At 52.8% G+C, this 121,896-nt stretch overlaps 5 protein-coding genes across 7 annotated transcripts in view; 3 read left to right on the top strand and 2 right to left on the bottom strand.

Annotated features, from left to right (window-relative positions):
- Positions 1-496: 496 nt before the first annotated feature.
- Positions 497-11,877, top strand: KLHL21 (kelch like family member 21; the record flags this gene model as incomplete). The annotated part of the gene is made up of 4 exons (XM_080692169.1): positions 497-1,517; positions 4,909-5,314; positions 10,179-10,251; positions 11,584-11,877. 4 exons carry the CDS (start codon positions 497-499, stop codon positions 11,875-11,877), a joined length of 1,794 nt encoding a protein of 597 aa, XP_080548295.1.
- Positions 11,878-16,529: 4,652 nt separating this feature from the next.
- Positions 16,530-24,791, bottom strand: ZBTB48 (zinc finger and BTB domain containing 48; the record flags this gene model as incomplete). The annotated part of the gene is made up of 10 exons (XM_080692168.1): positions 16,530-16,826; positions 16,893-16,981; positions 17,154-17,318; positions 17,385-17,521; positions 17,835-17,989; positions 18,137-18,223; positions 18,560-18,652; positions 19,189-19,300; positions 23,283-23,524; positions 24,105-24,791. 10 exons carry the CDS (start codon positions 24,789-24,791, stop codon positions 16,530-16,532), a joined length of 2,064 nt encoding a protein of 687 aa, XP_080548294.1.
- Positions 24,792-25,771: 980 nt separating this feature from the next.
- TAS1R1 (taste 1 receptor member 1) lies at positions 25,772-37,964 on the bottom strand (the record flags this gene model as incomplete). 2 transcript variants are annotated; one of them, XM_080692166.1, is made up of 6 exons in its annotated part: positions 25,772-26,703; positions 28,909-29,029; positions 30,134-30,346; positions 30,573-31,334; positions 32,805-33,111; positions 37,774-37,964. In XM_080692166.1, 6 exons carry the CDS (start codon positions 37,962-37,964, stop codon positions 25,772-25,774), a joined length of 2,526 nt encoding a protein of 841 aa, XP_080548292.1. The 2 variants fall into 2 exon arrangements, with proteins under 2 accessions (XP_080548292.1, XP_080548293.1); XM_080692167.1 differs by lacking the exon at positions 30,573-31,334.
- Positions 37,965-43,928: 5,964 nt separating this feature from the next.
- Positions 43,929-73,693, top strand: NOL9 (nucleolar protein 9; the record flags this gene model as incomplete). Its single annotated transcript, XM_080691266.1, has 15 exons — positions 43,929-44,318; positions 44,879-45,098; positions 45,841-45,968; positions 50,614-50,749; positions 50,869-50,962; positions 53,743-53,840; positions 58,998-59,159; positions 61,740-62,037; positions 63,725-63,836; positions 68,928-69,105; positions 69,373-69,506; positions 70,278-70,418; positions 71,666-71,807; positions 72,959-73,017; positions 73,598-73,693. The coding sequence occupies 15 exons, from the start codon at positions 43,929-43,931 to the stop codon at positions 73,691-73,693; spliced, it is 2,388 nt and encodes a 795-aa protein (XP_080547392.1).
- A 2,169-nt stretch (positions 73,694-75,862) lies between these two features.
- Positions 75,863-121,896, top strand: part of PLEKHG5 (pleckstrin homology and RhoGEF domain containing G5) — a gene marked incomplete at both ends in the record, with an annotated part of 54,894 nt that continues 8,860 nt past the window's right edge. Inside the window, 3 exons of one of the 2 annotated variants that reach the window (XM_080692164.1) lie at positions 75,863-75,929; positions 97,687-97,763; positions 120,355-120,484. In XM_080692164.1, the coding sequence (XP_080548290.1) occupies positions 75,863-75,929; positions 97,687-97,763; positions 120,355-120,484 (274 nt within the window). Of the gene's footprint in view, positions 75,930-85,972; positions 86,106-97,686; positions 97,764-120,354; positions 120,485-121,896 lie in introns of those variants that run through there. The other variant, XM_080692163.1, reaches the window with a different exon arrangement.

The raw sequence follows: 121,896 nt of genomic DNA, 5'->3' as shown, positions 1-121,896 counted from the left end.
CCGCTGTCACTTACAAAGACGCCAAGAAAGAAAGGAGGAGTCACCGCAACCCCTGAGACATGTTGGCGCTTTGGTCCTGATCTGCACAAATCCTATCGCTCGAGACCGGCCCCTGGCCGGGGCTGACCAGCAACCCGGGAGACAGTGGAACGCGACCAAACGAAATGGAGAAGGCCCCGCACCGAGCCGCCGGGGCTCGCGCCAGGCGCGGCTAGGGCTCGGCCGCGGGGCTGGGCTCGGGGGCGGGCCCGGGGGCCGGGGTCCCCGGCGCCTTCCAGCACGGGTCCCCGCCGCCCCCGCCCGGGCCGGCAGCGGGAAGGGCGGAGGGGGCGCGGGCGCGGGCGCCGCGCGGGGCCCGGGGCGCGCCGGGCGCGGAGGGGTTAAGGGGGCGGCGCCCGCGGCCCCGCCCCGGCCCCGCCCCGCCCCCGCGCCCGGCCCTACTTAAGGCCCTCCGCCGGCCCCGGCCGCGGCGTCCCAGCCTCGCCGCGCAGGCGCCATGGAGCGGCCGGCGCCCCTGGCCGTGCTGCCCTTCTCCGACCCCGCGCACGCCCTGAGCCTGCTGCGCGGCCTGAGCCAGCTCCGCGCCGAGCGCAAGTTCCTGGACGTGACCCTGGAGGCGGCGGGCGGGCGCGACTTCCCGGCGCACCGCGCCGTGCTGGCCGCCGCCAGCCCCTACTTCCGCGCCATGTTCGCCGGGCAGCTGCGCGAGAGCCGCGCCGAGCGGGTGCGCCTGCACGGCGTGCCGCCCGACATGCTGCAGCTGCTGCTGGACTTCAGCTACACGGGCCGCGTGGCGGTGAGCGGCGACAACGCCGAGCCGCTGCTGCGCGCCGCCGACCTGCTGCAGTTCCCGGCCGTGAAGGAGGCGTGCGGCGCCTTCCTGCAGCAGCAGCTCGACCTGGCCAACTGCCTGGACATGCAGGACTTCGCCGAGGCCTTCAGCTGCGCGGGGCTGGCGAGCGCGGCGCAGCGCTTCGTCCTGCGCCACGTGGGCGAGCTGGGCGCCGAGCAGCTGGAGCGCCTGCCCCTCGGCCGCCTGCTGCGCTACCTGCGCGACGACGCGCTGTGCGTGCCCAAGGAGGAGGCGGCCTACCAGCTGGCGCTGCGCTGGGTGCGCGCCGACCCGCCGCGCCGCGCCGCGCACTGGCCGCAGCTGCTGGAGGCCGTGCGCCTGCCCTTCGTGCGCCGCTTCTACCTGCTGGCGCACGTCGAGGCCGAGCCGCTCGTGGCGCGCTGCCCGCCCTGCCTGCGCCTGCTGCGCGAGGCGCGCGACTTCCAGGCGGCGCGCTACGACCGCCACGACCGCGGGCCCTGCGCCCGCATGCGCCCGCGCCCCTCCACCGGCCTGGCCGAGATCCTCGTGCTGGTGGGCGGCTGCGACCAGGACTGCGACGAGCTGGTCACCGTCGACTGCTACAACCCGCAGACGGGCCAGTGGCGCTACCTGGCCGAGTTCCCCGACCACCTGGGCGGGGGGTACAGCATCGCGGCGCTGGGCAACGACATCTACGTGACGGGTGAGTGTGCCGGGGTCGGGGGGCCGCCTCGGGTGGGTCGGCGTCCCCGCCGAAGGCTCGCCGGGGGAGCCCACCCACCAGCTTCCCAGGAGGAACTTATTTTTGGGGGGTGGGGGTGGGGGTTACTGGAGCTGGAACCCAGGGGCATTCTACGTCCGAGCTACACCCCCAGCCCCACTTTTTTTAGTCTTTATTCTGAAACAGGGTCTCACTGAGTTGCAGAGGGCCTCACGAAGGAGCTGAGGCTGATCGCGAATCGCCATCCTCCTGTCTCAGCCTCCCGAGTACTGGGATTACAAGCCTGCGCCACCACGCCCCGGCTCCAGGAGAAACTTTGAGAACCTGGAGTCCGAGGGCCCGCCTGAGTCCAAGCCAGAGCAGAGACAGCCACGTATCTCTGGTTATTTTCGTCCTAGAAGAGCCCCTTGTGTGAACACGGACAAGTAGCTGCTTGTGGGTCGGTCTCTGGCCTGCCCTGTGAGCAGCTCCTGGCCCCGGAGGGAGGGGCCTCCTTTCCTATTTGGTAGGAAGAGAGAGGTGGGTTTGGGTTTTCATCCTGCACAATAAGTGCTTTCTTCTCCCCAGGAATGCAGGTCAGGCCGGAGGTTGACGGGTTTGGCGTTCATTCTTCCCCGCTGGGGCGTTTCTCTCTGCCGCCTGAGCCTGGGTGGCCCTCCTGACTCACCGGCCCTGTCACCGGTGACAAGGTTCCTTGGGACCTGCACCTAGCCGCTCCACTGGGGGTCACGTGGTGTTTAGGCTGAGCTGGCCTGAGACTGTAAACACGGTCACATGTTCGGAGGTTTTCTTCCAGTTACTTGGCCCAATCCCCAAAACACTGCCGAGTCATGGTGGGCGGGTCCCCAGCCCAGGGCTTCTCCCACTTTTTTTTTTTTTAAACTAAGGATGAATCCCGGTTCCCCGGAGGATACCTCCTTCACGGGGTAAGCAGGGGCCGTCTCTGTGACTGCTATATAAGGGAAGAAACCACAGGGCCAGGCATCTGGCCCTGTTATCAGGCAGGGGGCTGGGTTGTCACAGTGGCTGTGCCCCGCCTGGCGCGGTCGGCACAGAAGCCCGTGGTGAGCCATGCCCCTCGTTTTCTGGGGGCTCTGAACTGCCGGAGGGGATGCATCTGGGCCCAGGGGCATCCTAAGCCCTGGCCACAGCTTCCTTGGCCTGAAGCCCCGTGTGTGCCCCGCTCTGCTGGAATGTGCCAGGATCTGTGCCTCTGTCCCGCCTGAGGTTGGCTCTGTGTTTGGGGACCATGTTTCCCTTTCTTGCTACCCCATCTCGGTCCCCTCCAACGTCTAGCCAATGGCACTGAGCCGAGAACTCCCAGACTGGCCCCAGTTTCAGTACGTGGCACAGCTGAGCAGCTAATCCTTTGGGCTTAGGCAGGTGGCTGCATCATTCCATTCAGCTGGCGGTTGGGAATTTCCTGGGGGTCAGGGAGCTGGCTTCAGCTGCCTTTGCCAAGCTCCCCTGTGGAAGGGAGGCGGCCCCAAGGGAGCTTTACAAGAGCTTTGTCTTCTCTCTTCAAAAGCTCAGGGCTGTGGGACAGACAGAGTGTCTCTCTGCCCTGCCCTGTGGCGCCAGCCCCGGAGGCCAAGGGGTGCAGCCCCCAGAATTCCTAGAGTCCCTTCGCACCACAGGCAGCTAATGTTCTTAATAGACTTGGTTTAATTTATGAGGACAACCAGCACTGCTTTACTCTTGGCTTTTTATTAGCCAAAGTGGAGACGGAGAGTTTATGTCATGCTTACAACAGCTTGATGAGATTTTTTTCAAATGAAAATACACTCCTGTAAAGCTGGGCACGATGGCACATGCCCGTGATCCCAGTACTTGGATCTGAGGCTGAGACTGGAGGATGGCAGAGTCAAGGCCAATCTCTACAATTTAGCGAGACTCTTGTTTCAAAATAAAAAATAAAATAGGGCTGGAGATGTAGCTTGGAAGGTAGAAGTCACCAGGGTTCAATCCCCAGTTAAAACAAAAACGGTTGGACGTGGTGGTGCACGCTCGTAGCCCCCAGCATTTGAGAGGCTGAGACAGGAGGATCGTGGTTCATAGCCTCGGCTACTTAGTGAGATTCTTTGCAACTTGCTGAGACCTTGTTTGTTTTATGTGTGGTACTGGGGATGGAACCCAGGGGCAGCCCTTTCACTCTTTATTTTGAAACAGGGTCTCACTGAGTTTCAAAGGGCCTCGCTAAGAAGCTGAGGCTGTCAGTGAACCACGACCCTCCAGTCTCCGCCTCCCAAATGCTGGGATTACAAGCCCGCACCACCACATCTAGCGAGACCCTGTTTCAAAATAAAAGAATGAACCGGGGCATGGCGGCGCACGCTTGTAATCCCAGCGTTCGGGAGGCTGAGATCGGAGGATAGCCTCAGCTACTTAGTGAGGCCCTCTGTGACTCAGTGAGACCCTGTTTCAAAAATTAAGAATAAAAAATTGGGCAGGGTTATAGGTCGGAGGTCAAATACCTCTAGCTTCCATCCCCAGACTCATAAATAAATAAATAAATAAATAAAGCCGGGCGTGGTGGCGCACGCTTGTAATCCCCGCGCTTGGGAGGCGGAGACAGGAGGATCGCGCAGGTTTGAAGCCAGCCGTGCGCTGGCTTAGGAGACCCTGTTTCCAAAATGAAAATGTAAAAATAAGTCTGGGAGTGTAGCCCCGAGGTAGAAGGGCTTCCAGGAACCCCAGTACCACCAAAAATAAATAAATAAATAAATAAATAAATAAATAAATAAATAAATAAATGGAAAATAGGGCCAGGTGTGGTGGCACAGATGTAATCCCAGCATTTAGGAGGCTGAGACAGGAGGATCCTGTTCTCGGCCAGCCTCAGCTACTTAGTGAGGTTCTTTGCAACTCCCTGAGACCCTGTTTCAAAATAAAGAATAAAAAATAGGGCTAGGGGTATCTTTCGGAGCTAGAATGCCCCCTGGGTTCCATCTCAGTATCGCAAAAAAAAAAAAAAAAAAAAAAAACGAAGACACATCTCTGTAAACCGGCCCCAAAATCAAGACTAAAGCCCGAGAAATGTCCTGACAGCATGGCTTTGTGTGTCGGGTCTCTTGCTTACAGCCCAGGTGTATCTCACCTTATCGTGACACGCCTCTAAATAGAGGGTGACCCAGAAAGCCTAGTATTTGCCAACAAGTTCCCGCACTGTGGGCTGCCCAGGACAGCCAGCTTCCAGGCTCTACGAGCTGGGGTCAGCCTAGCGCCCCAGGGCCTTGGTGTGGTCAGTGGTTGGCCTGGGCTTGAGGGAGGAGGATGTGTGTCTCACAGGAAGTGGGCTCTGGCGGGAGTTGGGGAGGGCGCAGGTGGGTGAGTCACCCCAGTGGGCTGACCTTCGGCTCCTCCACCTCCCCAGGCGGGTCCGACGGGGCCCGGCTCTACGACTGCGTGTGGAGGTACAACTCCAGTGTGAACGAGTGGACGGAGGTGGCGCCCATGCTGAAGGCCCGGGAGTACCACAGCTCCTCCGTGCTGGACGGGCTGCTGTACGTGGTGGCCGCGGACAGCACGGAGCGCTACGACCACACCACCGACTCCTGGGAGGCCCTGCGGCCCATGACCTACCCCATGGACAACTGCTCCAGCACCGCCTGCCGCGGCCGGCTCTACGCCATCGGCTCCCTGGCCGGCAAGGAGAGCATGGTGATGCAGTGCTACCACCCGGACACCGACCTGTGGTCGCTGGTGGACTGCGGCCAGCTCCCTCCCTGGTCCTTCGCGCCCAAGACTGTGACTCTGAACGGACTCATGTACTTTGTCAGGTGAGTGGCCCCTGCCCACCCCAGCCTCCTGCGCCTGTGCTTGGTGTTTCTGTCTGTCTTCAGGGATCTACCGCTGAGCTACACTTGCCTAGCGCCCCTTTTTATTTTACTTACAAATAGGTTTGTGGTGGTTTCCCCCCCCCCCAGCACTGGGCATGGAAGCCAGGGGCATTCTACTTCCAAGCTACACCCCCTGCCTTATTCTTTATTCTTTATTTTGAAACAGGGTCTCATTAAGTTGCAGAGGGCCTCTCTCTAAGTAGCTGAGGCTGTCTGCGAATGGCGATCCTCTGGTCTCGGCCTCCCAAATGCTGGGGTTACAAGTGTGCACCACCACGCCTGGCTCTATTTATTTTATTTTATTTTGCAGTACTGGGGATGGAACCCAGGGTCCTTCTACCTTCAAGCTACAGCCCTTCTATTTTTTATTCTTTATTTTGAAACAAGGTCTCACTGAGTTGCAAAGGGCCTCACTAAGTAGTAGCTGAGGCTGGCTTCAAACCTGCACAATCCTCTCAAGTGCTGGAGTTACAAGCGTGCACCACTACACCCGGCTATTCTTTATTTTTTTATTTATTTACATATATATGTATTTTTTGTGGTACTGGGGGTGGAACCCAGGGGCATTCTACTCCAAGCTATACCCCCAGCCCTATTTTTTTATTTTTTATTTTGAAACAGAGTCTCACTAAATTGCGGAGGGCCTCACTAAGTAGCTGAGGCTGGCCATGAACCGTTATCCTCCGGTCTCAGTCTCCCGAGTGCTGGGATTACAAACTGGGATTACAAGCGCGCGCCACCACACCCGGCTTCAGACTTTTTTTTTTCCCTCCAGTACCAAGGATTGAACCTAGGGGCATTCTACCTCCAAGCTACACCCCCAGACCTACTTTTTATTTATTTATTTATATATATATATTTTTTGGTGGTACTGGGGTTCCTGGAAGCCCTTCTACCTCCGGGCTACACTCCCAGACCGATTTTTACATTTTCATTTTGGAAACAGGGTCTCCTAAGCCAGCGCACGCGGCTGGCTTCGAACCTGCGCGATCCTCCTGTCTCCGCCTCCCAAGCGCAGGGATTACAAGCGTGCGCCACCACGCCCAGCTTTACTTTTTATTCTTTATTTAATTTAATTAATTAATTATTTTCGTGGTACCGGGGATGGAACCCCGGGGCTTTCTTACCTCCAGGCTACACTATCAGACCTATTTTATATTTTATTTGGAAACAGGGTCTCACTAAGTAGCTGAGGCTGGCTTCGAACCTACATGATCTTCCTGTCCCATCCTCTCAAGTACTGGTATTACAAGCGTGTGCCATCATGCCCGGCTCTTGTTTTTTATTTTGAAACAAGGTCTCACTGAGTTGCAGAGGGCCTCATTAAGAGCTGAGGCTGTCCACGAACCGCGATCCTCCTGCTTCAGCCTCCCGGTCAGTCTGGGACTTTGAATTGGGAGCCCTAGAGGGCCCGTGCGTGACCTTTGCTTCTGTGTCCACGACTGGCTTCTCACTGCTGCCCAGCGCTGTCCTCTGTGCCAGCCCTAAGGCGGGAGGCTTCTTGGGGTGAGGGGGGGTGTGTCTTGCTTGTCAAGTGGCTGAGGAGCCTGGCAGCCCCGTAAGCCAGGAACTGAAGGTCTGCTCTGAGAAACCAGAGCGGGCCTGTTATAAAACCGCTTGACCCTTCCCCACGTGCAGGTCCTCTTCAGAGGGGAGGTGGAGCCAGCTATAAATACAGCCTCTCAGCGTGCCAGAACCTTCAGCCCCTCTGCCATGGGTCCAGGCCAGATGCCATTAAGGATGTCCTCCCTGTCCTGTGGTCCTAGAGCGAGACAAGCAGTGCCCGAGGGCTGGCCTCTCCTGACAGAAATCACCTGTCAATTGCTAGGCCACGCCTGGGAGGCCACCAGAGGGAGGGAGAGCTGCGGTGGTTAATGCACCCCAGGCAGGTGGGAGGCGCGCTTCGCCCCCACCTGGATATGCCGAGCCCAAAGGCCATGCTGCTGGTTTTAGCCTGCGCTGAGGCTGTTCAAGTGGAAAGAGACGGTCCTCGGTCCTCGGCGTGGGGCAGGATCAGGCCCCTCCATGCGCTGGGGCCGAGGCAGCCTTGGAGGCTCGGTGTCCACAAGGGGTGAAGGCAGCTGCTCTCCTGGCAGCCCTGGCCCTCTCCAAGGCGTTCCCTAACTGGGAGCCCTGCCCTGCCCAGCCCCTTCCAGTCCCTGGAAAGACAGCGAGGGTGGGGCAGACCAGATTCCAGTATTTAAGGACAGTCATCCCAGGCCCCACAGACCGGTAGTTTTACATTTTGAAATAGGTGGTTGGGAGGAGAGGCTGAACACAAGAGTAATACTTTACAGCATATGAAAAGTTAGATGAAATATAAAATTTCTGTGCCCATAAAGTTTTCTTAGAGCTAGGCATGGTGACACATGCTTGTAATCCCAGTACCTGGGAGGCTGAGACAGGAAGATCACAGGTACAGAGCAGCCTCAGCTAGTACTGAGGCCCTCTGCAACTTAGTGACGCCCTGTATCAAAAAATAAAGGCTGGGGTGGTGGCCCACGCTTGTAATCCCAGCATTTGGGAGGCTGAGACAGGAGGCTCATGGTTCGTGGACAGCCTCAGCTACTTAGTGAGGTCCTTTGCAACTCAGTGCAACCCTATTTCAAAATAAAGAATAAAAAATAGGGCAGGGGTTGTAGTTCAGAGGTTAAATGTCCCTGGGTTCATCCCCAGACTCATAAAAAATTAAAAAATAGGGCTTGGAGTGTAGCTTGGAGGTAGAATGTCCCTGGATTCAATCCCCAGTGCTGCAAAATAATAATAATAATAAAATAATATTAATAATAATAATAAAGAAAATAGGGCTGGGGCGTAGCTCAGAGGTAGAATGCCCCTGGGTTCAGTCCCCAATACCACAAAACTTTCTTTGGCACATAGCCATCGCCCTCCCCCCCTTCTTTCTTAGCAGTCTGGCTGGCTTTATGTGGCAGCAAGTGCTTTCTACAGAGGCCATCTGCTTCAGGAAGCCTAAAATACTTGCTGTCTGGTCCTCTTGCTGACCCCTGACCTTTGGTGGTGGTTATCAGTACTGCTTCTGGCTTTTTTTCCCCTCTGAGTCTTTTTGCTTTCCCAGGCTGGAAAAGCAAGCCCTTTCAATGGAGATATCAAAATGGGTAGGTTTGTTTTGTTTTGATTTTTGCGGGTACTGGAGATAACCCACGGCCATTTTACCTGTTCTTTATTTTGAAACCGGGTCTTACAGAGTTGTGGCGGTCCTCCCTGAGCTACTGAGGCTGGCTGTGCACCTGTGACCCTCCTGCCTCAGCCTCGATGCTGGGATTACAAGTGTGCTGGGCAACCCCCCACCCTAGACTCTCCTCCCACCTTTTCCTTGTTGGGAACAAAGCCCTGGGGTGCTGTAGCACCAAGCTAATCCTCGGCCTTTTTTTTTTTTTTTGCGGGTCTGGGGATGGAACCCAGGGGCATTTTACCTCCAAACTACACCCCCTGCCCTATTTTTATTCTTTATTTTGAAACCAGGACTCACTGAGTTGCAGAGGGCCTCACTAAGTAGCTGAGGCTGTCCTCGAACCACTATCCGGTCTCAGCCTCCCGAATGCTGGAATTACAAGCGTGCGCCACCACGCCCGGCTTCCTCGGCCCTTTTTATTTTGAGACAGGATCTTGCTAATTTGCCTGGGTGCGCCTTGAGTTTGCAATCCGATCCTCTCTTCTCAGCCGCCCACACAGTGCCCTCACTCCGCCTGGGCGGGGGATCCTGATAAGCAGGAGAGCTTGCACCATGCTGAGCACAGGGGCAAGGGGCCTGGCCTCTGGCCGGCCTTGGAAGGCCTTCCCAAAGAGGTCAGGATGAGAGCGAGGACACCAGGCAGTGCGGAGGGGCTCAGGAGCCTGGCGTGAAGAACACAGTACCTTCCACATTCAAACGAAGGCCGCCGCGTCCTCAGCAGGGTGGCAGGAGTCACCAGGGCTTCCAGAACCTGGGGGTTTGGGGGGACTAGGCTGGTCTCTAGGCCTTGGAGGCTAGAATTGGTTCAAGATCCTGGAGTTGGGGTCCCACCCAGCAAGGGAGCTGCCATATGGCATCAAAAAGCTCTGGGTAGCCAGGTGTGCTGGCGCACGCTTGTAATCCCAGTGCTTGAGAAGCTGAGACAGGAGGATCGCAGGTTTGCGGCCAGCCTCAGTTATTTAGTAAGGCGCTCTGCAACTTAGTGGGACCCTGTTTCAAAATAAAGAATAAAAAAAAAAAAATTGGGCTAGGGGTCTAGCTCAGAGGTAGAATGCCCCTGGGTTCCATCCCTAATACTGCAAAAACAATAAATAGGTCGGGCATGGTGGCACACTCTTGTAATCCTAGCATTTGGGAAGCGGAGACAGCAGGATCACAGTTTGTGGAGAACATCATCTCCTTAGTGAGGCCCCTTGCAACCCAGTGAGACCCTGTCTCAAAAGTAAAGAATAAAAATTAGAGCTGGGGGTGTAGCTCAGAGGTAGAATGCCCCTGAGTTCAATCACCAGTATTTCAGTGTGTGTAGGTCATAGCTGGACACGGCGAAACCTTAAGTAATACTCCTGAAGCAGGAGATCAGGGCCAATCTGGGCAATTTAGCAAGGCCCTGTCTCAAAAAAAAAAAAAAAAAATAGGGCTGGAGGTACAAGCTCAGTGATAGGATGCCTCTGGGTTGACTCCCCAGGATCATAACAGCACGCACGCGCACACACACGCACCACGCCCCTGGAGAGGCCAGGGACCTTAAGGATCTCTCTAGCCCTCACACCCAGGGCACAGGGTGCTGCTTCTTGGCTCTGACTGGCCGTCCTCCCCTTCTTTCCTCGACAGAGATGACTCGGCCGAGGTGGACGTGTATAACCCCACGAAGAATGAATGGGACAAGATTCCATGTATGAATCAGGTAAATCGCAGCTGCAGCAGTGTCGGGAAGCGCAGGCTGGCCCTCACCACAGCCGGAGTGTGGCTGGGAGGAGTGTGGGAGGTGGTGGGGTGGGGCCTTGTTCGGCCCTCTAAGGTTTTCTCTGTTCGAGAAGGCTGGTGTGACCCTCGTTTTATGCTTCAGGCTGGCCGAGACAGATGTTACATAAGGTCCCAGGGCCATGGTTTATTGAGCTCATCCATTTAATATTTGTTAAGCAGCTGCTGTGAGCCAGCGATCGGGAGGGTAGGGAAGACTAGTAGTTCCTGGAAGTGAGTGTGCCCTGGAGGGACCCGGGCAGGGGCCTGTGTTCACCAGCTGCACAGTGTGGCTGGAGCAGACAGGGGTCGCCAAGGACGGAGCCGCCTCTGGATTCCTGAAGAATTGACTGACCCCAGGATTACATTTATCTGACCAGGTGTGGTAGCCCACCCATGCTGTAAACCCAGTACTTGGGAGGCTGAGACAGGAGTCTGGTCCCAGGTTGCACCAGCCTCAGCAGCTTAGGCCCTCCTCAACTTAGTGAGGCCCTGTTTCAAATTAAAGAATAAAATGGGACTGGGTGGAGCTCAAAAGTAGAATATCCCTAGGTTCAATCAACGCAGCCACACACACACTCACACACAGAGTACATTTATTTGCTGTATATGGTTGTGTACACTGAGACGGCAGGATAGCAGGTGCAAGGCCAGCTTCAGCGACCTAGTAAGACCCTTTTTCAAAATAAAAAGGGGAAAAGACTGGGGGTGTAGCTCAGAGAGAGTGCCCCTGGGTTCCATATTCAATACCACACAAAATTATTGGACACCTGCTATGTACTCTGAACGGGACACCCACACTGCTGCCGCTGCCTGGTCAGCTCCCCCCTTCCATTTGCTTGCAAAGTGGGGTGCTGAGCCTGACCAGCAGTGCTAGGAGCTCAGTGGCATTCGGCCAGCTGTTGGGTCAGGTTCCAGCTCTGCCGCTGCCCGTGGCATGAACTCATTCCCCCGTCTGAGACGAGGACCTGTAGCTTCTACCCTAGAGGTCCTGGTGCAGAGGAACCTGCAGAAGCCGTGGCCGCGTGACCCGCATGGGGGCTCCGCCGCGGCAGCAGCCTGCTCTGCATGTGACCCTGGCGAGCCCTGTTTCCCTAGTTGGGGTAGGAGGGCGTTGGGCCGGCCTGCTGTTCCTTGGGAAGCTGGGGGAGGGTGGCTGCCCCTCTGAGGTCTGGGGGCACCCTTCATCTCCCGGGCCCCAGCACAAGGGAGCAGCGGTGGGGTCTTCCCTGCTGTGGCTGCCGACCGCCCCTCACCTGCCTGCCTTGGCCCACAGGTGCACGTCGGGGGCAGCCTGGCCGTCCTGGGAGGGAAGCTGTACGTGTCCGGGGGCTATGACAACACGTTTGAGCTCTCGGACGTGGTGGAGGCGTATGACCCGGAGGCGCGGGCCTGGAGTGTGGTGGGGCGGCTCCCGGAGCCCACCTTCTGGCACGGCAGCGTCAGCATCTTCCGCCAGTTCATGCCCCAGACCCCCTTGGGTGGGCGCGGCTTCGAGCTGGACATCGGCGGCAGTGGCCGGGACGCAGGCCGGCCCCGGCCCCCGCAGGAACCTCAGGAACAGCACTAGCCCCGGCCTGGCCCAGGGAGGGCCTCAGTGCGGAAACCTGGCGCCTCTGCGGGCGGCGGCCCTCAGTGCTCGGGCCAGGCTGGGCTTGCCGGGCAGAGCGCAGGCCGCCGTTGCTGAGTGAGCCCGGGGTCGCTGCCTGGACGTCGAGCTGGAGCCAGAGCCAGTTGTGATGCCCCTCCCTCGGCCAAGGAAGAGCTGCTCCCTGCTGCCTGCGGCTCAGTCCCCAGCTCATCCACACGGCCCCTCCCGTAGCCACCTCCGTCTGATTGTTCTGGGAGCGCTGGGCAAGGGTTCCTCTCATGGGTCTGAGAAAGTTCCGGGCCTGGAGCACTGGGATTCGGGCAGGACAGTTGTAGGGGCCCCAGACTCCATGTTCATTGCTAGTGTCCCCATGGGCCAGTTCCAGGTAGGAGGGTCCCTGCTGGGGTGGGGCTGGGCTGCCCAGAGGTGAGCGGCCACTACTGCTGAGCAAGTGTGCGTGCAGGGGGCGTGGCTGTGGCAGGTGCAGGCCTTCCCCGCCACCCGCCCTGGCGACCCATCAAGGTGGCTCCTCTTGGGTGTTGTCCAGGCTAGAGAAGACGGAGAAGGCCACAGTGCAAGGCCTCGCTCCTTGCTGGGCAACCATGGGAGTCTCCTTGGCGCCAGCGAGACCTGGTGGGGATGGCCGCGGTCGTTCCTAGTTTGAACTGCTTTCCGTCGATGACTGAAAGAGTGGGTAGTTGGGAGCCGGTTGGGTTGAGCTTTGAGTCTATGGAGCGCTGCTGGAGGCGGGGCCCGAGGCTCCTCAGGAGTGAGGGGTTGCGGCCTCCGGTGAGTGGCCCTCTCCCCTTCTGGGGTAGGGGGTGCCAGGACGCGTCCCTCTGGGTGGAGGAGAGCGAGTGTGTGGGGTGGCCAGCCTTTTCCTGGTGACCTGACTGGGGCAGGCAAGTTCTCAGGAACAAAACCAGCCTGCGCCATCACTTACTAAGCTGTACGTAGACCCCTTTTACCGGCCGCGTGGCCAGAACAGTTGCCTTGATTTCCCGCAGGCGCCTCTCTGGGCTGCGAGGGGGCCCGCCTCGCCTTGCCCGCTCCCCTGTGCGGGCCGCACACTGCATGTCTTTTTTTTTTTTTTTTTTTTTTTTTTTTTGCTACTGGGATTGAACCCAGGGGTATTGTGCCTCTGAGCTACAATCTTAGCCCTATTTTTTATTCTTTTGAAAGATGGTTTCAATAAATTATGGAGGGCCTAAGTTGCTGAGGCTGGCCACGAACCTGCAGTTCTGTTTCAGCCAAGCATTAGGGTTGCAGGCGTGCGCCACCACGCCCGGCTGCGTGTGTCATTTTAACGGGCTAGGAAACCATGTCCTAGAAGCCCCTGGCTGAAGCAGCCACAGCTCGGAGCCAGCCCATTCCCTGGGGTGGCTTGTCTCTTGTCTGCAGCTGGACCCAGCAGGTGTGCCCTGACCTGAGTGCTTGGGGAAGTGGCTTCCCGCCGTCTACTGCTTTGCTGTGACTGGCCGTCTGGCCCCTCATCTAAGATGGCCACTCAGGGCCCTGTGCAGGAGAGACAGGCCTGCGTTTGTAGGCCCAGCATTCCCGGGAAATCCACCATCAGGATCCCCCGCTGGGCTCAGAAGACCAACCCTGGAGAACAAGCGCCAGTCTCCGGCACAGCGCCCCCTGCTGCGTCCCCTGCCGCAGGGCCTGGGTCGCAGGGGCCCTGCCATTCACAGGTGTCTCCGCTAACGTTAGGACAGATGCCGGAACACCTGGGTGTGGACTGCCCCTGTGTGTTATGTGTATGGAGCTGATCTGTCTGTAAGACACGTTAAGTTATGAAAATTCAGTGACTAGTATTTAATGATCTATAACATATTCTATATTTATATGACTTCAGAGATTATGTACTAAAGGATGCTCTCCAGTGTCCAGCACCCAGTCCCACACCTGAGGCTGGGGTAGATTTGGGTATTTATTTTTGTCTACTTTGTAGGCTTATATGAAGTCCAGAATCCTGTCGAAGGTCTTAGAATGCCTTCCGTACTCTTTGAAATAAAAATGTTTCCTATATATTTGGTGCTGTCTTTATTCTCTGGTTGCTGTCTTCTGGAGAAACTTTGGTGTGGGGGAGGCAGAGCAGAGGGTGCCAGTGCCCGTGGGTGGAGGGGCGAGGTTTGGTGAGCCAGGGCTCTGAGAATTGCCCTTTACAAACTTCCCAGGCCTTGCCTCTCTCACTTGGAGAGATGAAGCAGCTGGCGCAGTGGTGCACACTTGTCATCCCAGCATTTGGGAGGCTGAGACAGGAGGATCTGGGTTCACAGCCAGCCTCGGCTACTTAAGGCCCTTTGCAACTCAGACCCTGTTTCAAGATAAAGAATAATGCTGGCCATGGTGGTGCACACTTGTAATCCCTGCGCTTGGGAGGCGGAGACAGGAGGATCGCGCAGGTTCGAAGCCAGCCTCGTGCGCTGGCTTAGGAGACCCTGTTTCCAAAAATAAAATAGGTCTGGGAGTGTAGCCCGGAGGTAGAAGGGCTTCCAGGAACCCCAGTACCACCAAAAACAAAAAAAAAAATAAATAAGGAATAAAATGAATAAAATAAATAAAAAAACAAAAAAAGATAAAGAATAAAATAAGTGCTGGGGATGTAGCTCAGGTAGAATGCCCCAGTACCGCAAAAAAAAAAAAAAAAAAAAAAATCTAAGATGTGCCCACAGATTGAAGTCCCTCCTATCATGGAGAGGGAGTCTTTCCCCCCCACTTTTTTTTGGTTGTTGTTTGGTATGTTTATGGTACTGGAGATTGAACCCAGTGGCGTTCTACCTCTGAGCTACAATCTTAGCCCTTGTTTTTGTGACACTGAGGATGGAACCCAGGGGCATTCTACCTCCAAGCTACACCCCCAGTCCTATTTTTTAAGTGTGTGTGTGTGTGTGTGTGGTGCTGGGGATGGAACACGGGCTTTTCTACCTTCGGGATACACTCTCAGACCTGTTTTATACTTTATTTGGAAATAGGGTCTCATGCCCAGCAGCCTATTTTTATTCTTTACTTTTCAATCAAGGTCTCGCCAGGTTGATAGCTACTTGCTATCCTTGAATCTGATCTGTCTCCGCCTCCCAAGTACTAGAATTCAGCGTGCCACCAAGTGGTGGGTGCCGACTGGCGACTGCCTCAACCCATCGGGTGATGGTAACACCATGTGCCTGCCTTCTCCTTTGGGGTATTTGTCCGGGGGCTCGGCCACCGTGACGTGAAGGAAGGAGCGCCTGTGTCTACGCGTCAGGTGAGAGAGCAGCCCGCACGCAGGTTTTGTCGGGGTTTCTGACAATGAATCTTCTCATCTGACCCTCTGTGCAGCATGTATCAAGGAACAAACTTTAAAAGATGGAGGAGATGGCGGGCGTGGTGGCCCGTGCTTGTGATCCCAGCATTCGGGAGGCAGAGGCCAGAGGACCGCGGCTTGCAAACAGCCTGTTACTTAGTGAGGCCCTTTGCAACTCAGACCCTGTTTCAAAAAATAAAAGACCATCCTGGCGTGGTGGTGTAGGCTTGTAATCCCTGCGCTTGGGAGGCGGAGAAAGGAGGATCACACAGGTTTGAAGCCAGCCTCAGCTACTTAGTGAGATCCTATTTCCAAATAAAGTATAAAATAGGTCTGGGAGTATAGCCCGGAGGTAGAAAAGCCCCTGGGTTCCATCCCCAGCACCACACACACAAAAAAGAAAGAATAAAAAAATAGGACTCGGGGTATAGCTTGGAGGTACAATACCCCTGGGTTCCATCCCTAGTACCAGGAAAAAAGAAAAAAGAAAAAAAAAAAAACAGTTGCTTGCCCAGAATCACAGAGGTGTAAAGGGGTCGGGCAGAAACACAAAGGCAATCTGCTGCCACACCCATATGCACCTCTTTTATGACACACATGGCGCCCAGAGTTCCAGAAGCTGGACCATGGCCACTCCACACTTGAGGCCTGGCCTCAGCTGTACCCCAAGCTTTGTGGACATTTAGAGCAAGCGCGGACCGGCCCCGGCTCAGGATGGGTCCCTCTGTGCACGCTGCCAGCCAGGGCTGAGCCCAGCCAGGAGCCTGGCCCTCCTCAGGCCCCAGGCGCGCTCACCTGCACTGGACTGGCCTGAGCCGTGAGCTCTGGCGGCTCCATTCTGACGCCAGCCGCTTAGTAATAAGCGCTACCACACAAGCTGGCATGGCCTCCGCTGAACAGGAACACTATCCCTCTGGCCAGGCTACTAGTTCTAAATTCTAAAAGGGATGAGGCACGGTGGTGCACACCTGTAATCCCAGTACTTGGGAGAACTGCAGGTTCACAGCCAGCCTCAGCTACTTAGTGGGGCCTCCACAACTCCTGAGACCCTGTTTCAAAATAATAAAAAATAGGGCTGGGGATGTAGCTCAGAGGTAGAATAACCCTGGGCTCACTCAATCCCTAGCACCACAAAAATACCCTAAAAGAACAAGGGATAATAAATGTGGACCCCAAAGCACTCCGCCCTGTGCTGCTGAGCCCAGAAGCTGGGCTGCTGCCAGCAGAGCTCAGGTCCAGAGGACACTGGGACCCAGGTGAGAGGAAAGCAGCCCCGCAGACCCAGGGAAGAGACCACCAGACAGGCCAGGCGTGTCTCAAGCCACACGGTTTATTGGCTGGGCCGCTACGTGTCGCAGTCCTCGGGGACGGCGGTTGTGATGATGAGGGCGGGCTCCAGGACGCCCGGGCCAGCAAAGCCCTCGTCCGCACACAGTCTCTGGCCGGGAAGCTGGGAGGCCAGGCCGCCCTGGGCCAGGGACTCCACGATGACCTCGGCCGAGCCCACCTCCAGCTCCGCGGGCGGCTGCAGCGCCACCACCACCATCTTCTCGTCCTCGATGACCAGGTTGCGGAGCTTGCGCTGCCGCGGGTTGTAGTTCTCCACGCGGTCGTGTATCTCCATGTGCCTCCGCAGGTGGGCCTGCGGGGAAGGGGCGCTCAGGGCGGGGCGGGGCGGCGGGCGGGGCGGGGCGGGCGGGCGGCCTACCTGCCGGGTGAACTTGTAGCCACACTCGGTGCACTCGAACTTCCTCACCCCCTTGTGCCGCCGCACGTGCACGCGCAGCTGCTCCACGGCTGCGGGAGGACGGCCGGTGAGGGTGGCGGCCCGCTCCCTGGGGGCGGCCCGGGGGTGCTCCTGGCGGCCGCCCAGTCTCACTGGCACGGGAAGGAGATCTGCCAGCGGAAGGCACCGCGAAGCAGCAGCGGCCCCGGGGCTCCCGACCTCCCGCTCCCCGGCCGCGGGTACCTTTGAAGGTCTTGCCGCAGATCTGGCAGAAGTGGGGCCGGCCCTCCTGGTGGCGGCTGGCCACGTGCCTCAGGAGGGGGCCCTTCTCGGTGAAGCGCTGCTCGCAGAACTCGCAGCTGAAGGGCCGCTCGCCCGTGTGGGTGCGGTTGTGCTTGTCCAGGCTGGCTGTGGGGACAAGGCCGGCTCAGCCGCGGGCCAGCCGGGGCCCGGAGGTGGGGGTCGGCTGCTCACCCTGGGTGCGGAAGGTCTTGCCGCAGAGGTGGCACTGGAAGGGCTTCTCGCCCGTGTGCGTGCGCAGGTGCATGTTGAGGTTGGCCTTCTGGGTGAAGGCGTGGCTGCAGAACTCGCACACGTAGGGCCTCTCATTCCTGTTGACAAGGCAGAGCCCGCTGCTGAAGGAGCAGCCCCCTTCCTCTGCTACAGCTGGGGCAGCCCAAGCGGGGGCCTAGGGTGGTGCCACCCCAGCAGCAGCAGGGACCGCAGGGTCTGCCCCAGGAGGCAGCGCCGCGCCTTAGCCGGAAACCCCTTCCGTTTCTCCACCTGGCAAGCTCCTGCTTGTGCCTCAAGCCCGCACCACAGAAAGGCCCCAGCACTGGAAGCCCTCATCCACGCAGACCAGAGCAAGGCTGGCCCGACCCGGCCGGAGCCCAGGACAGATGGCGGGACAGACGGCAGCCGCACCTGTGCTTGGCCTTGATGTGCATCTGCAGCCCGTTGCGGCTCGAGGCCCGGTGCCCGCACTCCTCGCACACGAACAGCTTCTCCCCACGGTGCTTGAAAGCCTCGTGCAGCTGCAGCTCCGTGCGGGACAGGAAGCACTTGGCACAGGTAGGGCACTGTGGGGGGGTGACTGCTGGGGGGGCTGCCTAGGAGCCCACAGGCCCACACTGCCCCCCCTGCGGCAGGAACCACAGGCCGCCTGCACCTCGCGGTACAGGCACAGCTGCCACCGGCCCCACAGCAGACAGCGTGCTAGCACTTACTGCGTGGGGCTTGGGGGCGCCGTGAAGCTTGATCATGTGGCTCTGCAAGTCCTTCTTCTGCATGAACTGCTGGGAGCAGGAGGAACACTGGAAAACAGCCCACAGTCACCTCCAGGGCAGCCAGCGCCGACAACCCAAGCCGCCAGGCACAGCCCGAGACACAGGGTGGCGCTCAGCCGCCATGCCAGGCCTAGCGGGCCGCTGAGCTGGCCCACCAGGAAAAGCAGCCCTGGAGGAGAGGCTGTGGCCAGTGGCCCCACCCACACCTAGGGGATCCTTGGATGGGTGGGGAAGGCAGGCTGCTGGACCACTGCAGAGAGAGGTGCCTCACATCCTCCCTGGCAAAGGGACCCGCAGGAGGGTCCTGGGGCCAGCTGCCACCCCCACCGTGGCCAGGAGCCTTGGGGACAGGCGGAGCCTAACCTTGTAGGGCATCTCCCCCGTGTGGGACACCATGTGCACCCGTAGCTCCATCCTCCGGCGGAAGGTCTCCTGGCACACGGAGCAGGTGAAGACCTGGCAGTGTGGGGGCAAGCAGGGCCGGCATCAGGGAGGCCTCTGCCGGGGTTTCCACTTGCTGCTGGGAAGTCTGCCTGGGGTGGGGGATGCTAGGGTGGGAGAGGGCAACACGTAACCCACCTGCCCTGACCGTCACGGGGCACTGCTACCACACACCGGACCCTCTCCAGGCCCAGGGAGGCTGAGGCCACCCCATCACTGACCCTGACCCTAGGCCTCTGGGGAGGTAAGGACGGTGGGACTTAGCCTGACTACTCGCACAGAGCAGCAGTGGGCGGGGCCAGGTGTCCAGGAGACCCCTCCCAGAAGCCACCCCTTGCTGAGGGTCCCCTGCCCCAAAAAGGAAGTGGAGCTGGACCAGGGGCCCAGACAGGCAAACCTGAGTGCCTCCCATGGTGTCCCTCTGGGCCTTTTCCCTTCAGGGCACAGGCCAATGACATCCTGAGATTACAGTTCCCAAGGGCAGTGTTGGGGCCTCCCGGCGCCATGAAGGCGAGGCAGTGCACCCCGGCACCGGGCCAGCTCCCAGGTACCTGCTCCGAGCGGCTCATGCAGTTGCGGGCCTCGTGCTCCAGGAGGTTCTCCTTCCGGAAATAACACTTCCCACACTTGGGGCATTCAAAGGGCTTCTCCCCAGTGTGCTTCCTGCCAGGAGAAGCCGGGGGAGTGGAAGCTGAGACCCGGGCCCTCTGGCTCCCCCAACCAGTGCTCCCCTGCAAGGAGGAAGCGGTCCTGACCCCGAAACGGAGGCTCTGGGCAGGGGAGGACGGTGGCCGCCAGCCTGCACAGCCCTGCCCCAGGGGCCAGCCAGGCACCAGAGCCAGCCCCCAAAGACCTCCAAGGGCCACCCCGAGCTCACTGGCACGGAGGAGGATGGGAGCCTGGCCGGCGGCTTCCTTTCTGAAGGCAGACGCTACCCTGGGTTCGACCTACCCAGAAAAACAACTGATTTCCCAGAGCCTCGGTGGCTCTCCGTCACTGCAGGACCCTTCAGAGGCAAGGCAGCCATCGTCACCTCCGCACACACCCGCTTCAATGAGGGCTTCTGATGGCTGAGCTGGCCTGCCCCTCACCCGTGGGCCTTGCCCTCAAGTCCCTGCCTGGCCCCGCAGGAAAGGCCCCGCCTCACGCTCACTCCTGGCCCACGGCCTCAAGCTGGCTCCGTCTACACAGTGTTTCCCCAGTGGAGAGCCTCGTCCTCTTTAAATCTTTGCTAAATTTCACCTCCAAGTCTTTCTAAACCAAGGGGTGTGTGTGTGTGTGTGTGTGTGTGTTTACTGGGGACTGAACCACCACGGGCGTTCTACCTCTAAACTACCCCCCGGCCCCGTTTACGTTTTAAACAGGGTCTCCCTAGGTTGCTGGTGCCTCACTACATGGCTGAGGCTGGCCTCTATCTCAGTCTCCCAAGCACAAGGATTGCAGGCTTGTGCCACCATGCTGGGCTGGAACAGTTATTTATTTTTGGTGCTGGGGACTGAACCCAGGGATGTTCTATCTCTGAGCTCTACCCCACCCTATTTTATTCTTTTATTTTGAAACAGGGTCTCACTAGGCTGCAGAGGGCCTAAGTTTTTTTGGCTGGCGCAAAGCTGTGATCTTGTCTCAACCTCCCAAGTACTGAGATCACAGGCGTGCGCCACCCTGTCCACTTTATTTATTTATTTATTTATTTATTTATTTTTGTGGTACTGGGGTTCCTGGAAGCCCTTCTACCTCTGGGCTACACTCCCAGACCTATTTTTACATTTTTATTTGGAAACAGGGTCTGCTAAGCCAGTGCCCGCAGCTGGCTTCAAACCTGCGCGATCCTCCTGTCTCTGCCTCCCAAGCGCGGGGATGACAAGCGTGCGCCACCACGCCCGGCTCACCCCGTCCACTTTAGATCACTGTTGTTCACCGCTACCTCTAAGCTACACCCCCAGCCCTATTTTTTACTTGGAAACAGGATCTAAGTTGATGTGAGCCTCACTGAGACAACCAGGCCAGTTCACAACCTACAATCCTCCTATATCAGCCTCCCAAGTACTGGGATTACAGGCGTGCACCACCAGACAGGCTAGACGATTGTTAAAGGAGCAGCCTGAGCGGGCACGATGGCACGCGTGGGTGTAGCTCAGAGGTGAATGCCCCTGGGTTCACTGCTCAAACCCAGGAACATGGGGGAAAAAACCCTGCCCCCCACCCTAACCTCACCAACCCCCGTGCCCCGCTATACTTTCTTTGTGCCTGGTGCTGGGGATTGAACCCAGGGGTATTCTACCTCCAAGCTACATCCGCATCCTTTTTCTTGTTTTGAAACAGTCTCGCTAGGCTGCTAAACGTTTACCTTGGTAAGACTGTCCTTTTTTTCCTTTTTTGGTGGTGCTGGGGATTAAACCCTGGGGCATTCTACCTCCAGCTACATCTCCAGCCCTATATATTTTTTTTCCTTTTGTGTTTTTTTTCCTTTTGTGAACCCAGGGGCTTTTCTACCTCCGGGCTCTACTCCCAGACCTATTTTATACTTTATTTGGAAACAGGGTCTCACTAAGTTTCAAGCCTCACTAAGTAGCTGAGGCTGGCTTTGAACCCATGCAATCCTCCTGTCTCAGCCTTCCAAGTGCGGAGATTACAAGCCTGCGCCACCACGCCCACTCCAGCCCTATTTTTTTCTTCTTTCCTTTTTTTGTGGGTCTGGGGATGGAACCCAAGGTATTTATGCTTTATTTTGTTGTTGTTTGTTTTTGCAGTTTTGGGGCTGGAACCCAGGGGCATTTCACCTCCGAGCTACACCCCCTGCCCTATTTTTTATTCTTTATTTTGAAACAGGGTCTCACAAAGTTGCAGAGGGCCTCACTAAGAGCTGAGGCTGTCCGCGAACCGCGATCCTCCGCTCTCAGCCTCCCGAATGCCGGGATTACAAGCGTGTGCCACCATGCCCAGCTTATGCTTTATTTTGAAACAGGGTTTTACTAAGTTCCACAAAGCCTAAGTAGCAGAGGCTGTCCTCCTGTCTCAGCCTCCCGAGTACTGGGATGACAAGCGTGCGCCACCAGCCCGGCCTCATCTCTCATTCTCTTCTGTGCGTGGTACTGAGGATGGAACCCAGGGGCATTCTGCCTTCAAGCTGCACCCCCAGACCTTTTTTTTTTTAATTATTATTCTTTATTTTGTGCTCTTTGTGTGTGTGTGTGTGTGTGTGTGTGTGTGTGTGTGTGTGTCTGAGGATAGAACCAAGAGGTATTTGACCTCTAACCTACACCCCCTGCCCTATTTTTTATTTTGAAACAGGGTCTCACTGAGTTGCGGAGGGCCTCACTAAGTAGCTGGGGCTGCCCATGAACCACGATCCTCTAGTCTCAGCCTCCCAAATGCTGGTGGGCTTACATGTGTGAGCCACCACGCCCAGCTAAATTTACTCTTTATGCTCCTTACCTGCATTACCTGCCAGAAAATAAGCTCAGTAAGGTCCTTTATTTTACACAGTGGTGTGTCCACTAGGCTTCCACAGCAGTCTGGTCAGCTATCTGACAGTCTGAAGGTACCAGCCTTCTCTCATTCTGGGTCATTCAGCAACCACAGCCCAGGGCAGGAGTGGGGACAGTGCTCTGCACTGGACTCTTTGTCTGGGAAGAATGGAGAGTCCCAAGGTTCCCCACACAGTGAGACGCCCGAAGAGCAGTGGCAGCTGCCAGCCCTGGGGCCAAGCGCGGGTTCAGCAAACCGGTCTCAGCCCCAGCTCCAATTCCAGGTGATCACTGCTGGCTTCCCAGAGTGTGTGGGGTGTGCAGCACAACTTGGCTTGGTAAGAAAGCTCACTGTGATATCCTGAGTGGACGTGAGCAGGACCAGAGGCACGCCATTGGTCTGCCGTCCCCAAAGGCCTTGCAGGGACCCTGCAGCAGCACTGTCCAAGAGAATGCTCCATGATGGTGGACACGCTCTACGTCTGCACTGTCCGCTTCGGTAGTGGGCGCCACATGGCTACTGAGCACTTAAGAGTGGCTAGTGTGCCTGAGGGACTGAGTTCATTAAAGTTAAGCCAGCCCCGGGGGTCCTGGCCGATACTGTACGGACACGGCGGCTGTAGCAAATGTTCTTTTATGCTCCATGAATACCTCACACCCAACGTTTCTAGAAATGCAAGTAGCCGGGCGTGGTGGCACACGCTTGTAATCCCAGCATTCGGGAGGCTGAGACTGGAGGATCGCGGTTCACGGACAGCCTCAGCTACTTAGTGAGGCCCTCTGCAACTCAGTAAGACCCAGTTTCAAAATAAAGAATAAAAAACAGAGCAGGGGGTGTAGCTTGGAGGTCGAAGGCTCCTGGGTTCCATCCCCAGACCCAGAAAAAAAAAAAAAAGAAATTCCTAAGGTCAGCCCGTTGGCAGTCAAAGCTCACAATGGGTGGAACCTGTTGTTGAGACGCATACATCCCATCTCCAGATAAGACTCGGGGTATGAGGGCGTGGAAGGGGAGCCCGACCCAGAGCTGGCTTCCCTTACCCTGATGGTCAGAGGCAGGTCTGTGTGGGTCTGTGATAGACTCCCATCCCCTACAGAGCCCAGAAGTGGGGAGTGCAGGACCTCTCCCCCAGTGTGGGAATGGCAGATGGGCGAGAAAGATAGAAACTCAGAGTGTTTACCTGTTGTGGACCTTTAGGTAATATTTGCTGAGGAACTTTTTATGACATGTGGGACACTCAACCGGCACTGGTACACCTTTTCTGTTCTCAGCCGGCTCGGCTGCTAAGGAATCTGCACCCGGAGCTGGCTCGGCAGCACAGGGCTTTCTGATAATGTTTGACTTCCTCCTGGTCAGCAGAGTCTCAGGCTCAGAAACGTAATCGCCATCCCCATCATCCTCAACTTGAACCACTACTTCCCACTAGAAGAGAAGGGGCAGCAAGAGGGGGTGGGGTTATTAATCAGCGAGAGAGGGGACCCAGCTCTCATTCCATCCCAATCCCCAACCCAGGTGGGTCCCTTCTTGAGGGGCCCAGGGCAGACAACAACTGAATCGGGGGAGTGGCTGTATCTAAGAGGAACAGGAAGCCTGGCTAGATTTCAGGGAAACACTACTCTAGGGAAACACATGTAAGCCTGATGCTGCCCGGCCCACCCTCAAGGAAGCAAGGTGGCAAACCTGAACAGCTGAGACGCACAGGAAGGCTGGCACAGGCCACCAGCTTCCTGGGTATGAAGAAAGACTGTTCTACATAGCAGAGATTCTACTTTGGGGTCCAGATTACCCCAGAAGTGTCCCTTGCTCCCCACAAGCTACATCCCCAGCCCTATTTAATTTTTATTTGAAACAGGAACTCACTAGGTTGCTGAGTCTGTTCTGAGATCTGTGATCCTCCTGTCTCAGAGACCCAAGTTCTAAGATTACAGGCATGCACCACCGCACCCCACTTCGTTCCCCTCCTACTCTTGCCCCCCCAGTTCCAGCACCCTGAGCACAGTACCTCATTACACCCATCCCGCAGCCGGGGACCTTCAGCCTCAAAGGGCCTTGGGGGCACTTTGTGGTCTTCGGGTTCCTTGTCCTCTGAGGGACAAGACTTCAGAGCCTGCTTGAGTTTCCCACGGAGAAAGGAGGGGCTCTCGCTCTGAACGGAAGTGAGCTGCCGCATCTGGGGGCCGTTGCTGCCTCTGGACTCCTGGTCCCTGGGGACTAGGCCCAGCGTTCTAGCAACATCCGCTTCCTCCGAGTCTGTGGGCTCCTTGAGGTGGCTGCTCACATCCCCCGAGGCAGGTTTCCCCAGGCCCCTCTGGCTACTTGCTGCCTGTCCCACTGAAGTTTTGGGCTGGAAGCTCTGGCACAGCTCCACCGCCTCTGGCACTCTCAACTCCCTGGCTGCCAGAAGCACCTGATCCCGGTTCCCCGATGTCAGGGCCAGGTGACCAGTGTAGAAGAAGTCCAACAGGAGGCCGAAGATCTCAGAGAAGCCGGCCGGGAGGACAACGTTGCCCCCTGAGCCATCTCCGTAGAGGCTCTGGAAGAAGTGGCTGCAGCAGGCAAGCACACTCCAGTGCGCCTTGAACACTAGGCCGCCCACGTCCAGAGTGGCATCGCAGTACTGGCCTTTCTCCCGCTGCTTGTTGAGCTCCTGCAGAACCCTCACGCTGTGCTGGACGAAGGAGCCGTCCATGCTCTGCAGGGGAGGAAGGCAGAAGTGACCGGCTGACCAGCCCAACCCAGAGTAAGCAAGTCCGTCCCTGGACTTGATAGTAGAAAGGGGAGCCTGGATTCGAACATCAGGGCGAAGGCTTGGATCAAGGTTAGAAAGTGCGCGCGGACGACGGGAGCCCGCTACTCCCTCCCGGGGGCGGGGAGCCACGGGATTGGCCAGAGGACCCGGGAAGAGGCACGGCGGGGGACAGGGTCGTGAAGGGTGCTGGTGGGGAGAACCAACGCTCGGGGAAGGAGGCTGGGGGCGGGCGCGAGCTGACCGGTGGAGCCCAGGCGGAGAGGGGCGAGCGCGGAGGGCGCGGCCGCGCACAGGTGAGCGGAGCCCTCGCCGCGCCTACGCGACCTGAGCGCCGGCCAAAGGCCGCAGTGGTCACGCTGCCGTCCGCGGCCACGGCGGCCGCAGGCCCCGTCCCGTGCCCCGCGCGCTCCTCACCCGGGCGGGCCCTCCCGGAGGCCGGGGCACCGCCACGCTCCCGTCACCTCCGCAGCCGCCGATCAACGGCCCGGGTCCGACGTGCCCGGCCCACCGTGCGGAGACGCCGCCGTCAGGGCGCCGGACGTGACGTCAGGGCGCACCAGCTGGGGCGGGACGCCTCGGAGGCTGGGCGTTTCTAGATCCCGCCCCGGGGGCGTGGCCTCCTGCAACAGCCAATGGCGTAGAGGGGGCGTGGTCAGACCCAGAGCTAGCCCGGCGGGGCGGCTTTCCGGAGTTGCTTAGCAACGCCAAGCTGGGCGCAGAGCCTGCGCTGCGCTGGGAGCTCAGAGGACAGGCGGAGCTGAACCGTAAACACACTTTTTACTTCTTTATTGGCAGCCCTGAGGCCGGGCTGTGTTCTCCCGCGTGCTTACACATCGCAACCAAGGCCTCCCGGACACCTCAGGCCCTTCTTCAGGGACAGGGGAGGCTTAGGGTCCAGCCGGCCTCTGCTGGCCCACTGGTCAGGCGGAGCCGCAGCGCCTCGTGTAGTCCTGGATGGAGGCCTGGAAGTGCTCTGTGTTATTGAGGTCTGGGCGACAGAGGATCACGTAGCACTTAGGGAGGAAGTAACCACTGAAACCGCTGCTCAAGCTGGTCAACACGGCCAGAATGTTGACCACGGGCAAGTACTTGCCCTGATAGATGCTGGCCATGGTGAAGAAGGCGATCCAGGATGTGAAGTTGAGGAGCAGGCTGAAGGTGACGCATTTGGCCTCGTTATAGTTCTCTGGCAGGTCCTTGCCCAGGTAGCTGCAGGCAAAGGCACTGGCAGAAAGGAGTCCATTGTAGGTAAAAGCCAGGAGAAAGCCCAGCGAGTTGGCCTCTGTGCACTCGAGCACCACCAGCTCGGGAAAGCGCTGGTATTCCCTGGTGGGCAGCGGAGTCCACACCACAAGCCAGGTTAGACAGATGAGCAGCTGGGCTAGTGAGCTGATCATCACAAACAGGCCAGCACCGTGGTTTCGGACCCAGGCGTGGTAGGACGTGGGCACCTTGGTGGAAAATTTGAAGATGATGACCAGTTGGAAGGAACGAATTATCAGGCAGGAGAGGAAGACGGCAAAACCGAGGAAAAAGAGCGCCTGGCGTAGCAAGCATGTGACCAGGGTAGGCTCCCCAAAGAAGCCATAGATGCTGCAGCTCGCCCCTGCCAGGGAGCCCAGCATGAGGAAGCACAGACTACCGCCTGCTGACCTCACTACAGGAGTGTCTAGGTGCCTGGAGAACAGGCCAGCAGTGCCAACCAGCAGCAGCAGAAATAGCGTGTTAGCTGCCAGCAGCACCCAAGAGATGGGCTCGTGCCAAGTCAGAACCTCCACCGTGCGTGGGAAGCAGGTCTGGCTTCCCTCGGGTGCCCACTCTTCTTTTCCGCAAGGCTGGCATCTTTGGAGATCTGAAAGAGAAGGCAAAGACGGTTGTTGAGAGCCAGGTAAGCAGAGGGGAAGGAGGATTGTGTGGGCCTGCCGGGTGCTGGGAGAGTGCTTTCACAGCAGCTTGGCTCTGAGAACTTTCATGAGGAAGGGAGGTGGGGAAAAGAAAGAAGAGAGCGTGTCACTAAATTGCAGAGCCTGGTCACAAACCTGCAATACTTCTGTCTCAGCCTTTCAGGTACTGGGATTACAAGCATGTGCCAGCGCACCCAGATAACTACAACATTTGAATAAAGAGATGGGAAGCCGGGCGTGGTGGCACACGCTTGTAATCCCAGTATTCGGGAGGCTGAGACAGGAGGATCGCGGTTCACGGACAGCCTTAGCTCCTACTTAGCGAGGCCCTCTGCAACTCAGTGAGACCCTGTTTCAAAATAAAGAAAAAAATAGGGCTGGGGTGTAGCCTGGAGCTAGAATGCCCCTGGGTTTCATCCCCAGTACAGCAAAAAATAAAAAATAAGCCAGGCTGCCAGGGGTGGTGGCTCATGCTTGTAATCCCCACACTTGGGAGGCTGAGACAGGAGGACCACACAGGTTCGAAGCCAGCCTCAGCTACTTAGTGAGGCTCTCAGCAACTTAGTGAGACCCTGTTTCCAAATAAAATATAAAATAGGTCTGGGAGTGTAGCCTGGAGGTAGAAAGCCCCTGAGTTCCACCCCCAGTACCACCAAAAAAATAAAAAATAAGCCAGGCATGGTGGCACACACTTGTAATTCCAGCGTTTGGGAGGCTGGGACAGGAGGATCACGGTTTGCAGACAGCCTCAGCTACTTAGTGAGGCCCTTTGCAACTCAGTGAGATGCTGTTTCAAAATAATTAAAAAACAGGGCTGGAAGCCAGGTGTGGTGGCACACGCTTGTAATCTCAGCATTCAGGAGGCTAAGATTGGAGGATCGAGGTTCGTGGACAGCCTTAGCTACTTAGTGAGTCTGTCCGCAACTTAGCAAGACCCTGTTTCAAAAGAAAGAATAAAAAATAGGGTGGGTGTATAGCTTAGAGGTTGAATGCCCCCGAGGTCCATCCCCAGACCCGCAAAAAAAAAAAAAAAAAAAAAAAATAGGGCTGGGAATGTAGCTCGGAGGTAGAATGCCCCTGGGTTCAATCCCCAGTGCCACAAAAATAAAATAAAAATTAAATTTAAATTAAAATAAAGCCGGGCGTGGTGGCGCACACGTGTAATCCCCGTGCTTGGGAGACGGAGACAGGAGGATCCTGCAGATTCGAAGCCAGCCTCACTAGATTAAGAGACCCTGTTTCCAAATAAAATATAAAATAGGTCTGGGAGTGTAGCCTGGAGGCAGAAGGGTTCGATTCCCAGTACCACCAAAAACAAACAAACAAACAAACAAATAAATAAAGAGTAAAAAAAATTGGAGCCTGTCGTGGTGGTGCATGCTTGTAATCCCAGCATTTGGGAGGCTGAGACAGGAGAATAGTGGTTTGCGGACAGCCTCAGCTACTTAGTGAGACCCTGTCTCAAAAATAAAGAATAAAGTCAGGCGTGGTGGCGCACGCTTGTAATCCCCGCGTTTGGGAGGCTGAGACAGGAGGATCACACAGGTTCAAAGCCAGCCTTAGCTACTTAGTGAGGCTCTCAACAAATTAGTGAGACACTTTTTCCAAATAAAGTATAAAATAGGTCTGGGAGTATAGCCCAGAGGTAGAGAGCTCCTGGGTTCCACCCCCAGTACCACCAAAAAAATAAATAAAAAAATATAAAGAAAGAAAGAAAGAATAAAAATAGGGCAGGGGGTGTAGCTCGGAGGTTGAATGCTCCTGGGTTCCATCCCCAGACCTGCACACACACAAAAAAAATTGGGCTGGGGAGTAGCTCAGAGGTAGAATGTCCCTGGGTTCCATCCCTAGCACCACCCAAAAAAAAAACAAAATAAAAAATAAAGAGATAGGATTCAGAATAAGATTTATTTGTAGGAGCTATGACAGAAGCTCTCTAATAGACGATACACCTTGGTCTAGGGCTTTCAGGGGGTGATTTTTCTCTGCTTGATCAGAAGTCAGTCTAGTGACAGGTGTCATCCAAGCTGCACCTAACTGGTAACCCAGCAACTGGGGCTGGGTGTGGACACACAGGGTCCTAGAAAGGTCCTTTGGTCTGCTGTGCACCCCCGGGAGTGCTGGGTCATTCTACTAAATACTTGTCCACTCACCACTCCTGTTGAGGAAGGTCCCAGCCTCACAGAGCACACACTCAAAACAACAGTGTTGGGAACCCACAACGACTCGATAGTGTCCTTCAAGACAGTCTCTGGTACACACAGACGTAGGCACCTGTAAGAAGCCACAGGGGAACCGGGCGTGGTGGTACACGCTTGTAATCCCCGCGCTTGGGAGGCGGAGACAGGAGGATCGCGCTGGTTCGGAGCCAGCCCCGCTGGCTTAAGAGACCCTGTTTCCAAAAATAAAAAAGTACAAAATAGGTCTGGGAGTGTAGCCCGGAGGTAGAAGGGCTTCCAGGAACCCCAGTGCTGCCACCACCAAAAAAAAAAAAAAAAAAAAAAAGAAGCCACAGGGGTTCTGCAACCACATGGAGGAGCCCAAGTCAAGGGCTCACATGCAGAACAGAAAATAACATCCCTGATGCCAGTACTTGGGAGGCTAAGGGAGAAGGATCACAGGTTTGTGGCCAACCTCTGCAACATCATGAGACCTTGTTTCAAAATTCAAGAAATTGTCAGGCATGGTGGCCCACGCTTGTAATCTCAGCATTTGTGAGGCTGAGGTAGGAAGATCACGGTTCCATGGACAGCTTCGGCTACTTAGTGAGGCCCTCTGCAATTCAGTGAGATTCTGTTTCAAAAATAAAAAGACAGCCGGGCGTGGTGATGCATGCTTGTAATCCCAGTATTTGGAAGGCTGAGACGGGAGGATTGCACAGGTTCAAAGCCGGCCTCAGCTACTTAGGCTCTCAGCAACTTAGTGAGACCGTTTCCAAATAAAATATAAAATAGGCCTGGAAGTGTAGCCCAGAGGTAGAAGCCCCCTGGGTTTCATCCCCAGTACCACAAAATAAAAATAAAAATTAAAAAAAAGACTAGCTGGGTGATGTGTAGCTCAGAGGTAGAATGTCCCTGGGTTCAATTTCTGGTGTCACAAAAAATAAAACAAAATGGGGCTCAGTGTGTAGCTCAGAGGTAGAACGCCCCACCCCTGGGTTCCACTCCCAGTACTACACGCACACACAAGGGATCTCTGTGCCTCTGTCCTTAGGGCCTTCTCCCAGGACATGCTGGGCATCTATCTGTTAGCATAAGGAGCTAGCATCCCTGGCAGGGCTGGGCAGAGCGATGGCAGCTTGTCACAGGGTCCCCTTCCTGCTGTGGCTAAGGGCACCGCACAAGGCAGTCACCAGGGAAATCACCACATCCCCATTACCTGGTTGTCCTTTCTGTGCCACCGGATTCTGGTCTTATTTATGTTCAGCCCAACTGGGGACCACGTGGAGGAGCCAATGACCCTGAAGGTCCACTTGGGCCCACTCCAGTCCCAGGCTATGATGTTATAGCCACTGACGGGGTCCCCCTTGTCGTCAAAGGTCACAGTGTCCCCATGGAGAAGGAAATTGACCTTGGAGATCTGGTCCAGAAGCTGAAACGGACACCATGAAGCTGTCATAGACGGACCACACAGACCCAGGCAGCCCAGGAAGCAAGAGCTGGGGACTTCCATCCTGGTTCAGAGGGAAGAAGGACTTGCCTGGGAGAAGAGCAGCCCACGAGGTAGTGGCTCTGAGGGTGGCCAAGAGTGCCCACGCTACTTGTCTTGGAATTGGTGGTTCTCCCTGACACGAGGGCCTGGGGCCAGATGCTCTTACCTGCCAGGGGTAGACTCGGCGCCTGGAGCAGCCTCCAGAGGTGCAGCCCAGGAGCTGGTGGAGGCCATGGGCCACGGCATACACCGCCTGGTACACGTTATAGGCAGAGCTCATGGAGAAAGCCCCAAGCCGGGGCATCGTGTGTGCTGTGAAGGCTTGGCACTCACTGCAAAGCTGATTGATACTGCACCAGGAGCCCTTGGGGCAAGCCCTAGGGGCTCCCTTTTCTGTGCGGGCATAGGCCTCTTCATACTCCTGCAGGCCGGGGACAAGCCTTTGCTGGATAGCCACGCCCAGCACTGTCCCGATGCCCTGGATCCCAGGCACGGTGGTGATGTGTGTGGAGATGGCCCAATCTTCCGAGGCGATCCACACCTTGTCCGTCAGGTTGGCCAGCACCACGGACCTGAAGAACACCCCAGCCAGCTGCCGGCTGGAGAACACCACCACCACAGTCGTCCTGGCTTGGGCCAGGTGGCTTATCATGCTCTGCATCCCTTCATCACCCACCTGGGCAGACAAAGGCATGATGTCCTTGAAGGCTACGCAGATGCCCCGCTGTGTGGCCAGGTTCTCCAGCGCCTCTATCCCCAACTGCCCGTAGTCGCCGTAGCTGCCGACCAGCGAGACCCAGACCCACCCGAACGTCTCCAGCAGCCGCACTATGGTCTCCACCTGGTACTTGTCGCTGGGGATGGTGCGTAGAAAAGAGGGGTACTGCCGCCTGTCACTGAGCACCGTGCTGCTGGCCTCGTAGCTGATCTGTGGGGGGTCCCATTCAGTGAGGTCAGCGGCATCAAGCTCGGCTGAAGACCCCCAGTGCCAGCCCGGTGCTGGGCGTGGGGACCCACAGAGGAGGGAGACAGGAGAGCGGTGTGTGGCACGAGTCTCAGAACCAACGAGGAGGCTCTCCTGGTGCCAGTGCTGAGAGACGTGGGCATCTGCCTGGTGGGCAGGGTAGAGGGAGGGGTCCTGCGTTCTGAGCACAGGGGGCAAGGCCTGCCTTCAGGAGGGACATGGCATCATGTGTTTGAGGGTTGACAGGGCCTTCTGTCTGGCCAGAGGTCCTTTGCATGAATAGGGCAGGGAAGGGGCCTTAACTCTCGGGCTTGGTCTTTATCCTGATGGCTCTGGGGAACCCCTAAGGGCTCTGGAAAGCCTCCAGAAGTGACATGTTCCATTATGATCCAACTGGTGTCTACCTCCAAGCTACACACTCAGGCTTTTTTTTTTTTTTTTTTTGGTTTTTTTTGTTTTGTTTTGTTTTGTTTTTTTGCAGGTCTGGGGCTGGAACCCAGAGGCATTTGACCTCCAAGCTACACCCCTTGCCCTATTTTTTAGTCTTTATTTTGAAATAGGGTTTCACTAAGTTGCAGAGGGCCTCACTAAGTAGCTGAGGCTGTCCATGAACCGCTATCCTCCTATCTCAGCCTCCCAAATTGTGGGATTACAAGCGTGCACCACCACGCCTGGCCACTCATGCCTTTTTATTTTTACTTTTGGGGAGGGAGACTGAGCAGAAGTAACTGACAAGCAGAAGAGGGGTGAGAACTGGGCGTGGTGGCACACACTTGTGATCCCAGCATTTGGGAGGATGAGACAGGAGGATTCCGGTTTGTGGCCAGCCTCAGCTACTTAGTGAGGCCCTTTGCAACTCAGTGAGACCCTGTTTCAAAATAAAGAATAAAAAAATAGGGCTGGGAGTGTAGCTCAGAGGTAGAAGAAGAGGGGTTAGGCCAACGGACAGGATGGGACTATGCACAGAGACAGGGCTGGTCTCCACCAGTGAGGGCGTGCCCGGCGCCATGGTGCACCCCTGTATTCCTAGTACTTCAGAGGCTGAGACGGGAAGATCACAGGTGTACAGCCAGCCTCAGCAACTTTGACTCTCAGCAACTCTCAGGACAAAACCAAAACAAGGTGAGGGACACCCTTCGCCCTGAGCCGGGAGGGAAGGAAGGCAGGCTTTGGGTGGATGGAGAGCGTGGAGGCAGAGGGTGACACCCGGCAGTAGTTCCCAAGGGGACCGGGTTCCCATGGGGGCTGAGCAGGGAGACCTGCAAGCATCCCTTGGAGAAGGAAGGAAGGCAGCGCACCAGAGGGCTCTGCAGTGACTGAAGAGCGGCGACTGTCCAGAGACCGGGTGGCCAGATGGCCTCCGAGGGGACAGCAGCGCCCACCCTGCCCCCCCCACGCCAGCCTGCCAGCGGGAGAAGGCAAAGCCCGGCTTACCAGGGGCACCAGGAAGGGGCTGAGCACGGCGGCGGTGGTGGAGGCGCTGGTGGTGGTGTCAGGCCCGATGACTGCCAGCACCTTGGGGGAAGAGTGGGGAAGGTCTCCTTGGATCTCCAGGAGGTTGGTCCCCAGCTGGGAGAGCACGCTCAGCGTGGCGTACACATTGGCTGAGTCCGAGCACACGTCGTACAGCTCATAGCCCAGGGTGACGTTGGGCAGCAGGGCCGTGGAGTTGTTTATCTCCTCCATGCTGAAGCGCATGGCCTGGAAGAGGTGGTAGCCATGGCCATTGATGCTCCCGGACCTGCAGGGAAACCCAGCAAACGCTGAGAGCGGGCTCCACTGATGCCGGCCAGCCTCCCAGCCTCCCGGGCTGCGGGGGCAGGAAGGCACCTGCGGCTCAGCTGTCCAGGCCTGTGCAGCATGGACCTCAGCGTGGGTCTGGAGCGGGCACGGTTCCAGGGGTGATCCCAGGCTTACAGGAGGTAGGACCTGGATACATTATGGAGGACTCAGAGAAACCTGTAATACTAACCAGTGTTCTCCAGAGAAACAGAATCAGTAGGGTATACACACACGTACACACACACACACAAAATCAATAGGATACACACATATATATACATAGATATACACACATACACACATGTACACTCAGAGTAAATAGGATACACACTATATATGTATACAGATACACACACACATAATCACACACACAGTGCGTGCGGTGTGAGAGAGATGCTTAAGGAACTAGCTCACCAGCTTGCACGGTTGTGGGGGCTGGCAAGTAAGAAATTTTCAGGGCCAGACACCAGGCTACACATCCTGGCCAGAGTGAATACTTCCATAGAGTCTGAAGACAGAATTCCCTTTTTTCTAGGACCTCAGTCTTTTCTCTTAAGGTCTTCAACTAATGAAACGCCCATCCATATTTTGGAGGGTCATGGGCTCTACTCGGTTTATTTATTTTCTGTACTAGGGATTGAACAAAGGGCTTTGCTCGTACTAGACAAGACTGAGAGATACTGGGATTACAAGTGTGCACCACCATGCCTGGCTAATTGTGTGTGTGGGGGCACTGGAGCTGATGCCAGAGGCGTTCTAGCCTCAAGGCACATCCCTAGTCTAATCTTTATTTATTTATATTTTTGTGCGTCTGGGGGTGGAACCCAGGGGCATTTGACCTCCGAGCTACACCCCCGGCCCTATTTTTTATTCTTTATTTTTGGGGGATTTTTTTTTTGTTTGTTTGTTTTTTGGTTTTTGGGTTTTTTTGGTGGTACTGGGGGTGGAACCCAGAGGCTTTCTACCTCCGGGCTATATACCTCAGACCTATTTTATATTTTATTTGAAAACAGGGTCTCACTAAGTTGCTGAGAGCCTCACTAAGTAGCTGAGGCTGGCTTTGAACCTGTGCGATCCTCCTGTCTCAGCCTCCCAAGCGCGGGGATTACAAGTGTGTGCCACCACGCCCGGCTCCAGGCTATGGATTTAAATATTAACCACAAGCCGGGCGTGGTGGCTCACGCTTGTAATCCCCGCACTTTTTTCTACCCAGAGGTAAAAAAGCCTCTGGGTTCCACCCCCAGTACCACACACTAAATAAATAAATAAATAAATAAATAAATAAAGTTAAAAACAAAATAGGGCTGGAAGTGTGGCTCAGAGATAGAATTCCTCTGGGTTCAATCAATTCCTACTACGAGAGAGAGGGGGGGGGCATGACATGGTGGCACACACCTACACACCTATAATCCCAGTACTTGGGAGGCTGAGACGGAAGGATCACTCAGGAAGTGAGACTCATCAACCTAGCAAGGCTCTGTTTCAAAATAACAATAAAATGGGGCTGAGGGTGTATCAATCTCGTACTATACATGCATAAATAGGGCTGAGGGAGCCAGGCGCATGCCCGTAATTCCAGTCCTTGGGATGCTGAGACAGAAGGATGTAAGGTCTGAGGCCAGCCTCAGAAACTTAGCAAGGCCCTCACCAACTTAGTGAGATCCTGTTTCAAAATAATCAAATAGGAAAATAGGAGCCGGGCGTTGCAGCCCACGCTTGTAATCCCAGAGCTTGGGAGGCTGAGACAGGAGGATCGCACAGGTTCGAAACCAGCCTCAGCTACTTAGTGAGGCTCTCAGCAACTTAGTGAGACCCTGTTTCCAAATAAAGTATAAAATAGGTCTGGGAGTATGGGCCGGATGGAGGTAGAAAATCCCCTGGGTTCCACCTCAAGTACCACTCAAAACAATAAAAAATAAAAAATAAAACAGGCCGGGGGTGTACCTCAGAAGTAGAATGCTCCTAGGTTCAACTCTCAGTACCAAATTAATTAATTAATCATAAGACCTGGGGGTGTAGCTCAGAGGTACAGTGTCTCTGGGTTCATTTCCAGTATCACATACACATGTATACGTGTGTTAATCACATCTAAAAAATACCTACAAGGTGGGTATGGTGGAACACATTTGTAATCCCAGCATTTGGGAGGCTGAGACAGGATCGTGGTTAGCGATCAAATGACCTCAGCTACTTAGTGAGGTCCTTTGCCACTCAGTGAGACCCTCTTTCAAAATATAAAGAGCCGGGCGTGGTGGCGCACGCTTATAATCCCCATACTTGGGAGGCGGAGACAGGAGGATCTCGCAGGTTCGAAGCCTGTTTCCAAATTTAAAAAAATATAAAAATAGTCTGGGAGTATAGCCCGGAGGTAGGATTTCCAGGAACCCCAGTACCACACACACACACAAAAATATATATATATAATATAATAGGTTGTGCAGGTTCAAAGCCAGCCTCAGCTACTTAGGCTCTCAGCAACTCAGTGAGACCCTGTTTCCAAATAAAGTATAAAATAGGTCTGAGAGTATAGCCCAGAGATTAAAAAAAAAAGCCCCTGGGTTCTACTTCCAGTAGCACGTGAGCGCGCGTGCACACACACACACACACACACACACACACACACACACTATCTATAGTAAAAACAAGGCTGGGAGCTGGGCATGGTGGTGCATGCTTGTAATCCCAACATTTGGGATGCTGAGACAGGAGGGTCACGGTTTGTAGACAGCCTCAACTATTTTTATTTATTTATTTATTTATTTTGTGGTACCAGGGCTGAAACCCAGGGCATTCTACCTCTGAGCTATAACACCCCCAAGTCCTTTTTTTTTTTTTTTTTTTTTTTTTTTTTTTGGTGGTACTGGGATTTCTGGAAACCCTTCTACCTCTGGGCTACACTCCCAGACCCATTTTATTTATTTAATTTTTTTTTGGTGGTACTGGGGGTGGAACCCAGAGGCTTTCTACCTCCGGGCTATACTCCCAGACCTTTTTTATATTTCATTTGGAAGCAGGGTCTCACTAAGTTGCTGAGAGCCTCACTGAGTGGCTGCGCTGGCTTCGAACCCATGTGATCCTCCTGTCTCAGCCTCCCAAGTGCGGGGATTGCAAGCGTGTGCCACACGGCTCCCAGACCCATTTTATATTTTTTATTTGGAAACAGGGTCTCTTAAGCCAGCAAGTCTGGTTCAAACCAGCGCGATCCTCCTGTCTCCGCCTCCCAAGCGTGGGGATTACAAGGGCTCCCAGTCCTATTTTTAATTCTTTATTTTGAAACAGGGTCTCACTGAGTTGCATAGGCCCTAAGTAGTAGCTGAGGCTGTCCTCAAACTGTGATCCTCCCGTCTCAGCCTCCCAAATGCTGGGATTACAAGCGTGTGCCACCACGCCCAGCTCAGCCTCAGCTATTTAATGAGGCCCTCTGCAACTCAGTGAGACCCTGTTTCAAAATAAAGAATAGAGCTGGGCATGGTGGCGCACGCTTGTAATCCTCCCGGTTGGGAGGCTGAGACAGGAGGATCATGCAGGTTCGAAGCCAGCATCAGCTGGCTTAAGATACCCTGTTCCCATATAAAATATAAAATAGGTTTGGGAGTGTAGCCCGGAGGGTTTGGGTTCCATCCCTAGTACCACCAAATAAATAAATAAATAAATAGAATAAAAAATAGTGCTTAGAGGTAGAATGCCCCAGGTTCCATTCCCAGCACAGCAAATACATACATACATACATACATACATACATACGTACATACATACATACGTACATACATACATACGTATATACAATACCTTCAAAGCAATATCCACACTGGTGCTAGTCCAAGCAACCCTGGTACCATCACCTGGACAAACTGACATTAAAATTAACCACACCTGCTTCAGGTGGTCACGCTAGTGCACCGCACGGGGACCCTTAGGCATGCGCTGAAGGCGTGCGCGCCTCTTTGCCGGTGCTGCAGGAATGGCTGTCACAACATGCTGGGGACACGATTCAGCCCAGCCCAGCTGGACAGCGTGTTAGCCCGTTCCGCTCTCCAGCCTCTCCACCTGTTGGACGGTTTCCCTGTCGTTTCCATCACCTCCATCCCCAGGCGCCCGGCGGAGGCTCAGTGCCTCCTGCACACAACGTCCTTCAGTTACTGGCGGCCAGTTTTCTTATGTCCTCCTGCTGGCCTCAGGTGTCTTTTCCTAGGCTCCCGTGTGCAGCTCTTTGGCCTGGTCCTCGTATACATGAGGGTTTCCAGAACCTTCCCCCTGGGCCAGTAGTCAAGTGTGCTTCCTGGGGAGGGGATCCTGCCTGGAGCCAGGCAGCTTCCCAGCCTCTGGGCTAGGGACGGTCCACAGGCAGCGAAGCCGGGTTTCTCTACGTGGACTGCCGGCTTCACGAAGGCACATAGATAAAGCATCCTTGCTAAGCTCCCAAAGAAGCATCCAGTGTCAGGTCTCCCTTTCCCGCTCCTGGGAAACCACACTCTATTGGAGAGAAAAGCCAGGAAACACCTGGAACGGCGTGACACCCACACTAGCAGAAGGACGGAGTGGGAGCTGACCGCGTCTGCGGTCTCGCACGCAGGTCTAGCCACACGGCCACCAAGCCACAGTTCCGCTGGCCTTCACTCACCTGTCACAGAGGGTCACCTGGGGTCCTTGTCTCACCTCTAGACGGTCAGCATGGAGAGGGAACAGACCCGCGAGGAGGTAGTCCCCCGGGAGGCTGAAGTCGGGAGAGGACTCTGTCTCCTGGCAGTTGAAAGCCCAGCAACAGGCGACACAAAGTTGCAGGGTGACCAGGTGAGCCGCCCAGAGTGACATGCTGGCCAGGCGCCGCGTGCCCAGCATGGCCCAGCACCACCCTCGGATGAGACTATCATTTAAATAGAAAGCCCGCAGCTGCCTGGACACCGTGGGCAGTGTGCCTGCCAGGGCGGGCCTGGAGCCCAGCTGTAGGACCGGGTCTGTGGTCCCGCTCAGGAACTGGGCAGGGCCAGGCCGCAGATGCAAACCAGGTGGTACCGCGACCCCTCTTCTGGACGGTGAATGGTGGCTTTTGTTTTGGCTCTGGTGCCTCTGACTTCCCCTGGTGCCGGAAGGGAAGGGAGCTTGGCATTTCGGGTGGCAGGAAGGCTGAGTCGCAGCCCCCCTGGGTGCTGGGAGGAGTAGGGTATGCTTGGTTGTTTTCAGGGAACTTTATTTTGTGGTACTGGGCATTCTACCTCTGAGCTACCTCACCTGCCCTTTTTAAATTTTAATTAAAAGAAAAAAACTTGTTTTTGCAGTACTGGGGATAAAACCCAGGGACATTCTGCCTCCAAGCTACATCCTCAGCCCTATTGTTTTTTTTTTTTGTTTTTTTTTTTGGTTTTTTTTGGTGGTACTGGGGGTGGAACCCAGAGGCTTTCTATACTCCCAGACCCATTTTATATTTTATTTGGAAACAGGGTCTCACTAAGTTGCTGAGAGCCTCACTAAGTAGCTGAAGCTGGCTTTGAACCTGTGCGATCCTCCTGTCTCAGCTTCCCAAGCGCGGGGATTACAAGCATGTGCCACCATGCCCGGCTTCTATTCTTTATTTTGAAACAGGGTCTCACTGAGTTGTAAAGGGCTTCACTAAGTAGTTGAGAATGTCCTTGAACCACGATTCTCCTGTTTCAGCCTCCCAAATTCTGGGATTACAAGCATGTGCTACCACGCCCAGCTTTATTTTTACCGTGTGTGTGTGTGTGTGTGTGTGTGTGTGTGTGTGTGTGTGTGTGTGTGTTACTGAGGCTGAAACCCAGAGCACTCTACCTCTGAACTACACCTCCTATTTTTTCTCTTTTTGGGGGTACTAGGGGTGGAACCCAGGGGCATTTCTACCTCCAGGCTACACTCCCCAGACCTATTTTATATTTTATTTGGAAACAGGGTCTAAGATGCTGAGATCCTCACTAAGTAGCTGAGGCTGGCTTTGAACCTGTGCGATCCTCCTGTCTCAGCCTCCCAAGCGCTGGGGTTGCAAGCGTGCACCACCACGCCCGGCTCTATTTTTATATTTTATTTGGAAACCGGGTCTCACTATGTTGCTGAGAGCCTCACTAAGTAGCTGAGGTTGGCTTTGAACCTGAAGAATCATTCTATCTTAGCCTCCCAAGTACTGGGATTGCAAGCGTGCGCTACCACGCCCAGCTCCTGTGTCCATTTATTATTCTTTCTTTTTTCTTTTTTTATTGGTAAACTATATTTTCACATCATAACGTGGATCATATTGACAATGGCACACATTCACACAGTGCTGGTGCCCCCTCTCCCCCACTTCCCCTTCCCCTCCCCCTCCCAACACTGAGTGTCCAGGCTGACCATGCTACATTCACACTCATACACATATTCGGGTGTAGCTCCTCCATTAATCAGCCTCAGCCTTCTTCCTCTCCTACCCTTCCTCTCTAGCTTTGCTGAGGTTTCCCCTCCATTGTCAGGAGTCCCTCTGGTGTCCCTAATACTCCCTAGTCTGGGCATATTAGAGAAAACAATTGTCCCTTCCCTTTCTGTGCTTGGCTGATCTCACTTAACACAATGTTCTCCAGGGCTTTCCATCTTCTTGTGAATGACATGATTTTGTTCTTCCTTATTGCTGAGTAGAATTCCGTTGTGTGTATTTCCCATAATTTTTCAATCCATTCACCTGCTGATGGAGACCTAAGTTGGTTCCATATTTTGGCAAATATGAATTGTGCTGCTATGAATGGGTATGCATATGTTACTGTAGTTCTCTGATTTCAACCCCTTTGGAAAGATGCCCAGGAGTGGTAGAGCTGGATCATATGGTGGATCCATTCCCAGTTTTCTTTTTTTTTTTTTTTTTTTTGCAGGTCTGGGGATGGAATCCAGGAACATTCGACCTCTGAGCTACACCCCTGCCCTATTTTTTATTCTTTTTTTGGGGGGGTGGGGGGTCCTGGAAGCCCTTCTACCTCTGGGCTACACTCTCAGACCTATTTTTTTAATAGGCATTTTTATTTGGAAACAGGGTCTCTTAAACCAGCACGGCTGGCTTGGAACCTGCGCGATCCTCCTGTCTCCGCCTCCCAAGCACGGGGATTACAAGCGTGCGCCACCACGCCTGGCTTATTCTTTATTTTGAAACCAGGTCTCACTGAGTTGCAGAGGGCCTCACTAAGTAGCTGAGGCTGTCTGCGATCCACGATCCTCCGATCTTGGCCCCCCCGAATGGTGGGTTTACAAGCATGCTCCACCACACCAGGCTCATTCCCAGTTTTGTAAGGAATCTCCACACTGATCTCCATAGCGGCCAAACTAGTTTGCACTCCCACCAACAGTGTAAAAGAGTTCCTCTTTCCCCACATCCTCGCCAACATTTGTTGTTATTTGATTTCTTTATGTTTGCCACTCTGACTGGGGTTAGATGGAATCTCAGTGTAGTTTTGATTTGCATCTCCCTGATGGCCAGTGATGAAGAACATCTTTTCATGTATCTATTGGCCCTTTGTATCTTTTTCTTGTGAAGTGTCTATTCATTTCAGTAGTCCATTTCTTTCTTCCTTTCTTTCTCTCTCTCTCTCTCTCTCTCTTTTTTTTTTTTTTTTTTGTGGGTCTGAGGATGGAACCCAGAGGCATTTGACCTCGAGCTACACCCCCTGCCCAATATTTTATTCTTTATTTTGAAACAGGGTCTCACTGAGTTGCAGAGGGCCTCACTAAGTAGCTGAGGCTGTCTGAGAACCGCGATCCTCTGGGTCTCAGCCTCCCAAATGCTGGGATTACAAGTGTGCCCCACCACGCCCGGCTTAGTTGCCCATTTCTTGATTGGGTTGTTTGTTTTGCTAGTGGAGAGTCTTTTGAGCTCTTTGTATATTCTGGATATTAGCCCTCTATCAGACTGGTGGCTGGTAAAGATCTTCTCCCATTCCGTAGGCTTTCTCTTTAGGTTCTTGATGGTTTTCTTTGATGAGCAGAAACTTTTTAGTTTGATGTCATCCCCCTTGTTAATTCTTGTTTTAATTTCCTGCACTTTGCAGGTCTTGTTGAAAAAGTTACTATGTGTGCCTCTATGTTGGAGTGTTGGGAATAGCCTTCCTCTAATTGCTTCGCAGGCTCTGGTCTAATTTCCAAGTCTTTTATCCATCTCCTGTTAGTTACTGTGCACAGTGAGAGGTAAGGAGCCAGATATGGAATCTCTCGCCTGTCATCCCAGCCTTCGGGAGGCTGAGACAGGAGGATCTGGGTTCTCGGACAGCCTCAGCTACTTAGTGAGGCCCTCTGCAATTCAGTGAGACCCTGTTTCAAAGTAAAGAGTACAAACTAGGGCTGGGGGTGTAGCTCAGAGGTAGAATGTCTCCGGGTTTGCGGTACTGGGAATGGAACCCAGGGGTATTCTACCTCCGAGCTACATCCCCAGCCCTAGTTTTTATTTTTTACTTTATTATTATTATTATTATTATTATTATTATTATTATTATTTTGCGGTACTGGTGATGGAACCCAGGGACATTCTACCTTCAATGTACAACTCCAGCCCTATTTTTTTTTTTTTACTTTTAAATTTTTAAATTTTTTTGGTGGTACTGGGGGTGGAACCCAGAGGCTTTCTACCTCCGGGTATACTCCCAGACCTACTTTATATATATTTTTTGAAACAGGGTCTAAGTTGCTGAGAGCCTCACTAAGTAGCTCTGGCTGGCTTTGAACCTGTGCGATCCTCCTGTCTCAGCCTCCCAAGAGCGAGGATTACAAGCGTGCCCCATTAGGCCCGGCCTAGTCTTTTTATTTTTTGAAACATACTCTCACCGAGTTGCAAAGGGCCTTGCTAAGGAGCTAAGGCTGCCCGTGAATCGTGATCCTCCTGTCTCTGCCTTCCGAATGCTGGGATTACAAGTGTGCACCACTACATCTGGGTTTTCTTTGAAACAGGGTCTCACTGTGTTGCAGAGGGCCTAAGTAGCTGTGACCTCCCCGGGCCTCCCAAGTTCTGGGTTACGAGTGCGCCCCACTGTGCCCTGTTTTACTTCCTACTTTATCTTTTTTTAAATTTTTTTGGTGGTACTGGGGGTGGAACCCAGAGGCTTTCCACCTCCAGGCTATACTCCCAGACCTATTTTACTTTCTATTTTATTTGGAAACAGGGTCTCACTAAGTTGCTGAGAGCCTCACTAAGTAGCTGAGGCTGGCTTCGAACCTGCACGATCCGGCAAGTTCCCAGTTTTCTGATGATGAAATTGGTAGAGAGCTATGTTTGGTGGTGCATGCCTGTGATCCCAGTACTTGGGAGGCTGCAACAGGAGAATCCCAGGTCTGAGGCCAGCCTCAGCACCTTAGGAGACTAGCAGCAACCTAGGGAGACTGTGTCTCAAAGTAGAAAATAAAATTTGTGTAGGTGTAGCTCAGTGGTAGGAACCCCTGGGTTCAATCCCTAGCATCAGACCACACCAAGCCAAACAGAAACAAAGAAAACCCAAAGAGTAAATGGGCGTGAGCTGGGCACGCGGCATTTCTGTAATACTGTTGGCGTTGCAGGCTGATGCCTCGAGTCCCGAACTAAGGACCACTGGGGTCTTTGATTAATTGACAGAAAAGAATTTCAGACCCTCCACTTAAGAGACAGGTCTGCGGGTGCGGTGGCGCACGCTTGTCGTCCCGCGCTTCGGAGGCGGAGACAGGAGGACCGCACAGGTTCGAAGCCAGCCGCGCTGGCGTAAGAGACCCTGTTTGCAAATAAAATATAAAATAGGTCTGGGAGTGTAGCCCGGAGGTAGAAGGGTTTCCAGGAACCCCAGTACCACCAAAAACAAAAACAAAAACATAGGTTTATTTGGGGAAAGGGAGAAAACATGAAAATATACATTTTAAAAAGGGAATATGGAAAGCGGGTGTGGTGGCACACACTTGTAATTTTAGTACTTGGGAGGCTGAAACAGGAGGATCACTGGTTTGAGGACAACCTCAGCACGTAGTGACACTCTTATCAACCTAGTGAGACCCTATCTCAAAATAAGCTGGGTATGGTGGTGCGCCACGCTTGTAATCCGGGAGAATGCCTCTGGGTTGAGTCTCCAGCACGCGCGCGCGTGCACACACACACACACACACACACACACACACACACGTGCAGTTATGGTCTTTCCAGGGAACTCTTGGATTTACAGATTTCCCAATTGTGTTTTACTTTTCCTTTCTGTCTCCTTTCTACCTATCTATTTCTTCTCTCCTCCATTTCAATCCCAGTACTTGGGAGGCTGAGACACGAGGATTGCGGGTTGGAAGCCCGCCTCAGCATTTTAGAGACCGGTTCCAAATAAAAAATGAAATACGGCTGGGGTCCGTGCTGTTGCGTTCAATCCCAGCGTCAAAAAAAAAAAAAAAATAAAAGTGGGAGCGAATCTTCATACTTTAGCCTGGGGTCGTTCCCTTCAGCCCAAAGACAAATGCATGCAAACAGCAGGTATGCAAATACACCGATTTTGTTTAAAATGCCAATCCTGGAGCTTTTTCTGCAGGAAAAATAAATCCCAGGTGGATTTCCGGAGAGGTGGCGCTGTGGCTGGGCCCGGGGTTGCTGGCGATCCCTCTCCAGCCGGCCACGGAGGGACTTTTGCATAATGTAAATACAGCCCGCGCCGGGACCCGGGCCAGCTGCAGCCGGGCGGGGCGGCCGCTGTACCCTCGTGCGCCGCCGCCGGCCGCCGCCAGGGGGCGCGCGCGAGCCCCGCCTTCCGGCCCCTGGCCGCGGGGCGGGGCGACGAGATCTCGCGAGATCTCGCGCGGCCTCGGGAGCGGCGCAGCATGGCGGACGCGGCGCAGCCGCCCCGGCGGGGTCCCGGCCGCTCCACGTGGCTGCGCGCCCGCAAGGGCCGGCCGCAGCTGGCCCTCAGTCGCCGGCCCCGCCGCCGGCTCCGGGCCCTGCGCCTGTGCGGCCGGCGGCGGCTGCGGCGAAGGCTGCTGCAGGCCCAGGCGGCGGGCGCCGACTGGAAGGAGGGCGCCTCCCTGGGGCCGCGCGCGGCGGCCGCCCGCAGGCCCAAGGCGGCGGCTCCCGGCCCGGCGCCCCGCCCGGCCCCGGCCCCGGCCCCGGCCCCGGCCTCCGCGCCCGCCGCCAGCGGCCTCGCGAAGGCCCCCGCCCCGCCCGCCAGGCCGGCCGGCCCGGGCCGCGCGCTGCTGGTGCTGCCGGCCGACCAGGTGGGCAGCCCTCCTGCCGGGCGGCCAGGCGTCGGGGCTGGATGGGGCTGCACTAGTACGAACGACGGGTCGCGCCTACTGGGCCTCGGGAGGTAGCTGTCCAGGTGTTGGAGATGCCTAAGCCTGTTTAATCACCTAACCTCGGTGTGCTCTGTTCAAAGAAACAGGCCGGGATGGCTTGTTCCCAGTGACCCGTACAGGAGGCAGAGCTGGGGGTCCGATTGAGCCTGGCTGCCGTGGACGCGGGTCTGGGGTATTGCCCTCGATGCGGGGATGGGGGACTTGGATCCAGGAAGGAAAGGAACTTGGCAGGCTTAGAGTCTGACCGTGAGGACCGCAGAGCTGGCTCGTGGGATCCTCTGTTCTTCATGTGTTGGTGTTTCTAAGCTCTCTTTAGCGCTGCCACGGGCATGATCTTAAGTTGGAAATATAGTGTGTGTGGGTCACCTGTACAGAGTAATTTGTTACCTAGAAACATGTGAGTGGCAAACTCTTAGACTCTTTTTCTTGTTAGTAACGAGATCTGTAATGTTTCTTCCTTTTTTTTCTTTTCCCACCAGGTTTTTACGTTTAGCGGTGTCTGTCGTGTGACCTGCCTCTATGGCCAGGTGGAGGTGTTTGGTTACATCATCAGCGCGGGCCAGCCTGCCCAGAACGTCTTCTCCACATTCACCCACGCTCACCTGGCAATTACTGCAGTTCATTACCCGCTGTATGAGACCAGCACGAAAGAGATGAGAAGGGAAGCCCGGGCTGTGCTCAAATGTCATCTTAACCTGGGTAATTTACTGAGGACCTACGGTAATCGACATAAACCCGCACAGGCTCCTAAGGGTTGAAGTACTATTGTTTTCACCAGTTCACATGTGTTAAAATTGTCCGCTAGGCAGGATGGCGCACACTTGTAATCCCAGAACATGGGTGACTGAAACAGGAGGATCGCAGGTTCTTGGCCAGCCTCACCTACTTTGTGAGGCTCTCTACAACTTAGTGAGACCTTGTTTCAGAAAAAATAAGAAAATAGGGCTGGGGGTTCAGTTCCATCACCAGTATTGTGCAAAAAAAAAAGTTAGTACGTGGGAAATCTGGGTTGATTCTGATGTGTCCGTATTAAGCAGTATGGCCTGGAAGAGGCTCCCAGGCATAATTTCCTACTTTCGGAAAGTTTACAGTTTAGCTGAGGAAATGATAGCTCAAAAAGGTATAGAATTTAGCAGTTACTTCCTTTTCTTTTGTGTGTGTGTGTGTGTGTGTGTGTGTGTGTGTGTGTGTGTGTGTGGTACTGGGGATGGAACTCAGGGGCATTCTACCTCTGAGCTACACCCCCAGTTCTATTTTGTAGTTTTTTTATTTTTTGAAACAGGGTCTCACTGAGTTGAGAAGGGCCTTGCTAAGTAGCTGAGGCCGTTGGTGAACCGCAATCCTCCAGTCTTTCCCTCCCGAATGCTGGGATTACAAGCGTGCGCCTCCATGCCTGGCCGGCAGTTCCTACTTCTAAGGTGGTTTATTTTTCTCTTTGTAGAGGACAGATATTGGACAATGAAGAATTTTTCTCCCGGGTGTTCCATTGTGATGCTAGAACATCTGAAAACTTCTGTTATAAACTTCATAACCAACCATCCAGGCTTATCTTATGTTTTCAAGCAAGAGGTATAACAACTTTTCATTCAGGTTTGCTAATCACTTGACCCAGAGCTGTCATATAAAATGGCTCAACAGGATGTCATACTGGAAGATCAGTCTGTCTATCCTCTTAGTGCAGTAGGTCCTACAGAATATCACACAGTTAACAGTAAGCAGAGGTTGTACAGAAGGGTATGGCATGGATGGGTGTTGTGGTACACATCTGTAATCCCAGTACTTGGGAGGCAGAGACAGGATCACAGGTTTGAGGCCAGTCTCAGCAACTAAGTGAAGCTCTGTGTGCTTAAAATAAAAAGATAAGCCAGCCGTGGTGGTGCACGCTTGTAATCCCAGTACTTGGGAGGCTAAAACAGGAGGATCCGCCGGGCGTGGTGGCGCACGCTTGTAATCCCCGCACTTGGGAGGCTGAGACAGGAGGATCGCACGGGTTCGAAGCCAGCCTCAGCTACTTAGGCTCTCAGCAACTTAGTGAGACCCTGTTTCCAAATAAAATATAAAAAATGTCTGGGAGTATAGCCCGGAGGTAGAAAGCCTCTGAGTTCCACCCCCAGTACCACCATAAATAAATAAAACAGGAGGATTGTACATGTTCAAAGCCAGCCTCTGCTACTTACTGAGGCTCTCAGCATCTCAACAAGACCCTGTTTCCAACTAAAGAATAAAAAATGACACCAGGCGTGGTGGCGCACGCTTGTAATCCCCACGCTTGGGAGGCAGAGCTAGGAGGATCGCACAGGTTCGAAGGCAGCCTCGCTGGCTTAAGAGGGTCTTTGTTTCCAAATAAAAAAATATATAAAAATAGGTCTGGGAGTGTAGCCCGGCGGTAGAAGGGTTTCCAGGAACCCCAATACCACCCCCCCCCAAAAAAAAAAAGAAGAAAAATAGGGCTGAGAGTGTGGCTCCGGGTAGAATGTCTCTGGGTTCCATCCCCAATACCACACACGCACATGATAATAATAATAAAAAGACGCGCTTGGGAGGCGGAGACAGGAGGATCATGCAGGTCCAGAGCCTGCCGCGCTGGTTTAAGAGACCCTGTTTCCCAAATAAAATAGGTCTGGGAGTGTAGCCCGTAGGTAGAAGGGCTTCCAGGAACTCTAGTACCACCAAAATAAATAAATAAATAATAATAGTAATAAAAATATAAGCTGACCTTGGTAAAAACATGTGTAGTCCCAGTCTTAGCTACTTAGGCCCGCCACATTGTAGGGGACCTTGTTTCAAAAAAGGAATAAAAAATTAGGACAGCCATGGCAACTGAGCAAGACCCTGTCTCAAAATATAAAACGGACAGGTGGGCATTGTGGTGCATGCTTGTAATCCCAGCATTCAGGAGGCTGAGACAGGAGGATCACGGTTTGTGGCCACCCTCAGCTATCCTAAAACATAGGGCTGGGGGTGTAGCTTGGAGGTAGAATGCCCTTGGGTTTCATCCCCAGTACTACAAAAAATGTAGAGATACACACACACACACACACACACACACACACACACACACACACACACACACACAATGGGCTGAGGATGTGTCTTAGTGGATTCAACCCCTAATTCTGGGGGAGCATCCTTACAGTGTTGCTGGTAGGAAGCCTCACGCTCACTCTTGCTCTTTCTCCGTCCTCGGAGCTGGTGACCTGCCCGAGGACGAGTTCCCGTGTGGACCCGTTCTCTCCACATGGTGGGTGTTTTCTAGTTTTTTGTCTGAAGCTTGCTTCCGCGGTGCGAGTCCTCCGCGTGTTCCCTCCTGTTTTGACAGTGAGCTTGTGCCTGTCCTCTTCCTCTTTCAGTTCTGTTTGCATATTTTGATCTCTTGGTACTGGGGATTGGACGAGGGGATGGGGATGGAACCTAAGGGCACTCTCCCGCTGAGCTACACCCCCGGTGCTATTTTCGTTTACTGTATTTAATTTTATTTTTTCATTTTTGCAGTACTGGGGTTGGAAGCCAGGGACATTCCACCTTTGAGCTACACCCCCACCCCTATTTTTTATTCTTTATTTTTAAACAGAGTCTCACTGACTTGCAAAGGGCCTCACTAAGTAGCTAAGGTGGTCCTCGAACTGCAATCCTGTTTTAGCCTCCTGAATGCTGGGATTACAAGTGTGCGCCCAGTTTCCCCCAGCTCTTTTTATTTGTTGTTTGTTTATTATTTTCCGTATTGGGGATAGAACATGGCATTCTATCTTCGAGCTACACCCCCAACCCTCTTTTTTCTTCCTTATTTTGAAACAGGGTCTGAGTTAAGTGGCTGGGACTGGTCACAAACCCAGATCCTCCTGTCTCAGCCTCCCAAATGCTGAGATTACAAGCGTGTGTCACCATGCCTGGCTTCCAGCCCTGTTTTTTATTTCTTTCTTTCTTTCTTTCTTTCTTTCTTTCTTTCTTTCTTTCTTTCTTTCTTTCTTTCTTGGCGGGTCTGGGGATGGAACCCAGGGGAATTCGACCTCCGAGCTACAACCCCTGCCTCATTTCTTATTCTTTATTTTGAAACCGGGTCTCACTGAATTGCAGAGGGCCTCAGTAAGTAGCTGGGGCTGGCTGCGAACCTCAGTCCTGTCTCAGTCTCCCAAGTGCTGCCAGTGCTGGGGATTACAAGCATGCCCTTTTTTTGAGAGAGAGAGAGAGGGTCTCACTGGGTTGCATGAACTGGCCTTGGCCCTGTGATTCTTGGCATAGATGGAATTGTAGGTATGTTCTCTGAGCACGGTTGCATATGTCTTGCCTTTGGATTTTCATGTTATTCTTTTAGAGCTTGCCTCCACATGTTTTGTTTGTTTGTTTATATTGTGCTGTGGATGGGACCCAGGTGCATTCTACCTCTGAGCCACACCCCAGCCCTGTTTTGATTCTTTTGATTCTTTATTCTGAAACAGTCTCACTGAGCTGTAGGGGCCTCACAAGCAGCTGCAGCTGGCAGGGCCTGCGTCCTTGTGTCCCCGCCTCCCGAGTAGGCCCTGGTCCTAGCCACCGCCTTGGCTTCGCTGCGGCTTTACTCACTCAGCGACCTGTCCCAACTGATGCCTGTGTTGAACCTTTTTGTGGCGATCATTTAAAATTCCCCTGTCAGCCGGGCGTGGTGGCGCACGCTTGTCATCCCTGCGCTTGGGAAGCAGAGACAGGAGGATCGCGCAGGTTCGAAGCCAGCCGCGCACGTTGGCTTAGGAGACCCTGTTTCCAAATATAAAAATGTAAAAATAGGTCTGGGAGTGTAGCCCGGAGGTAGAAGGGCTTCCAGGAACCCCAGTACCACCAAAAAAAAAAATAAAATAAAATTCCCCTGTCAGCCGGTCGTGGTGGTGCACGCTTGTAATCCCTGCGTTTGGGAGGCTGAGACAGGATCACACGGGTTTGAAGCCAGCCTCAGCTACTTAGTGAGGCTTTCAGGAACTTAGTGAGACCCTGTTTCCAAATAAAATATAAAAGGTCTGGGAGTATAACCCGGAGGTAGAAAGCCTCTGGGTTCTACCCCCAGTACCACCAAAAAAAAAAATAAAATAAAATAAAATTCCCTTGTCTCTTTTTCTGGGGCCTTCTGCAGAGATCATGGCAGCTTAGGAGTGAGCATAAAGTATGAGAATAGAGACATAGCAACAGGTATAAAGTGAAAGCTGGGTATAGTGGCCCACACCCATAATACCGGTATTTGGGAGGCTGAGATAGAAGGATTGCAGGTTCAAAACCAGCCTCAGCCACTTAGTGACACCCTGTTTTCAAACAAACAAACAAACTGGGTGTGGTATACATCGGTAATCTTTGTATTTGGGAGGCTGAGACAGGAGGATTGCAGGTTTGAGGATAGCCTCCTCAAATAGACCCATCAAACTAGTGAGACCATGTTTCCAAATAAAAATAGGGTTGGGAGTGTAACTGAGAACACCCTGATTCAATCCCCAGCACCGCATACACAAACAAGACAAAAGTTGGCAGGGCTTGTTTAGGGTTTAGAGTTTGGAGATAAGAGAAAATTACATCAAAAAACATTTTTTTTTTTCTGGTACTGGGGATGGAACTCAGGGGCATTCTACCTCCAAGCTATACCCCCAGCCCTATTTTTTATTCTTTATTTTGAAACAGGGTCTCACTGAGTTGCAAAGGGCCTCACTGAGTAGCTGAGGCTGGCCACAAACCATAGTCCTCTGTCAGCCTCCCAAGTGCTGCGATTACAAGTGTGTGCCACTACGCCCGGCTCAAATTTCAAATTTATCTTTTTTTTTGCAGTTGAAACAGGGTCTTACTAAGTAGCTGACGCTGTCTGCGAACCTGCAGTCCTCTTGTTTTGTCCTCCCAGGGACTGAGATTCCAAGTCTGGGCCACCACAAACCCGGCTTCAAGTTTATCTTTCTAACTCAACAATTGTACTAGACTTATTAATTTAGAAGTGAAAAAACAAAGCCGGGCATGGTGGCGCAACTTGTAATCCCAGCATTCAGGAGGCTGAGACAGGAGGATCTCAGTTTGCAGCCCAGCCTCAGCTGCTACTTAGTGAGGGCCTTTGCAACTCAGAGAGACCCTGTTTCAAAATAAAGAATAAAAAATAGGCTCGGGGTGTAGCTTGGAGGTCAAATGCCCCTGGGTTCCATCCTCAGTACCACAAAACAAAAACATATATTCTTTTTTACCTTTCTTTAAAGTTTAAATTGATATATTTTAGGTTCCAGTTTGCCAGATGAATCCTGAACATTTGGCCTTGAAGTCTGTTGGCATCAGAAGAGAGAAGAAAAAAAAAGGCCTTCAATTCAGTGAATCTGCCTTTTTAGCACTGGAAGAGTTAGTCAATGTTTCTTGTGGTGAGTGGAAGAATTGTGATGAATTTGGGTGTTTATCCACCACAGCCTCAGAATTACTACTCACATCAGAGTCCTATCAAAGGTGGCTGAGTGAGGGTTAATATTTGTCTTAACTCCAGAAGAAGATGGCTGCCCGGTCATTCTGGTGTGTGGCGATCAGGATGTTGGAAAGTCGACATTTAATAGATGCCTGATGAACCAGTTGTTAAATAGGTGAGAGTGCTTTTGTGCTTTTGTTCTTGTTTTGCATGTTGCTAAAATTTAGGTGGGAGCCGGGGCGGTGGGCACGCTTGTCATCTCCGCGCTTGGGAGGCGGAGACAGGAGATTGCGCAGGTTCGAAGCCAGCCTCAGCTGGTTTAAGAGACCCTGTCTCCAAATAAAAAATATAAAGTAGGTCTGGGATTATAGCCCAGAGGTAGAAGGCCCCTGGGTTCCATTCCCAGTACCACCAAAAAAAAAAAAAAAAAATTAAATAAAATTTAGGTGGGAAGCAGGAGTCTGGGTTGGAGAAACCTGATGGGAGCGCCTCCTTGCTTCTCGCTGGAGATTATGTGCAAAGCCGCCTCAAGCTGCTTTGTCTGCCTGGATGCAGAGACGGTCCGTGGTCCAGGGTGGCCTGATGCTGCCGGCCTGCCGGCCTGGTCTCCGGAACTGTTTGTCCAGATGATGTTTCTTTTTGTTTTTTCTTTTCTTTCTTTCTTTCTTTCTTTCTTTCTTTCTTTCTTTCTTTCTTTCTTTCAGGTACTGGGGATTGAAGAGGCATTTTACCTTTGAACTATACCCCCAGCCTAATTTTTTATTTCTTGTTTGGAAACAGGGTCTCACTAGGTTGATGGGTCTCACTACTTGCTGAGGCTGTCCTTGAACCTGCGATCCTCTTGTTTCAGCCTCCAAGTGATTTTCTGAATCCAGAAAGAGTAAGGATAAGTTCTGTTTTTTGTTTTTTGTGTTTTTTTTTTTTTTCTCGTGGTACTGGTAGGGGAACCCAGGGGCATTCTACCTCTGATACCTCCGAGCTACACCCAGTAGCAGAGGCTGTCCTGGAACCTGCAATCCTCATGTCTCAGCCTCCCAAGTACTGGGATTGCAAGTGTGTGCCACCATGCCCAGCTCTTGTGGGGTTTTTTTTGTGTGTGTGGTACTGAGGATTAAACCCAGAGACATTTTACCTTTCGTAAAACTGATCTTGAACCTGCAGTCCTATTATTTATTTATTTCTACTGGGGATTGAACCCAGACACATTTTACTTCTAAGCTACACCCCAGCCCTATTTTATTTCTTATTTGGAAACAGGGTCTCACTAGGTTGCCAAGAGTCTCACTAAATTGTCGAGGAAGGCTTTGAATCTGTGATCCTCTTATTTTATCCTCCCAAGTACTGGGGTTATAGGCCTGCTCCACCTCAGCTGGCTTCTGTTGTGTTTATTATTATTATTTTAATTTTAATTTTAATTTTTTTTTTTTTTTTGCGGGTCTGGAGATGGAACCCAGGGGCATTTGACCTCCGAGCTACACCCCCTGCCCTATTTTCTATTCTTTATTTTGAAACCAGGTCTCACTGAGTTGCAGAGGGCTCACTAAGTAGCTGAGGCTGTCCGCGAACCGCGATCCTCCAGGGCTCAGCCTCCCAAATGCTGGGATTACAAGCGTGCGCCACCACGTCCGGTTCTGTTGTGTTTTAAACGTAAAATGTTCCAGGCATGGTGGTGCACGCTTGTAATCCCAGTACTTAGGCTGAGACAGGAGGATCACATTTCGCAGCCAGTCTCAGCTACTTTGTGAGGCACTTCACAATTTAGCAAGACCCTGTTTCAAAATGAAGAATAAAAAATAGGTCTAGGAGTGTAGCTCAGAGGTAGAATGTCCTGGGTTCCATTCCCAGTACCGCAAAACACAAAAACAAAGATAGGGCGCTGGATGTGGTGGCGCACACTTGTAATCTCACCCAGCATTCAGGAGGCCGAGACTGGAGGATCGCAGTTCACGGACATCCTCAGCTATTTAATGAGGCCCTCTGCAACTCAGTGAGACCCAGTTTCAAATAAAGAATAAAAAATAGGGCTGCGGTGTAGCTTGGAGGTAGAATGCCCCTGGGTTCCATCCCCAGACCTGCAAAGAAACAAAAAACAAATATAGGCTGTAGGAGAGACCAGGCTGTGTGTGTTGTGTGAACGGGCACCGTGCTAGCGTGCTCTTCATCGTGACCACAATGGCTGATGAGCATTTTGTGTGTGTGTGTGTGTATGGCACTGGGGATGAAATCCAGGGGGCTTTCCACCTCCAGGCTACGCTCTTAGACCTATTTTATATTTTATTTGTTTGTTTTTTTGTTTTTGTGGGTCTGGGGGTGGAACCCAGGGGCATTCTACCTCCAAGATACACCCCCAGCCCTATTTTTTTATTCTTTATTTTGAAACATGGTTTCCCTGAGTTACAGAGGGCCTCACTAAGTAGCAGAGGACGGCCGTGAACCGCGATCCTCCTGTCTCAGCCTCCCAAATGCTGGGATTACAGGCATGCGCCACCACGCCCAGCTATTTATTTATTTATGAGGATAGAACCCAGGGCCATTCTACCTCTGAGCTACACCCCTAGCTCTATTTTTTAGTCTTTATTTTGAAACAGAGGTCTCACAGAGTTGTGGAGGGCCTTACTAAGCAGCTGAAGCTGGCTGCAAACCTGCTATCTTCCTGTCTCAGCCTCCCAAGTACTGGGATTGCAAGCTTATGTCACCACGACTGGCATATAAACAGGGCCATGATTAGTTGCTGAGGCTGGCTTTGAACCTTCTATTCTCCTGCCTCAGCTAAACAAGTACTAGGCTTATATATGTGCACCACTGCAGGCTTGGCTCATCTTTCAACGCCGTCCTTGGGGAGACGTTCCAAGCCCTCGCCATGCCTGCGCGTCGCACGTGGCCCTTACCATCTGAGCTCCCTTCCACAAAGCAAAGCTACTCCAGTTCTCTGTTTTCTTCTCAAATGTTTTCCAGTATTCCCTGCGTTGACTACTTTGAGTGTGATCTGGGACAGACGGAATTCACTCCTCCTGGTTGCATTTCTTTACTTAATATTACAGAACCAGTTCTGGGTATGTATTACGTATTTCTTAAATGCCTTGGTTTTATAAAATTCAAGAGTTGATATTCACTAGACTCAGTTTAAAGTAGGAAAAGTGAATGTGCTCCTACCAAACACACAGTTTTTTATTTATTTAATTTTGCTGTACTGGGGATGGAACCAGAAACATCTGTCTCTGAGCTGCGACCCCAGCCCTATTTTTTATTTTTATTATTTTGAAACAGGGTCTCACTGAATTGTAAAAGGCCTAAGTAGCTGAGGCTGCCTGCGAACCGTGCTCCTCTTGTCTCAGCCTCCCAAATCCTGGGATCTCAAGTGTGCCCCACCACGCCCGGCTCCCAAACACAGTCGTTTTTGCATAACTGCTCCTATCAACCTCTGAACTCCCAACTAAAGCTTGTTCCATTTCGGGAAGTCGAGCTTTGTTCATTTTGCTTCATTTAGAAGTGCACCTTGCTCTTGTTAACACCAGGCTTTAATCTGCAGACGGCAGATTATTCAAACGTCATCAGTTGTCCTAGCAGTGTCTTTTCTTTGGGGGGGTACTGGGGATTGAAACAAGGGGCATTCTACCCCCAGCCTTTTTATTTTTGAAATAGGGTATTGCTACGTTGCTGAGGCTGGCCTCAAATATGGCAGTCATCCTGTTTCAGCCTCCCAATTAAGTTTCCCAGGCTGACCTTGTACTTTTCATTTTCCTGTCTAAAACTCCTGAGTAGCTGGAATTAAAAGCATGTATCACCAAGCCTAGCTCAGAATTCTTCATTTTGAGGAAATCCAATATATGGGTTTCTTTTTTTTCCCCATCACTTTTATTTTATTATATTGTATTATATTATATATATAATAATATATAATATATTATATTATATTTATTATATTTTATTATATATTATATTTATTTTATTATATTTATTATATTATATTGGCTGTACTAGGGACAGAACCCAGGGGCATTCTACCCCCCAGCCCTATTTTGTATTTTGTATTTTGAAACAGGTCTCATTGATTTGCAAAGGGCCTCACTAAGTATTTATTAGCTGAGGCTGTCCACGAACTTGTGATCCTCCTGTTTCTGCCTCCCAGATACTGGGATTACAAGCATGCGTGGGCCATCATGCCTGGCTCTTAACTCACTTTGATTTAGGAATCAAAGTGCCCAGGGCCTTATGTACCTTAGGTATTCTGGGCAAGTACTGTACCACTGAGCTACCTTCCCTAGCCCCTAGATAGCTCATTTATAAAATGTAGATATGCGGCTGGGTGTGGTGGTCCACACTTGTAGTCCCAGCATTTGGGAGGCTGAGACAGGAGGATCCGGGTTTGTGGCCAGCCTCAGCTACTTAGGCCCTTTGTAACTTTAGTGAGACCCTGTTTCAAAATAAAGAATAAAAAAATAGGTCTGGGGGTATAAGCTCGAAGGTAGAATGCCCCTGGGTTCCATCCCCATAACCATAAAAAGAAAAAAATGTATATATGCTACTGATTCCATATGTTGGTTCTGTATCCTGCAACTTTACTGAATTTATGAGTTCTAGCCTTTTTTTTTTTTTTTTTTTTTTTTTGGTGGTACTGGGGTTCCTGGAAGCCCTTCTACCTCCGGGCTACACTCCCAGACCTATTTTTAGGTTTTTTTATTTGGAAACAGGGTCTCCTAAGCCAGCACCCGCGGCTGGCTTCGAACCTGCGCGATCCTCCTGTCTCCGCCTCCCGAGCGCGGGGATGACAAGCGTGCCCACCGCGCCCGGCCTTCTAGCCTTTTTTTTTTTTGGCGGAATCTTGTGGATTTACCATATCATGGCTGTGTATAAGATTATATCATCTGCAAAGAGACAGTTTTACTACTTTCCTATTTTTAGTTTTTCCTTCTGCCTAATTATAACTAGATTTCCAGCACTGTGCTGAAAAGAACTGTAGATTCCTTATTATTTGTTTATCCTGTTTTCAGTATTGTTTTGGCATTTCAGGGCCCCTTGCCATTCTATATCCATTTGAAGATCAGCCAGCTTGCCTCTCTCTTTGTTTCTTTGTTTCTTTCTGTAGCAGGGATTGAACCTAGAGGCTTTTTATCTCCATGCTACACCCCTGCCCTAATTTATTTCTTTATTTGGAAACAGGGTCTCACTAGGTTTCTGAGTCTCACTACATTGCCAAGGCTGGCTTTGAACCCGCAATCCTTGTCTCAGCTCTCGGGTCGCAAGCCTATACCACCACGTGCAGCTCAGCTTTTCCATCATTTCTACGGAAAAAAGCTGTTAGTTTTTTTGTTTTTTTTCCCAGTACTTTGGATGGAACCCAGGGACATTCTACCTCCTAGCTATACTCCCAGCCCTATTTTTTATTCTTTATTTTTTACTTATTTTTTAATTTTTTGGCGGTAGGAGGGATGGAGCCCAGGGAATTCTACCTCTGAGCTACACCCCCAACCCTATTTTTTATTCTTTATTTTGAAACAGGATCTCACTGAGTTGTAGACGGACTCACTCAATAGCTGTGGCTGTCCTCGAACCCCGATTCTCTTGTCTCAGCCTCAAATGCTGGGATTAGAAGTGTGTGCCACCACGCCCAACTGTTTATTCTTTATTTTGAAACAGGGTTTTACTGAGTTGCAAAGGGGCCTCACCAAGTAGCCGAGGCTGTCCACGAACCTGTGATCCTCCTTTCTCAGCCTCCCAAGTACTGGGCTTACAAGCATGCGCCACCACGCCCAACTAGCTGTTAGAATTTTGATAGAGATTGTATTGAATTAGCAGTATTGATGTCTTAACAGTGTTATTTGTCCTATCCGTAAATATGAGATGTCCTTGCTTTTTTGTGTGTGTATGGTACCAGGGGTTGAACCCAGGGGCATTCTACCTCTAAGCTATACCTCTAGTAGCCCTTTCTTTATTTTGTTTTGAAGCTGGGTCTTGCCAGTTCCTCTGAGTTGAGATAACAATTTTTCGCTCTGAGAAGGCAGCTAAGCCTTCAGAAGATTAATCACTTACCTAAAACTAGGGGCTCAGAAATTCCACCTTCTAAAAGTCGTTTTTTAGCTGGGCGTGGCGATGCATGCTTGTAATCCCCGCGCTTGGGAGGCTGAGACAGGAGGATGATGCAGGTTTGAAGCCAGCCTCAGCTACTTAGGCTCTCAGCAACGTAGACCCTGTTTCCAAATAAAATATAAAATAAGTATGGGAGTGTAGCCTGGAGGTAAGAAAGCCTCTGGTTTCCACCCCTAGTACCACCAAAGAAAAAACCTAAAAATTCTTTTTTAGCCAGTCATGGTGGTGCATGCCTGTAATCCCAGCTCTTGGGAGGCTAAGACAGAAGGATTGCAATTTCAAGGATAGCTTCAGGAACTAGTGAAACTCTCATCAATATAGTGAGACCTGTTTCAAAATAAAGAATAAAACAGGGCTGAGGGTATAGCTCAGAGGTAGAATGCCCCTGGCATCAATCCCTAGTACCACATACACAAATCCATTTTACTTCTCTCCACACTGCCACCTAGTGGGCAGATCGATTGACCAGCTCCTTTCTTTTACAGTGATGGCAGCAAGGAGCCTCTGCTACTGACGCTACTGGATAGATTCTGATTGCTTCCAATAAGCTTCCCTTGCATAACTATATTAAGAAAGTCAGCCGGGCGTGCACTTATATTCCTAGTACTTGAAAGGCTGAGACAGGAGGATTACAGGTTCACAGCCAGCCTCAGTTAGTGAGGCCCTCTGCAACTTAGAAACTTTTTCAAAGTATAGAATTAAAAATAGAGCCAGGCATGGTGGTACATGTTTGTAATCCCAGTGCTTGGGAAGCTGAGACAGGATGATCACACAGGTTCAAAGCCAGCCTCAGCTACTTACTGAGGCTCTCAGCAACTTAGTGAGATCCTGTTTCCAAATAAAGTATGAAATAGGTCTGGTAGTATAACCTGGAGGTAGAAAAGTCCCTGGGTTCCACACCAAGTACCACCAAAAAAATTTTAAAAAGAATTAAAAATAGGGCTGAAGGTGCAGCTTGGAGGTTGGATGCCCTTGGGTTCGATCCCCAGTACCACATGATAATCATAATAGCAGCAGCAGCCTGGCGTGGTGGGCATGCTTGTAATCCCAGCACTCGGGAGGCTGAGACTGGAGGATTGTGGTTCTCAGACAGTCTCAGCTACTTAGGCCCTTTGCAACTCAGTGAGACATTGTTTCAAAATAAAGAATAAAAATAGGACTGGGGGTGTAGCTCGGAGGTAGAATGTCTCTGGTTTCCATCCCCAGTACTCAAAAAAAAAAAAAATGATAATAATGATAATTCAATACTTGGGAGGCTGAGACAGGAGGATCACAGATTCAAGGGCAACCTCAGTGAGCAGTGAGACTCGTTAACCGAATGACACCCCGTCTAATATAGGACTTAGGAGTGTAGTTTGGCAATAGAACGCCCTGGATTCACTCCTCAGCACCACACACACAGAAGAGGAGCTGTCACGTGCCTAGAACAGAGCACTCGGGTCGGTAAAGATTATTACTGCCCTTCTCTGGGTATGTGAGTCCTTCGTGGCTGAGGGCTTTTCTGTTCTGTTCACAGGTGGATCCTAGGTCCCTGGAACAAGTGCAGCCGGCAGTGAGTCCTCATTAGTGTGTGTTGAAGGAATGGTTTTATCAGGACAGCAGCAGGGTTAACTGCATGTGAATGCAAGCCTCTCTGCATTACGATGAAAGCTTAGGTTTCTTTCTTTTTTTATTTTGGTTGTGCTGAGAATGGACTCTAGAAGCATTCTCCCTCTGAGCCACACACCCAACCTTATTTTATTATTAATTTATTTATTTTTTGAAGATTTAAAGAACTTTATTAAAAGGATAGGAATACTGAAGATAGAGCCCCATGCCATTCTGGCATGGGGGGAGGGTGGTCCGAGCCAATTCACCACCCCCCCCCCTTTTTTTATTTTGAAACTGGGCCTCACTAAGTTGCGGAGGCTCCTGGGAACCTGATATTCTTTTCCCCTCACAAGTACTGGGGTTACAAGTGTGTGCCACCCTGTCCAGATGAAATCTTAGGTTTCTGAAAACACAGTCGCGGTTGTTCTCTTGTGGTGCAGGGGTTGAGCCCAGGGCGGTGTGCATGTGAGGCCAGCCCTCTGCCATCGAGACACATCCCCAGCCGGTTGGTTAACTCTGATCTATCTTCCTAGGACCACCCTTCACCCACCAGAGGACGCCACAGAAGATGGTGTATTATGGGAGACCTTCTTGTGAAAGCAACTATGATAGTTATATTGAGATAATAAAATATGTGTTCAGCTCTTACAAGAGAGAGGCCCCTCTGATCATCAACACAATGGGCTGGGTGAAAGGTAAGCAGCTGCGCCATGATGGCCAGTGCGGGCGGTGCAGTTACGGCGCCGAGTGATGCTTCGGTACACGTATGCTTTGTGATGTTCAGATCGTGGTAAACATGTCTACTCAAGCGCGTGTCATTTGTGGTGGAAACATTCAGTAATCTTTCTTCTACCTTTTGGAAACACGACAGCCATCATCAGCATTTGTATTTTTGCCATCATGCAAGAGAACACCCACGCCAGGTGTGGTGGCGCATGTTTGTGATCCTAGTTCTTGGGACGCCGAGGTAGATTGCAGGTGGAAAGCCAGCCTCAGCAACTTAGCAAAACTTTATTTTATTTTATTTATTTTGCGGGTCTGGGGATGGAACCCAGAGACATTCTACCTCCAAGCTACACCCCCTGCCCTATTTTTTTATTCTTTATTTTGAAACAGGGTCTCACTGAGTCGTAAAGGGCCTCACTAAGTAGCTGAAGCTGTCCGCGAACCACGATCCTCTGGTCTCAGCCTCCCAAATGCTGGGATTACAAGCTTGTGCCACCACACCCAGCTCCAGTGAGACTATTAAAAAAAAAAAAAGCCGTGCGTGGTGGCGCACACTTGTAATCCCCAGGCTTGAGAGGCTGAGACAGGAGGATTGCGCAGGTTCAAAGCCAGCCTCAGCTGGTTTAGAGATCCTGTTTCCAAATAAAATATAAAATAGGTCTGGGAGTGTAGCCCAGAGGTAGAAGGCCCCTGGGTTCCATCCCCAGTACCACCACCAAAAAAAAAAATAGGGCTGGAACTGTAGCTCTGAGGTACAATGCCCTCGGGTTCAATCCTCGGTACCACAAAAATAAGAAAAAGAAAACTAATGCTGGGGTTTTGCTTGGCGCTAGAATGCCGCTGGGTTCCATCCCCAGTACCACAAGAAAGTGTCCTCGTCTCTTCGTTTCTTGTACATAGTGAGTTCTGTGGTATTTGTCTTTCTACTCCAGGTTTTTTTCACTTAGTAAAGTGTCAAGTGTCATCCACTGCTATCCATGTGTTACAAATGACAGGTTTCATGTGTGTGTGTGTGTGTGTGTGTGTGTGTGTGTGTGTGTGTGTTACTGTGAATGGAATTCAAGGACATTCTACCTCCAGTCTACACTCCCAACCCTGTATTTTAGTTTTATTTTGAAGCAGGGTCTTGCTAGGTTGATGAGTCTCACTACTCCCTGAGCCGCTCCTCCTTCCCAGCCTCCCTAATAGCTGGCATTGCCACCATGCCTTGCAAGAAACCCAGCTTTTAATTTTTATTATTGCGGAACTGAGGGTGGAACTCGGGCATTCTACCTGCAAGCTACATCCCAGCCCTTTTTTTTTTTTTTTTCATTACTAGGGATAGAACCCAGGGCATTCTACCTCTGAGCTACACCCCTAGCCCTATTTTTGAATCTTTTTATTTTTTTTAGATTTTTTTTTTTATTGGTGCATTGTAATATATATCACATTGGAATACAAGACTTGAGAGGATATACAAGCACACATCATCCAATCAGCCCTCATCCAGCCCCCTCCCTTATCCCATGCTTGTTTGGTGAATAACTTTGATACATTTGTTTATGTACCTCCTGCTTTTTTTTTTTTTTTTTTTTTTTTTTTTTTTTTTTGGTGGTCCTGGGGTTCCTGGAAGCCCGTCTATCTCCGGGCTACACTCCCAGACCTATTTTTTATTTTTGGAAACAGGGTCTCCTAAACCAGCCGAACCTGCGAGATCCTCCTGTCTCTGCCTCCCAAGCGCGGGGATTACAAGCGTGCGCCACCACGCCCGGCGACCTCCTGCATTTTTGAAAGAGGGTTACACTGAATTGTAAAGGGCATTGCTAAGTAGCTGAGGCTGGCCTCCTGAATGCTGGGATTACAAGCCTGTGCAGCCAGCTGGGCTTTATCCTTTATTTTGAAACAGGGTCTCACTAGCTGCAGAGGCCTCACCAAGTAGCAGATGCTGCCCTTGAACCTGCGATCCTCCTGCCTCAGCCTCCCAAGCACTGGGATTGCAAATGCGTGCCACCACACCCCGTTTTTTTGGGGGGGTTGTTTTGGTTTTTTTTTTTGTTGTTGTTGTACTGGGAGTGGAACCCAGAGGCTTTCTACCTCCGGGCTATACTCCCAGACCTTATTTTATATTTTATTTGGAAACAGGGTCTCACTAAGTTGCTGGAAGCCTCACTGAGTAGCTGAGGCTGGCTTCGAACCCGTGTGATCCTCCTGTCTCAGTCTCCCAAGTGCGGGGATTACAAGCGTGCGCCGCCATGCCCGGCCACACACTGTTTTGAAACCCAGTTTTTTTTTGGGGGGAGCAGTCTAGGGATGGAACCCAGGTGTATTCTATCTCCAAGCTACACCCTATTTTTTGTTCTTTATTTTGAAACAGGGCCTCACTAAGTAGCTGAGGCTGTCCAGGAGCCTGCCACCCTCCTGCCTTAGCTCTCAAGCACTGGGATCACAGGCGTGTGCCTCTGCGCCCAGATCTGCTTGGTCGTTTCTTGGGCTGAGCCGCCCAGCAGCGCCCTGCTGCCTGCCTCTCGTGGAGCCTGCCCCAGCTCCACTTACGTCATCTCTCCTCACAGATGAAGGGTTTCTGCTTCTCATCGACCTGATTCGCCTACTGTCTCCCAGCCACGTCATCCAGCTCAGCACTTCGCAGAGCAAAGCCGTGTCCAGGCTCTCCGCCGAGTATGTGGATGAGATGGACGGCTTGTACACGAAAAGCAAGTCCAAGTTCAGGAGCAAAGGCTACACCTTTCCAGAATTTGCAGATAATTTGGAATTTGCTGACGAAGAGAAAGATAGTCCAGTTCTCTTTACTGGACATAAACTGTTATGTGTTAATTCGGAATTTCCGTTCAGAAAATCTACAAGGAATAGGTAAGCAAGCCACTTGCTGGCTAATTACATTTTCTTTAGTTGAACAAGGCATTCTGTTCTCATTTCCTTAGAAGGAATAGATCCACTAAAATTTTGGGTTTTGTTGGTTTTTTTTTTTACAAGGGCTTTATTTGGAAACAGGGTCTCACTAAGTTGTTGAGAGCCTCACTAAGTAGCTGAGGCTGGCTTCAAACATGTGCGATCCTTCTATCTCAGCCTCCCAATTGCTTGATTACAAGCATGCGCCACCACACCCGGCTAATCCTCTAAAATTTTAAAATCTGACACCAGGTATCTGGTCGCACACACCTGTAATCTAGTACTTGGTAGGCTAAAACAGTTGCAAGTTCAGGCCATCCTCAGCAAATTACTAAGACACTGTTTCAAAATAAAAAATAAAGCTGGGGTGCGCCGGGCGTGGTGGCACACACTTGTAATCCCCGCACTTGGGAGGCGGAGACAGGAGGATTGCACAGGTTCGAAGTCGGCAGCGCTGGTTTAAGAGGCCCTGTTTCCAAATAAAAATGTAAAATCGGTCTGGGATTGTAGCCTGGAGGTAGAAGGGTTTCCAGGAACCCCCAGTACCACCAAAAATAAAAAATAAAAAAAAGCTGGGGGCTGAGACAGGAGGATTGTGGTTCATGGACAGCCTTAACTACTTAGTGAGGGCCTTTGCAACTCAGTGGAACTCTTTTTCAAAATAGGGAATAAAAAAAATAGGACTGGAGATATCACTTGGAGGTATAGTCCCTGAGTTCCATTCCCCAGTACCACAAAAAAAATCAAAATAAAAAACAAGCTGGGCATGGTGGCACAGTCTTGTAATCTCAGTACTTGGGAGGCTGAGACAGGAGCATCTCAGGTTCACGGACAGCCTCAGCTACTTAGTGAGGCCTCTGCAACTTGGTGAGACCCTGTTGCAAAAAAAAAAAAAAAAAAATCCCAAGTAATGGGATTACAAGCATTCGCCACCATGCCCGGTTCCTTTTACCTTTTGCATAATTAGTTAATAACAATAAATTTCACAAAAGAAGTTTAAAAATCCCCAAAAGAGACAAACTACATGAGCAGGTATAAAAACAAATTTATCCGTGGAGCAACGTAATGGAGACAGCTGTTAGAGGTGAAAAGAATCCAGGAGCCTGGTGACTGCTTCTGTCAGTCTGTTGGTTGTCTGTCTGTCTGTCATATATATGTATGTATGTATGTATATTTATTTTATTTATTTATTTATATTGCAATGTGGGGGGTTGAATCCAGGGACATTCTACCTCCAAGTAATTAAGAATTAAAAAAATAGGGCAGGGGGTGTAGCTTGGTTGTCGAATGTCCCTGGTTCCATTCCCAGACCCACACACAAAAAAGAAAAGAAACAAGGTCTCACTAAGTTGCAGTGGGCTTCACTAAGTAGCTAAGGCTGCCCTTGAACTTGTGATCCTCCTATCTCCCAAGTGCAGGGATTACAAGTGTGTGCCACTAGCCTGGCCTTTATTTTGAAACAGGGTCTCTCTGGGTTGGTGGGTACACTAGTTGCTGAGGCCATCCTTGAACCAGCTATCCTCCTGTCTCGGCCTCCCAAGAACTGGGATTACAGGTGTGTGCCAGCACGCCCGCCTCCTACTGTAGTTTCTGTGTGGAAGTGGATAAGGAAGGAGAAATCTCTCCATTGTTCCGATTTGTTTTTCAGGGGACCATATAACAGAATTTTTCGAGGACTGGCAGTTTTGGGGTACCTTGCCCAGATGTTGCCCTCGGTGCCAAAACCACTCAGTCCTTTACATGGCCTGACACCCTATCAGGTAATGGGAATTGGTGGGAGAAAGTCTTGATTGTATTGGCTCATTGAGACGCTTTTCCATCTCCCTGCTCATGGGGCGTTCTCAAGCCCGTTAGAAGAAGCCTGTGACTTGGGTTCTATAATTATCGCCTTCTGGCAGATGGAGAAACTGAGATAGGGAAGGGCTTGGTGACTCGCTAGAATTAACAGTTGGTGTTCAGACCTCGGCGGCCAGTTCAGCGCTGGCGCGTCTGGTTCTGTCTGGTTCTGGTCACCAGCTGTGTGGCTGCATGAGCGCAGCGTGCCCAGCAGTGCCTGGCTGGAGTGTGTTCCTCTCGGTCCAGTTCTAAGTCCAGAGTGGAGCTCGGAACTCTGCTGCTGAGGCTCGTTCTGTTTTTTTTCTTGGCGATCCCTGGGATGAAACCCAGGGGCATTCTACTTCTGAGCTATACCCCCAGCCCTATTTTTCAGTCTTTTGAAACAGGGTCTTAACTGAGTTGTGAAGGGCCTTGCTAAGTAGCTGAGGCTGTCCACGAATGACGATCCTCCAGTCTGCTTGCACCACCACGCCTGGCTTTGGGACACATTCTTTGTTTTTGGTGGTACTGGGGATGGAATACTTCTACCTCTGGGCTACACTCTCAGACCTATTTTATATTTTATTTGGAAACAGGGGGTTTTTTTTGTTTTTTTTTTTTTTTTGCAGGTCTGGGGATGGAACCTAGAGGCATTCAACCTCTGAGCAACACCCCCTGCCTTATTTTTTATTCTTTATTTTGAAACAGGGTCTCACTGAGTTGCGGAGGGCCTCGCTAAGTAGCTGAGGCTGTCCACGAACCGCGATCCTCCAGGTCTCAGCCTCCCAAATGCTGAGATTACAAGCATGTGCCACCACGCCCGGCTTTTTATTCTTTATTTTTGAAACCCAGTCTCACTGAGTTGCAAAGAGCCTCACTAAGTAGCTGAGGCTGTCCACGAACCGCGATCCTCCAGGTCTCAGCCTCCTGAATGCTGGGATGACAAGCGTGCGCCACCACGCCCGGCATTGGGACTCATTTTTGAAGACAAAATGCAGTAGTGTTGGGATCTGGAAGCTGAAAGTATCAGGAATGACAGGAGTCCGTGGGCGTGTGCCAGTGCTGGGAGTGCGCTCAGCCTGACTCACGCACGCGTCTCCACCTCTCTGGGAAGCACACTCAGCCAAGCACCCTCTGTCACTACGCCCAGCCCCAGGGAGCATTTCTTGTTTCTTTTTACTTTTCTTTCTTTTCTCTCTCTCTCTCTCTCTCTCTCTCTCTCTCTCTCTCCTCTCTCTCTCTCTCCTCTCTCTCTCTCTCCTCTCTCCTCTCTCTCTCCTCTCTCTCTCCTCTCTCTCTTTTTCCCCCCCTTGTATTTGGCATTGGGGATTGAACCTCTGAGTTACCTCTGGGTTCTACTTGAGTTACACCCCACCCCTATTTTATTGTTTGTTTGTTTTGTTGTACTGGGGATGGAACCCAGGGGCCTTCTACCTCTGGGCTACACTCCCGACCTATTTTATATTTTATTTGGAAACAGGGTCTCACTAACTTGCTGAGAGCCTCACTAAGTAGCTGAGGCTGGCTTCAAACTTGTTCAGTCCTCCTGTATCAGTCTCCCAAGTACTGGGATTACAAGCGTGCGCCACCACCCCTGGCTCCCTATTTTATTTTTTATTTTGAAAAAGTCTCACTAAAGCTGGGTTAGGTGGCGCACACTTGTAATCTCACCATTCGGGAGGCTGAGACTGGAGGACCGCGGTTCGCGGACAGCCTCAGCTACTTAGGCCCTCTGCAACTTAGACCCTGTTTCAAAAATAAAAAGAATAGCCGGGCGTGGTGGCACATGCTTGTAATCCCCGCGCTTGGGAGGCTGAGACAGGAGGATCGCGCAGGTTCGAAGCCAGCCTCAGCCACTTGGTGAGGCTCTCAGCAACTCAGTGAGACCCCGTTTCCAAATAAAATATAAAATGGGTCTGGGAGGATAGCCCAGAGGTAGAAAAGCCTCTGGGTTCTACCCCCAGTACCACCAAAAAGAAACTTAGTGAGACCCTGTTTCAAAAAGAAAAAGAATAGCCAGGCGTGGTGGCGCATGCTTGTAATCCCCATGCTTGGGAGGCGGAGACAGGAGGATCACGCAGGTTCGAAGCCAGCCTTGCTGGCTTAAGAGACCCTATTTCCAAATAAAAAATATAAAATAGGTCTGGGAGTATAGCCCGGAGGTAGAAGGGTTTCCAGGAACCCCAGTACCACCAAAAAAAAAATAAGAAAATAAAGATAAATGAATAAAAAGAATAAAAAATAGGGCACAGTGGTGTGGCTTGGAGGCTGAATGCCCCTGGGTTCTATCCTCAGACCTGCAAAAAAAAAAAAAGTCTCACTAAGTTGCTAAGACTGGCTGTGAACCTAGGGTCCTTCCTCCTGTCTTGGCTTCCAAATACTGGGACCACAGGCATATACCCACCACGCCTGGCTTGTTTTCTGGGGAGAATACTGGGGTTTGAACTCGGTGTTATTCTAACTCGCTGCCAGCACCTTTTGTCTTTCACTTTTGAAGCAGGGTCTGAGTTTCTGAAGATCTCGCTCAGTTGCAATGGCTGGCCCAGAACGTGTGCTTTTTCTGTTTCAACTTCCCAAGTGCTGGACACTGCAGTGGTGTATGCTTACAGTCCCAGTACTTGGGAGGCTGAGCTAGGAGGATTACAGGTTTGCGACCAGGCTCGACCTTAGTGAGGCCCTCTGCAACTTAGTGAGACCCTGTTTCAAAGTAGAGTAAAGTACCCAGGCGTGGTGGTACACCCTAGTAATCCTAGCATTTGGGATGCTGAGACCAGAGGATCCCAGTTCGAGGACAGCCTCAGCTACGTAGGCCCTTTGCAACTCAAAGTAAAGAATAAAAAATAGGGCTGAGGGTATAGCTCAGAGGTAGAATGCCCCTGGTTTCCATCTCCAATACCACACATGCACACACACACACACAAAAAAAGACAAAAGAAGGATGTAGATGATTCAAGTTAGAAGAAATTCTGAATGCTGGGCGTGGTGGCGCACGCTTGTAATCCCCGCGCTTGGGAGGCAGAGACAGGAGGATCGCGCAGGTTCGAAGCCAGCGTGTGCGCTATCTTAGGAGACCCTGTTTCCAAATAAAAATGTAAAAATAGGTCTGGGAGTGTAGCCCGGAGGTAGAAGGGCTTCCAGCAACCCCAGTACCACCAAAAAAGGAGGGGGAAGGGGAGGAGGAGGAGGAAATTCTGAGTGAGGTAAAACAGAGGGATACTTAAATATGTGAAACCCCATTAACTAAGAATCTCTGAATGAAAAGTCAGAAGCAATTCCTCATTCCATTCATCATTCAGTTAGAGATGAACCATGTGCCTGGATACCAGATAAACAAGCAGCAAATAACTGAGTAATTTCAAACTGTGTGTGTTTGGGGGGAGAGACAAGGGACCTATTGGTGCTGCAGCCCCCATACCCTTTTTTTATGGGTCTGGGGAAGGAACTCGGGCATTTGACCCCCAAGCTACACCTCCTGCCCTATTTTTATTCTTTATTTTGAAACAGGGTCTTACTAAATTGCGGAGGACCTCACTAGTAGCTGAGGCTGTCCACGAACCACAATCTTCCAGTTTCAGCCTCCCGAATGCTGGGATTACAAGCGTTCCCACCACGCCCGGCTCAGCCCCCGTACTTTTTAAGTTGCCCAGGCTGGCCTTGATCCTGTGATGCTCCTATCTCAGCCTCCCAAGTACTGGGATTATAAGCATCTACCAACATACTTGGCTACGTTTTGTGTGTGTGTGGCAGTGGAGATCCAGGGGCATTCTACATCTGAGCTCCACCCCCAGCCTGACATTTTACTCTATTATATTTTTGTTTATTTTTTTGTTTTGTGTTACTGGGGATGGAACTCAGGGGCATTCTGCCTCTGAGCTATACACCCCAGCCCTCTTATTTATTTATTTGATTGATTGATTGATTGATTGATTGATTGCTGAGATGTAATCCAGGGCATTGAACCTCCAAGCTACACCCCCAGTTCTATTTTTTATTCTTTATTTTGAAACAGGGTCTCACTGAGTGCAGAGGGCCTCACTACAGTAGGTGAGGCTGTCCTGTGAACCTCGATTCTCTGGTCTCGGCCTCCTGAATGTTGGGATTTCAAGCGTGCACCACCACGCCCAGCTTTATTTTTTGAAACTGGGTCTCACTGAGTTGCAAAGGGCCTCACTAAGTAGCTGAGGCTGTCTGCCATGATCCTCCTGTCTCAGCCTCCTAAGTACTAGGATTACAAGCATGTACTACCATGCCTAGCAAGTCTGTTTGTTTTCTGGTACTGGGGATTAAACCCAAGTTTATTGTACATCCAGTCTACACCTCAGCCCTATTTTATGTTTTTGTTTTGAAAGCAGAGTCATGCTAGATTGCTGAGAATCTCGCTAAGTTACCAAGACTAGCATTAAACCTGCCATCCTCCTGTCTCAGCCTTTCAAGTACTGGGATTGCAGGCATGTGCCGCCATGCCCAAGTCTTTTTTTTTTCCTTTGGTGGTGTTGGGAATTGAACCCAATGGCATTTACCTTTGAGTTATATCCCAGACCTGTGTTATTTTTGTTTTGAATTGGGTCTCACAGAATTGCTGAGGTCGTCTTAAATTTGTGATCCTCCATTTTCAGCCTCCCAAGCACTGGGATTACAGATGTGTGCCATGCCCGTCTTCTTTGTGTCTTTGGACAAGAGTGAGCCAGACATTGGGTGTAGGTGTTCAGCACGTGTATAGACACACAGCCATGGCCGCGTCTGGCTAGTGTATGTGTGTGGGGGTATGGGGCCTTTGAGCTGTACCCCCAGCCTGATTTTACCTCTTCCTTGGAAACAGTCTCGCTAGGTTTCTGTGAGTCTTATACTTGCTGAGGCATCCTTGAACCTGCAGTCCTCCTGCTGTCTCAAGTACACAGGCATGCGCTCTGTGCCTGGCTTGTCACACTCTCTGTGGGCCTTTTGGCAGACCTATCTTTAGGTAGCCTGCCAGTCAGCTTGCGAAATGAAGAATAGTTTCAGAGCAGAAACTGACGGGCTGCACATGTGTTCTTCAGGTCCCCTTCAACGCGGTCGCGCTCCGGATCACTCACTCCGACGTCGCCCCCACTCACGTTCTGTACGCGCTGAACGCCAGCTGGGTTGGCCTCTGCACGATCCTGGATGACGTCAGCGGGTACAACAGGGGGCCCATTTTGCTGGCCCAGACTCCAATCTGTGACTGTGTGGGCTTTGGTGAGTCCCCCGGCTTGCTGCTGCCGATTGGCCTTGCCCTTGAGTCTGTCTCCCAGCCAGAGTCTGGAACAGAGTGCCCATGTTTTTATTCTCCTGACGGCTCCTCTGAGTCCAACATTCCCACAGGCCCCGGCCTGGCCCTCTTCTGCTCCCACAATTCTCTTCGGGCGCTCTGTGGCCGCCCTTCACACCATTCTACAATCTTTTGTGTCCTGGAGACTTGAGGTTTGCAGAAAGCAGACATTTGTGTTGTCACCTGTCTTAAAGGGATATGTCGAGGCATTGACATGGAGAAGCGGATGTACCACATTCTGACCCCTGTGCCCCCAGAAGAATTGAGAGCCGTGAACTGTCTGCTCGTGGGAGCTGTTTCCGTTCCGCACTGTGTCTTCAAGAACCAGGTGAGCCCCTGGGCAGCACCCTGCAGGGATGCTGGCCAGGGCGTGGCGGTAGCAAGTAGCTGGAGTTGGGGCACAAGTCACATCACAGTTCCTTTCTGGGAAGCGTGGCATGTCCTGGTGCCTAAAGGCCTGAGGCTGAGTTGCCGTCCAGTGGTCAGGAGCACCAGGTACAGCCACACCCCCTAACCCTAACCCTAACCCTCCTGTGCAGAGCCTTCAGAGACTCTCGTGAGACGGCCCTCCGGCCATGGGCTTCATGGGCCCCAGCTAGCGTGGCTCTCGGGGGAGGCCACGTGTACCTTCCACTCTGTCCTGCACTGCTAGGGGAGAGCACGCTCACCTCCTCTCCTGGCATGGTGGGGGGGGGTCGGTGTAGACAGGGGCATGTACGTGCTGTGGCTGGGCCAGTTGCTTCCAGAGGCCCTTTGAAATTGGGCATGGTGGTGCACTCGGGAGGTTGGGGCAGGATAATTGCAAGTTCCCGGCCAGCCTAGACAACTTAGCAAGACTGTCTCAGAATAAAAATAAAAGGGCGTGGTGATCCAGCTGAGTGGAGCGCTTACCTAGCATGTGCCAGGCTGGTTTGGTCCCCAGGACCTCGGTCAGTCAGTCAGTGAGCAGGTGCAGAAGTTTGAGGAGGAAAGCAGAGCCCCGGGTGCGAGAGGCTGAGCCCGGCGCTGCCTGCTGCAGGCTTCCAGGAGGCAGTGAGTGCACTCGAGCCCAGCCTGGGTCTGACGCCTCCCGTGTGTCCTCTCTGCGCTTCCGTTTTAGTGTGGGCCTGAAGGAACGATTCCCTACGTCACCACAGATTACAATTTTAAACTTCCTGGAGCATCAGAGAAAATTGGAGCAAGAGAAGTCGATGAAGCACGTGGAGAGAGACCAGCCCCCAGGTCCAGTTTCTATCCAACAGTGAAGTGAAGTCGCAGGAAGGGCAGAGACGCCGCTTCTGGGAGTTCGGTACGGAGCGGTGTCGGTGGACCTGGTGGGTCCGTGGTCACAGATGGTGCTCTTGCGGACAGTGACGTGTGACTGGTGAATGTGTCGTGTAGTTCATGGTGCCAGCTCTGTTCAAACCACAGGGGTAGAGACGGGCATGGTGGTGCACACTTGTAATGCCAGTCCTTGGAAAGCTGACAGGACAGCCTCAGCATGTGTGGGACCCTGTTTCAAAATACAAAATAAAAATTGTGTTCAGTCCCCAGTGCCACAACAAACAGGGCTGGAGATGTAGCTCAGGCGTAGAGCACCCAACCTCTAGAGTACTTAGTATCACACGCACACCACACACACAAAAGAAGAACGGGTGGGGGGGTTAATACACCATGAAACCAGGGAGACTTGGATCAGCTCCTCACAGGTTCTTCAAGGATCTGGTTACTGGAATCAGAATTTTTAAAAGGGGAAACGGGCCACAAAAATGCACCAAGAAGTTGGTGATGGTGCACGCTTGTAATCCCAGCATTCGGGAGGCTGAGACCGGAGGATCGCGGTTCGCAGACAGCCTCAGCTACTTAGTGAGGTCCTCTGTAACTTAGTGAGACCCTGTTTCAAAGAATAAGCTGGGCATGGTGGCGCGCTCTTGGGAGGCTAAGACAGGAGGATCGCACAGGTTCGAAGCCAGCCTCCGCTACTTAGTGAGGCTCTAGTAACTTAGACCCTGTTTCCAAATAAAATATAAAATAGGTCTGGGAGTATAGCTCGGAGGTAGAAAACCTCTGGGTTCTACCCCTAGTACCACCCAAAAAAAAAAAAAAAAAAAGAAGAATAGTAAGACAGGGTATGTGGTTGGAGGTGGAATGCCCCTGGATTCCATCCCAAGACCCGCAAAATACATACATACATACATACATACATACATACATACATACATACATACAGAAGTGCACTAAGGAGGAAGGAAGGTGGGCTGAGTGGCGGGGCCGCACAGGTGGTGCTGGCCGCGGTACCTCAGCCTTCGTGCTTCTCCCAGTCACACGAGTGTGTGTTGAAGATAGTGATTGGTCTGCTGCATTTTATTGAGGTTTAAGAGACAAAAATTCAGAGTCAGATCCCTTTAGATTAAGTTTTTTTGTTTTTTTTGTTTTTTTAATCTTGAGGCAACACTGAAGACATCACCTTTAGCCCTGGAGCTCTTCCTGATGGCTTCTTGAACCTAGAACTGTCTGGCTGACACCTTGCTGGAGGCTGAAGATGCCTGCGGGCAGCTGGACCTGAACTTGTGGGTTGGAACAGCGGTGCCCTGGGAGCCACAGGCAGCCATTCTCACCTCTCGAGTGGCCGTGCTCCCTCACCCTTCAGGTAGGAGTGGCTCTGTGAGCAGAGGTGGTGGGCCAGGCCCTCACTTCCGCCTTTGAGACGGTTGTATGGACGTGCTCGAAGGAGCATGAAACTGGTACTGTGATCAACGCGTTGGCATCCCAGCTTCCCACAGCCCTGTGGGAAGACTGCTTGTTACGGGGTGGGCTTAACACAGGGCCGTGTACCTCTGTCCTCGTCGCCTGTGCTTTGCGGTGGCCCCGACTTACAGGTCGTAGTTGGACCCTTTGAGGTCTGCGTTCGGACGCGTTTTATCTAGGTTGACTTTGTGTCACGATTTTCTGTCGTGGCCCTGTAAAGGATTTTTTTGGGATGCGCTCCTGAGGATTGAACCCAGGGGCATTCGGTCTCTCAGCTCCATGAGCTACACCTCCAGCCGTATTTTTTTTTCCTCCTCCTTTTGAAGCAGGGTTTCAGTAAGTTGCAGAAGGCCTAAATAGCTGAGGCTGAGTGCAAACCTGCACTCGTCTGTCTCATTGTTGTGGGCCACTATGCCACCTGGCTCCTGCAAAGGCTTGAGGAGTCTTTTTGTTGCTTTCCTGAGGTTTTTTGTTTTTTTGGTTTTTTCGGGTCTGAGAATGGAACCCAGAGGCATTTGACCTCTGAGGTACAACCCCTGCCCTATTTTTTTTATTCTTTATTTTGAAACAGGGTCTCACTAAGTTGCAGAGGACCTCACTAAGTAGCTGAAACTGTCCACGAACCGCGATCCTCCACTCTCAGCCTCCCGAATGCTGGGATTACAAGCGTGCGCCACCACACCCGGCTTCCTGAGTTTCTTGTGTGATCACAGTAATACTACCAGCCAGGCACAGGGACCCTGTTTCAAAATAAAATATAAAAAGACGGGTGTGGTGGTACACACTTGTAATCCTAGTGCTTGGGAGGCTTAGATAGAAGTATCACAGGTTCAAGGACAGCCTCAGCAAGTAGTGATATTCTCAGCAACCTAGCAAGACCCTGTTCAAAATAAAAATAAATAGGGCTGGAGGTGTCGTTTGGAGGTGGAATGCCCCTGACTTAAATCTCTACTCCCCCAATAATAATATGCACTATCAGGAATATTCACTGCTGGGTGTTGGGAAAAGTGTTTGTAAGAGTGAAAGTGAAGCCCTGTTCCTTGCATTTTCTAGCGTTTAAGTCTGTCCTCACCAGTAAAGATGTGGCCACTAGAGGGAGCGGTCAGCCATCGGTCAGGCGGCCATGAGCTGAGGTGTCCCCCCACCAAGATAGGATTGTCCCGCGGGTTTGAGGACTGTGGAGTCGGCGCTTTGTGTGGTCTCCAGGGTGTGCCTGGTGAGACTGCAGTAGGACTTCCAGCTGGGATGCCTGTCCATGCAAGGCTCAATTACAGGGGCTTTATGGGTAGTAAAGGGAAGGACGGGACGGGCGTGGTGGTGCACACCTGTGATCTCAGTACTTGGGAGGCTGAGACAGGACGATCTCAGGTTCACAGCCAGCCTCAGCTACTTAGTGAGACCCTGTTTTAAGATAAAGGATTAAAATAGGGCTGGGGGTGGGGCTTGGTTAGAATGCACCTGGGATTCAGTCCCCAGTACCACAAAAAAAATATATATAAATAAGGCTGGAGGTGTAGCTCTGAGGTAGAATGGCCCTGGGTTCAATTCCTAGTACCACAAAAAAAGAAAAAAAGAAATGAACTCCTGTGGGTGTGGAGTGAGGTCATGTCTATGGAGGACCAGCCCAGTCTCTGGCAAGTAGAAAACTAACTCAGTGTGCGGTCGGGTTGGGCTCTAAACTCCTCGATGCAGACCCCGGATTGTGGCCTGCAGCCGAATTGGGATAGTGTGGCTCTGATGTCAGACGCCGCGGCTGCCCGCTGTCCCATGTTCGTGATTAGAAAATGACTAAAGTCCCTACCATGGGAGGTGTCACTGCGAATACCGCGGGACCATTGCAGCTGACACTTTTCCGTGTGCACCCGTGTGTACGTGTGTTTAAAAAATTGTGTCCTACTGTGTGTATGGTTTCTGACCAGCTCTTTGAATTTATATTTGATTTTGTGTCATTAAAGATTTTTAAGAACATGTCTTTGTGTAATTTATTATCTAGATAGACCTTTTATTCCAGGCGCTTGGGTGTTTAGGAAATACCGTGGGAAATGACCTGGGAAGGGAAAAACACATTGAGAGCCTAGTGAGAGGGTCAGAGTGGGTGACCATGGGGAACCCATAACACGCCTGTGCTTCCTTCCCATTTCAGTATTGCATGCTATGGAGTTTATTTTATACTTCCTGCCTGGGCCTCTAAAAAGGGTGTGTTTGCTAGGAGTGGTGGGGTATGTTTGTAATTCCAGTGCTTGGGAGGTCGAGACTGGAGGATCCTGGGTTCACGACTAGCCTCAGCTACTTAGTGAGGCCTTCCACAACTTAATGAAACCCTGTTTCAAAATAAAGAATTAAAAATAGGATTGCTAGCCAGGAGTGGTGGCACATGCTTGTAATCCTAGCATTTGGGAGGCTGAGACAGGAGGATCGTGGTTTGCAGATAGCCTCAACTACCTAGGCCCTTTGCAACTCAGTGAGACCGTGTTTCAAAATAAAGAATAAAAAATTACGTCTGAGGATGTCACTTGTAGGTAGAATGCCCCATCCCCAGTACCGCAAAATAAATAAATAAATAAATAGATCTGGTAGTATAGCCTGGAGGTAGAAACCCTCTGGGTTCCACCCCCCAGTACCACTAAAAAAAAAATATATATATATATATATATATATATATATATATATATATATATATATATATATATATATGGTTGGTGTTATAGCTTGAAGGTAGAATGCCCCTGTGTTCAATCCCCAATTCTGTAATAATTTTTAAAAGGCTGCTAGGCTGCTACATCCTTTCAGGGTTGTTTTTGAAAGTATATTGAGAAATCCTGGTGTATTGGCACATGCCTTCAGTCCTAGTACTTAGGCTGACACAGGATTGCAGGTTCTGGTACAGCCTCAACAAGTAGTGAGACTCAGCAACCTCGTGAGACCTTGTTTCAAAATAAAAATTAGGTCTAGGGTACTCGGAGGTAGAATCCCCTAGGTCCAATCCCCAGTACCATGAAAAAGGATATTTCAAGGAAAAAGGGATTTTGTTTCCAGAAGAGCTCAAATATTTTTAGGAAAGCAGAAAACCCACCCAGACGGGTCCGCTCCACTAACAGCCTCAGCACATGAAAGGCAGCTCCAGGCTTCCCTCGGAGAACAAGGCTCAAGGCTTGCTCGGGGACAAGCCCAGCTCTCACAGTGGCTAAAATAAATAAGGGGGCCATCTGTGCAGCAGGGGACGCCCACGTGACCTGCAGGGCCCCTTTAGAAAGGGCGGTGCGGGCCACAGGTCTGAACTGCTGACGCCAGGAGCTGAGTAAGCAAAGTCTTGGGCAGCAGCAAATAGCGCTGAGCTAGCCAGATGAGTAGCTGGGCCGGGAAGCACTGGGTTGCCGTGGTAACCGGCCCTGATGCCACTGTGGCTGCTCAGCCGACTGGGCCTTGGGGTTTTCTAAAGCCTGAGTGTCCAGACTATGACCGTCTGTGCCTGGCAAGGAGAAGCCACGCGACCTTCAGGCCTTTCTCCTTCCAAGGAGCTGGGCCGGCGGGCTGCTGCCAGCCACTGGGATCTGAGACTGAGGCTTCCGTGACTTTGTGTCCTGGGGAAGGATCGCAGGCGCCACAGGGGCAACCAGCAATGTGAGAAGCTGTTCTGGAGCAAATACTTGGGAATTGGAAATTCAAGGAGGAAAAACCAGGAAGGAGGAAAGGCTCTGTGAGCCCCGGCACTGATGTGTAAGCGTTAAGGACGCACTGCCTGTGGACGGGTGTTGGAGGGAAGCGCCTTGGCAGAGGCTCTGCGCTCTGGGGTTTTCTGTGATGACAGACCCAGCTGGAGAATGAAGGCAGGCTGAGGCCGGGAGAAGCCCTTGGGTGTCAGGACCGCGGCGCGGCAGAGGGACACAAGGCTGTGGAGGATCAGAAGGTTGGGGCCGGGTTCTAGGGCCTGACGGTGCCTCCACCCCAAAAGCCAAGATGAACTCAGTCCTGACGAAGCATGGTTCTCAACCCCGAAACTGGCTCAGCCTTAATTCAGGAACCAGTGAGTATGTTCGCTTTCTCTTTTTTTTTTGCCTGGAAAGGAAGGCTGAAGACAGGGAGGCTGTACACGGCATGGAGGGCAGCTGAGACCCCGTGCTTGCTGAATGAATCTAGATGTAAAAGAACTCATGCCGGACGTGGTGGCGCACGCTTGTCATCCCCGCGCTTGGGAGGCAGAGACAGGAGGATCGCGCAGGTTCGAAGCCAGCCGCGCGCGCTGGCTTAGGAGACCCTGTTTCCAAATAAAAATGTGAAAATAGGTCTGGGAGTGTAGCCTGAAGGTAGAAGGGCTTCCAGGAACCCCAGCACCACCAAAAAAAAAAAAAAAAATACGGCTGGGGTGTAGCTCAGGTTCCACCCCCAGCACCAAAAAAAAAAAAAAAAAAAAAAGCAAATACAGCCACAGGTGTTGGCCCACATCTATAATTCCAGTGACTGACTGGGTAGGCTGAAACAGGAAGATTTTAAGTTCAAGGCCAACCTGGACAACTTAGAGACCCTGTATCAAAAAAATAAAAAGGGGCCAGGTGTGGTGGCGCACGCTTGTAATCCCAGCGCTTGGGAGGCTGAGACAGGCAGATCGCACAGGTTCGAAGCCAGCATCAGCTACTTAGTGAGGCTCTCGGCAACTCAGTGAGACCCTGTTTCCAAATAAAGTATAAAAAAAATAGGTCTAGGGGTGTAACTGGGTAATAGAAGGCTCTTGGTTTCAATCTCTAGCACTGCAATAAATAAATAAATAGGGTAGAGGATAAAGCTCAATGTTAGAATACCTCTGAGTTCGCCGGGCGTGGTGGCGCACGCTTGTAATCCCCGCGCTTGGGAGGCAGAGACAGGAGGATGGCGCAGGTTCGAAGCCAGCCGCGCGCGCTGGCTTAGGAGACCCTGTTTCCAAATAAAAATGTAAAAATAGGTCTGGGAGTGTAGCCCGGAGGTAGAAGGGCTTCCAGGAACCCCAGTACCACAAAAAAATGTAAAAAAAAATAAAGAATACCTCTAAGTTCAATCTCTAGTGCCAGGTAGATAGATAAATGACAGGTAGATAGAGCAGCTAGGCATGGTGTGCGCGCTTATTTATAATCTCAACATTTGGGAGGCTGAGACTGGAGGATTGCGGTTCATGGACAGCCTCAGCTACTTAATTAATGAGGCCCTCTGCAATTAGTGAGACCCTGTTTTTGTTTTTGTTTTTGTTTTTGTGGTGGTACTGGAGGTGGAACCCAGAGGCTTTCTACTTCTGGGCTATACTCCCAGACCCATTTTATATTTTATTTGGAAACAGGTTCTCACTAAGTTGCGGACGGCCTCACTAAGTAGTTGAGGCTGTCCGCGAACTGCGATCCTCCGGTCTCAGCCTCCCGAATGCTGGAATTACAAGCGTGCACCACCACTATACCGGCTTGTGGTACAGTTTTTTTTAATTTTTTAATTTTTGGTGGTACTGGGGGTGGAACCCAGAGGCTTTCTACCTCCGGGCTATACTCCCAGACCTATTTTATACTTTGTTTGGAAACAGGGTCTCACTAAGTTGCTAAGAGCCTCACTGAGGCTGGCTTCGAACCTGTGTGATCCTCCTGTCTCAGCCTCCCAAGTACTGGGATCACCAGCGTGCGCCACCAAGCCTGGCTAGTGGTACAGTTTTTAGTATATGTGCTGCCGAAGCGAGCACTAGTGGTACAGTTTTTATTGTCAGTGTTTTTGTTGGTTTTCAATTATAGGTCTTATGTGCTTGTATGCCTAGTTTTATGTTTTTGGTCTCTGGTCTTGGTTTGTTTGTTGGTTTTTGCAGTACCGGGGATGGAACTCAGGGGCCTTGGACCTGTGAGCTACACCTCCCAGGCCTAATTTTTAGTCTCTTTATTTTTATTTACTCATTTATTTTATTTTTTGCAGTACTGGGGATGGAACCCAGGGGTATTCTACTTTTGAACTACACCCCCAACCCTAATTTTTTATTTTTTAGAATCAAACAGGGTCTTACTGAGTTGCAAGGGGCCTCACTAAGGAGCTGAGGCTGTCCGCGAACCGCGATCCTGCTGTCTCAGCCTCCCAAGTACTGGGATTACAAGCCTGCGCCACCATAGCCGGCGCATCTTGGTTTTAAAACTGAAATTCCAGGCCGGGTGAGGTGGCGCACACCTCTAATCTCAGTGCTTGGGAGGCTGAGACAGGAGGATCCCACAGGTTCGAAGCCAGCCTCAGCCACTTAGGCTCTCAGCAACTTAATGAGACCCTGTTTCCAAGTAAAGTATAAAATAGGTCGGGAGTATAGCCCGGAGGTAGAAGAACCCTGGGTTCCACCTCCAGTATCACAAAAAATAAAAAATAATAAAAATAAATAAAACTGAAATTCCAGCTGAGCATAGTGGCACACACTTGTCATTCCAGTACTCAAAAGTCTGAGACAGGAGGATCGCAGGTTCACTGCCAGCCTCAGCTACTTAGTGAGGCCATCTACAACTTAGTAAGACCTTATTTCAAAATAAAGAATAAAAGCCGGGCGTGGTGGCGCACGCTTGTAATCCCAGTATTTGGGAGGCTGAGACTGGAGGATCGCGGTTCACGGACAGCCTCAGCTACTTAGTGAGGCCCTCTGCAACTCAGTGAGACCCTGTTTCAAAATAAAGAATAAAAAATAGGGCAGGGGTTGTAGCTCAGAGGTTAAATGCCCCCGGGCTCCATCCCTAGACCCACAAAAAAAAAAAAAAAGAATAAAAAATAGGGCTTGGGATGTAGTTTGGAGGTAAATCCTCCTGGGTTCAATCTCCAGTACTGAAAAAAAAAAAAAAAACCCACAAAATATAAAGAATTAAAAAATAGGGCTGGGAGTGTAGCTCCAGGTTCAGTCTCCAGTTCTGCAAAGAAAAGAAAACTGAAATTCCTGCATCCTGGGAATCCTCTCAGTCCAGGGTGATGCCGCCGTCGGTTACGTCACTCAAGCACAGCTCTGGCCCTGTCTCGGGGGCCTGGCACAGGGAGTCCTCGCAGCCCCTGGTGCACTTCCCAGGTGTGTGCACGGCAAGCTCCTTCCCATTCCAGAGGGAGTACCTGAAATAGTGTGCATGCACACACATGTACACACGCAGAATCCTGTGACCTGCTTTCAGTGTCCTGAGGTTAAGTGGACAGGACCCAGCAGAGCCTCTCCGGAGTGCTTCCTGCGAACCTCTCAGGAGCCAGCATCACGGGGCTGCCTTGCAGGCTCGGCCCACCGCCGCCCTGCGCAAAAGCGGGTCTGTAGGCCAGGCCTGCATCCTGGGCTTGGGGCGAGGAGGGGCGCTTGTCCTCTGTGGGCCAACAGAAAGACAAGGCCTGCCTGAGGCCACCTGGGTCTCTGCTGGGCCTGACGAGGGCACAGCAACACTAGTTTCCAGCCATCAGGAACGGCGTGCCAACAAGGGGCTAGATGTTTGGAGACCGCAGCTGTCCCAGCAGTCTGGCTGCTCTCTGTGGTTGGGAGCCTGGCCCCAAAGCCTTTGTTCCTGGTACTGACTCGGCTTCCAGAGCGGTCCCAGGCTCTGAGTGTGTCTGGCCAGTTTTATGAGTCTCCATGGCCAGCTGCCGCCGGTAGAGAGACTGGAATGTGGCCATCCCGCCTGGGCCACAGACAGCCCTGGGGACACAGGCCTCCATTGAGGAATCCAGCCTGGGTGGAGACTTGGGGCTGAGGGCAGCCGCTGGGTCCTAGCTCAGCCAAGGGCACTTGCCAGACCTGAGCCCAGGCTGGGTGTCCAGGCCCATGAGCTGCCCTCTGGCCAGGGTCCTCCCTGGAGCTCAGGGAGCCTACCACCGTCACCCACAGGGTGGGGCAGGGCCCAGCTGGACCAAGCCTCAAGGGGTTTGGAAGTCAGCCCAGAAAGAGACAGCTGACTGACTGGACTCAGGCTCAACGAGCTCTCCTTGGGCGTCTGCTCTGGGCCAGGCTGGGCCTGGACGCTGCTTCCAGGGGAGAAGGAGGCCAGGAGCTGACTTCAGGGGGTTCCGGGTGCAGATGGAGCGTCTCACAGTGTTTCCTGAAACAGGCAGAACCCAAGGGCTGCTGGGAGCTGGTGGGAGGAGCCAGCATTTCCACCAGGGATGGGAGCAGAGTCAGAGGAGGCATCAGGGAACTCGGAGTGCCCAAGTGAGGGGAGCCTGTGCTTACCTTGTTGTTATTACTATTATTATTATTATTATTATTATTATATTATTATTATTATTATTATTGTTATTTGTGGTACTGGGATTGAATTCAGGAACATTCTACCTCTGAGCTGCCTCAACAACTCAGCAAGACCCTGTTTCCAAATAAAAACTAAAATAGGAAAGCCGGGCGTGGTGGCGCACGCTTGTCATCCCCGTGCTTGGGAGGCAGAGACAGGAGGATCGCGCAGGTTCGAAGCCAGCCGCGCTGGCTTAAGAGACCCTGTTTCCAAATGAAAAAGTATAAAAAATAGGTCTGGGAGTGTAGCCCGGAGATAGAAGGGCTTCCAGGAACACCAGTACCACCAAAAAAATAAAATAAAATAAATAAATAAATAAATAAATAAATAAATAAAATAGGAGCCAGGCATGGTGGCGCATGCTTGTAATCCTAGCATTCAGGAGGCTGAGACAGGAGGATAGTGGTTCAAGGACAGCCTTAGCTACTTAGTGAGACCCTTTGCAATTCAGTGAGACCCTGTTTCAAAATAAAGAAATAAAAATCAGGCTGGGGGTGGATCTCAAAAGTAGAATGCCCCTGGGTTCCACCCAAAACAAGGAAAAATAAATAAAATGTAAACGGGGCTAGGGGCAGCCAGGCATGGTAGGGCATGCCTGTAATCCCAGTACTTGGGAGGCTGAGACAGGAGGATTGCAAGTTCACAGCCAGCCTTAGCAACTTAGACTCTGCTTAAAAAAAAAAAAAAAAATAGAGCTGGGGGTATGGCTCAAAATTAGAATACCCTTGGGTTCAATCCCCAGTACCAAAAAAAGGACATGTGTCCTTGAAGGGTCTTGGTCTAGGGCCTGGCACACAGGGAGGTTCAAGCACTTAGCAAACATTAGTGTCCCTGGTGTAAGCCAGCCAAAAGCCGGTAGGAGAGGCAAGGTCCCTGGCCAAGCCGAGCCTGCTTCTGATGGAACACGGGTTGGTATAAGAGCCTCCAGAGGCGCAGACAGACCCCGGGCCTGGCAGGGCTGGCTCTCCTCTGTATGGCACTGGGCCCTGCCTCCGGGACTCCGGCCTCCTCCTCTCCCTGGGCTGTGGGTCACACACATACACCTGCAGTGCTGGGATTACAAGCGTGCACCACCACACCCGGCTAATGAGACCCTGTTTCAAAATAAAGAATAAAAAATCAGGCTATGGCCGGGCGTGGTGTTGCACGCTTGTAATCCCCCCACGCTTGGGAGGCAGAGACAGGAAGATCACATAGGTTCGAAGCCAGCCCCGCTGGCTTAAGAGACCCTGTTTCCAAATAAAATATAAAATAGGCCTGGGAGGGTAGCCAGGAGGAAGAAGGGTTCCATCCGCAGTACCACCAAAAAAAAAAAAAAACAACAACACATCAGACTATGGATGTACCTCGGAGGTAACATGCCCCTGGGTCCATCCCCAGCATAATTAATTAAAATAAAATAGGGGTTGGGGTGTAGCTGGGAGGTAGAATGCCCCTGGGTTCACTCCCTAGTCTTTCTCTCTCTCACACACACACACATACACACACACACACACACACACACACACACACGATCCATTTTACATGTGGATTCTGAGGCCTGAGGTTCCTGGCTAGGGGGCAGCAGCAGAACTCTAGCTGGGTCCCACCCTGTGGGGAGCTGAACAGTGGGAGGGGGTCACCAGAATGGCTGAAAGGAGAAAGGACCCCGAGGGGCCCGGGGACCACCCGGCCTGTGAGCCCTGGGCCAAGGCCTCCAGTCTCAGCTTCCTGGGAGCCGCCCGCGTGGGGACAGCGGCCAGCTCTTGCCACCTGCTCCTCTTCCTCTTTCAGCCCCTTACTCAGCGGGACCTCGCAGCCGGCCGGGGGAGGGGAGGCCTTGCTCAGGCCCCCCAGGGCCCTTCCACGCTCCAGGAAACAGCTGTGGCTGGCGAAGCCCGGACCGCCCCATGGCCAAGGCCACTGCCAGGCTCTGGAGGCCGCCTGACTCCAGCTCCCTGTCCCTCCCTGTCCTGGTCCTCGCCCGGCCCCTGGCCAGCGGCTGCAGAGGTGGGGACAAGCGGCAAACCTCTGAGGTCCCCCTGCAGGGGCGGCCAGTGAGGGCGCAGCCAGGCTGGCCTCTGCTCCCCTCGGATCTTCTCTTCCGGAGTCCGTGAGGTTCTGGCGGCCAAGAGGTAGGCCTGGGCTGAGGGGGCTCCCTGGGCTGACCACAGAAGGCAAGGGAGGGGGATGAGGGCCAAGCCTGGGGAGTGACGGGCAGCACAGTCCGGTGGTGAGCGCAGCTCCGGGGCTCAGGCAGGGCTCCCCCTCCCCCAGTGCCCTGTGGCCTCAGGCAAATCACAGATCCCTGTCCATGGCTTGTCCAGTGCTGTCCTGGGGCCGAGGAGACCTGAGTAGTGCTCAGCGTGGCATCTGGCCCTGGCAAGTGTGGTTATCATTACCCAGGGCCAGGGGCAGCAGAAGCCGGACCAACAAGCCCCCACCCCAGCTGTGAGAAGGATGGAGTTAGCCTGTAATCCCAGTACTTGAGAGGCTGAGACAGGAGAGTTACAGGTTCGAGGCCAGCACCAGCAGTTTAGCAGAGGCCTTAAGTAATTTAGTAAGACCCCCTTTCAGAATAAAAAAATAATAAGCTGGTTGTGGTGGCACACACCTTTAATCCCAGAATTTGGGAGGCTGAGACAGGAGGATCGTAGTTCTTGGACAGCCTCAGCTACTACTTAGTGGGCCCTTTGGATCTCAGTGAGACCCTGTTTCAAAATAAAGAATAAAATATAGGGCTGTGGGTATAGCTTGGAGACAGAATGCCCCTGGGTTCTATCCCCAGTACTGCAAAAAAAAAAAAAAAAAAATATATATATATATATATATATATAGTCTTGGTGTTTACCAGTCCCCCTCCTCCACCCCTCTCTTGAGGGTCCCAGGGTCTGTGTCCTTGAGCCCCAGGGAAGCCTACTGCACGCAGAGGTGGGAGCCCCTCTCTGGCTGGAAGTGGAGGGGAGAAGAGGAGGCAGGACAGACCCGGGCAAAGGCAGGGACCTGGGAAGCAGGGGTACGTCAGGGATGGAGAGCAGGCAGGGATGAGGCTTCGTGTGTGGTGCGGCTGCACGTCCGTGGAGGTCTGGAGGGAGGGTGCCCACCTTCATTCTGCAGCATGAAGGGCCCCAGCCGCACCATAGGAGGCTCCGGCCCCCAGTGCCCCCTGGAGTGGGGCCTCCTGAGGTGGTTGGGGAAGCCTGGCATTCCTCCTGAGCTGAGGAGAGGCGGGCCCGGGATGCTCTGGGATTGGCTGCCCTGAAATCATAACCAGGTGCAGCTGCGCCAGGCCCGGATGGAAAGGGCTCAGGCTGGGGCGACTCCTCCCCTTATCCTGCCGGCTCTGCCGCGATGGCCGCGCTCAGCCTGACACCCCCACGCTGAACACAAGCCGGGGCACCTCGCCATCCCGTGGGCCGGGGCCTGGCCACGTGGGTGCCCGTGACCGAACCGGGGCCTGGCTTGTCCTCCCTGGCCCTGTGCCGTGGAGGTGGGGGCGGGCAGGACGGCATATGGTTCCCATTACGCCCGCTGCCTCTTGGCACCTAGCGCTCAGCGGGGGGTGCACGGGCTGCCTGCGGGGCCACCCCACCACTCCATCCCCCATGCAGCCCTGGGGTGACCCCTCCACTCCCCAGGAAAGCAGAGCCTCCTGCTGCCAGCTTCCTTGCTAGGGGCTTGTCTCTCTGCTGCCAGGCTGGGGAGGCACTGGCCGGCCAGACGGAGGAGCCTGGCCAACATGGCGGAGCCCGGCTAGGAGCCCAGCGCACGGTGCCCTTGGCCGCATTCAAGTGTGGGTTTCCAAGGGTCACCCCACTGCCCTCTGATCCCCCGGCCTTTGCCCCCAGGTGATTTTCCAGGTCCTCAAGTGGGCTTTGAAGTGAGAAAGTCATGGGTTCAAATCCCGGTTCAACTCTTTTTTTTTTCTTTTGTGGTACTGGGTGTGGAACCCTCTTTATTTGGAAACAGGGTCTCACTAAGTTGCTGAGAGCCTCACTAAGTAGCTGAGGCTGGCTTCGAACCTGTGCGATCCTCCTGTCTCAGCCTCCCAAGTGCAGGGAATACAAGCGTGCGCCACCACGCCCTGCCTCCGGTTAAACTCTTTACAGCTGAACCTCTGCTTCCTCATCTGTGCCTGGGAAGCAGAGCCTCCTTGACCGCAGCGTGAGGGCCACTGGACAGGTGCAGAGGTCGCTCTACAACTCTTAGTTGGTCTCTCTCTCTCTCTCTCTCTCTCTCTCTCTCTCTCTCTCTCTCTCTCTCTCTCTCTTTTGGTGGTACTAGCGATTGAAGCCAGGGGCCTTCTACTTCTGAGCTAGACATCCAGACCTATCTTATTTTTTATTTTGAAACGGTCTCACTAAGTTGTAGACAACCTCGCTAAATTACTAAGGCTGACTGCAAACCTACAATCCTCCTGGGATTGAACCCAGGGGCCTTCTACCTCTGAGCTACACCCCCAGGCCTAATTTTTTTATTTTGTTTATTTATTTATTTATTTTTTGGTGGTACTGGTGTGGAACCCAGAGGCTTTCTACCTCCGGGCTATACTCCCAGACCTTTTTCATATTTTATTTGGAAACAGGGTGTCACTAAGTTGCTGAGAGCCTCACTAAGTAGCTGAGGCTGGCTTCGAACCCGTGTGATCCTCCTGTCTCAGCCTCCCAAGCACAAGGATTACAAGCGTGCGCCACCACGCCCGGCCTAATTTTTTATTTTGAAACAGGGGCTCACTGAGTTGCAAAGGGCCTGGTAGGTAGCGGTGTAAGTCCGGCCGAGAACCCGGGTCCTTCTGCCTCAGCCTCGCTGGGATCACAGGCGTGCACCCCACGCCCAGCTACTTTTTACTTTGGTGTGTGTGCGTGGTACTGGGGATTGAACCCAGGGCCATCCTACCTCCATGCCTCAGCCCCCAGCCCTGTTTTCTTTTTATCTTGAAACAGGGTCTCTCTAGGTTGATGAGAATCCACTTGCTGCAGCTGTCCTTGAACTTGCGATCCTCCTGCCTCAGCCTCCCAAGTCCTGGGGTCACAGGGGAGCGCCACCGCATCCAGCTTCCCTTCATAGTCCTGTCTGTGGGTGGGCCTGCATCAGGAGCCCCGGACCCTTCCCCAGCGCAGCCCCTCAGCCATGCTCTTCTGCCCACCGTGTAGAGCTGGCCTTCGCTTGGGCTCAGCTGCCCAGGTCTCCGTGCCTGGCACCGCCATTGGTGTGGGACGCCGGCTGAGGCGGGGTGGGGGTGCCTGGCGAGGGGGAGAGCCCCAAGGGCAGCCTGAGGCAGGACCTGGCCAGCAGCAGCTCCTGCCCTCTGACCCGCTAGAGGCCTCAGCAGGCCTGCGGACAAGCCTGAGCGTCTCTGGGAGGAAGCTGGGAGCCCCTGGGGGCATCCACGGCTTCCCCACAAGAGCTTCCATACCTCGCTGGGAGACCTGCGGGCCCCATGGCCAGCTGGAGGTCAGGGGTGGGAGCTAGAATTGCTCCTGGGTAGCACATTTTTTTCCTCTGAAAACTTACCCCAACAAAGTGACCACGGAACAATCGCACTCTTTTCCGGGCCTGTGCCGTCCCCAGACGGCCGGCCCATCTCCTTGGCGGGGGCTTCGAGGGGGCCGGGAAGACGAAATTTATAAAATGTCTGTAGGAGGGGAAGAAAGGCGCTTTGTGTGGGGCCGGGTCCTGGCCATTGGTCAGCCGCGAGGCCCCCGGCCGCTCCCAGAACGCTCCCCTCCCTGGGGAGGGACGTGCTGGCCTGCCCGAGGCCAGGCCCAGTGGTCCCTGCAGCCCCGCGCCCAGCACTTGCGGCGTCCAGGCCTCGGGGACCCAGGTCCCTGGGGCCGCCCAGCCCCTGAGGGCGCCGGCTAGCATGTTTCTGTACTGGAGGAAGCGGGGCGCCTACGAGCTGGAGGCCCTGCCCGGTGACCTGGCCGAGCTGCAGCTGGGTGCCGTGGAACGTTTCTCCTGGAGCTCCACCCTGGACCTCATCGAAGACCTCGGGGGTAGGTGTGGCCCTTCCTGGGAGGGCCGTCTTGGCACCCGGGCTACCGGGCATCCTCCCCTTGGTCAGAGCCTGCAGCCCATCCCCGTGCACATATTTCTGCGGCTCCCTTGGCCCTGGTGACCCAGGGGCCGGCCCCTCAGGAGAGCCGCTGCTGGAGGGTAGAGGGGCCGAGCACAATGCCCGTGGGGGCCGAGGGCAGCCAGCAGCTCACAGAGCTGTCTTTCCTAAGGCTGGGCACTGAGCTTGGAGCCAGAGGCCTGGTGCAGTGTAGCTGGCTCCGGCCTTCAGTTCTCCTTTCTGCCTCAGTTTTTCCTCCAACTCCAGCTCACACCACGGGGTTCCCTGAGAACTATGTGGTGGGGAGTCCTGGAGTGCTCACGGCTCCACCTGGGGCGTGGGCCATTGCTGCTATTGCCTACATTTATTTATTTATTTATTTATTTATTTATTTATTGGTGGTGGTGGTACTGGGGTTCCTGGAAACCCTTCTACCTCCGGGCTACGCTCCCAGACCTATTTTCATATTTTTATTTGGAAACAGGGTCTCTTAAACCAGAGAGGCCTGCGCGATCCTCCTGTCTCCGCCTCCCAAGCGCGGGGATTACAGCGTGCGCCACCGCGCCCGGCTGCCCTCATTTTAAAGATGAGGGAACGGAGGTGCAACCAGATGGAGCCCCTCGAGAGGCAGGACGAGGCTGTGAGGACACTGAGTCCCAGGCCTGTGTTAGATTTCAGCCCAGCTGGATTCAAGAGTCACTTAGCTGGGCGTGGTTGCTCACGCTTGTAATCCCAGCACTTAAAGGGCTGAAACAGAGCAGGGCGTGGTGGCACACACTTGTAATCTCAGTACTTGAGAGGCCGAGCCAGGAGAATCACAGGTTCAAAGTCAGCCTCAGCATGTAGAGAGACTCCTCAACCTAGTGAGGCCCTGTTTCAAAATAAAAATAAAATAGGGGTTGGGTGTAGCCTGGAGGTAGAATGCCCCTGAGTTCAATCTCCAGTACCAAAAACAAAGCAAAAAAGAAGCTGAGACAGGAGGACTTGGCAATTTAGTAAGTATTTATTTATTTATTTATTTATTTATTTATTTATTTATTTATTGGTACTGGGGTTCCTGGAAGCCCTTCTACCTCCAGGCTACACTCCCAGACCTATTTTTTTTTTTTTTTTTTTGAAACAGGGTCTCTTAAGTCAGCGTGGCTGGCTTTGAACCTGCGCCTCCCAAGCTGGCCTGGGTCTGGTGATGAAAACAAATCTGGCTTGTGCAGCCTAGCAGAGCGCACAGGCTGTGGGCAGCCTGGCCTCCCCTGGCTTCCCTGTGGGCCTGTTGCTAGGGCTGGGCTCTAGCCTCCAGCCACAACCCAGGAGCTGGAGCCTCCTGGGTCTGGAGCTTCCCCAGCCTGGCATAGGCCCTTCTCCAAACTCATCCCTGGGGCCACCCCAGAGGTGTTGAGAGTGATGGGTAGGCCTGGGGTCTTCTGTGAGAAATGGAACGGAGCCCCCAGATCAAGTGGGATGGCTCCCAAAAGGGAGATGGGGAATGCTGCTCCTGACGGGAGGATCAATTCCTGGAGAAATGCCAAAATCCCAAGATGGTGTCCCAGGAAGGTGTGGTGTGGCATGCCCATAATCCCAGTACTTGAAAGGCTGAGATAGGAAGATTGCAGGTTTTCGGCCAGCCCCAGCAAATTAGAGAGAGGCCCTCTATAATTAAGCAAGGCTCTGTTTCCAAATAAAAATATATATATAATAACCCGGGCGTGGTGGCTCACGCTTGTAATCCCAGCATTTGGGAGGCTGAGAAAGGAGGATCACAGTTCGTGGATAGCCTCAGCTACTTAGTGAGGCCCTTCGCAACTCAGTGAGACCCTGTTTCAAAATAAAATATAAAAAATAGAGCCGGGCGAGGTGGCGCAAGCTTGTAATCTCTGCGCTTGGGAGGCTGAGACAGGAGGATCGCACAGATTTGAAGCCAGCCTCGGCTACTCAGTGAGACCCTGTTTCCAAAAATAGGTCTGGGAGTATAGCCCGGAGGTAGAATGCCTCTGGGTTCCAACCCTAGTACCACCACCAACACACACACACACACACACACACACACACACACACACACACACACATAATAGGGCTAGGGGTGTAGCTCGGAGGTCAAATACCTCTGGGTTGCATCTCCAGACCACAAAAAAAAAAAAAAAAAAAAAAAAATAGGGCAGGAGTGTGGCTTGGTAGTCAAATGCCCCTGGGTTTCATCCCCAGACCCGGCCCCCCCAATATATATATATATATATATATATATATATACATATATATATATATATATATATATATATATATATATAATGTCTAGTATATATATAATGTCTAGTGTAGTTTGGAGATCGTCTCCCCCTGGACTCAACCCCCCATACCACAAAAATCAATTAATTGATTATAATTTAAATGAAAAAAACAGTTTGAGGCGGGTGTGATAGCTCACTCTTGTAATCCCAGTACTTGTGAGCCTGAGACAGAAGGATTGCAGGTTTACAGCCAGCGTCAGCTACTTAGTAAGGCCCTCTACAATTTAGTGAGGCCCTATTTCAAAATAAAGAATAAAAAATAGGACAGCTGAGCATGGTGGCGCACGCTTGTAATCCTAGTACTTGGGAGGTTGAGACAGGAGGATCAAAGGTTCAAAGCCAGCCTCAGCTACTTAGTGAGGCTCTCAGCAATTTAATGAGACTTGTTTCCAAATAAAATATATGATAGGTCTGGAGCCGGGCGTGGTGTCGCACGCTTGTAATCCCAGCATTTGGTAGGCTGAGACAGGAGGATCTGGGTTCATGGCCAGCCTCCTACCTAGTGAGGCCCTTCACAACTCAATGAGATCCGGTTTCAAACTAAAGACTAAAAAATAGGGCTGGGGGTGTAGCTTGGAAGTAGAATGCCCCTGCATTCCATCCCTAGTACTGCAAAAAAAAAAAGGTCTGGGAGTGTAGCCCAGAGGTAGAAAGCTCCTGGATTCCATCTCCAGTACCGCACACACAGACACAAATATAGGTCTAAGGGTGTAGCTTGGAGGTAGAATGTCCCTGGGTTCAATTCCCAGTACAAAAAAAAAAAAAAAAGTGGCGCACGCTTGTATTCCCAGCATTCGGGAGGCTGAGACTGGAGGACTGTGATTTGCGGACAGCCTCAGCTACTTAGTGAGGCCCTTGCAACTCAGTGAGACCCTGTTTCAAAATAAAGAATACAAAATAGGGCAGGGGGTGTAGCTCAGAGGTCTAATGTCCCTGGGTTCCATCCCCAGACCCACAAAAAAAAAAAAAAAAGCTTGGGTGCAGCTCAGCTTAGAGGTAAAATGTTCCTCGTTTCAATCCCTAGTCCCCAAAATTAAATAAATAAATAAGATGTCCCCATGTTGGACTAGCCCCTGGCTGTGGTGGGCCGGGAGGAGGATGTGGTTGCCTGGTGGGGAGGGACAGGCCCAGTGCCCACTTTGGCCCCAGAGCTCTGGGCACCGGCGGAGGCTTGTGCAGGAGGCTCAGGGGCTGTGAGAAGGTGGCTCAGCTGCCCTGGCACATGGAGTATGGAGGAGAGAGGGAGGGGTTGGGCAGGGAGTGGGGAGGGGGCTATGGTGGCAGGCCAGGCAAGGCAAATCTCGCAGGGGCACTGGCTGTGAACCTGCAATCCTCCCGTCTCAGGCTCCTAAGTACTGGGATTACCAGCGTGCACCACCAGGCCCGGCTTGGAGAGGGGTCTTTATTTATTTTAAGTATTTATGTGTTTATTGATTTAGTGGCATCAGGGATTGAGCCCAGAGGCATTTTACCTCTGAGCTAAATCCCCAGCCCAATTTTATATCTTATTTGGAAACAGGGTCTCTCTAAGTTGTGGAGGGCCTCACTAAATTTTCAAGGCCGGCTTTGAACGTGTGATCCTCCCGTCTCAGCCTCCCAAGTACTGGGATGCCCACCCCGAGGCAGGGCCATCCTTGGCGCCCCCTTTATCCTGGTGAGTTTTCAGATGCGTCTTCAGCCTGCACCCCAGGCCCAAGGCCCTGCCTGTCATATGTGTGGGAAGCCAGACCTCACCTCGGTGGCTCAGGCTCCAGCAAGGCACATGGGCGTTGGGTAACAGTGTGGTTGAGCAGATCCTGGAGGAGCCAAGGTGGCCTCCTGGGCTGTGTGTGTGGCTCTGCCCTCTGCGGCCAGCCCTTGAAGGCCTGGGCCCATGCCTGTGGGGGGTGGGCCCAGCCTGTGATGGGCTGGGGCTCTGGCTCGGAGCCTGACTGTCCCGGAGTGGGGATCTGGAGCCCCTTTCTTCAGCCTGTCCCCTGTTCCTCTCATGGCCGCTCTGGGTCCCTCTGAGGAGCCTCTGGAGGGAGCCGTGGCAGGCAGGTGGACAGGGCCACCTGTCAGCGGGAGGAAGCGGCCGGCTGGCAGGAATGGTGCGGACGGTTTCTCTGGCGCAGGTTCTGATGTTCTTCTGCCTCTTCTTGCTGAGCTGAGAGCTGTGGGTGGGCAGGGCAATGGTGAGGCTCTCCCAGCCCCAGGGGAACAGTGCCCAGGGCTACGCCCGTGCCCCTTCCTCCTGCTGGGGCCCATTTAACTGCCCTACCCAGCATGCCACATGGTATTTTGAGAAGGGGCTCCAGGCCAGGTTTTTCCTTCCTTCCTTCCTCCCTTCCTTCCTTCCTCCCTCCCTCCCTCCCTCCCTCCCTCCCTCCCTTCCTTCCTTCCTTCCTTCCTTCTTTCCTTTCTTTCTTCTGTGGTACTGAGGATGGAACCCAGCAGCATTCTGCCTCTGAGCTCCACCCCCTGCCCTATTTTTTATTCTTCATTTTGAAACAGGGTCTCACTGAGTTGCACAGGGCCTCACTAAGTAGCTGAGGCTGTCTGTGAGCCGCAATCCTCCTGTCGCAGCCTCCCGAGTGCTGGGATGACAAGCATCGCCCCCACGCCCGGCTAAGAGCCAAGTTTCTTTCCCAGGTGTCCTGGGATGCTCTGGCCAGCGTCCGGCATAGAGAGCGATGGACGTCCTAGGACCAGGGACTGCGTGCTCAGGACATGCCCCTCTGGCTTCTGGCCAGGTTTGGGCTAAATCTCACCCATGGGCGGGGGTCCAGCCCCAGCATAACTCAAGGCAGCTGCCCAAGTGTGGACAGGCTCCCAGTAGGGCCAGGCTTATGTGGGAAGGGACAGGCAAGGCCACAGCTGCTTCCTGGGAGGGGCAGCCTTCTCCTGGCCAGGCTAGGGAGTAGGAGGTGGTGGGCAGGAAGTCTCTGCTGTCTTGGAGCACAAGGGCTTATCTGAGTCCGGGGATCACAGGTGGGGGCTCCCTGCAGGAAGTGAGAGCAGGTGGTTTCCTGCGCCTGAGCAGCCTGGGGCCCCCTGGGAAAAGGGGCACTGATGTCATGATGAGGAATCAGGTCACCTGTACCTGACGCTCCACTGGGACAGGTACCACGGAGGCGCTGTAGCCCTAGGGGCATAGCCCTAGTGCATTATGGATCTGGGCTCCAGTCCCAGCCTCATCATTTATTTCTTTATTTTTATTTTTAATTTTTTACAGTACTGGGGATGGAAGCCAGGGGTATTCTAACTCTGAGCTACCGCCCCAGCCCTATTTTTTATTCTTTATTTTGAGAAAGGGTCTCACTAACTAGCTGCCAGCCTCTATCTTGTCAGACTTTGGGAAAGTCTCTCTGCCCTCTGTTTCCTTATCTATAAAACAAGGACAGCCAGGCGCAGGGGCACACGCCTGTGATCAGTACTTGAGAGGCTGAGACAGGAGGATCCTGGGTTTGCAGCCAGCTGTTTAGTGAGGCCCTCTGCAATTTAGTGAGATCCTGTTTGAAAATAAAGAAAAGCCGGGCGTGGTGGCGCAGGCTTGCAATCCCAGCATTTGGGAGGCTGAGGCCAGTAGATCGCGGTTCGCGGACAGCCTCAGCTACTTAGTGAAGCCCTTTGCAAGTCAGTGAGACCCGATTTCAAAAATAAAAAATAAAAATTAAGGCTGGGAGTGTCACTTAGAGGTAGAATACCCCTGGGTTCTATTCCCAGTATCTCAAAAAAAAAAAAAAAAAAGATAAAATGTAGGGCTGGGGGTGTAGCTTGGAGGTAGAATGCCCCTTGAAGTTAACCCCCAGTACCATGATAATAAAAATAATAATAAAAATAAATAATAATGAATAGATAATAAAAATAAGGCTGGGGGTATAGCTTAGAGGTAGAATGCCCCTGGGTTCAATCTCTAGTACCACAAAATAATAAATAAAGCTGGAAGTATAGCTCAGTGATAGAATGCCCCTGATTCAATCCTTAACACTACTACTAAAAATAATAATTTAAGCCAGGTGTGGTGCTGCACGCTTGTAATCTCAGCATTCGGGAGGCTGAGACTGGAGGATCGCGGTTCGCGGACAGCCTCAACTACTTAGTGAGGGAGGCCCTCTGCAACTCAGAGGTCCTCTCAACTGTTTCAAAATGAAGAATAAAAACAATTGGTCAGGGGCTGTAGCTTGGAGGTCAAATGCCCCTGGGTTTCATCTCCAGACCCACCAAAAAAAAAAAAAAAGTAAAAATAAAATAGGGCTGGGGGTGTAGCTTGAATGCAGAATGCCCCTGGCTCAATCTCTATTGACACACACACACACACACACACACACACACACACACACACACACACACACACAATCAGTGAGATACTTTACCTTCTTCTTCGCCCCACACTAAGTCTTTGGGGTCTAGTGTGCAGCTGGCCACACAGCCAGGGTTTAGTAGCTGCAGGCACCCCCACCCCCGGGTCTGCCAGCAGGGGTCAGAGGATGCCACCCGGGTCAGAGGATGCCACCCGGGTCAGAAGAGCAAAGGAGACCCTCGTGGAAGGCAGAGCTCCCAACAGGCGCTCAGCAAGAGAGCGCTGGCTGTTCTGAGCCATCAGGGGAAGGTAGTCGGAGAGCGATGGACGGGCCGTTTCAAAGGCCCAGACAGACGGACTCGTGCTGGAGAGGTATCTGGAGTTTGGAGATGTCACAACAGGGAGGCCTTCTGGGACCTGAAGAGAGGGCAGGATATTGGCAGACAAGCTATGGGGAGGAGGGCGTTGCAGGAGGGCCCAGGAACAAAGCAGGCAGGGCTGGGCTGGGATCAGAAGCTAGTAGCCGGGAGTGGTGGCCCAGGCTTGTAATTCGGCTCTTGGGAGCATGAGACAGGAAGATCGCAGGTTCGAGGCTTATCTCAGCTACGCAGGCCCTTTGCAATTAGAGAAACCCTGTTTCAAAATAAAGAATAAGAATAAGTCAGGGATGGTGGCTCAAGCTTGTAATCCCAGCATTTGGGAGGCTGAGACAGGAGGATCACGGTTCGCAGCCAGCCTCAGCTACTTAGGCCCTTTGCAACTCAGTGAGACCCTGTTTCAAAATAAAGAATAAAAACTAGGGCTGGGGGTGTAGCTCGGAGGTAGCATTCTCCTGGATTCCATCCCTAGTATCGCAAAAAATAATAATAATAATAAATAGGGCTGGGGTGGGGGTGTAGCTCAGAGGTAGAATGCCCCTGGGTTCCATCCTCAGCACTGCAAAGAAGAAAAAAAAAAAAAAAAGAAAACAAGAAAAGAAGTTAGGATCACGTGAAGCCAGTGGCCGTGAGAGGCGATAGGGAGTGGTGGGGACTGTGTCTGATGGCCAGATTGGGCTGATCTAAAGCAGATACACTCCGGAACTGGAGCCTTCAGGATTATATGGGTCCAGACCCACCGGGCTCCTCTGCTTGACAAAAGAAGCCAGCAATCTGGATTTTTATGTAAAATCTCCTGACTTTTCAAAGTTGGCAACCAGTTCAAATTCCTTTAAACACTGTGGTCAGCCAAACCAAACATGTCTGCCGGCTGACTTCTGCCTGGTTCTGGTAGAGACGGGATAAGGAGAAGTCTAGGCAGTGCCCAGCGACTAAGACGGGGTGAGAGGAGGACTAGTCACAGGGCTTTTCTGCCTGTCCGAGGGGCAGCTTTCCCCAGCACGGTGGTAGGGGAAGGACCCTGGGGAGGCGAGGGCAGGAGCCGGCCTGGCCACGGTCACAAGTTCACCCCAGCTCTAAGGGCCTCTCTGCTGACCGGCTGCTTCTGCAGGACCTCTTGCCCCTGGTCCCCAATTAACTGTTTTTGTGGGGTTAATTTTGCAGTACTGGGGATGGAACCCAGGGCCATTCCGCCTCTGAGGTGCACCCCCAGCCCTAGTTTTTATTCTTTATTTTGAAACAGGGTCTCACTGAGTTGCAAAGGGCCTCACGAAATAGCTGGGGCTGTCTGTGAACCGCGATCCTCCTGTCTCAGCCTCCCGAGTGCTGGGATTATAAGCGTGCGCCACCACGCCCGGCTTCCCAAGATCTGAAGGCTATCCATCCACTTGGACTGGCTCTGCTTGACCCAGGCTGCCTCAATGCAAACTTTCAGGAGAGCAAATCTGATTGGCTGAGCTGGGCCGGGTGGCCACTTCTGGTGCAATCAGCTATGTCCAGGGTGTGACATCACCTGGAATATGTGCCCCTCGCCAGGCCCACCCATTCGGTAAGGGCTGTAGGTGGGTAGATTGGGAGGAGTGGGTGCTAGAGGGATCACCTGTCCCCATGCCTGGCCCCTCACCCCTAGCCCCAAGACCTACTGAGTCCTAACTAGTTTCTTTGGGTTTAGTCTCCAGGAGAGAGGGGATTATTTATTTATTTAATTATTTTTTGCGGTACTGGGCATGGAACCCAGGGGCTACACCTGCAGCCCTTTTTTTTTTTTTTTTTTTTTTTTTTTGGTGGTACTAGGGGTGGAACCCAGGGATTTTTCTACCTCCAGGCTATACTCCCAGACCTATTTTATATTTTATTTGGAAATAGGGTCTCACTAAGTTGCTGAGAGCCTAAGTAGCTGAGGCTGGCTTTGAACCTGTGCAATCCTCCTGTCTCAGCCTCCCATGTGCTGGGATTATTATTATTATTATTATTATTTTTTTTTTTGGTGGTACTGGGGTTCCTGGAAGCCCTTCTACCTCCGGGCTACACTCCCAGACCTATTTTTACATTTTTATTTGGAAACAGGGTCTCCTAAACCAGCGCGCGGGGCTGGCTTCGAACCTGCACGATCCTCCTGTTTCTGCCTCCCAAGCGCGGGGATTACAAGCGTGCGCCACCACGCCCGGCAATGTGCTGGGATTATAAGTGTGTGCTGCCATGCCCAGCTCCAGCCCTATTTTTTATTCTTTTTCTTTTTGGTGGTACTAGGGGTGGAACCCAGAGGCTTTCTACCTCCGGGCTATACTCCCAGACCTATTTTATATTTTATTTAGAAACAGAGTCTCACTAAGTTGCTGAGAGCCTCACTAAGTAGCTGAGGCTGGCTTTGAACCTGTGCGATCCTCCTGTCTCAGCCTCCCGAGCGCAGGGATTACAAGCTTGTGCCACCACACCTGGCTCTATTTTTTATTCTTTATTTTGAAACTGCGTCTCACTGAGTTGCAGAGGGCCTCACTAAGCAGCTGAGGCTGTCCGCGAACCGCGATCCTCCAGGTCTCAGCCTCCCGAATGCTGGGATTAGGAGCGTGTGCTACCATGCCCAGCCAAGGGGGGTTTTCTTAGGAGAACCCAGAAGTCACAGGCTTGGAACAGAACTCAGAGAAATCTGGCCTGGGGAGCTGGGACCACAGATTGCAAGTCCCAGCGTGAGCACAAGCCGAGGCCAGGGGCAGGGAGGCCAGAGTTCACACAGAGAGACCTGGAGCCAGAGAAATAACTCTGGAGCCTGCGCCAACCTGGCCTCACAGTGGGGCGGCTGTGGCCTGGAGTCAGTGGAGCAGGATCCAGAGGTCCGCAAAGGGAGCAGGCGCGGGTGGTGGAAGAGTAACCTGGAGCCTGCAAATTCTGGAGCTAGAACTAGAAGGCCGAGGTCTTGCTAGAACCCCGCCTCAGGGCCTAGAACCCCACCTCAGGGCTTAGAACCCCACCTCAGGGCTTAGAACCCCACCTCAGGGCCTAGGGTTTTTTTTGTTGTTGTTTGTTTTTTTGGTGTGGTACTAGAGGTGTACCCAGGGGCCTTCCACCTCCTGGCTTCACTCCCAGACCTATTTTATTCTTTATTTGGAAACAGGGTCCACACACAAAAAAAAATAATAAAATAAATAAAAATAGGGCTGGGCGTGGTGGCGCACACTTGTAATCCCGGCATTCGGGAGGCTGAGACAGGAGGATTGTGGTTCACTGCCAGCCTCAGCTGCTTATTGAGGCCCCTTGCAACTCAGTGAGATCCTGTTTCAAAATTAAGAATAAAAAACAGGGCTGGGGGTGCAGTTCGGAGGTAAAACGCCCCTAGGTTCCCATCTCCAATACTGCAATAAATAAATAAATAATATAATATAAAAAATAAATAAAGCTGGGTGTGGTGATGAACGCTTGTAATCCCTGCGTTTGGGAGGCTGAGACAGGAGGATCACGCAGGTTCGAAGCCAGCCTCAGCTGGCTTAAGAGACCCTGTTTCCAAATGAAATATAAAATAGGTCTGGGAGTGTAGCCCAGAGTTAGAAGGGTTCCATCCCCAGTACCACCAAAAAAAAAAAAAATAAAAATAAAAATAAAATAATAAATAAATAAATACATAATGAATAAAATAGGGCCGGACGTGGTGACACACACTTGTAATCCCAGCATTCGGGAGGCTGAGACAGGAGGATCGTGGTTCGCGGACAGCCCCAGCTACTTAGCGAGGCCCTCTGCAACTCAGTGAGACCCTGCTTCAAAATAAAGAACAAAAAATGGGGCTGGGAGCGGGGGTGGAATGCTCCTGGGTTCCATCCCAGCCCCACAAAAAATAAATCAATAAAATAGTTAGGGGTGCCGTTCAGTGGTAGAACACCCCTGAGTTCAACCCCTAGTTCTAAGAAAGAAGGAAAGAAAGGAAAGAAGAAACAAGGAAAGAAAGAAGAGAGAGAGAAAGAACGAGAGAAAGAGAGAGAGAGAGGGAAAGCCAGGCATGGAGAGCAGCCGGCCGGCGACTTCTGCGCACACTGGCTCTCAATGGCCGCCCCTGGGTGCAGCCCCTCCCCGCGCCTCTGGGCTCGGGCCGAGCCGGACCACGCGGCCCGCCCGGGAGCGCGCACCTGGACCCCGGCCCGCGCTGGGCGTGCTCGGCCTCCCCTCCCGCGCCGGCCTCCGCGCCCCCGGCCTCCGGGCCTCCCCGCCCGGCTCCATGGGTGAGTGCGGCCGGGGCGCTGCTGCCCCCGGGGTGCCCCCGAGCCCGGGAGGCCGGCCCTGCCCTCTGCCGGCCCGGCCTGGGGGGGGGGCACGCAGGGCCAGAGATGGCCGCGGGGAGGGAGGTAGAACGGCGCCCCCCAAGGTCAGGAGCCGCCCCCACCCGGCCTCCCCAGGGGGCGCGGAGGGGCGGAGCCGCACATTTCCCGGGAGACTTCTCCCCCTGGAAGCCGGACGATTTCCCTGGGGAGCCGCAGTGGGACCAGGACTCGGACGGACTCCGGGCAGGGCGGTGGGCGCTTGAAAGGGAGGGACCTGACCTCTGCGGGCTGGACCCCGGCCCGCCTGACCCCCCTGTCCCCCTCCCCGCAGACCCCCGGAGCCCAGCCGAGGAGAAGGGGCTGCGCTGCCAGAACCCGGCCTGCATGGACCAGGGGCGGGCCGCCAAGGTAGGGAGGCGGGCCGGGCACGGGGCGGGGGCCGGGGTCGGCGAGGCCGGGGAGCAGTGTCCCCCGCGTCAGGAAGCTGAGGCTCGGAGGGAGGGGCCCCCAGCTGGCCTGCCGGGGTCTGCTTGTGGTCAGGACAGTAGGAAGGACCCCCAGCGGGTCTTGGGGTGTGGGGCTCCGGAGTGGCACAGAGCGCCGATCGGGGAGGGGGCCAGGAGAGGGGCGACACTTGCGTGCCTCGCCGGGCCCTGTGCGCAGCTGTGGCCGCCCCGCAGGGGAGATGTCACCCCGCTTTGCAGAGGAAGATGCCAAGGTCCAGAGAGGCCTTGTGACCCAGGTACTGAGGACTGCTTAAGTCTTCTTTCTTTCTTTCTTTTCTTTTGTGGTGGTACTGGGGAATGGTACTTCCTCGCACACCCTTAGCCCTATTTTATTTTTATTTGGAAACAGGGGCTCCCTAAGTTGATGAGAGCCTCACTACTTGCTGAGACTGACCTTGAAGTTGCCATTCTCCTGGTTCAGCCTCCCAAGCACTGGGGTTGCAGGTGTATGCCGCCTCCCCCAGCCCTTTATTTTTTATTTTGAAACAAGGTTTCCCAGCTACCTCCAGCCCTGTTTCCTATTTATTTATTTATTTATTTATTGTGGGTCTGGGGATGGAGCCCAAGGACACTCGACCTCCGAGCTACACCCCCTGCCCTATATTTTATTCTTTATTTCGAAACAGGGTCTCACTAAACTGCAGAGGGCCTCACTAAGTAGTAGCTGAGGCTGTCCGCAAACCCTCCCGAATGCTGGGATTACAAGTGTGCTCCACCATGCCCGGCTCTTTCTTATTTTGAAACCGGGGTCACTAAGTTGCTGAGGCTGACCTCAAACCTGTGATCCTCCTGTTTCAGCCTCCTAAGAATGCGGTGTGCCACCGCGCCCAGCACGAATCCTCTCTCCTGAGAAGTCCCCTCATATTGGTGGGGAAACTGGGGCTCAGGCCTCTGGATTGGCTCAGCCAGGGACATATGGTGTGGAAGTGGGCGAGGGGATTTGGAACCGGTACCCGGGTATTGATGCCAGACCCGTGTTACTACTGTGCAGTTTATCCCTGCCAGCTGCAGGGAACTTAAATGCCACCCCCACCCCGGCCCCCAGGCAGGGGAACATTCATCCCGCACAGGAGGACTGTGGTTAGGAGAATCATGGGAGACTGTTCTGGGAGCAGGGAGAGGAGGGGGCGGCCGCCAGTTGCCGTGGTCACCGGGCAAGGGGGCGGCTGTGATGTCAGATACAATCTGCTGGCCCGGATGGTGCCTGGCGCACTGGGCTCGGGGCTTGGCTGTGTGCCCGTCCCCCAGATGGGGGTTCCTGGCAACGCACTGGTCTCAGCTCGCCACAGCGAACAACCTGCCCAGGGCCTGCAAAGACCCAGGGCCTCTGCCTGACCTGCGGGGTGTTGGGAAGTCCCTCCCCTGGACCCCTGCCTCCGAGGACTCCCCAAGCTGTGCAGGCCAGACCTTGCAGAGCTGAGGTTGGGGAGAAGAGTGCGCGCCTCGGGGGGCCACGGGCTCTCTGCAGCCTGCAGACACAGCTCAGCCCTGCCCTGGCCTCACTGGGGCTCAGCACAGCTGGCCTTGGCGTCAGCAGCCACCACGGGGTCACCCAGCCCGCAAGGAAGGCATCTGTGCCCTCTCGCCGCTAGGACCCCCTCCTCCACCCGGGGCCAGTGGCACGGACTCATTTTGGGGACAGAGATGCTGGCGGGCTCAGAGGCAGGAGGGCCAGTCACGGAGGACGCCAGGAGGAGTGGCTTATGATGGAGGTGGGAACTGGGTACACAGTAGAGGGAAGGAATGGGGTTCCAGGACAGGGGGTGTGTGCCACAGATTGGAGCAGGGAGGTGGAGGGAGGGACACTCAGGTTTGGTGAGAAAAGAAGAGCCCAGAATAAAGCAGGGCGCCATGACACACACTGGTAATCCCAGTACTTGGGAGGCTGAGAAGGGAGGAGCACAGGTCTGAGGCCAGCCTCAGCAATTAAGTGAGACCCTTAGCAAGTTAGAGAGACTTTGTTTCAAAATAAAAAGGTAAAAAGAGAGCTGAGCATGGGGCACAAGCTTGTAATTTCAGCGTTCGGGAGGCTGAGACCGGAGGATCATGGTTCTAGAACAGCCTCGGCTACTTAGCGAGGCCCTCCGCAACTCAGTGAGACCCTGTTTCAAAATAAAGAATAAAAAATAGGGCAGGGGATGTAGCTTGGAGATAGAATGCTCCTGAGTTCCATCTCCAGTACCACACACACAAAAATAATAAATGAGGAAAGAAAGAATAAAATAGGGCTGGGGGTGTCTCTCAGAGGTAGAACCCCCTGGGTTCCATCCCCAGCACCACACACACACACAAGAAAAAAAGGTAAAAAGACCTGGGGGTGTAGCTTGGAGGTGGAATGCCTCTGGGTTCAATCCCCAGGACCAATAAATAAATAAATAAATAAATAAATAAATGCCGGGCGCAGTGGGCACGCTTGTAATCCCCGCGCTTGGGAGGCTGAAACAGGAGAATCACACAGGTTCGAAGCCAGCCTCAGCTACTTAGTGAGGCTCTCAGCAACTCAGTGAGACCCTGTTTCCAAATAAAATAGAAAAAAGGTCTGGGAGTGTAGCCCGGAGGTAGAAAGCCCCTGGGTTCCACCCCCAGTACCACCAAAAAAAAAAAAAATGATAATAATAATATAAATAAAAAATAAAAGGGCTGAGGGTATAGCTCAGTGGTAGAGTACCCTTGGGTTCAATCCCCAGTACCACAGACACACACGCACACACACACACACGCACACGCACAAGACAGACAAGAGTACCCCTGCTTGACACCGCTTTGATGCGCTGTCTCAGTGACCCTCTCAGGAGCCCCCACAGCCAAGCGCTGCCCTTATCACCAAGGCTCAGCGCCCACGCCACCCGGCAGGGCCGCCGGGCTAGGCCTAGAGGGAGCCGGGATCACGAGCTCTCTTCTCCACGGTAGCCATGCCAGGAATGGCTAGCCAGGTGGGCTGTCTGCACTGCTGGGCCCCCCTGGAGTTTTGTTGAGGTGCCGGGGCTGCCCCCACCTCCTGCCCCTGGAATTCACACAGTGTGAGGCGGGCCATCGCAGAGGAGCTGCCTGGAGTCCAGGGGACAGGAGGAAAGAGGGACGCTGGGCCTGTGCGGCCCAGGCAGGGCTGGGGAGGGGACACTGGGCCAGGGGCCTGCATGTCTGGACTCCAGGGGCCAGCAGTGGGCCTGCCCCTCTCCAGGAGGCGGATGCGTGGCTGGCTCCCACCCGTGAGCTGCACCATCAGGATCCTTTGTCGCTGTGTGACTCTGGCCCATCACTCCACCTCCCTGAGCCTCAGTTGGACCCGGAAACAAGTCTCTAGAGTTGGATGAGAACAGTAGAAGTCCCGTATGTAACCGCTGAGCACAGAGCCGGGCGCGGTGGGCACGCTTGTCATCCCCGCGCTTGGGAGGCTGAGACAGGAGGATCGCGCAGGTTCGGAGCCAGCCTCAGCTACTTTGTGAGGCTCTCAGCAGTTTAGCGAGGCCTTGTTTTCAGATAAAATATAAAATAGGTTTAGGAGTGGAGCTCGGAGGTAGGAAGCCCCTGGGTCCACCCCCAGTACTACAAAAATAAATAAATAAGTGCTTAGCGCAGAGCCCCGCACGCCCTGGGTGTTTGTGGAACGCCAGCTGTGGCCATGGAATTTATCTATGGTGTCGGGGAGATAGTCACCCCTAGACTTTGGGGGAGCCCTCTGTACCTCCCTGAGGTATGAGACTTCCTGGGGTTCTTTTCTAGACTCTGCCCAGCTGCACCCAGCTGCACAGATGTTCACTGCCTATCTGTCGAGTTCCCAGGGCAGGTGAGATCAGGGTGTGGGGCAGTGACCAAGGCCAGGGTGCGGCCGGGGCGATGGTGATGTCATGGGTGTCCCCTGACCTTCTGCCCAGTGGCCGCAGGACAGTGCCTGGACTCCCAAGCACCTTGCTGGGCTCCCTTGTGCTGGGCACTCTGGCCAAAGGCTTCTCAGGGCACCCTAGGTCACAAGGGGACAGGGGCGGCTGACCCTGAACCACAGGGGACACTGGACCGCCGCATTTGAAGGGACCAGAGGCTTGGGGGTTGTTGATCCTACAAATGGGAGCCTCAGGCAGAATCCTGGAACAAATCTAATGATTGTAGCAGCTATTTTTATTTTTATTTTTTATTTTTATTTATTTTTTTATTTTTGGTGGTACTGGGGTTCCTGGAAGCCCTTCTACCTCCGGGCTACACTCCCAGACCTATTTTTACATTTTTTAAATTGGAAACAGGGTCTCCTAAGCCAGCGCGCGCGGCTAGCTTCGAACCTGCGCGATCCTCCTGTCTCCGCCTCCCAAGCGCGGGGATTACAAGCGTGCGCCACCACGCCCGGCGCAGCTATTTTTATTTTGAAACAGGGTCTCACTAGGCTGATGAGAATCCCAGTACTTGCTGAGGCTGTTCTTGAACCGGCGATCCTCCTAGCTCAGCCTCCCAAGTAGGGATCACAGGCGGGCATTGCCACGCCTGGCAGGAGGCGATTTTTGGTTCAGTCTAGGGACTCTGCAGTGCAGATCTGGGCTCCAACATCTGGAGCTGTTCCTCTGCTGTACAAATGGCGAGCACCCCATCCCTAGGCATCACCAGGCGGAAAGGGATGTGCTGGCAGTGTGGAGTGCACATTGGTGACCTCAGAGTTCCTGCCAGGTGGCAGGGATGATGGGGGTGTCAGATGAAGGCCAGTGGGCTTGGGGCAGACAGAGGGGTGGATCTGAGACCCCTGGAGAAGTGGCAGGATGTAGTGAGGACCGGGACAGGAGTGGCCAACTGTCCTGGCAGAGCTTTGGGGGTAAGATGCAGGGGCCTGGGGGCCTTAGGAATGGCCAGGTTTGGTCTCTCCAGACGCCATCAGCTGTAGACAGGCCCTGTCTGCGGTTGAGGGAAAGGGCAGGGCAGCACCTGGGGGAACACCTGGGCGTTGGCTGAGCACTGTTTTTGGGGCAAGTGAAGCCCCGGGGCACCTAGCCCAGCAAACTGGGACAGAGGAGCTGCCCTCACTGGGCCCAGCCCCGAGGAGGAGCAGCCCCAGGGCTTGTGCTGGGCAGTGCTGGGGGAGGCAGTGGAAGTGGAGGGAGGTCCTGACCCCCAGCCTGCCCCCGGCTGGGATCTTGGAACAGAGGGAAAGAGGGCGGGGCTGCCATCCTTCCCCAGTGGGGTCCCCTGGTCCTCCGGTCCCCACAGCAGTTATTTTAAACCTCAAGTGTTGGGAGACGGGAGTGGTACCTCTGTTTACCTGAGGGCGGAGTGAAATTAAGAGCCGCCCCCGCCCCAGTGATTCTAGAGTCATGAGGAACCTGTGGCCTGGGTGCTGGGGCTGTTGGGTGAGCGGGGTTTAGGGGGATCCTGGTGGGGCCTTGGCTTGAGGGGTGGTTGCCCCGCCCAGTCTACCTGGGAGTCTCCAGTGGGCCTCCGTCAGAAAGTCCTCTCGTGGCCAGCAGGGGGCGCAGTAGACCTGCTTCAGGCAGCTGGGGGTCAACACCCCTGGAGACCCAGGCTTGCCCTGGAGGAAGACCTATAAATAGAGGCAGGGGCCCCTCTGGCCTTGCAGGTTCCCCAGTAACCTACTTGTGTTTGGGATGGGGGTACACTGGGTGTCGTCTGGCCCCTGCCCCTGGCCAGGGTCTAGGCACACACCAGGATATTCTAGCTACCCTTAGGCGGTCAATTCTGGAAAAATGGCCCCGTGTTCCCTTTGCACTGGTGGGGCGGTTGCTGCCCCGTGGGGTAGGGCAGGGTGAGTGAGCCCTCTTTCCTGTTTCCTCCCAAGGAGCCCGGGGAGGGGGTGCCAAGGGCTCTGCGGCCTCGCCCAGGCCAGGGAAGGGAGGGTCTGGCCACAGGGAGGGAGCTGCCTGGCAGAGCAGCCCCACCCCAGGCCTGCCCAGGCATGCAGGCTCCTCCCTGGAATTTCTGCGGTAGTGGGTGGGGCCTGGGTCACAGCTGTCTCTAAGGGGAGCTCAGGTGTGCAAAAGCTCCCCTGGGCAAGGAAGTCCTTCCAGCCGGGGAGCCCCAGCCCCCGTCCTAGGCCAGTCTGCTAGTGAGGAGCTGGTCCTGGCCCTTCCCCGCCCCAGGGCGTGGCTGGATCCAGGGCGCCTCCTCCCAGCTGGGCACATTGGGGCTGGGGGGCACTGGACCTGGGGATGCCCTCTGCCTTTCTGGGGGAGGTGGGAAGGGGAGGAGTGGGGGGTCGGGCAGCATGGGAAATTTTATTATTCACCAGCCTCAGCGTCTGGTTTCTGGGTATCAGTTTCAACAAGCCGGTCCTGACTCCTGAGCTGCCCTGGGCTGGGGAGGGGCCTCCCCAGGGAGTCGGGCCAGGACCTCGGGGGCCTGCTTGGGCATCGGGCATCTTACCCCACTGGCACCGCCGCTGACCTTGAGGCAAGCCAGGAAACCTCTCCAGCCCTAGTTTCTTCCCTGGAGAAGCTGGGGTAGTAACCGTGTCCCCTCGTAGAGTCTCTGGGAAGGGGCGGGATTTGCTGCCTGAGCCCCTGGGGTAGCTGTGGCACTGGGGAATGCCCCTGGAGGTCAGCTGTCTGCTTGTGGGGCAGCGGCAGGGATGGGACCAAGATGGCGGATATGAGGTGGAACTCACCTGCCCACAGATCCTGGAAGTGGGAGAGGGCCTTTGGTCTGGCACCAGGGCAGGCTCTGTTGGCAGTGGGTTACGCATCTAAGGATAGCCTGGCCAAGTCCTCCCTTTTCCCGATGTTCTTCTGTAGCTGAGGACCCTGCCCCAGGCCCCCACCCGTGCATCAGTGACTAAGCTCATCCTCCCGGGAGCATCTGTGAGTGCTAGGGAGGCAGCGTGAGCCCGACAGCCCGCCCGCCTCTGTTGAGGGCATCCCAGCAGGGAAGGGTGATTAAGAACTGAAGCTGGGCGTGGGGCGCATGCTTGGAATCCCAGGATTTAGGAGGCTGAGACAGGAGGATCATGGTTCGAGGCCAGCCTCTGCTATGTAGTGAGGCCCTTTGCAACTCAGTGAGACCCTGTTTTAAAAATAAAGACTAGCTGGGCTTGGTGGCGCATGCTGCCAGACGTGGTGGCGCACGCTTGTAATCCCCGCGCTTGGGAGGCTGAGACAGGAGGATCGCACGGGTTCGAAGCCAGCCTCAGCTACTTAGTGAGGCTCTCAGCAACTTAGTGAGACCCTGTTTACAAACAAAATATAAAATAGGTCTGGGAGTATAGCCCGGAGGTAGAAAGCCTCTGGGTTCCACCCCCAGTACCACCAAAAACAAACAAAAAATAAAAAAATAAAATAAATAAAAATAAAGACTTAAAAATAGGGCTGGGGATGTAGCTCGGAGGTCGAATGCCCCAGGGTTCCATCCCCAGACCCGCCAAAAAAAAAAAAAAAAAAAAAAAAAAAAGAAGAAGTGGCCGGCCAGGCGTGGTGGCGATCCTTGTAATCCCAATGCTTGGAAAGCGCAGACAGAAGGATCACAGGTTTGAGGACAACCTCAGCAATTTAGCAAGACTTTCAGTAACCTTGCAAGACACTGATTCATCATAAGAAAGGGTTGAGGTGTAGTTTGGATAGGCTGTTTTGGGGTTCAATCCCCAGTACCTCCCTCCAAAAAAAGAAATCCCAGGATTTGGGAGGCTGAGGCAGGAGGACTGCAGGTTTGAGGCCCTCCCATGGTAACCTAGTGAGACTTTGTCTCAAAAAATAAAATAGGGCCGGGTGTGGTGCCGCACGTTTGTCATCCCCGCGTTTGGGAGGCAGAGACAGGAGGATCGCGCTGGTTCGAAGCCAGCCGCGCTGGCTTAAGAGACCCTGTTTCCAAATTTAAAAAATATAAAAAATGGTCTGGGAGTGGAGCCCGGAGGTAGAAGGGTTTCCAGGAACCCCAGTACCACCAAAAAATAAAATAAAATAAACAAAATAGGAGCAGAGTGTGGTGGCGCACATTTGTAATCCCAGCATTTGAGAGGCTGAAACAGGAGGATCGCAGTTTGAGGACGGCCTCGGCTACTACTTAGGCCCTTTGCAACTCACTGAGACCCTGTTTCAAAATAAAGCATAAAAAATAGGGCTGGGGGTGTGGCTTGCAGGTAGAATGTCCCTGGGTTTCATCCCAGTGTGTGTGTGTGTGTGTGTGTGTGTGTGTGTGTGTGTGTGTGTGTAATTTCAGGTGATAATAAATGCTAAGAAAGAATTAATTCAACTTTAGAGGACTGAGAGAAGGAAGTTGAGTGGTTGCTTTTATACTACTTGGATGCAATCTAGGGGTGCTGTACCACTGAGCTACATCTCCCCCTTTTTTGTGGTACTAGGAATTGAACCCAGGGGTATTCTACCTCTGAGCTGCACCCCAAGCCCTATTTTTAGTTTTTTATTTTTATTTTTATTTATTTTTTTGCGGGTCTGGGGATGGAACCCAGGGGCATTCAACCTCCAAGCTACACCCCCTGCCCAATTATTTTTTTATTCTTTATTTTGAAACTGGGTCTCACTGAGCTGCAGAGGGCCTCACTAAGTAGCTGAGGCTGTCCGCGAACCGCGATCCTCCGGTCTCAGCCTCCCAAATGCTGGGATTACAAGCATGCGCCACCACGCCCGGCTAGTTTTTATTTTTATTTTTATTATTATTATTATTTTTTTTGGTGGTACTGGGGTTCCTGGAAGCCCGTCTATCTCCGGGCTACACTCCCAGCCTATTTTATTTTTGGAAACAGGGTCTCTTAAGCCAGCGCAGCTGGCTTCAAACCTGTGCGATCCTCCTGTCTCCGCCTCCCAAGCGCGGGGATTACAAGCGTGCGCCACCACGCCCAGCCTTTTTTTAAATTTTGAAACAGGGTCTCACTAAGTTGCGCAGGACTTCACTAAGTAGCTGAGGCTGGCCTTGAACCTGCAATCCTCCTGCCTCAGCCTCCCCAGTAACAGATTGTAGGCATGGGCCGCCATGCCTGTGGGAGGGGTTGTTTATTTTGAGAGTCACCTGGGGAGGGAGCCCAGTGCTCAGCCATTTGAGAATCAGGGTTACATGGAGTTTGAGAAATCAGGCAGGGGTAAAGGCCAGACCTCCAGCAGGAACAGGTGGACCATCCCGGGACCACGGAGGGAAGTGGGACTCAGGCCATAGTGGGGATTTATTCTAAGCAAAATAGAATAAATCTGCTTTTGCTTGGATGGGCGCAGGGCACACGCCTGTCGTCCCAGTGCTTGGGAGGCGGAAGCAGGGGGATGGGAAATTATCCACACACACATATGTATATGTATATATGTGCTGGGATGAAACCCAGGGACATTCTACTTCCAGGCTACACCCCCAGCCTGATTTTTTTTGTGTGTGTGGTACTGGGGATTTAACCCAGGGGCATTCTACCTCTGAGCTACACCCCCCAGCCCAATTGTATGTGTGTGTGTATGTGTGTGTGTGTGTGTGTGTGTGTTGCTGGGGATGGAACCTAGGGCCTTTCTACCTCTGGGCTACACTCCCAGACCTATTTTATATTTTTTTATTTGGAAACAGGGTCTCACTAAGTTGCTGAGAGCCTCACTAATTAGCTGAGGCTGGCTTCGAACCAGCGCGATCCTCCTGCCAGCCTGGGACACATAGGGAGACCCTGTTTCAGAATAAAATGGAAAAGGGCTGCGGAAAGGCCGGGCGTGGCGGCACAGGCTTGTAACCCCAGCACTGGGAGGCTGAGACAGGAGGATGGCGGTTCGAGGACAGCCCCAGCTACTTAGTGAGGCCCTTTGCAACTCAGTGAGACCCTGTTTCAAATAATAAAGATTAAAAAAATAGGGCCAGGGATGTTGCTTGGAGTTAGAATGCCCATGGGTTCCATCCCTTGAACCACAAAAAATAAAAATAAAATAAAAAATAGGGCTGGGGTGTAGCTCAGTAGAATGCTCATGGGTTCCATCCTCAGTACTGGGGAGAAAAAAAAAAAAATAGGGCTGTGGGCGGAACTCAGTGCCAGGCACCTAACAGAGAGCCTAGCATGGGTGAGGCCCTGTTCAACCCCCACCCCAAATCTGCCCCTGTGGCGGGGGAGCAGATGACTTGGCCTTTGGGAGTGGAGGTTCTTGAAGCCCCCTGGCCCCCAATAAACTGCTGCCCCCTCCAAACCATCCCAGACTCCCTTGCCCTCCCCCTCTTGCACAGGAGCCAGCTGGAGGAAGAGCGGCCTGTCTGGGGCAGGCCCCGGGCGGACAGCTCGTGCCCCTTAGTGGACGCCGCTCCAGGGGAGGCGCGGCCCGTGTGCCTTAGTGGCTCCGTAAGCCAGTCTGTCCCTGGGTGAGGACCGGGCTCTCTTCCCGGCTGCAAAAGAGCTTTGATCTCCAGTGGGGGGCCCAGCGCCCCGTCCTAGTGCCCAGGGCCGCCGGGCCTCAGACAAAGGGACCGGGCTGCAGGGCTCCATCCCTGCCTGGCCGCAGGGGCGGGGTCCCCAGCGCCCCTCCCCGCTCTCCCTCCTGGGGGGCCGCCCCCCTGGCCCTGCTCCGCGGGGCGGGCACGCCGCACAATGGCAGGAAGCGGGGCTCCGCGTGGTGTCCGGCGGGCGGCGCAGACCGGCGCTTCCTCCGGCCGCCATGGGGACCGGGCCCGGCGTCTCGCTGCCCTCCCGGGACGCAGAGCCCGCGTGGGGCGGGGGTCGCGCCCGCCGCAGCAGCGAACACCAGGTATGGCGCGGGGACCCAGCGGGGGCAGGCGGCTGCCCGCGCTCCGGTGCGGTCTCCAAGCTGGGGGTGGCGCCCAGGACTGCCAGCCCCTGCCTGGGCTGGACAACATGGGGGCAGGGTACCCCTGCGCCTCGCCCTCTGGCCTTTGTGTCTGGGCGGCCTTGGGACACACCTGTGGCCGGGGCCACCCTCCCCTACCTCCTCTGCCCCAGCCCCGGGTGAGGGGGAGCCTGGTGGGAGTGGCTTTCTCTGTGCCCCAAAGGGCCCCCTCTGTTATCTGTAAGGCCTGCTCCTTGGGCGCCTCTGGCTCCCTGGGGTTGCTTCCTGGGAAATTCCCCCACCCACCTCGTGCCCCTCCCCTGCTGGGTGCGCAGTGATGTACTGGCAAGGAAGATGGGGAGGGGGCACTCGGCCTGAGAGAAGGGGGCACTCTGACTTAGTGTCCCTGGAGGGAGAGGGGGAGCCCCTGTGGTTTGGAATAGCTGGTGTGAGGAAGGGGATCCCGGAGCGGTGCCAGGGGGCTCTGCGGGTCCCCCAGCCTCACCCTCTCCTTGGACTCAGTCTTCCTTGGGGGTTTCTGGAACTTCCTCCCCAACTAAACCTGCCTGGTTAAGTCCGGAAGCACCTGGCTCTTTTCCTGGGCCTGACCATGGTGCCTGGTGTCCCAGAGCGTGGGGGGCCAGGACGGAAGCAGGCGGGGTCTCCTGCAGCCAGGAAGCAGCGCAGCAGGGCGGAGAGTGTCTCCCACTCAAGGGAGCCCGGTGCTGCACAGGATGGGCACCCAGGAGAGGCTCGACAGGTAGTCCTGGACACCGAATCTGCTCAGGTGTGAGAGGTGCCGTGTGTGTGTGTGTGTGTGTGTGTGTGTGTGTGTGTGTGTGTGTGTTGCACAGAGTGCCCTTGGTTCAATCCCCAGCAGCACACAGGATTAGGGCACAGAGAGAAGATGCATGTTGGAGGAACACGCCCCGTGCTCAGGAGGCTGCACTGCCCTGGGGCTCCTGCCATTCCCCAGGGTGAGGCCGGGGGCTGGTGACTGTCCCCTAGCTAACCACAGCCGCCAGGGTTAGGAAGGGCTGGGAGTGGGGGAGCCGCCGCCCAGGCTGGACACAGAGGCTGGGGCTGCTCGGGGACTGGCCGACCAAGGGGCTCCTGGGAAAGCGGGGCCGAAGTGGGGCAGGTACCTTCTCCAGATCGCTGTCTAGAGGAGACACGGCCAAGCCGGGCTCTCCTGGGGACGCCTGGGTGGAGACAGTGGATAGCGAGCCGTTATGGCGCCAGGAACAGCTGCAGTGGTCGAGGGGTGCCCGCACCCCAGCCCCCAGCCCCCACAGCCACTCAGGAAGGCAGGGAAGTGGGGGGGCAGCTGGCATTTGGGCCACCATCAGCAGGCTGGGTCGTGATGTCCATTGCTGCACCCAGCTTCCTAAGTCAGCCCCCCTCGAGCAGATGGCTCGCCCACCGGCCACTATTACTGGAGCTCCTGGGCCTCAGCACCCCGCAGGCCCCGTTTTCCCATCAGGTGGAGGAGCTCCAAGGCCAAAAACGGGAGCATCAAACTAGGATTCCCTTCCTCCTCTCCCCGTGACCCTCACGCTGCCGTGCGTCCTGCCTTCCGCGCTCACCCCTCATTTCTGAGCTGCCTGATGTGGTTGGCGTGTGATTAAAGTCTGGTTTCTGGAGTCACCCGCTGGCCTCAAGTCCTGACCCCCACGGCTGTGTGGCCTTAAGCAAATGACTTAACCTCTCTGAGCCTTCCTTTCCTCGTGTGTAAGACAGACAGTGAGAGCCCCTAGCATAGGATGAAAGGATGGCACAGGTATCGCAGCCCCTGGCTTATGAAGACCACTGCAGCCAGTGGGTCTCAGACTTCCCACCCTGCTCCGGCCCCTCTCCCTCCTGCCTCTGCCACTCTGCTGTCCAGGACATCTTGCCCCTAGGGGTCTCTTGTCTTGGAAATCTCTGATTGGGTTCTCCCCCTCCCAAACTCTTCAGTGCCTCTCCACTAAATTAATAAATGGAACAAGTATTACTGAGCCCTTAGGCCTGGAGACCGGGCCGTGAATCAGACAGACTCAAACTTCAGTTCTTGTGGGGTTGACCAGCTGTGCAGGCACCAGGATAAAAACCATGCAGCAGCCAGGCGTGATGGCACACACTTGTAATCCCTGTACTCGGGAGGCTGAGACGGGAGGGTCGTAGGTTTGAGGCCAGCCAGCCTCAGCAACTTTGTGAGACCTTCTACAACTGAGTCCCCGTCTCAAAATAAAAGACTAAAATATGGCTGGGGTAAGCCGGGCGAGATGGCGCGCGCCTGTAACCCCAGCATTTGGGAGGCAGAGAGATAGGAGGATCTTCGCGGTTGGAGGCCGGTTACCTAGTGAGGCCCTTTACAACTCAGTGACGCCCTGTTTCCAAATAAAGAATAAAAAATAGGGCTGAGGGTGTAGCTTGGAGGCAGAATGCCCCTGGGTTCCATCCCCAGTACCACTAAAATAAAATAAAATGACATATGGCTGGGTATAGATAAGAAGCAGAATGCTCTGGGTTCCATCCCCAGTACCACACACACAACCGAAAGTACTGAGGAGAGAAAGGGCGGGACCTTGGGCAAGAAGGTGACCTTGGAGCAGAGATAGGAGGAAGGGGGGCGGCGTGTGCCCTCTGGGGCGCAGCATCTCCGGGCTGGTGCTGGCAGACACAGGCTCAGAGGTAAAGGAGCGCGCCAGAGAACAGCTGGGAAGCCGGAGGGGCGGAATGGGGCATGAAGGAGTCGGACCGGGGCTCTGCGCTCCTACCTGGAGGAAGATGGGCGCTCGTGGAATGCGTCGAGTGGCACGACATGACTCCTCTTTGAACAGGGTGCACAGCGAGGCGGCCTCCGATGCCATCCTGCTGAGAAGCAGCGGGGCCCGCGGGGCGCTGAGGCCCCAGGAGCTCCAGATGCAGCCACTAGGGTCTTTAGCCTGAGTCAGGAGTACCCAGGCCGGGCGTGGTGGCGCGCGCTTGTCATCTCAGGACTTGGGAGGCTGAGACAGGAGGATCGCAGGTTCACGGCCAGCCTCAGCTACTCAGTGAGGCCCTCTGCAACTTAGTGAGACCCTGTTTTAAAGTGAAAAATAGGTAATTTCAGTATTTGGGAGGCTGAGACGGAAGGATCATGGTTCGTGGACAGCCTCAGCTACTTAGCGAGGCCCTTTGCAACTCAGTGAGACCCTGTTTCAAAATAAAGAATAAAAACATAGGGCTGGGGGGTGTATAGCTCAGAGGTAGACTGCCCCTGGGTTCAATCTCCCCAGCTTCCCAGTACCAAAAAAAGTGAGCCTAACAACTTTTTTTTTTTTTTTTTAATGTGTGTGTGGTGCCAGGGATGGAACCCAGGGGCTTTCTACCTCCGACCTACACCCCCTGCCCTATTTTTATTCTTATGTTGAAACAGGGTCTCACTGAGTTGCACAAGGCCTCACTAAGCAGCTGAGGCTGGCCACAAACCGTGATCCTTCTGTCTCAGCCTCCCAAATACTGGGATTACAAGCGTGCGCCACCACGCCCGGCACAACTGACTTTGTTTTTTATTTTACATTTTATTTTTTATTCTTTGTGGTACTGGGGGTCGAACCCAGGGTCATTCTACCATCGAGCTACACCCCCAGCCCCGTTTTGATTTTGTTCTTCATTTTGAAACAGAGTCTCACTAAGTGGCAGAGGGCCTCACTGAGTAGCTGAGGCTGGCCGCGAACCTGCGTGATCCTCCTGTCTCAGCCTCCCAAGTACTAGGATGACAAGTGTGTGTCGCCACGCCTGGCTTTCTCCTGTTTTAAGGAATACCAGTCACACGATTACTCACGTACCCTGCTCTGTGTTTACACACTCCCGTGTGCCCAAGTCTTAATCCGTTATACCTGCCGTGACCCAGTATCCTAATAAGATCCCATCTGAGGAGCTGGGCCTTAGGACTCATGTTTTGGAGGGGACGCAGTTGAACCCATAATACCCAGCTCCTGTGGAAGCGTTGCCGGGGTTGGAGCGATGGAGAGGGCTGGGGTGATGGTGATAGGTTTAACATCCTTTAGCATCTAAGGGGATAGTGGAGCAGGTTGGCATGGAGTCCTGCACAGGCTCCTGTCTGGACCTTGAACTGAGAGAGGTTTTTGTTTTGTTTGCGGTACTGGGGATGGAACCCAGGGGCATTCTACTTCTGAGCTGCACCCCCAGTCCTATTTTTTTTTTTGTGTGTGTGTGTGTGTGTGTGTGTGTGTGTGTGTGTGTGTGTTTATTGGTGCACTGTATTCATACATCATAGTGGGATACAAACTTTTGTAAACATACATGCACACATCGCCCAGTCAGCCCCCACCCGATCCCCACCCCATTCTCTCCCCATCCCTCCCTCCCATGCTTGGCTTAGTGGTTGACATCTAGTATTATAGCAATTTATCCATAATTAAAAATGATAATTTCACATAACAGTTTCATTTGTCTGATACCAAGCTTTTGATGACTTAAAGATAACATTTCAATATTTCTTTTTGCTTTCTTTCTTACCAGAGAATATTTTTTTTCTATTTTTTTTTAGGTGAAACTATCATATATTTATATATTTATTTTTCAGAAAAAAAATCTATCCTAATATGGAATATGGACTCTATATACCCAAATCGATCTTGAAAAAGAACAAAGCTAGAAGATATATTTTCTGATTTCAAACCATATAAAGCTAAAATAATTGAAACAGTGTAGTACTGTTCTAAAGGCAGATATATAAACCATTGGAGTTAAATAAAAGCCTAGAGATACATTCTTCCATATATTGTCAAGTTATTTTTGACAAGGTTTCCACGAACATTTGGTGGTGGAAATAATAATCTTTTAACTAAATATTGTTGAAAAATAATACTTACATGGAAAAGAATAAAATTGGACCCTTACCTAATCCCATATACAAATATTAACTCAAAATAGATAATAGACCTAAATATAAATCTTAAGACTATAAACTTTTAGAAGAAAATCTGGGTCATAAAACCTCACAACATTGAAATTGGCAGTGATTTCTTGGATATGATTTCAATGGCACAGGCAACAGAAGAGTATACAAACTCCCTAAAAAATAAAAAATATTGTATATCCAAAGACAATGTAAACAGATTTAAAAGTTACTAATAGAATGGGATAAAATATTTCCAAATGCTATATCTGAAGGTATATTAATATTCCAACTAGACATCCTAAAAATTAACAACAATAAAGGCAAACAATACAATTTAGAGATAGGTAAAAGACTAACATAAATAATGAATCTCCACAGATAACCAATCTTAGTTGTCTGTTGGATGGAAAATCTTGTTTCTCTGGTTCTGGTGTGTGTTACCTATTTCTTCTTTGTAGTTAATCTCTTTGAGTATTTTCTCTAGCGCTGGTTTTGAAGACACAAATTCCTTCAGTTTCTGTTTGTCATGGAAGCTTCTTATTTTTCCATCTAATTTGATAGCAAGTTTTGCTGGGTAGGAAATTTTTGGCTGGAAGTTGTTTTCTTTCAGAGTTTGGAATATGTTACTTCAAGCCGTTCTGGCTCTCATGACTTGGTTTGGGAAGTCTGGAGTGATTCTAATTGGTTTGCCTCTGAATGTCACTTGGCCCTTTGCTTTTGTTGCCTTTAAGATTCTCTGCTTGGCTTCCACATTGGTCATTTTGACAATTATGTGGTGTGGGGATCCTCTTCTCCGATCCTGTCTAAAGGGAGTTCTATAAGTTTCCTGGACCTGTGTATCAACCTCTTGCTCTATGTTTGGAAAATTTTCTGCTATTACTTCCTTGAAGAGATTGTTGATCCCTTTGGTTTCACCTTCTTTTCCCTCCTCTATTCCAATTATTCTTAGGTGAGCTCTCTTAAAATGGGCCCATATTTCTTCAATGTCAGATTCCTGCTGTCGGATATTCTTTTCTAGATTAAAAACTATGCGTTCATTTTTGGAATGATCATCTTCTAAGAGCGAGATTCTGTTCTCCATGTGTTCTAATCGGTTGTTTGTGCTTTGAATTGAGGCCTTTACTTCATTAATTGCATCCTTTATCTCTTTTTGGCTCTCTCTGAACTCCTTTCGAAGCACCTCTATTATTTCTACAGTTATTTTCCTGATTTGATCTTCTAGAAATCTCTGATTTTCTGTTTTATCGGGTTCTGATGTTGTGGGGTTGTGGGCATTTATTGCTCCATTGTTATTCCTCTTTCCCATGTTTTCGGAAGTTTGTGCCTTCTCTGGGTTCTTCCCTTGGGTCACTATGACTTCACTTAAGGTGTTCTGGATCTCGAGTCTGTAGTATCTCAGACCCCACTACTCCTTTACTGGGTTTTATCACAGAGTCTCCGACCCAGGGAGTCGATAGAGGCTGCTTTAGACCATGGAGGGTGCCAGGTTGCACGTTCTCCTATGGTGTGATATCTCTGCCACCGCCCCTCCCACACTGGGTCAAGTCCCAGGGAGTACAGTACTGGGATTTCTCCTCTGTGGCCCGCAATTTGACTCACTGTTCTTGAGTATGCAGATGGAGCTGTACTGGACTCGGTGAATTCACTGCTGCTGCCGCCGGTGGCAATATGGCGCCGCTGCCACGCCCTCGGCCATGAGGCTGGCGTATTTTTTCTTCTCTGGTTTTGAGTTCCACTCTGAGTCCCTGCAGCGTGTGCTGAGCTCAGCCACTGGGAGCTTTAGATGCTCTCTGCGCCGAGAAATCCCGCCTGGCTGTTCCGCAGCGGCTCACCTCGGCTTGCTGTGGCCGTCCGGTGAACTCGCCGCTGCCGCCGACAGTAGGGCGCTGCTGCCGCGTCCTCGGGCGTGAGGCCGGTGTATGTCCTCTGTGGCTCTGAGCTCTGTTCTCAGTCCGCTTTCTCTCTGGAGCCTGGTGATTTTTTTGTTTCTGGTGATGGTGTTTTCTGGCTATGAAAGGCGCTGATTTTGTGGTAAGGAGATTGGTTGTTAGCGGGGCTCTTAAGCCCCGCTTTTCTTGGTCGCCATCTTCCCCCAGTCCTATTTTTATTCTTCATTTTGAAACAGGGTCTCACTGAGTTGCAAAGGGCCTAAGTAGCTGAGGCTGTCCTCAGACTGCGATCCTCCTGCCTCAGCCTCCCAAATGCTTGGAGTACAAGTGTGCGCCACCACGCCCAGCAAGAGAGAAGGTTTTAAGTCATGAGACCAGAGTCACTAGCGAGTGAGTGTAAGGCCGGGCGCGGTGGCGCACGCTTATAATCCCAGTAATTGTGAGGCTGAGACAGGAGGATCGCGCAGGTTTGAAGCCAGCCTTAGCTGTTTAGTGAGGCTCTCGGCAACTTAGTGAACCCTGTTTCCCAATAAGATATAAAATAGGTCTGGGAGTGTAGCCTGGCAGCCTGGAGGTAGAAAGCCCCTGGGTTCCATCCCTAGTACCACACAAGAAAAAAGTAAATATAACAGAAATGAGAATCTTGGGTGTTGGAGACAGGAGGATCACAGGTTTGAGGACGACCTTGGCAACCAGGTAAGACCCTGTTTCAAAAGAAAAAATCCAGCCAGGCGTGGTGGGCACGCTTGTCATCCCAGCATTCGGGAGGCTGAGACCTGAGGATCGCGGTTCGCGGACAGCCTCAGCTACTTGGTGAGGCCCTTTGTAACTCAGTGAGACCCCGTTTCAAAATAAAGAATAAAAAATAGGGCAGGGGGTGTAGCTCAGAGGCCGAATGCCCCTGGGTTCCATCCCCAGCACCACAAAAACAAAACAGAAAGAAAGAAAGAGAGAAAGGAAGAAAAAGAGGTCCCTGGAGGGGGAGCAGGAAGTGCCAGGCAAGCTTAGAGGTGGGATGGGGACCGGGAGAGCCTGGGGGCCGGAGGACCAAGGAGGAAGCCATTTCCAGAGGCCACCTGTGTTCTGTGCCAAGTCACTGGGAGTAGACCAGCCTGCGCATGTGTGCGCATAGTGGCGTAAGCCCAGCATTTGGGAGGCTGAGACAGGAGGATCGCACAGGTTTGAGGACAGCCTCAGCTACTTAGTGATACTCTCAGCAAACCTAGTGAAACCAACCTCTCCCCTTCCCCTCCCTCCCTCCCTCCCTTCCTTGGATTGAACCTGGTGGCATTCTACCTCCAAGCTACACCCCTCAGCCCTATTTTCAAACTTATTTATTTATTTTTATTTATTTTGTGGTACTGGGGTTGGAACCCAGAGGCCTTCTACCTCCGAGCTATACCTCCAGACCTGTTTTATATTTTACTTGGAAATGGGTTCTCACAACGCTGCTGAGGCTGGCTTTGAACCTGCGCGGTCCTCCTGTCTCAGCCTCCCAATTACTGGGATCACACTCAGCCACCAAATAGGGGTTTGTTTGTTTGTTTGTTTGTTTAGTGTGTGTGTGTGGTGCTGGCACTGGGGGTGGACCCAGGAGCCTTCTATCTCTAGCTATACCTCCAGCCCTACTTTATTTATTTATTTATTTATTTATTTATTTATTTATTTATTTGCAGGTCTGGGGATGAAACCCAGGGACATTTGACCCCCGAGCTACACCCTCTGCCCAATTATTTATTATTTTATTTATGTATTTATTTGCGGTCCTGGGGATGGAACCCAGGGGCATTCGACCTCTGAGCTACACCCCCAGCCCTATTTTTCATTCTTTATTTGGAAACAGGGTCTCACTGAGTTGCAGAGGGCTTACTAAGTAGCTGAGGCCGTCTGCGAGCCGCGATCCCCCCGTCTCAGCCTCTCAAGCGCGGGGATGACAAGTGTGCGCCGCCACATGCCCAGCTTAAGTTTTTCGTCTGAAATGGAGTCTTGCCACATTGATGAGAATCTCACTACTTGCTGAGGCTGAGAGAGCCTGCTTCAAAAACAAAAACAACTAAGGAAATAAATCAGAAGGGCTGGAGGTGTAGCTCGGAGGTCACTGCCCTGGGTTCAATCCCCAGTACCGACATAAAAATAAAAAGGGCTGAGACTGTAACGCAAAAGTAGAACGCCCCTGTGTTCAATCTGCAGTACCAAGTAATAAGTACCAAACATCATGTCATGAAAGACCAAAAGCAGCCCGCAGAGTTTATTCATAAAGGACTGAACAGACACCTCCAGCCCTGGCCCCTCGCCTGGACCCTGTGGTTCTGTGGGGGACAGGACCCGGGCGGCTAATGTGAGTCTGAAGCGCAGATGGACCATCGTCAAGGTTCACTTTCCATGTGTGACCACCGTATGGGGTTCGGTGGAAAAATGTCAGGCAAAGTTGACACCTATAATCCCAGCGACTCGGGAGGCCGAGACGGGATTGTCTGAGCCCAGGAGTTTGAGGCTGTCGTGGGCAGCATCGTGAGACCAAGTCTTAAAAAAAAATATGGCACGGTGGCACACGCCGATCATCCCAGGACTTGGGAGGCTAAGACAAAAGGATTTTATAGGTTTGAGGCCAGCCTCAGCAACCGAGGTAGGTCCTTCTGTGTTTAGTCCTTGGTACCAAAAAAAAAAACAACAAAAAAAAAACAAACAGGTGCAATGGCAGACAGCTATAATCCCAGTATTTAGGAGACTGAGACAGGAGGATTGCAGGTTTGAGGGCAGCGTCAGTAAATTAGGCCCCCAGCAGTTTAGTAAGTTTCAAAATAAAGTAAAGCTGGACAGGTTTCTCAGAGGTAGAATATCCCTGGGCTCAGTCCCCAGTACCAAAAAAAAAAAAGTCCTTGCTCTCAGACTGCCATGACTTCTGCCCAAGGATAGGGGGCAGATGAGAAAGAGAAGTCAGATGTGCTCCAGATTGACAGGCGGGGGGCCGGGCTGGGGCACAGGCTGTCGTCCCAGGACTTGGGAAGCTGAGACAGGAGGATTGCGGGCTGATGGCCAGCCTCGGCAACTTAGGAGGCCCTCCACAGCTTAGGTCCTGTAGGGCTGGGTGTAGTGCAGAAGTGGATACCAAAATTAAAAAAAAAGAAAAGTAACAGGTGGGGAATAATCAAGAGGCTGTGTGGAGGGCCGGGCATGGTGGCGCAGGCTCCCAGCATTCAGGAGGCGGAGACTGGAGGATCGCGGTTCGTGGACAGCCTCAGCTACTTAGTGAGGCCCTCCGCAACTCAGTGAGACCCTGTTTCAAAATAAAGAAGAATGAAGGGCCGGGCGTGGTGGCGCACGCTTGTAATCCCCGCGCTTGGGAGGTGGAGACAGGAGGATGGCGCAGGTTCGAAGCCAGCTGCGCTGGCGTAAGAGATCCTGTTTCAAAAATATAAAATAGGACTGGGAGTGTAGCCTGGAGGTAGAAGGGCTTCCAGGAACCCCAGTACCACCAAAAGGAAGGAAGGAAGGAAGGACAGGCTGGGGGTGTAGTTAGAAGGTAGAATGTCCCTGGGTTCCATCCCCAGCACCACAAAAAGAAGGGGGTCTGTGTGGATGTCATTGTGCGATTCTGTTTTTTTAATTTTTTATTGGTGCATCGTTACTATACATCTTAATGGGGTTTGTGCAATTAAAACTTTTTTCTGGCAGCACTGAGGATGAGTATTGGGCTCAGGAGCATTCCACCTCTGAGCCCACTCTCAGCCCTGGTTTTTTTTTTTTTTTTTTAATTCTTTATTTTGAAACAGGGACTCATTAAGTTGCAGAGGGCCTCAATAAGCAGCCGAGGCTGGCTGCGAACCGTGATCCTCCTGTCTCAGCCTCCCCAGTGCTGGGATTACAAGCGCGCGCCGCCACGCCTCTTAAAACGTTTTGTAGATTTGAAATATATTAGAAAGAAAACTGGGAAAAATAGAGAATGGAAGGAAAGGACTGGTCAGCGGTGAGGGCAGGTTTCCATTGTGGTGGACAGGAGACCCAGCAAATGCCAGAAGGTCAAGTGAGGTGGACACTGACTCAGTGTTGTGCTAGCTGGGCATGGAGGCGCACGCTTGGACTCCCAGCACTTGGGAGGCTGAGACAGGAGGATTGCGGGTTCGCGGCCAGCCTCTGCTACTTAGTGAGGCCCTCCGCAACTCAGTGAGACCCGGTTTCAAAATAAAGAATAAAAAGTAGTGCTAGGAGTATAGCTCGGAGGTGGAATGCACCCGGGTTCCATCCCCAGTACAGCAAGGAAAAAAAAAAAAAAAAAAAAGTCGTGCTCAGCATGGGTGTGGGCGAGCCAGGAGCCTTACCGTGGAGGACAGGTCTGTAGGCTGACCCTGCACCTAGCTGGAGGGCGGGTCTGGGTGGAAGGGCTGGCCGCTCATGAAGCCCCCGCAGCCCCAAGCAGGTGGCTGAGGGAGCCGTGGCGTTGGGAGCCCGCGGGCCTTCTGCCATCTTATTTTTGTGCAGAAGTAGGACGCGGGGCACTGGTGGGCTGTGAGTTAGGGCTGGGCCTTTGGCCACAGGAGGGCAGAGAAGAAATTCCAGAGTCCAGGGAGCAGGTGTGTGAGCCGGGAAATCCAGACGCGAGTCCTTGAGCAGAGGCGCGTGGACATTGCCGGGGCAGTGAGGTGTGGTTTCTCCGCAGCACCACCCGTGTCTATAGGAATCTGGGTGGGAGGGGGGGTCCACCATTCAGGGCCGGCCAGGCTGTCGAACTGTGGCCAGAGGTCCAGGCTGGAGGGGCCGAGGGGTTTGCCAAGAGCCCGGACATCCTGGTGCCAACACCGAGCTAGTCTAACCAAAGAGTGAGCACCCCAAGATTCATTTCGGGGACCTCCCTGTGCACCAGGGAGAGGCCCTGGTAGCCCCTGCCTCGGGGTTCTTTACTCGCAGGCCTTTTCCTGCGCCCCATGGGGCTGAGGGAAGGTTTTCCATGTGATGTAACAGGCAGAAGCGTGGGGCGTCCCGGGGCGGGGCTGGCCCAGGGGCTGCCTGGGTCAGCGCCTGCCCCACTCTGCACTCCAGGTGTGCCACCACGCTGACTGCCAGCAGCTGCACCGCCGGGGACCCCTGAACCTCTGCGACGCCTGCGACAGCAAGTTCCACAGCTCGGCGCACTATGTCGGCCACGTCCGCTTCGACCTGCCGCCCCAAGGTCAGCAGGGGGAGGCCCAGCCGGCTCCAGGGCAGTCTGAGCTGAGGAGAAACTGACCAGCCGAGGAGAGGGCAAGTCAGGCCAGGCCCAGGGGCGCAACCTGTGATCCCGGGACTTGGGAGCTGAGACAGGACGATCCGGGTTCGCCACCAGCCTCAGCTACTTAGCGAGGCCCTCTGCAATGTAGTGACACCCTGTTTCAAAATAAAAAATAAAAGCCAGGCGTGGTGGCTCACGCTTGTAATCACAGGACTTGGGAGGCTGACAAAGGATTGCAGTTCAAAGACAGCCTCAGCTACTACTTAGTGAGGCCCTTTGGAACTCAGTGAGACCCTGTTTCAAAATTAATGATTAAAAAATAGGGCTGGGGGTGTAGCTCGGAGGTAAAATGCCCCTGGGTTCCATTCCATTACCATAAAAACAAACAAACAAACAAATAAATAAAATAAAGAATAAAAAACAGGGCTGGGCGTGGTGGCGCACACCTGTAATCCCAGCATTTGGAAGGCTGAGACTGGAGGATTGTAGTTCGTGGACAGCCTCAACTACTTAGTGAGGCCCTCTGCAACTCAGTGAGACCCAGTTTCAAAATAAAGAATAAAAAACAGGGCTGGGCGTGGTGGCGCTCGCTTGTAATCCCAGCATTTGGGAGGCTGAGACTGGAGGATTGTGGTTCGTGGACAGCCTCAGCTACTTAGTGAGGCCCTCTGCAACTCAGTGAGACCCGGTTTCAAAATAAAGAATAAAAAATAGGGCTAGGGCCGGGCGTGGTGGCGCTCGCTTGTAATCCGTGCGCTTGGGAGGCAGAGACAGGAGGATCATCCTGGTTTGGAGCCAGCCTCACTGGTTAAGAGACCCTGTTTCTAAATTAAAATATAAAATGGGTCTGGGAGTGAAGCCTGAGGTAGAAGGGCTTCCAGAAACCCCAGTACCACACATACACAAAAAAAATAGGGCTAGGAGTGTAGCTCGAAGGTCGAATGCCCCTGCGTTCAATCCCCAGTACCAAAAAAAAAAAGATAAAAATACATAAGTAAATAAATAAATAAAAATGGAACTAAGGGTATTGCTCAGAGGTGTAATTCCTCTGTGTTTAATCCTCTGTGCCACTAAATAATTAAATGAGGAGGAAGGAAGGAAGGATGGAAGGAAGGACAGGCTGACAAGTCACCTGTAGTTAATGAAACCCAAGAACATGGCCGTCCCTGTTCTTCACATGTTTTTAGCAAGGCGGACTCTGACTGTGCCCCTTGTCAAGGGCACGGCGCAGGCCCCGTTTCCCTGTCCTGTGTCCTGCCCCTTCTTGGGGTAGAGGACTTTGGGGGGGATCTTCGGGGCCAGGCCACAGCCCAGTGTAGGCGGGGCAGTGGTGGTGGTGGGGCTGCAGGTCAGGAGGAAGTCAGGGTAGAAAC

The sequence above is a fragment of the Muscardinus avellanarius genome, assembly GCF_963383645.1.
Source record: "Muscardinus avellanarius genome assembly, chromosome: 3".
Taxonomy (NCBI): domain Eukaryota; kingdom Metazoa; phylum Chordata; class Mammalia; order Rodentia; family Gliridae; genus Muscardinus; species Muscardinus avellanarius.
Note: the sequence above shows the minus strand (reverse complement) of the source record. Positions and strands in the feature narration are given on the sequence as shown.